General features: G+C 49.6%; 8 protein-coding genes, 3 long non-coding RNA genes and 1 other non-coding gene across 42 annotated transcripts; 5 read left to right on the top strand and 7 right to left on the bottom strand.

The window, feature by feature from the left end:
• Positions 1-1,185: 1,185 nt before the first annotated feature.
• Positions 1,186-11,428, top strand: ACTL6B (actin like 6B). The gene is made up of 14 exons (XM_077140188.1): positions 1,186-1,210; positions 1,646-1,722; positions 1,904-2,069; positions 2,377-2,477; positions 6,312-6,409; positions 7,066-7,160; positions 7,230-7,336; positions 8,034-8,123; positions 8,259-8,320; positions 8,442-8,556; positions 8,673-8,753; positions 8,848-8,943; positions 9,147-9,233; positions 11,348-11,428. The coding sequence occupies exons 1-14, from the start codon at positions 1,186-1,188 to the stop codon at positions 11,426-11,428; spliced, it is 1,281 nt and encodes a 426-aa protein (XP_076996303.1).
• Positions 11,429-11,941: 513 nt separating this feature from the next.
• Positions 11,942-27,497, top strand: TFR2 (transferrin receptor 2). 2 transcript variants are annotated; one of them, XM_077140806.1, is made up of 19 exons: positions 11,942-12,000; positions 13,120-13,188; positions 13,452-13,695; positions 13,794-13,980; positions 18,929-19,069; positions 19,213-19,312; positions 19,426-19,548; positions 19,927-20,043; positions 20,176-20,315; positions 20,710-20,873; positions 21,653-21,772; positions 22,101-22,183; positions 22,270-22,333; positions 22,424-22,491; positions 22,589-22,665; positions 22,780-22,864; positions 22,952-23,179; positions 23,473-23,613; positions 26,906-27,497. In XM_077140806.1, the coding sequence occupies exons 2-19, from the start codon at positions 13,156-13,158 to the stop codon at positions 27,149-27,151; spliced, it is 2,361 nt and encodes a 786-aa protein (XP_076996921.1). In that variant the 5' UTR covers positions 11,942-12,000; positions 13,120-13,155; the 3' UTR covers positions 27,152-27,497. The 2 variants fall into 2 exon arrangements, with proteins under 2 accessions (XP_076996921.1, XP_076996922.1); XM_077140807.1 differs by lacking the exon at positions 11,942-12,000 and adding an exon at positions 12,007-12,114.
• LOC143667051 (uncharacterized) lies at positions 23,967-27,368 on the bottom strand. The gene is made up of 3 exons (XR_013167831.1): positions 27,085-27,368; positions 24,256-24,355; positions 23,967-24,145 (listed from the first exon to the last, which is right to left on the bottom strand). It is a non-coding gene; the product is annotated as an uncharacterized LOC143667051 (long non-coding RNA).
• Positions 27,498-31,684: 4,187 nt separating the features above from the next.
• Positions 31,685-34,183, bottom strand: MOSPD3 (motile sperm domain containing 3). Of its 5 annotated transcripts, none has more exons than XM_077140800.1 (6): positions 34,051-34,183; positions 33,406-33,664; positions 33,120-33,195; positions 32,700-32,929; positions 32,004-32,182; positions 31,685-31,899 (listed from the first exon to the last, which is right to left on the bottom strand). In XM_077140800.1, the coding sequence occupies exons 2-6, from the start codon at positions 33,599-33,601 to the stop codon at positions 31,705-31,707; spliced, it is 876 nt and encodes a 291-aa protein (XP_076996915.1). In that variant the 5' UTR covers positions 33,602-33,664; positions 34,051-34,183; the 3' UTR covers positions 31,685-31,704. The 5 variants fall into 5 exon arrangements, with proteins under 5 accessions (XP_076996915.1, XP_076996919.1, XP_076996918.1 ...); XM_077140804.1 differs by having other exon boundaries at positions 32,004-32,168; positions 34,051-34,182; XM_077140803.1 differs by having other exon boundaries at positions 32,004-32,079; positions 34,051-34,182.
• Positions 34,184-40,841: 6,658 nt separating this feature from the next.
• Positions 40,842-50,352, bottom strand: PCOLCE (procollagen C-endopeptidase enhancer). Of its 2 annotated transcripts, XM_077140799.1 has the most exons (10): positions 50,241-50,352; positions 45,564-45,684; positions 44,648-44,756; positions 43,963-44,221; positions 42,939-43,063; positions 42,437-42,573; positions 41,911-42,176; positions 41,540-41,617; positions 41,232-41,402; positions 40,842-41,089 (listed from the first exon to the last, which is right to left on the bottom strand). In XM_077140799.1, exons 2-10 carry the CDS (start codon positions 45,656-45,658, stop codon positions 40,953-40,955), a joined length of 1,377 nt encoding a protein of 458 aa, XP_076996914.1. In that variant the 5' UTR covers positions 45,659-45,684; positions 50,241-50,352; the 3' UTR covers positions 40,842-40,952. The 2 variants fall into 2 exon arrangements, with proteins under 2 accessions (XP_076996914.1, XP_076996913.1); XM_077140798.1 differs by lacking the exon at positions 50,241-50,352 and having other exon boundaries at positions 45,564-45,758.
• Positions 43,756-54,800, top strand: LOC143667048 (uncharacterized). 5 transcript variants are annotated; one of them, XR_013167828.1, is made up of 7 exons: positions 43,756-45,767; positions 46,293-46,443; positions 47,533-47,584; positions 48,674-48,777; positions 50,560-50,658; positions 51,529-51,921; positions 53,363-54,800. It is a non-coding gene; the product is annotated as an uncharacterized LOC143667048 (long non-coding RNA). The 5 variants fall into 5 exon arrangements; XR_013167829.1 differs by lacking the exon at positions 47,533-47,584; XR_013167827.1 differs by having other exon boundaries at positions 46,293-47,584.
• On the bottom strand, positions 46,824-57,081 carry FBXO24 (F-box protein 24). 8 transcript variants are annotated; one of them, XM_077140790.1, is made up of 12 exons: positions 56,970-57,081; positions 55,663-55,947; positions 54,269-54,451; positions 53,616-53,714; positions 53,337-53,520; positions 52,199-52,437; positions 51,729-51,963; positions 50,922-51,080; positions 50,568-50,689; positions 50,241-50,372; positions 47,753-47,923; positions 46,824-47,431 (listed from the first exon to the last, which is right to left on the bottom strand). In XM_077140790.1, the coding sequence occupies exons 3-12, from the start codon at positions 54,332-54,334 to the stop codon at positions 47,072-47,074; spliced, it is 1,767 nt and encodes a 588-aa protein (XP_076996905.1). In that variant the 5' UTR covers positions 54,335-54,451; positions 55,663-55,947; positions 56,970-57,081; the 3' UTR covers positions 46,824-47,071. The 8 variants fall into 8 exon arrangements, with proteins under 8 accessions (XP_076996905.1, XP_076996907.1, XP_076996906.1 ...); XM_077140792.1 differs by having other exon boundaries at positions 56,965-57,039; XM_077140791.1 differs by lacking the exon at positions 56,970-57,081 and adding an exon at positions 56,681-56,892.
• LRCH4 (leucine rich repeats and calponin homology domain containing 4) lies at positions 56,113-68,203 on the top strand. Of its 11 annotated transcripts, none has more exons than XM_077140782.1 (22): positions 56,113-56,447; positions 56,663-56,731; positions 59,899-60,043; positions 60,193-60,319; positions 60,503-60,608; positions 62,530-62,603; positions 62,728-62,843; positions 62,981-63,080; positions 63,319-63,409; positions 63,481-63,581; positions 63,690-63,751; positions 63,860-64,003; positions 64,170-64,238; positions 64,319-64,446; positions 64,550-64,633; positions 64,823-64,908; positions 65,068-65,205; positions 65,292-65,369; positions 65,671-65,860; positions 66,714-66,922; positions 67,834-68,012; positions 68,109-68,203. In XM_077140782.1, exons 1-21 carry the CDS (start codon positions 56,228-56,230, stop codon positions 67,990-67,992), a joined length of 2,496 nt encoding a protein of 831 aa, XP_076996897.1. In that variant the 5' UTR covers positions 56,113-56,227; the 3' UTR covers positions 67,993-68,012; positions 68,109-68,203. The 11 variants fall into 11 exon arrangements, with proteins under 11 accessions (XP_076996897.1, XP_076996899.1, XP_076996893.1 ...); XM_077140778.1 differs by having other exon boundaries at positions 56,123-56,447; positions 62,467-62,603; XM_077140781.1 differs by having other exon boundaries at positions 56,124-56,447; positions 62,467-62,603; positions 64,319-64,422.
• On the bottom strand, positions 60,964-67,305 carry LOC143667049 (uncharacterized). Its single transcript, XR_013167830.1, has 5 exons — positions 66,696-67,305; positions 65,062-65,215; positions 62,958-63,985; positions 62,724-62,840; positions 60,964-62,174 (listed from the first exon to the last, which is right to left on the bottom strand). It is a non-coding gene; the product is annotated as an uncharacterized LOC143667049 (long non-coding RNA).
• SAP25 (Sin3A associated protein 25) lies at positions 68,141-69,060 on the top strand. Its single transcript, XM_077140275.1, has 4 exons — positions 68,141-68,203; positions 68,314-68,464; positions 68,587-68,684; positions 68,767-69,060. The coding sequence occupies exons 1-4, from the start codon at positions 68,141-68,143 to the stop codon at positions 69,058-69,060; spliced, it is 606 nt and encodes a 201-aa protein (XP_076996390.1).
• A 2,957-nt stretch (positions 69,061-72,017) lies between these two features.
• On the bottom strand, positions 72,018-103,198 carry AGFG2 (ArfGAP with FG repeats 2). 4 transcript variants are annotated; one of them, XM_077140777.1, is made up of 13 exons: positions 103,094-103,198; positions 89,630-89,723; positions 88,657-88,772; positions 87,307-87,460; positions 86,540-86,705; positions 85,693-85,818; positions 84,190-84,222; positions 78,971-79,091; positions 78,705-78,787; positions 78,423-78,506; positions 77,346-77,474; positions 76,991-77,076; positions 72,018-76,634 (listed from the first exon to the last, which is right to left on the bottom strand). In XM_077140777.1, exons 1-13 carry the CDS (start codon positions 103,165-103,167, stop codon positions 76,575-76,577), a joined length of 1,326 nt encoding a protein of 441 aa, XP_076996892.1. In that variant the 5' UTR covers positions 103,168-103,198; the 3' UTR covers positions 72,018-76,574. The 4 variants fall into 4 exon arrangements, with proteins under 4 accessions (XP_076996892.1, XP_076996891.1, XP_076996890.1 ...); XM_077140776.1 differs by lacking the exon at positions 103,094-103,198 and adding an exon at positions 89,969-90,081; XM_077140774.1 differs by lacking the exon at positions 103,094-103,198 and adding an exon at positions 99,180-99,556 and having other exon boundaries at positions 75,186-76,634.
• A 17,827-nt stretch (positions 103,199-121,025) lies between these two features.
• LOC143667850 (small nucleolar RNA SNORA33) lies at positions 121,026-121,156 on the bottom strand. Its single transcript, XR_013168160.1, has one exon. It is a non-coding gene; the product is annotated as a small nucleolar RNA SNORA33 (small nucleolar RNA).
• Positions 121,157-129,406: the final 8,250 nt, after the last annotated feature.

Here is a 129,406-nt window from a genome sequence, read left to right as displayed (position 1 = left end):
TGGACCCAGGACCAACCCCAGGTGCCTCAGATGCCACTGTGGTCAGTGGGAAATCAATGAGACAGCTCAACCATCTGCCCTTTGGCTAGGGAAGGGTGAAACTTCTTCCAGGATAGGCATCTGGTGTGCAGAGACCCTTCAGGGACGCTGTGGCTGTACTCACACAGTACCCTCTTCCTCTGCCATTTCTGGTCTTAAAGACACCCCCCCCCCCACCCCCACCCCTGCCACCAGCCTCCAAACAAGCAGGTAAGAGTGTCCCCGATACATGCTTACATACACATGCACATATGTACACATGAAAAGAGAGATATGCATGCGCGTGCACAAGCACACATAAACAAGTATATACGGGTGCACGCCTACACATGCATGCTTACACAAGAGGCTCTTGGCTAACCTAGGCTGCAAGAGCCGCTCCTTCACCGTCCCTTTCAAAACCGCTGTGGAGGTGTCCAGCCAGGAGCGGATACAAAACCTGCTTCATAAATGCCTCCTGAGCAATAAAAGGGGCTGAAGAGAGGCGGGTAGGGAAAGGAAGCTGAGCGCCTCTGTGTGAGCGTGTGTACACACGTGTGTATCTGAGGTCCAGGCACTAGGGGGCGCGGGAGGAAAAGAGGGGCCATCAAAATGACCAGGGTGGAAAGAAAGATGAGAAGATGGAGACACACCCCCTCCGGGTCCTCTCTTTGCCTCTCGCCTCTCCTCCCTCTCCGGGTGATTGCTCTCGACCCTGGCTTTGCTGAACCACGTTCTAGAGCCTGAGGATGGACGACTCTGCGGGACTACGGCGCCCTCTTCCCGGACCCCATTTAAATAGAAAGGGAGCAGGGACCCCATCAGACATGCGTCGGAGTCCTGCTCTCCGGACGGAGGGGAGCCCATTTCCTTCTACTCCTCCTCTCGGTCTGCCCATCCCGCACGGCCGTTCTCTCCGTCCCGGTCATCTCCTCGCCCTCTCGTCCCCGCCCACTCTGGGGCTTCTGCCCCTTTAAAGCAGCGGCCCCCGGGCCGGGTTATTGTCTCGCCTCGCAGCCAATCGGCAGCGCCGTTGGGGGCGGGGGATCCGGCCTCCCGATTGGCCGCCGCGCGCCCCGCCCCGCCCGGGATCCCGGGAGCTGTCCGGCCGCCTCGGTGCTGATCCCGCCGCCGCCCACGGGCCGCCGGCAGCGCTGAGAGGGCACTATGAGCGGGGGCGTCTACGGCGGAGGTGAGCGAGCCGCAGGCTTCGGGCCGGAGCCGGAGCCCTGGGACCCCGAACCCGTGCGACCCAAGCTCCGGGCACCCCGAGGCCTGTCAACTCGGCGCCCCAGCCGGCAACAGCCCGGGGCTTGGGTCCCGCGCCACCCCTACCTTCTGTCCTCCCCGGGAAGCCCCGCGTGCACCGGGTCCAACCCCTCCGGCCATTCAACCCACCGCCGCCGGGACCCCGGCCCCCCTCCTTCTTTGCTGAGCAAGGCCACTCGGCAGGACGGACTCTGTCCGGCTTGACCCCCACTGCCAGGACCCCAGACTCCAGGCCAAGCCCCCACCTGTCCCAGGCGGCGAGACTAGAGACTGTGGCTCTGCCCTGCCCTCCCCTTGGAGCTGTCCAGGGGGAGAGAGTTTGAGGGAGGACCCCTGACACATGTGTCTCCCCGCACAGATGAGGTGGGGGCGCTGGTCTTTGACATTGGCTCCTTCTCAGTCCGCGCTGGGTACGCTGGGGAGGACTGCCCCAAGGTGAGCCTTCCAGCCCCTTCCCCAAATCCCCGGGGCTCCGGACTCCCCTTCCAGACTTTCCGGTAACTTGGGGTGCTCACAGCCCAGCCTCTGCTGACCCGGAGTGTGGGAGTCAACCCCGGGGCGAGCTGCACGCGGGCAGGAGGGTGATCCCTCTCCCTGCCCACCCTCCCCCCTTCAGGCTGACTTCCCCACCACGGTGGGGCTGCTGGCCGCGGAGGAGGGGGGCGGGCTGGAGCTGGAGGGGGAGAAAGAGAAGAAAGGAAAGATCTTCCACATCGACACCAACGCCCTGCACGTGCCCCGGGATGGAGCCGAGGTCATGTCACCTCTCAAGAACGGCATGAGTAAGGGGCCCCCAGCCACCACCTCCTGATACAGGCGGGAGACCTCTCCCCACAACCTGGGACATAGCACCTCACACCCACGGAGTCCTCCTTACAACTGCCCAGCCCTGGGGAGCCCCTTGCTGCTTCCCACAGCTGCCTGCTTCCCAACCCAGGGGCCCACCAGATTCTTGGGAGAGGGGTTTTCTGCTAGACCTGCCTCAATTCCCCTTTCTCTGAACTTAGCCTCTTTCCTTTCTACTTCTTTCCTGTCCCGGGACCCCTGCCTGCCCAACCACATATTTCCACGTTGGTCTTCTGGGCCCAGTTGAGGACTGGGAGTGCTTCCGTGCCATCCTGGATCACACCTACAGCAAACATGTCAAGTCTGAACCAAACCTGCACCCAGTGCTCATGTCCGAGGCCCCGGTAAGTGCCTCGGCCCAGCCCCTAGTCCAGCCCTGGGGCCCAGGCACTTCGTTTCCACCGTGCACCTCTCACCTCTTGCCCCTACCATTGGTCATACCACATCCTCCCTTGTCAGATTTTCCTTCCAACTTCAGAGCTCTTCAACCACTTCCCTTCCTTCCTGGCTTAGAATCCACCCCTCACTCTCTCTTCCTGCTCTATCCACCTGCCCTTCCCCCAATCCATGTTAAACATGCCCTTTTATACCCCTTCCCCTCAAAATTCCTTTTTTTAGACCTTTTAACTTAAAGTTTTTTGACATTTTATATACACATAAAGAATCAATTTGCTTTATAGAGTATAAGAAAAGAAGGGCAGTTCCTACCCCCTTCTTCCAACTCCTCGTTTCCAAAGACAACTGCTTCTCATCTCTTTCAGCCAATTTTTTGTGTTTTTTTTGGGGGGGGGAGTGTTTCCTTCCAGATCTCTAAATATCATGCTTAAATTGCTGCTTGTGGACTTCCCACTAGATAAAATGAACATTTAGCTCAATTTCCACCTCACACTGCACACATTTCTTGTTCCCCACCCCTAAGTATAGTTGCATTTTAATTTGTTTTCTTCAAAGATCAGTCCTCAGTGTTTACTCCCTTGTTGCTGTGTATTCTGATCAAGGCTGAGCCAGGCAACAAACTATGATTACATTTCCTTTCCTATACAACCTTTTGTTCTCCCTAAAACAGACATTTGCTTGCTTTTTTATTTGCTTAGTTTTCTATCTACCTATCAGTAATGTGACCTTCAATTATCTACCAGTTACCTACATCTTCTCTCAAAACATTAATTCCATTAGGTATTCTACCAATTTCATCTTGAAGAAATCACTCCAGGAGCCCACTGATATTCTCCACTCTGGACTACCTGCCCTCTATACCTGGCATCTTCCTTCACCATCATCTTAGGGAATCCTTTTGCTTCTCTCCTGTGTTAGCATTTCTGTTTCTGTATCTCATGAATCCTTTTGATTTACCCCCTCATGTTCAGTTGCTCAAGTCCCAGAGGCCCCCCACTTCACTGATTCCCACACCTGCCTAGCTCCCAACCCAGGGCCCCAGGAACTTCAGTAACTTCCATAGAAAGGTCATGGGAAGTAAATTTTTTTTTGAGATCTTGCATATCTGACCTTGGATTGATAGCTTGGCTAGGTATAAAACTTCAGATTGGAAATTATTTTTCATCAGAATCTTGAAGGCACTTCTTCATTGCCACCTAGCTTTTATTGTTGTTATGAGAAGACTGAAGCCATTTGATTTCTGATGTCTTGTTTTCATTTCTGAAAGTTGGTAGAATCTTTACTTTGTCCTCAGTGTTCTGTAATTTCACAATGGTGTGTCTTGATATTGGTCTATTTTCGTCCATTGCTCTAGGCACTCAGTATGTCCTTCAATCTTGAAACCCATGTCTTTCAGTGCAGTGAGAATATTTTCAATTATTTATTTAATGATTTCTCTCAATTTCCTTCATTCTCTCTTTTGGGAAGTTCTGTTATTTGGATTCTACACCACCCGAATTGGTTCTCTAGTTTTCTTATCTTTTCTTTCTCTTTTCCATTTCTATCTTTTTGCTCTAATTTCTAGGGAATCCCCCCTCGATTTCAATTTTTCCTCTGAGTTTTTCATTTCTGCTCTTGTAGTTTTAGTTTCCAAGGACTCTTTTTTATTCCCTGAATGTTGCTTTTGATTCTTGTTTTTCATAGGTGCACCATCATCTGTTATCTTCCTACAGATATTATTGCTAGTTGGTTTGTATTTTTGGTGGGGTGGGGAAGCCGTTTTTGTCTCACTGTATAATCTCTGTTTCTTCCTTTGTTTCTGTACCCATCTCCCTTTTTTGGTGTCTGTCTCACTTTAGAGGCATATTCAGATTTCTGGAAATCCTTGTTATTTGCTTGTATTTAGGAGTGGGAGACAGAATGGCTGATTAGAAGCTGTGTAGCTGGGAGGTAGGGAGTGTTGACTGTGATTTTTGCTACAAGGCGAACTGACAGGGACATTTTTTGGGCAGCTTCTGATATCAGCATCTTTACGTCTTTGTAATGAAGAAGACTTCCAGACTGAAGAGAGCCCTGGCCACCCACTTTCTAGGAGCCAAGTGAGGGAAAAGGGCTGGGTTCTCAGCATTCAGTGTGCATGGCGTCACTTAATCTTCTTCTTTAAAGTATAGTGCCCCTACTTCCAACTGTGTCAAGTGTTCCCACAGCTCAGAGACCCTTTGCTTTATTCTCTCCATAGAATAAATCTCAGGTTTCTGCTGGGATCCAGGTAGGGCAAAAACCCAGGGATATGAACTTGTAGAGAGTTTAGGGACCTATTACTTGAATAACTTCAGACAATCTTATATTAGCTTTCCCCTCACTTACACTTCCAGACAAATCTGAAACTACCAATTTATGTGCCCTTTGAGGATTCTTCAGTTTAAAACAGAACAGTACCTGGCTTTTCTCCCTACCAGCTTAGGAGTCAGCTTTCTTGAGTCCAAGTCCATTACCACTCACATGTCTGCTCTCCTACTTTCTAAAGTGTGTTGCTATTTTCTGCTTTCTTGTTATTCCCAACCTTGAGAGTTTACGTCTTTTTTATGTCTAATATCAAATGAGCCATTGTAAAGTGACTAGTTAAAGTGGCATTTAATACATTCACAATGTTTTAGAGCCATTACCTCTATCAGCTGTGAAACATTTTCATCACCTTCGACAGAAAACCCCATACTCATTAAAAAGTCACTGCCCCTCCCCCCCCACCCCACCAAGCTTCTGGTAACTACCAATCTGTATTTTGTCTCTGTTGGATTTACCTATTCCAGATATTTCATAGCATTGGAAACACACAATATGTGGCATTTTGTGTCTAGCTTCTTTCATTTAGCAGAATATTTTCAAAGTTCTTTCACATTGTAGTATGTATTAGTACTTCATTCTCTTTTATGGCTGCATAATATCCTGTTATATGGATATGCCACCTTTTGCTTATCCATTAATCCACTGATGGACATTTGGGTCGTTGCTACCGTTTAGTTCTTGTGAATAATGTTGCTGTGAACATTTGTGAACAAGTATCTGTTTTCAGTTTTGGGGGTATATATCTAAGAGAGAAGTTGCAGGTCTTATGATAAATCTATGTTTACTTTTCAAGAAGCCACCAGACTGTTTTCTACAGTGGCTAACCCATGTTACATTCTCACCAGCAACTTACACCAGCTCCCATTTCTCCACATCCTCACCAACACTTGTTTGTTCATTTGTTTAATTGCCATTCTTAAGGGTTTGAAGTGGCATCTTGTTGTGGTTTTGATTTGCATTTCCCCGATGGCTAATGATGTGGATCACCTTTTCAGGTGCTTGGCCATTTGTGGGATTGTCTTTTAAAATTGGTCCTTTACTATAATTTTGCTGGGATCTTGGGAGGAAAAAAAAAATAGATGCTTTTATTCAATCCACCATATTTTACCCAGAAATCCTCTTCCCTTCCTTCTTGCCTCTGAGGTAATTAGAATGGGGAACAGGACTGAGGAGTGAAAGGAACCTAAAGTATGTATTGTATAATAAAAAACAACTGGGACAGGAGCCAAGAGCCCATGACTCAAGATTCATTTCTGCTGAGAGCTTTCTGTGCAATCTTGGGAAAATTACCTCCCTTCTCTGAGCCTTGTTTTCCTTAGTCAGGTTTGGACTGAGACCTTTAACTCACATTCTAAAGACCTGTGTGGGGTCAAATTGTGTGTGTGTATGTGTGTGTGTGTGTGTGTGTGCTGGGTCTGTACCTCTCTGAATCCTTCCCTCCTGCACTTTCTCCCCAGTGGAACACACGGGCCAAGCGGGAGAAGCTGACAGAGCTGATGTTCGAACAGTATAACATTCCTGCCTTCTTCTTATGCAAGACGGCTGTGCTCACCGCGTATCCTCTGGGTTGAGCTGCTCTGCCTGGGTGGAGGAGGGCCAGGGCAAGGGCACATGGTCCTCTGAGCTGGGGCTGGGTCTCATCTTGTGAAGGTCAGTGACCTGGGTGGGCAGGCCCCTCCCCTAACCTCAGCAGTGCAGAAAGCTCCTGGGCTAAGTGCCTTGGATCTTGGGGTGACCAGATCAGAGCCCCTTTCTCATTTGTCGGACCAGTTTGAGCCAGGAGATGGTTCTAGGAAGAGAGAGCGTTGGGCCAAGCAAGAAGCACGGTCTGAGGCTGGCGAGAGGGAGGGAGGGAGAGGTGTATGAAACTAAAGAGGTCCCTTCCCAAACTGTCCATTGGCCAACATTGAATTTTTAATGATGCGCTTTGCAGTGAACCATGTACTCAGCACGGGAGTGACTGGGAGCTCGTAGGACTTAGGCCTCAAAATAAAGAGAAGCTAGTTGCTTAGGGGACAGGAAGAGAGGAGAGGCTGTCACTCAGACAGGGAGGAAGTGACTGGGGTCTCAGGAGATGGGTCATCAATGTGAGATCTGAAGTCTGGGCTTGGAGCCTGGACTCCAGGGAAGCAGGGGGGGAGCAGGCCAGCCCTGCGTCCCAGCCCCGTCACTAGCTGCCGCTGTCTCTTTGACCTATGTGACCAATGCCAGCTTCGCAAATGGACGCTCTACGGGCCTCGTGCTGGACAGTGGGGCCACCCACACCACAGCCATCCCAGTGCATGATGGCTACGTGCTGCAGCAAGGTGGCGTCTCAGCAGGGGGCAGGGGCGGGGCTTGGTAGGGTCAGTCCCTGACACCGGCTCCCCTTCCAGGCATAGTCAAGTCTCCCCTGGCCGGGGACTTCATCTCCATGCAGTGCCGGGAGCTCTTCCAGGAAATGGCTATTGACATCATCCCGCCTTACATGATCGCAGCCAAGGTGTGGCCTCGGGGGATCCCAGGGCTGCAACCCCAAGGTGCTGGGTGACCTGTGACCGTCCACTGGCCCATCAGGTGGTGGCGCACACGGCAGCAGGGCCCCCTGGTCTCGCAGTCAGGAAACCAGAGATTCGGAGAGGCTGGGGGACTTGGCAAAGTCAGGCAGCCAGCTGGTAGTGTGATGTGTCAGGGCCTGTGGGAGGGAGTCCAGGGCCTCAGGGGTCACCTCTGCCGTTTAAGAGCTGCGTGACCTAAAGCTTGACATTCAGGGTCCCGGGGCCACAGTGTCCTCTCTCCTGTAAAGTGGAAATGACAGCAGACAGTGCTGTTGTGAGTGTCAATGGGATACTGCACCCAAAGGGTCTGCCCTGGACCCCCACAGGGGACCCTGCTCAGCATGTGGTAGCTCCTTCAGCTTCTGGGCTCCCTCTGCACTGCCTGGGCCCTCAGCCTTCCCTAATTGGGGCCTTTCAGAGCAGCGGTGTCCCTGGCACCTGTGGCACACAAGGGACGAGATCTCCACATTCTCTCTTCTCTCTGCAAGGAAAGGGGGAGAGAGCTTTTCTGTCCAACAGAGCCTAGACCCCAGTGCCACTTGGCTGCAGAGCCAGCCGAGGGCTAGGAAAGAGGCATGTGGTCTGAGCGGGCTATTGGCAAGTGCGGGCTGGGGCGAGGGCTCATCGGCTGTGCCCCCGCAGGAGCCTGTACGGGAGGGTGCCCCCCCGAACTGGAAGAAGAAGGAGAAGCTACCCCAGGTTTCCAAGTCCTGGCATAACTACATGTGTAATGTGAGGCTCTGGAGAGGGCCATCTCCCCAGTCCCCCTACCCCTCCCCAGCTCCTAGTCCCCTGCCATAAATGCGGGGTGGGGGTTGAGGGGCTCGGGAGGGAAGCCAGGCCCTCACCTCCTCCCCGGGTTCTCAGGAGGTGATCCAGGATTTCCAGGCCTCTGTGCTGCAGGTCTCTGACTCTCCCTATGATGAACAGTAAGTGGGGCCCGGGGCCAGGGTATGGGAGAGGGCAGAGCCAGGTGAAGGGAGGGCTCTGGTGCGGCCCCCGCCCCAGTCTTCCTTGAGCACCCCAGGCAGTCTCGCTGCTTCCGGGCAGGGTGGCAGCACAGATGCCCACGGTGCATTACGAGATGCCCAATGGCTACAACACAGACTATGGCGCTGAGCGGCTCCGCATCCCCGAGGGCCTCTTTGACCCGTCCAATGTCAAGGTCTGGCTGGCTGGAGTCCCTGGATCTTGGGGAAGAGGGGAGTTGGGTGAAGGGCTGCAGGGGATGCTGGGAAGAGGGGTCAGAGGGCCCCCTGCCCAGGTGGCCTTTCTCAGCAGGGCCTGTCAGGGAACACCATGTTAGGAGTGGGCCACGTGGTGACCACCAGCATTGGCATGTGCGACATCGACATTCGCCCGGTGAGGCCTGAGGCTGCTGGGGTGCTGGGGCGGGGTGGGGGGCTGGGGGAGAGGGGCTGCTCCCCGAGCGCTCCTGCCTCCTCCCCGCCCCCAGGGGCTGTACGGCAGCGTCATTGTCACCGGCGGGAACACACTGCTTCAGGGCTTCACTGACAGGCTCAACCGGGAGCTTTCCCAGAAGACCCCACCGGTACGAGCCCCCCTGGACCCCCATCCTGCCTGGGTCCCGGAGGACAGAGCCCTTTCCCCTCTTCCCCCACATCAGGGGCTCTGGCCGCCAGAACAGACCCTCCCCTACCCCTGGCTCCGGTGGCTTCCCAGTCTTCCCCTCCCCAGCCCTGGCCCTTCCCAGAACCCAGGGGTCCGCTTCCCCCAGCCCCTCTCTCCCCGCAGAGCATGCGGCTGAAGCTCATTGCCAGCAACAGCACCATGGAGCGCAAGTTCAGCCCCTGGATCGGGGGGTCCATCCTGGCCTCGCTGGTGAGGGGGAAGGGCGGGGCCCGGGGCTGGGGGTGGGGGGTGGGGGGATGGACAGGACCTGGTCAGGCTCCACCAGCCCGCCGCCTCTTCACTCATTCATTCAACAAACACTGAGTTTAGAGAAAGGGCAGTTGGTGCTCCCCAACACCAATCAGGGGGCAGGAGAGTAGGGAGCTGGAGAGGTTGCTGGGATGAATGTGATGACTTCAGGTTCTGGGAAAGTTGCCCACCATACTGGGTCAGCAGAGGGAGACACCTGGGGGATAGGCCAAGGGAGCGAGGTGACGACCACTTTGGCAGGGCAGGCATGAGACTCGGGGTTCGGTGTGAGCGAGAGGCGAAGGGACCTTGGGACGAGGCTCTTTCTCTAGTCCCGGAGTCATGGAGTGGGTGGCAATGGGGCAAATAGAAAAGGGAGGCAGCGAGGTTGCTTCTGGGGCAGCGGGTACTGCGGGGATAGAGGCAAGTTGCCCAGCGGGGAGCTGGAGATGCCAACCAGATCTGGCTGGTGACAGTCACACAGAGCGGCCGGAAAGCCAGGAGACTGGCAGTCCGAAGTCAAGCCAGGGCTGAGAGCATGCCAGCCACGCAGTGACTGTGGGCCCCCCCGTGTGCTTGAATGGGACAGATGGCCAGCACGGTCCCTGCCTTCACCAGCAGGGACGGTTTAGAGGGTGAGACAATGAAACAGGAAGTTGCCCAAAGTGTGGGGTTTTCTCTTTGAAGGAAGGGATCTGATCTATTTCAGGGGTCACGAAGGGCCTCAGAGGAGAGCTGGCATTTCAGCTGAGACGGGATGAGTAAGAGCAAGTGGCAAGCGGAAGGGAGGGCACAGCGCCCAGGCCAGCCCCGAGGCAACAGGGGACCCGGATCTGAATGGAAAGCCCGAAGGGGGCTGCTGGGGTCTCCACTCCGACTAGGAAGTGGCAGAGGGGTGGAGACAGGTGTGGGTGGAACTGGGAACTTATCAGGAGGGCTGGCTGACAGAATGAGGACACGTTTGGATACAAGAGCTGAAACAGGGGGAAGAGTCCCAGAGGAGGCGCCTGCTAGCGCTGCCCGTGGGAACCACACACGCCATTTCAAACCTTCTGGTCACCAAAGGGTAGAAAGAAACAGATGAAATGAACTTCTAACAGTACATTTTATTTAACCCAATATATCCAAAATATTATCACTTTGATGTGCGTAGGATATAAAAAGTTATTATTGAGATAGTTTGCATTATTTTCTCCATACTTAGTCTTCAAAACCCAGTGTGCATTTTATACTTAGAGCATATCTCGATGGCTGCATTTCAAATGCTCCAAACCCACCTGTAGCTGGTGCCTGCCACATGGAAGGAGAGAAAGATCAAAGCAGCCCTAGGTGCTGCTTTAGTCAGGGGTGCACATGTTGACTTGAGATCCTGAGGGACCACAGAGGGAGATGTCCAAGAGACAGTTGAGTATTTGGGTCTAGAACTCAGCATAGAGTCCTGGACTGGGGTTGTGTATGTGTGAGGGTGGGGGAGTGTGGCTAGCTCAGGCGGTGAAGCCACGGCAGTGGACGTACCCAGCCAGGAAGGCATGTTCTATAAGCCAAGGAGAAACGGGGACAGGAGCAAGGGACAACTGTCCAAGAGAAGGGGCAGTCAGATGCCACTGCAGGAGACGCTCACGGGGCAAGTGCGGGCAGGTGACAAGAGAGAAGAGGACTCCAACAGAAGTGGTGTCCGGTGGCCAGGGCAGAGGGAAGATTCTTCTTGGGAATGAGGGACACTTGACATATTCCTAAGCAGGGATGGCGAGGGGAGGGGGGGGGGAGGCAGGTGCGGGGGCGGGTGTCGGGGTGAGGGTTGGCTCCTACACTCAGCTGGGGGAAGGTGCTGGGCCCAGGGGCAGGGGGAGGCTCGATAAATATTTGTTGAATGAATGAATCAGTGATTGAATGCTCAGAAGCGGGGTATTCTCTCTCTGAGTATGGAGGAGGGGCCAGGAGGAGGGAGGCGGAGCCTAGGGGAGCAAGATTGGGGGAGGGCCGTGGGCCCGCAGACAGAGCGTGGGGGTGGGGTGGGGAAACCCTGCCCCTCCCTTCAGGGCCGCCCTGGTCACCGAGTCGTCCCCACCACTCAGGGAACTTTCCAGCAGATGTGGATCTCCAAGCAGGAGTATGAGGAGGGCGGGAAGCAGTGCGTGGAGCGGAAATGCCCCTGAGGGCGCCCCCAGGCCCTCTCGCAGCAAGGGGTGGGTGGGGGATGGGGAGAGCCACCCCCCCCACCGGCCTCCACCAGCTCAAATCGAAGCCCCCAACCCCCCTCCCCATGCCCACATTGTCCTCCCTCCTCCCCTCCCCTCGCTTCCCTTCAGATTGTGAAGTTTCTGAGTTGAAAGGAGTAAAAACTCTTTTAAGAAAAAAACAGGTCTGGTTTCCTTGGGAGTGGGGAGTGGGGGCAGGGTCAGGAGGGAGGCGAGGAGGGGACCACCCCTGCATTCACCCCGGGATCCCACAGTGGACGCCTGGGCCCAGCCTGGGGCGGAAGCAGAGCCCGAGGAGCCACCGTCTCGGCGGCCTCAGAGCGGCCGCGGCCCAGGGAGAATCAGGCCGTGGGGACCCGGCAGAGCGAGCCGGGAGAGCAGGGGGCTGCGGGAGAGGGGACCGGGAGCCGGGGCGGGGCCGTGGGAAGGCCAGCCCCCAGGGGGCGGGGATTCCCGGTGGGCGGGGCCTCGGCGCCGGGGTCTGGGCTCCCAAGAGGCCTCGCCCACGCGCCCCGGGACCCGCGGCTCAGGTGAGCGGCGCGGATCTTCTGTCTTCCTCCCCGGGCTCCCGGCGGGGACTGAGATGGGGAGGGGACTGGGAGGGTCGGTGTGTCCCGGAACGCAGAACTTCTCTCCGGACCTTGGTAGGAGCTGAGGTCTCCCAGGGGAGATCCCCAAGGGGCCCCTGAACCCTTCTACTCCAGAGCTGCTTGTCCTGGGGTCTCGGGCCGGGCTCGGGGACCTGCGCCCCCTGCCCGAAGTTGTAGGTAAAACTTAGTGGTCTGGGCCGGTGATGGGTTTCTGGGATGAGTCTATGCCCTTACATCAGGCTTCTCAGAGGGTCCGAGAGCCCCGGGAGGCAGGAAGCGGGGTGATCCAAGTCCTTTGATCTCCCAAGAGGAGCCGGTGCCCAGGGACGACCGTGACTGGTCCAGGGTCTCCTGGCTCTGCCCACACACCGGCCAGGCCCCTTCCACCTCTCCTCGCGGGCTCTGACCCACAAATCCCCGACTGCAGGAACACCCCCGCTGGGGGAGCACTGGCTCCCTCCGGTAACCCCTCGCTCGGCAGCCACAGGCAGGGGCCTGGTTCCAATGAGGCCGCTGCCCCCCCTACCCTCCCAGTCACGCCAGGCGGCCCCTTGGCTGAGGACTCCCCGGGGGCGGGCGCTGGGTCAGGAAGCAGGTCGCTCATGGCCACGGGGCCTGGGCACGTGGGGTCTGCAAGCTGGGTGAGGAGGGGGCAGTGGCCTCATGGTGGGCCTTTAGGGGGCCTGGGGGGCTTAGGAAGGGGTCCCCAAGGACCAGGTAGTGGTGGAAACCCGAAAGGGGAGGGGGCTTCCGTATCCCAGCTCTCTCAGGCCATCGGCCCCCTCCCCCACCCCTGACAGGAACAAGGAGGCCAAAGTCCACCCCAAGGGCACAAAATTGATTGTTTTGCAGGGAGGGGGCGGGATGGGGCTGTGGGGGTGAAGCCGGGGAGGGCACAGCTGGGTGAGCTCTGGGCTGGGCTGGGAGGGGGGGCCAGGACTCCACTCCCACCCTCCGGGGTGGGGTAGGGAGGACAGACCTGGGCTCAGGCTGCCTGCCAGGGCTGATAAGGAGCCCTCTCAGGGGCTCCCACAAACGGTTTACCATGGGGGGGGGTAGGGGGACAGTCTGCAGGGCTCAGGAGGGGGTACGAGCATGGAGCGCCTTTGGGGTTCACTCCGGAGAGCGGTAAGATCGAAAGTGGGGCTGGGGGACCCCATGGCTCTTCTCTCCAGGTCCCTCTCCCTCCACCCTGAAAAAAAAACCCAAGACGGGCCCCTCCCCTTCGCACCTCCCGGCCCCTTCCCGTCAGCCTGCCTCTCAGGGTCTCCTTCCTGTCTTGTAGCTGTTCGGTACCCCAAAACCACCAGCCCAATTGTGGCCGGGTCCCACCCCACCCTACAGACCTCTTCCCCCAGTCTCATGCCCACCCCCCACCCCACCCCCCACAGCAAGGGCTGGCCCCACGACCCTCCCAGACCATCTACAAGCGAGTGGAAGGCTCCCAGCAGGGGCCCCTGGAGGGCGACAACGACGGGGAGGTGGGGCCCGAGCTGCAGCCCCAGTTCATGGAGCTCAGGGGCCCCGAGCCCCGGGGCTCTAGACCAGGGCAGCAAGGCCTGGGATCCTGGGCAGCAGCAGGACAAAGGGCCGCCCCCTACCTGGTCCTGATGGCCCTGCTGATCTTCACCGGGGGTAAGGCCAGCCTCCCACCCTGTGACGGGGCCCGGGCTGGGGGAGATGGGCTGGCACCGGAAGGGACACAAGAATCACCCCAGCTTGCTACCTGCCAGCTTTTCTTCTGGGATACGTGGCCTTCCGAGGGTCCTGCCAGGCATGCGGGGATGCCGTGTTGGTGGTCGGCGAGGACGTCAGCTATGAGCCGGGCCCCGACCCCCACCAGGGCCTCCTGTATTGGAGCGATCTCCAGGCCATGTTCCTGCGGCTCCTGGGGGAGGGGCACCTGGAGGACACCATCAGGTAAGGGGCAGCCTGTTCCCTTCCTTGCCTCAGATGTCCTCCCCTCACCCGCTCAGACACAGCCTCCCTTCTTCCCCATTCAGGACCCTGCTTTCTGGGTCCCCCTTCGGAGCCCTTCCACCTCCCTCCCTGCTCAGGGGTCCCGGGCAGGATGGCGGGCGGGTGTTGGGAGTGGAGAGCAGGGAGGGCAGTTCCAGAGGTGAGAAGGATGCTGGCACAGGTGGGAAGTGAAGGAGCTGACCGTCTGAAGGGGGTCAGGGCACCCAGCATCGAGTCGTGAGGGAGGACAGGCCCAGAGGAGCCTCGCCTGCCACCCCAGGGAGTTTGGATTTTGATCTGTGGCAGTGGGGAAATCTGGGGGCTCTGATGAGAGGTGTTTTAGGGAATCAGAAAACAAGCCAGCAAATGCAGTTGTGGGCACTGATCATCCCTCACCCCAACATTTACAGCCTGGGGGATGCCACCCAGACACAAGCAGGCCTGTGATAAAAAAAATAATAATAATAAAAAGAAGCTTTCTTAGTTTAGAAATATTTTCAAACTTTCAGAACGGTTGCAAAAATTATACAAACCCCATGCAGAGAACACGCCCCCCCAGCCCTCCCAGATAGTCAGATTCACCCACTTTTAATATTTTGCCACTTTTGCTATATCATTCTTTTTGTCTATTTTCTAAACATTTCAGAATAGGTTGTGTGCTCTTTGAACTATCATGCTCCTTGAACACTTAAAATTTCCATGAACATTTCCTGAGAACAAAAATATTCACTTATGTAACCACTTTCAGTACAGTTATCAAGTTCAAGCAATTTTACATTAATATAAAGCTTACAGTTTTTCATATGTCCCATTAATGTGCTTTTGGGCCTTTTCTCCTCCATTCTTCGTTGCATTTAAGTGACATTGTGTCTTTAGTCCCTCTCTTTCTCTAATTGTGGAAACATATATACAACATGACCCCTTCCCATCTTAACCACTCTCATGCATCCCTGGGTTTCTTTTGTCCTGCTACAGAGTCACTAGTCACTGTTCCCTGCTGCAAAGGAGCCGCCCAGATAGATGAGAGGTCAAGCCACAAGCTATAGCCCTCATTTAGTTCAGGAATAGTTTTCTAGAAGTTTCTCCTGGACCTTTTAAGTAGACATCTATATGAAATATAGGTAGTGAAAGATGCGTACCCTCGTTTCTCTTATCTTGCCTGTCTCACTGCATCGGAGAGGACGTGAATAGTAATGGTGATAGCAGCTGTCCTTGGCTATTTCCTGATTTTAGTAGGAATGTTGTATAATATTTTATCATTGAGTATGAACTTGTTCCAGACTCTGCATTATCTGCTTTTTAAAGTCAAATCTAGGAAGTGTCCCTGTATTCCTAGCTGTTCTAGTTTGCTAGCTGCCGGAATGCAATATACCAGAAACGGAATGGCTTCTAAGGGGAATTTAATAAATTGCTAGTTTACAGTTCTAAGGCCGAGAAAATGTCCCAATTAAAGCAAGTCTATAGAAATGTCCAATCTAAGGCATCCAGGGAAAGATACCTTGGTTCAAGAAGGCCGATGATGTTCAGGGTTTCTCTCTCAAGTGAGAAGGCACATGGCGAACACAGTCAGAGTTTCTCTCTCATCTGGAAGGGCACATGGTGAACACAGCATCATCTGCTAGCTTCTTCTCCTGGCTTCCTGTTTCATGAAGCTCCGTGGGAGGCATGTTCCTTCTTCATCTCCAAAGGTCGCTGGCTGGTGGACTCTGCTTCTCGTGGCTATGTCATTCTTCTCTGCTCTCTCTCAATCTCTCATTCTCCAAAATGTTTCCTCTTTTATAGGACTCCAGTAAACCAATCAAGACCCACCCAAATGGGTGGAGACACGTCGTCACCTAATCCAGTTTAAGAACCACTCTTGATTAAATCACATCTCCAGGGAGATGATCTAATTAATTTCAAACATACAGTATTGAATAGAGATTAGAAGAAGCGGCTGCCTTTACAAAATGGGATTAGGATGAAAACATGGCTTTTCTAGGGTACAAACATCATTTCAAACCAGCACACTAGCTTACTGAAGCTTTGATTTTATCTTTATGATCAGAAAGGAGGAATAGGTATGGAATTAAATTTAAAAAATGTTTTTCCAGAATATACTGAGATGAATGTAAGATTTTTTCTTTAATGTTTATGTAGTTTGTATTAATAGGTTTCCTCCCCTTCATGAGATCAATGCTAAGTTTAAAGGATAAGTGTATCATTATCTTTTGATAGACTCTTGGCTCCAACTTGCTGAAAGACCTGAAGTTTATGGCATGACAAATTCAGGTGTAAACTGTTTTGTTTTTTTCTCGAGCAGCACCTGGTAGTCTGAGTATAGCTGGGCAAGTGGATGGCTTGACAGGTCTAGGGGTGAGGCGTGGCATTGTGGGTGTCATCAAAAGACAGAGAGGCAGCAGGTGGAGCAAAGCACAGATGATGTGTCAGCTCCGGGCTGAATAGGGAGGTTACAGAAGCCAGGGAGGAGCTGATAGATGGAAGATAGGAAACTCTGGAGTACTCAACAGGGATGCAAAACAGGTATAGTGAGGGGAAGGGAACCACTCCGAACCTTGAAAGCTCTAATCTCTAATCGGAGAGAGTTGATTTAGAGCCTTTAAGATTTATCTGGAGTCCCTGGAACTTGCCACAGTGCCTGCCGCTGAGTAGGTTGTTCAAAAGTCTTTAACGAAAAAACATTCCAGAGGTGGAATTCTAGGTAATAACAAGAGCGAGGGGGTGGCCAGGGAAATGAGGACCTGGAGGGCGGGGGCCTGTCTGGCACTGATAAGGTCATCCAATCACATATTCAACAAGTATTTTTTGAGCACCTGCTCTGTGGCAGGTACCAGGTGGTAGCGACAAAGCAGAGAACCAAGGAGTCTGGCCCTTGTCCTCAGGGAGCTTTCAGTCTATGCGAGGAATCTGTATTCAACTGTAACTGCATGATCATTCCCAGGATCACTGCTTTGTAGGAAAAGTAAAGGATGTAAGCGATGGCCATAATGGGGGGACCTGATATAGGATAAGGGAAGGCTTCCTGGAGGAAGCGACAAGCTGAGACCCAAAGGATGAGTAGCTTGCCAAGGCAAAGAGCTTTCCCAAATGGGGGAAAGCATTCCAGGTGGGAGAATAGCACATGCCAGGGGTCCAAGGAGGGAAGATTGTGGCGTATTCGAGGGAGTCAAGGATGTCTGTACTGTTGGCGAGGCGGACATGCCAGGCCCTAACGAGTTGCACTGGCTGCATGAACTGTTAGGATTTTATTCTAAATGCAAACAGAGCCATCTAAAGAGTTCTGAGCAAAGGAATACAGTGATCAGATATGGGGAGGGGGACAGGGTTGTTTTTTTAAATGTAAGTTCAAAGAAGGAGCTGATCATTCTCAGACCACAGCCTGCTGTCCGCACTGACCAGGGCAAGGTCCTTCCTGTTTAATTTCCCTCCCTCGACTCCGAACGTGCCTCCCCATCCCCTTCCCCAAAGCATCTCACGCAACGTGCCTGATGTGCACCGTGCAACACGCATGGGGCTTTCCCATATATGCCATGTTTTGCGTGTATATGTTGATTTTAAAAAAACATTACTATTTCTGTAAAATTGCTACAGGTTCATTATTTTCGAATTTAAGCAACGTGGCAGGTGTGCGTGTGCTTACAATTTTGTAATAAAATATCTAAACCATAAAATTTGCCATTGTAACCATCTTTAAAAGGCACAACATGATGGCATTCATTGCATCCCCAATGGTGTGCGACCGTCACCACTCTATTTCCGAAAGGTGTCAGTCACCTCAGACAAACTTGGGTGTGGGTTTCCAATGGCGACAAATTTCACTTTTTCACGTAAGACCACTATGTCGGAACAGCCCATCCGCACTGCAGCGTGCACACCTCGTTCACTGCTTCCTCCACGGTGCTGAGCTGTATTTTACACACCCATTTCACTGGTAATGGGTACCAGGATCAGGGACATTTCCAAAGGAACACACTTGAGCTGCTGTATGGGGGCAGGAGGGAGACTGAGGAAGCCATTTGGTGCATGCCTTGCGAGCGCAGCGAGGGGGGCGGCTTAGACTGGGGTACCCCACCCTCGTGGATTTTGCTGTAATGCGTGGCCTGGCGGCGTGGAGTGGGGGAAGCACAGACCAGAGGCTGACGCCGTCGGGGACCGAGCAGCGACGTGGGGGCACAGGGTGGCAGAGCCCGAGGCGCGGGCTTGGATGGGAATGGTTGGTTTTCCATGTGGAGGAACCGTCGGAAATGGGGAAAGAGGAGCCAGGGGTGCGCCTGCACTCCCCGTCCCAGGTATGAGAAGCTGCTGGCTTTCTCGTCGGAGTCCCCCGGAGAGACTTGGCAGGGCAAGACACAGGAGGGGTGTTCGGTGGTGACGCTGCCGGGGAAGGGAGTGTGTCTGCCCTGGAAAGGGTGCTGAACTGCTGGCAGGGAGCCTGTGCAGGGGCAGGTGGTGGCAGAGGTGACGTGAGGAGCAGGGACGGTTCAGGTGACAAGGAGGCTGGCTGGTGGAGACAACGGAAGATGACAGGGAAGGGCCTTCAATGAGACAAACGATCCCACCTTTCCAGTGAGAGCCTGAGGGTGGCTCTGGTGGAGGGTGGGGGAGAGGGAGCACCTGCTGCCTCGGCCCAGTTAGCACCGGGACAGCAGAGGGGTCAGCACGCCGGGACTGAGCCGAGAGCACCCAGTGGCATGGAGGACAAGACCCCAGGCTACCCTGAAGCCAAAGGGTGCGTGCCCTGGTGGTGATGGGGTCAGCAGGGTCAAGGGAGAACTTCTTTCCAGGCTGAGGCCTCTCCCCCTCCAGCCGCCCCATGGCCTGGGGTGACCCGGATCTCTGGGATCCTGTTCCCCTCCCTGCCTCTCCTCCCTGCACCCAGTGGTCCCCAATCCCGCCTCTTCCTGCTCAGGCAGACCAGCCTCCGGGAGCGGGCGGCCGGCTCGGCGGGGATGGCGGCCCTGGCTCAGGACGTGCGTGCCGCGCTCTCCCGCCAGAAGCTGGACCACGTGTGGGCGGACACGCACTACGTGGGCCTGCAGTTCCCCCACCCGTGAGTGCGGGCGCGGGGCCCACCCGCTCCCAGGGCCCACACCCCGCCCCTAGGGCTCACCCCCCCATCCCGCTCCTGCGGCCCCCCCACCCCCCACCCCCATGCCGCTCCCAGGGTTCACCCCACCCCCACCCCGCTCCCAGGGCTCACCCCAACACCCTGCACTGGGTGGACTCCGGCGAGCAGCTGCCTCTGGAGGACCCCGACGTCTACTGCCCCTACAGCGCCACGGGCAACGCCTCGGTGAGCACCCCTGCCCCGCCTCCAGGCTGAGGACCGTCCCTGGCACTTACCCTGGCACGCAGGTGGTGGCGTGATTGTGTCTCAGTCTCCCCTGCCCCCCACCCCGCCCCCAGGGACAGCTGGTGTACGCCCACTACGGGCGGCCTGAGGACCTGCAGAACCTGCGGGCCAGGGGCGTGGAGCTGGCAGGGCGCCTCCTGCTGGTGCGCGCGGGGATGGTCAGCTTTGCCCAGAAGGTGAGGGCCCCGCCTGGGGGCTGGGGAGGGTGGAGGAACCCGTAGGTCAGGGCAGGTGGGACACATCTCGGATGTGGTCAGGTGGAGAAAGGAAGGAACTAGGCGGATTGGCAGGGAACAAGTCAGGGGAAATCTGGAGGGGTATGGGGCCAGCAATACGGGGTGGCTGCTGGATCCGTGAGGGTTTGAGGGGTGCTAAGGCCTGGCGGGAAGGTGGGGAGACCAGGGCTGGTGCTACTGGGCAGAAGCATCCTCTGGCCAAATGAGATCCACGGGAGCTGATCACAGGGCACTCTGTTTCACTTTTACTCTCCTCTCCTGCCCTTACAATTTTGGGTTTTCTCTGGGAGAAGTCCTGTCGCCATCTCCCTCCCCCAGGTGGCCAGCGCCCAGGACTTTGAGGCCAGTGGGGTACTCATTTACCCTGACCCAGCAGATCACTCCTGGGACACGCACAAGCTGGGCCTGTCCAGCCACCAGGCTGTGTTCGGACACGTGAGTCTGGGGAAATGGGCAGCGTGGGGCGTCGGTCCCCTTGCAGCACCTCCTTGCCTAGGATGGGGCTGCCAGGCTGTGCTATTGGGAGCCCAGACCACAGTTGTGGCAGGGTTAGCCCTCTTTTTACAGGTGCACCTGGGGACCGGGGACCCCTACACGCCTGGCTTCCCTTCCTTCAATCAGACCCAGTTCCCTCCAGTCCAGTCCTCAGGCTTGCCCAGCATCCCAGCACAGCCCATCAGCGCCGACACTGCCTCCCACCTACTGAGGTGAGCCGCGTCTGGGGCCCAGGAGAGGGGGCGGGAGAGCCAGGGAGGTGCAGCCAGCCCATGGGGTACCTCTGGGTGAATTAGAAAAGGCACTCCTTCCTTTGAGCTGCCACAGCCTCTTGCCAGGGCCAGTTTGGTGAGCGGCACTCAGCTGCAGCCACCGCCACCTCACCTCCAATAAGCACCCTTATGCAGGCCACAACCTGCACAGCTGTTCAGGGTGGCCCTGGCTACATTGGCCCCCCTTTCCCTCCCACCCCCAGGCAGGGTGCAGAGGCAACGCTCTGGGGCCAGGAGGGTGGGAGGGAGAGAAAGAGCAGGGAAGGGGATTTGCACTCTTTTCTAGCGCCAGCCTCTCTGCCATGTCCAACCCTTTCTGACTACCCACCTCCAGGAAGCTTGAAGGCCCTGTGGCCCCCCAAGAATGGCAGGGGCGCCTCCCAGGCTCCCCTTATCGCCTGGGCCCTGGGCCTGGCCTGCACCTAGGGGTCAACAACCGCAGGGTCTCCACCCCCATCAGCAACATTTTCGGCTGCATCGAAGGCCACTCGGAGCCAGGTGAGCTGCTTGTGGGAGGGGGCTGCTTTCACAGGTGCGGGCTGGAGGTTGGGCTGGAGCAGGGAGTAGGGGGCCCAGGGAGGGGGCAGCTGGGACTCAGGTAGATGGGACAGCAGGGGTTGGCATCGGCAGGGAGGGAGACTAGCAAGCTGAGGCTGAACTGGGACGATGGGGTGACCATGAAGAGACCTGACAATCCTGAAAAGGGCAGTCTTGCACGGTAGCAAGTTCCTCAGCACTGGAGGGGAGCAAGCACTGATCAGACAGCGCTATAGCAGACTCAAGCATAAGAGCGAGGTTTAATTAGATAAATGGCCCTTCCTGGCATAATCAGAGGTGGATGGCAGTGGGGTGCCTGAGCAGAACTGGTGGTGAGGGTGGCTGTTGAGTGGGGCACCCACAAGTGCCAAGGGCGGGGTGCAAGGAGCCCTGTGTAGAGGCTCGGGATGGGAATGCTGGTGGGAGTCGTGTGTGTGTGTGTGTGTGTGTGTGTGTGTGTGTGTGTGTGTAGGGGGGCGCAGGTATGGGAATGCTGGTGGGAGTCGTGTGTGTGTGTGTGTGTGTGTGTGTGTGTAGGGGCGCAGGTAGCCTGTGGGTGGAGCAGCCATCTCCAGACGGCCCGGGGCAAAAGGGCAGCCGAGTTTGCAGGGCTGGGGTTGCAGGGAGATATGAGGGGCTGTGAGATGGAGATCAGGAGAGGCCCAGGGAGCACCCAGGGGGAAGGAAAAGCCTTTGGGTGCCGCCTGTATGAGGTGGGCCCCAACTGCCCCTTCCCCCAGACCACTACGTTGTCATCGGTGCCCAGAGGGATGCGTGGGGCCCAGGAGCGGCCAAGTCAGCGGTGGGGACGGCCATTCTGCTGGAGCTGGTGCGGACCTTTTCCTCCATGGTGAGCAACGGTGAGCAACGGCCTGGGGCGGGCGGGGGTGGGAGCTGAGGCTGGAGGGCAGCATCATCCCCAGGCCCCAGGCCTGCCTCCTCCCATTCTTGCTCAATGGCCCTGGGCAAGTCACTCCCCCTCCATTTCCTCATCCTCCCCTGGAAGTGATAACGGCAATGGAAGTGAAGATGAAGCAGGAGATTCCGAGCCCTGAGCTGGGCTGCAGGTCTGCCGAGAGGGAAGGAGAGCGCCCAGAGACCCAGGACAGCTGGAGGACGAAAAGAGGCTCTACGCTTCCTCCCCTCCCCCCAGCTGATCCCATCCTCTGTCTCCCCCTTTGTCCCCAGGCTTTCGGCCCCGTAGAAGTCTTCTCTTCGTCAGCTGGGATGGAGGAGACTTCGGGAGCGTGGGCTCCACTGAGTGGCTGGAGGTGACACCTAGGGGTGGTCCTGGGCAGGGGAGGAGGCAGCGGGGAGAGGCATGGGGGGGGTCACACTGTACATCCCCCGCCCATAGGGCTACCTCAGCATCCTGCACCTCAAAGCTGTCGTCTACGTGAGCCTGGACAACGCAGTGCTGGGTGAGTGGCCCGCAGGCCCTGTGCCCACCCCCACCCCCATCCCCAGGGCCAAGCCCTGAGCCTGGCCTCCCTCCCCTCCCCTCTCTTCAGGGAACGACAGGTTCCACGCCAAGACCAGCCCCCTTCTGATCAACCTCATCCACAACATCCTGAAGCAGGCAAGGGCTGGCCCAGGAGTAGGAGGTGCAGGGTGGGGGTGGGGGTGTTAAGCTGGGGGGGGCGGGGCCTTACCAGGGCCCCCCCACCCTGCCCCAGGTGGACTCTCCTAACCGCAGCGGGCAGACCCTCTACGAGCAGGTGGTGTTCACCAACTCCAGCTGGGATGCTGAGGTGTAAGTGGGGGTAGGAGGAGGTGGGGGATGAGAAGGTGGGGGGCGGAGCCGGGGCCCAGGGCGCCCCACAGAGCCCTCCCCACTCCCAACCTGCCCCCCCCCCCCCCCCGCCAGGATCCGGCCCCTGCCCATGGACAGCAGCGCCTATTCCTTCACCGCCTTTGCGGGGGTCCCTGCCGTGGAGTTCTCCTTCACCGAGGTGAGCCTTCCTCTCCCCCGCCCCTGAGCCCCCCGGGCCCTCGGCCGGTGTCCAGCCCCGGGTCCAGCCCCCCGCGCTGTCCCGCAGGACGGCCAGGCGTACCCCTTCCTGCACACCAAGGAGGACACGTACGACAACCTGCACGCGGCGCTGCGGGGCCGCCTGCCCGCCGTGGCCCGCGCCGTGGCCCTGCTCGCCGGGCAGCTCCTCATCCGGCTCAGCCACGACCACCTGCTGCCCCTCGACTTCGCCTGCTACGGGGACGTCGCCCTCAGGCACATGGGCAGCCTCAACGAGTTTGCGGGGGACCTCAAGGTCCAGGATGCCAACCCCGCTCCCCATCTCTGGGGTTGTGGGGTGGGGATGGGGGCGGGGCCCCCCTCTGGTAACCTGGCCCCTTTCCCCCTCCCCCTTCCAGTCACCTGGGGGACCCCAGCCCTGAGCCCACCTCAGCACTTCTCCCCTCCCCCTTCCCCTCCCCCCTCCCCGCTCCCGCCAGGCCCGGGGTCCCCCACCGCTTCGACCCCCAGGCCCCTGGACCCCACAACCTGGGCGGGGAGGCTGGCCAGGCCCCCGCGGCCCGCCCCAGCCCGCGCCTCCGCCCTCAGGCCCGCGGGCTGACCCTCCAGTGGGTGTACTCGGCGCGGGGGGACTACATCCGGGCGGCCGAGAAGCTGCGGAAGGAGATCTACAGCTCGGAGGAGAGCGACGAGCGGCTCATGCGCATGTACAACGTGCGCATCATGCGGGTGAGGCCCGGCCCCGCCTCCCGACCCCGGCCCCGCCCCGCAGCCCCTCCCTCCGCCCCCCCCCCCTCCCGACGGCCGCTCTTCCCCCAGGCTCCTCCCTCTTCCGCGGGCCTGGAGCCCCTCTTCCCCGGCCCTGGCACCGCTGGCCACCTGGTCTCTCCTCTCGCCCCCCCTTCCCCTTTTCTCCCTGAGACTGTCAGGGAAGGGATCCTGCGGGCTGACTGGACAACAGTAGCTCTCACCCGGCCAACGTGTGGCGGAGCTGGGACGAGGCCCTTCCCTCCACCCCCCCCCACCCCCCCCCCCCGCACAGCCCCCCGCCGCCCTCTGCTTCCCCCCCCCACCGCGGCCCTCTGCTTCCTCCCCGCCCCTCTGGAGAGACAGAGCATGGTACCCAGTGGGCCACAGTACGAGGGACACGAGGTCCTGGCCAAGGAGGTGCAAGGGGCTAAGGAAATTCAGAAAATGGGAGCTCTCTTTCCTCTGGCAGTGAGATGGGTGAAATCCAGAAAGGCTGAGGGGAGGAGGTGTCCTGTGAAAGTTGAACAAGATATTACTCCCTGGCCAATCCCTCCTACTTAGCTTTGAATGCTTTGCAGCCTCGCGGTTCCGTCCCAACTCCAGTTCCAACCATTTCCTTACCCTGTGAACTCAGTCCCTCATGGGATTTGAGCTTTGATCATGGGATTTGAGGTTCCATCATGGGAAAAGGGTTGGTAGGGACTTGGGTGTGGAAGAAGATCTACAGGGGAAAAGTACAAGCAAGATGTCATCCGTGAGCATGGGGGCACCTCTAAGCACACTTGGGGACCCACAGTGCAAATGTATGCATGGTTTTCTGAGGGAATACGTCTGTCCCTTACAGGTTTGTGTTTTTCCTGCTTGTTCCCCAGCCTGTCTTGCTTAGTATCTCTTATTCCTTCCCTCTTTCTCTTTTTTTCCATTCTCCTTTCTCCTGCTCTCTCTCATTCTCTCTTAGTCTTTTCTTCCTCCCCTCCTTCCTGATCTCTCTTCTCCTCCCCTTCTCTTGGTCCCTCCACTGTGACACCCGTGCACAAGGGACCCTTATGGCTCATTTCTGTTCACAGACCTTGGTTTAACCCCTGCGGTGCCAGACCCCAGGAACACAAAAACACGCCCCCATGCTGCAGTTGCCACCCTCAAAGGGATCAAGGGCGACTTCTATGTGTGAGGTTCAGGGCTCAGACCCGGGGCTGGAGAAGGAAAGACTCAGGATTTTCCGGCAGGGAACCAGGGCTGAGCCAGACCCAGGGAACTTTATGGCTTCAGACCTGGGGGTTGGCAAACTACGACCTGCCGCCTGCTTTTGTAAATACAGTTTGTGTTGCAACACAGCTGTGCTTGTTGGTATACGTGCGGCCTGTGGCTGCTCGGGCCCTGCAGTGGCACGGCTGAACAATCTGCATGGCCCGCAACGCCTGAAATATTGGCATCCCAGCCCCTTACAGAGAAAGTTTGCTGATCCCTGCTTTAGACTGTCTTGGGCTCTGAAGTACAGCAGAATTTGGGTTGGAGCAGAGAAAGGAGGACATTCCAGGGCAGAGCAGAGTCAGGGCGTGGCAGTGAAAGAGGCCCTGCTTTCCCTGGGAGCAGGGTGCATGGAGAGGGATGGCGGTGGGGATGGGGGGGGTGGGGGGAGGGCAGCAGCCGGCTGTCCCTTAGGGCTCACCTGGGGAGCCCTGAACGCTAGGACAAGAAGTTTGCATTTTTTGAGCCGAATAGTGAATGGGGGCAAAGTAGGATTTGGGGAAGGATTTTGGTCAGAGTGTGATGGCCTGAAAGGGGCTGAAGTTAATGAAGCTGGGTTCTGGGTGAGGGTAGGAAACATCAGACTATGTGAGACAAGCGGTCAGAGTGGATGTCCGGGGGAAAGAGAGAATGATCAGAGTAGCTGCCATTAATGGAAGTCTGCTTTGTGCCTTGTGCTTTGCTTCGATTTCTTCCATAGTTTTCCCCAGGCCCTTGAGGTTGCTAGTGTGCTGTATCCACAAGCTGAGGCTCTGTGGGGCCAGGACCTCAGACCCAGTAAGTGGTGGAGGCGAAATTAGAAAGCGGACAGCCAGGACCCCACCTGTGCACACCCCGCCCCCTGGCCTTCGAGGCCGAGACTCTGGAGCCAATCAGAAGGGAACCTGGCGTAGGGTGCAGCTCTTGGAAGAGGTTGGTGCTGACACGTTGTGTGTGAGGTTGTGTCCAGGTGCTCCCCTGCCCCCGTGGGCAGGATTCCAGGGCATCATGTGTTCCCCAGGGGTCCTGGTTGAAGCCGGGGCGTGGGTGAGGTCTGTAACTGAAGGGTGGAGGCACTGAAATCTCCCAGGTGCCTTAGAGAGAAGGGCAGGGGCATTCTGAGGCTCCCACTCCCCTGGTGTGGCCCCCAGGCAACGGGGATTTAAAAACTGTCCGCAGGTGCTTCTAATATGCAGCCAGGGTTGAAAGCCCCTGGAGTGCAGGTAAAGGGCAGGGCACAGGGTGGGGGTGGAGCCTTGACCTCAGCCTACAGGTGGAGGCAGGAGGAACGGGAAAGGCTGGCACAAAACCGGGAGGAGAAATGGGCCAGCAGCGAGGCCACCTCAGGAACAATGGCCCAGCCTCCGGGCCTGGGGGGAGGGCGGGCACCGGGGTGGCCTGGTCACCCCCGGCTCTGGGCGCGGGGACGCGACGAGGTGGGGCCGGATGGCAGGCGAGGGGAGGGCTGGCGTGCAGAAGAGAAGCAGCGGGACGAGAGGCTGTTCTCGGAGGCACTTGGCAGGGAAGCGAATGGGTGAGGGAGGGAGACTGGGGAGACCCGGACGAGGTTTGGAGGCTCGGGAGAGAGAAAGGGATGGAACCTAAATGCAGCCGGGGGTGTGTGGGGGGCGTCACCGGCTACTCGGCAACTGGTGACGTCACGAGATGCCGCTCCCTGATTGGGTAGCCCGAGGGAGCTGGGGTTTGAGGAAGTGGCTCAGTATTTACCTATCCGTTCATCTACTTGTCCAGCTGTTTGTCTATCTGTCCATCCATCTATCTACTTATCTACCTATCATCACCTCCCCTTGCTTCCAATTTACACTCTAGACTCGACAAGCAACGTCTTTCCCTTCCCTCCCTCCTTCCCCCCACCTCTGGCAACCTCTAATGTAAATATTTATTATTAGGCGCCTACTAGATGCCAGGCTTGGTTCGGATTCACTGGCCGCCAGGGGCCAGTGAGGGGGAGGCGCGGGGAATTGTTCAGCCCTTGGCCCCGGGGTGGGAGCTGCCTCCCGCCCTGACCACCCCCTCGGTGCAGGTGGAGTTCTACTTCCTGTCCCAGTACGTGTCGCCGGCCGACGCCCCGTTCCGCCACATCTTCCTGGGCCGCGGGGACCACACCCTGGGCGCTCTGCTCGACCACCTGCGGCTGCTGCGCGCAGACGGCGCCGACAGCTTCCAGGAGAGCCGCTTCCGGCGCCAGCTGGCCCTGCTCACCTGGACGCTGCAGGGGGCCGCCAACGCGCTCGGTGGCGACGTCTGGAACATCGACAACAACTTCTGAGGCCCCCGGGGGGCCCCCCGTGCGCCCAGACCCGCTGCCCGAGGGCGTCTCCTCTCCGCGAGCGATTTCAGGGCGTTGGAGGCGCCAGGCCCCGGACCCTGGCGGACAGGCACCCACATGGCCCTGGCCCTGCCCAGGTGGTGGGTGCACGGGGTCTACCACCCGCGGCTCGTGCTGTCAGCTCACCGGAGAGCGACAGCCGGCTGGGTCACAGCACCTTCCGTCCCCAGAGGCAGGGCCTCCGCAGCGTGAGACCACCCCCCTGGGGGCGGGGAGAGAGCGCTGGGACCTTGGCCTATGGCCACCAGGTGGTCTGTGGGGTTTGCACTTCAATAAACCATCTGCCACATGCGTTGTCTGTAAGCACTTTTAGGCTGCCCCCTCCTCACACCCAGCCCCACCCAGACACTCCCCCCCCCCCCCAGACCCAGGGTGCCGTGGAGCTGGAGGAGCCAGAGGGGGTGCCAATGGGAGCTGTGTCTCCACGGGGGCAACTCCGGGCTGTTCCTGTTACCCAAGAAACAGGAAACCAGCAGAGGAAATAAAAAAGGCTCATCCTCCAAAGACCCCCATGGGGGTGTGGGGGGCAGGGGCCTGGCCTCTATGAGAGCCACCTTATCTTGGGACCAGGGTTGCAAGGCCCAGAGTAAAGTGAAAACACAGGGCCCCTTCTTGGGGAAAAAAACAAAACAAGGAAGAAACTTTATTTCATCCACAGTCTCTCCCCCATCATAATATTTTTTAATTATTATGGTACTTATATGACCTGGTACTCAGAATGCCAGTGCCTGAGGCCGACCCTCCCCGGGCCCACTGGGGGAGGAGGGCGGCAGCTGTTGCTCAGGAAGGGGGTGTGCAGCTAAGAGAGCAGGAACGCCCACCCAGGGGACAAAACCCATAAAAAATTTCAAGAAGGCGACTGCAGAATGTTACACCCCAAGCACAGGGCTGTAGGAGGTGGCAATGCAGGCATACCTGTCCAGCTGCCCCAGGGTCCGATTTGGCCCATGTTTGTCCTGTGAGGGTGGAGACCATGAGGTGTAAACCACAAGTGCTGCTGGCATGCCCTGCCTTTAACCTGGTCTCCAGAAGCTGCTGCCCTGGCTGTCACTTCTAGAACCCTAGGGCCCATCTCAGGCTCCCACTCCTTTCTGCTCCCCAGAGAGGGAGGTTGCAGCCAGCTCCTCGGGGCCCTGGGAAGTAAAGGTCTTTTGGTCTAAGGCTTGGGAGGCCCCAGCCCCTTGGCTCCAGGATGAGACTTAACTGTCCCTTTTCTGCCCCCGTGCCTGCCTCAGTGGGTTCTCAGGAGCCAGCATTGGCGTCAAGAACCTCAGTGACTATTTGCTTCCCTGATATATGCAAACCAAAACAAGTTGCTCAGCCCTCCTTCAGTCTGTCCATTTACTTCCCGTAGTGGACAGAATGACGGCTGTCCAGAGATGTCCAGGCCCTAGTCCTTGGAACCTGTGAATAAGCTATATGACAAAAGGAACATGGCAGATGTGAAGAAGGATTTAGAGGAGGGGAGATTATCCCGGGTTACTGGAGGTGGGGGTGGAAGATGATCGGAAGGGTCAGATGCAGAGCGGATGTGCCACCAGAAGCAGCAGGAGTCAGAGCAAGATCTGAAGATGCCACCCTGCTGACCATGAAGATGGATGAACGGGCCACAAGCCAAGGGATGCAGGTGGCCTCTAGAAGCCAGAAGATGCAAAGAACCGGATTCAGCCCTGCTGACACCTTGCAAGATTCATTTTGGCCTTCAGACGGCAAGAACTCTAAAGGAATAAGTTTGTGTTCATTTCGGCCACCAGGTTCCGGGTAATTCGTTACTGCAGCAGTGGAAACAAACATATTCCCGTGTCAGCTGCCTCGGCATTGTTTTCTAAAAAAAAAAAAAAAACCATATCTTGAAAAAGAAGTGTGTGGGCAGGCCACGGTGGCTCAGCAGGCAAGAATGCTTGCCTGCCATGTCAGAGGACCCGGGTTCGATTTCCAGTGCCTGCCCATGTAAAAAAAAAAAAAAAAGAAGTGTGCCCCCAAGACAAGAGAACCTCTTTTGTTGCTCAGATGTGGCCTGTCTCTCCAGCCAACACAGCCAGCAGACTCACCACCCTCCCCCTATCTACGTGGGACATGACTACCAGGGGTGTGGATCTTCTGGCAGCGTGGGACAGAAATTCCATAATGAGCTGAGATTCAGCATCAAGGGATTGAGAAAAACTCTAGAATGAGCTGAGACCCAGCATCAAAGGATTGAGAAAACCTCGACCAAAAGGGAGAAGAGTGAAATGAGACAAAGTGTCAATGGCTGAGAGATTCCAAACAGAGTTGAGAAGTTATCCTGGAGGTTATTCTTATGCATTAAGTAGATATCACCTTGTTATCCAAGATGTAATGGAGAGGCTGGAAGGAACTGCCTGAAAATGTAGAGCTGTGTTCCAGTAGCCATGTTTCTTGATGATGATTGTATAATGATATAGCATTCACAATGTGACTGTGACTATGAAAACCTTGTGTCTGATGCTCCTTTTATCTACCTTGTCAACAGATGAGAGGAACATATGGAATAAAAATAAATAATACGGGGAACAAATGTTAAAATAGATTTAGTTTGAAATGCTAGTGATCAATGAAAGGGATCAGTAAGGGGTATGGCCTGTAAAAAATTTTTTTTTTCTGTAAAAAAAAAAAAGAAGTGTGTGTCCCAAACCCCTCCCTTCTGTATGGCTGCCTCTTCACAGCAGGGTTTCACAAAGCCTTCCTCATCCCACAGGCAAGAAGAACTTCTCCCAGCAGATACTAGCAGGGACGTTAATCTGTGCAATTCCTCAAATGCACCTTGGGGACCTGGGCACAGACAGCCCTGTTTAAATGGCTGCAGTCCATACATATGGCACCGGGGAGAGGGCTTTGCTGGGCCGTGGTGAGTCAAGTCCTAGACTTGGACTGCAGACCCACCCCTCTGCAGCTTCCTGGGGCCACACCCTGCTGCTGAGGGGAGTCCTGGGTGTCAGACAAGACCCCTGGGCTAGTGAGACAGGTCCCCAGGCCCCCAAATAAGAGCTGGAACAACTGCTAACCTTCCACGGGCATAACAGACCGGGCCTGACTTAAAATTATCTTGTTTGATGTTTTGTTCCCAGTTGATAGTCTGCCTCATGTCACTGGCTGCCCCTCTTCCTGCCCTCCCCCTTGAACTGCATTTGAGGGAGAGAGGGCGGGTGGGCGGTCTTTTGAGGATCCTATTCTTTTCCCATGTTTTCATGTCCCTCTGCCTGGTGACGGTGGATAATGTCAGGCAATGCCATTTCCCCCCACCTTGGCAGGGACCTTCTGATCCAAGAAGGTTGAAGTCTTTTTAAAGGCGAGACAAATAAACAGAGAAGGTGGGGAGAAGGCAGGAAAGGATTCTGGAGATTGTCAGCATCCAGGCAGCCCTGGTAAGAGGCTCTGATGGCTCAGGGCAGGGATCAGATGGTATTTCTGTTTGTTTCTTTCGAGCTTAGATATGTTGGATTAGAGACAGGAGCCTGATTTAGGCATCTTTAGAATCAATTTGCCCAATCAGCTCCCTCACTTGAGATGTAGAAACTGAATTTCATTCCTGAGGGCATGGGAGAGGACTCCCAAGGATGAGTCTGGCCCTGGCACCGTGGGATCAACAATGCCATCCTGACCAAAAGGGGGAAAACAAGTGTAACAAATAAGGTGTCAGTGGCTGAGAGAGTTCAAATAGAGTCGAGAGGCTAGTCTGGAGGTCACTTACGCAAGCTTCAGTTAGACATTGCTATCTGCCATAACTTGCCAAATTCCAACCAAAACCATTCCAGCCAGTCCTAAAGAACACCTAGGGCATTATGTAAGATTCCACAAAGGTTCCACGCAGTAGGGTGACTTTCCAGAAACCTACAACCTCCAGATGGCTCCTTGGACCAGATAAGCCAGGCAACCCAGTTGGGCCAGCCTCTCCAAATCATCAACTCATTCCATCCCCCTATCCCATATTATCAACAGCCCCTTCCAACATGAAAAAGCTAGAATGGGCATAGCTCAAATACCCCTCAAGAGTGGGAGAAAGATCACATCAAAGGTGATGGTGGAGTTATACAGAGAAGATAGAGTTTAACAAATGAGTTTGATTACTGAATCATTATAGTGATAGTTCTTTTAGTCTCCAGTATCTTACAGTAGACAGAAGTAAAAACCTAAAATTGTGGAATTGCAACCCATACCAATTCTGAAATCTTTTCTATAACTAATTGTGATGGACTTTGAGATTTATTGCTTTTTTTGTATGTATGTCGTATTTCACAATTGAAAAAAAAAAAGAAACCAAAGCTCAGAGAAATTAAATGACTTGTTCAAGCCCGTGTAGCCAGGACAGGAACCCTGGGCTGGGAAATCCTCCCTGGGCCCCTCCACTGCGCTGGATACCTGGGTCCCCCCAGCTGGGAAATAGGAGGAAATGCAGGATGTCTGGGTCCCAAGAAAGAAGTAGGAAGAAAGGGGCACAATCACCCACATTTCTCATTTGACTTTTAAAAATTTATTTAACTTGGAAAATGAGTACAAATCCCTGGGTAGTTTTTTGAGGGGGCTGGGGCCAGGAAGGCAGAAGAAGGGAATGGGGGGTATTGAGGCCAGGTGTGAGTGTCACAGTGGCTGTCTCCAATCCCTGCCAGGGTGGGGGGCACGGGAGGTGGCACAGGAGGCTCAGGCTCGGAGGAACACCATGGTGAGGAGGCCTGGAGAAGGGGGAGAGGGCGCGAGGTCCTCTCAGCTCTGGTAGCTCCCCGCATCACCACCACCTTTCTCCAGGACCAGGATCCCCAGCCACTGCCATGCTTACCCAAGACATAGGCTGCCACCAGCTTCTGTCCCAGGGAGACGTGGAGGACTTGGGGCAGCTGGCTGCTGAGCTCGTCCTGCAGTGGGAGCAGCAGGAAGGCCACAGAGACAATGCCCGCCAGCGAGAAGAGGAGGAAGGAGCTGGTGGCCAGCTGTGGGTGGGGATCTGGGGAACAAGGCCTGTCAGAAGTCCCAGCCCCGACTCCTGCCCAGCCCAAGCCTGACCTAAGGCCTTCCAGGGCCCACTTCAAATGCTGCAGCCTCTGTCCCCACGGCCACGAGAAAGCCCCTCTCTGCTCCTCCATCAGCATTCTTTTTCTCTCTTCACTCTGCCTTCAGTGCAGTCTGCTGTGTGCCTCGGAGTCAGGCAGGGACCGCTCTCCACCTCCCTTACCCAGCGCTCAGCTTGGTACAACCTAACTGCTCAAGTACGTGCTTCTCGTCAAACTGAATCGAGCTGGCACATGGTAAGAAGTACTGAAGCTAGAGCTAAGAAAGGACTTTTTCTCTAAGGAGAAACGAGAAACTGCAAGAGTCTTTTTCCCTCCTCAACTCACTAGGAGAGTTTCCACCAAAAGGCAAAAGACGAGAAGGCCTCTTTGGCTCTAGCTCTGCTGACCTCTAGGCCAATGCCAGTCCCTCCCTCCCTAAACAACTCAAGGTCCCTCCTTCTCCCCACCGCCGTTCCCCAACTCACTCTCCTGGCAGAGTCCGGCCGTGGGTGGTGGTGTCCAGGCAGGAGGCCTGGGGTGGGCTGCTGGGTCAGGCCGTCCTGGGAGCTCGAGGGGGTAGGCCGGGGCCCTCAGGACCGCGGGGATGTCCTTGCGCCCCACTATGCGGCCCTCGGCCCCCTCCTCAGACAGCTCAATGCGGAAACGGTCCTGGATGTCATAGTGGCTGGGACTGGGGGCCACGTGGCGGATCACACTGGTCCCGAGGTAGGAGAGAGGAAATGAGTGACATGTGATGACCCAAAGAGCCAGCGGGGACCCTTCCCCTCAGGTATGTCGACGGACAGTGGGGAAAGCAGGTGAAGAGGACCTGGGCGCAGGCCTAAGCCAATAGCAAGGTGGCTTCCACCCCTGGCTCCCAAAGGCCTTCCCATCTCCCAACTCACATGTCAATGCAGGACTGAGGCTTCACATATCCTTCTGCGTCAAACACTGTATATTTGGCAGGTGCCGTGCACAGGACTGGGGGATGAAGATATACAGACACCTACTATTGCCTCATAGGTGCCACACAAGTCTTGCCCCTGGAGGGTCACGACAGACCCCCCTGGTCTTTGACCCCAGGGCTGGTTCTGACTCTTCCCTTCATTCCTCCCACGCCTCTGGCCTGTGCGGCCCCCAATGTCCTGTGGCCAGCTCCCAGACCCCTAGCATGCGTGCCCACCCCTTCACCTCGGAAGCGAAGTGCAGCTCCTGTTGGGTTATAGAGGGTCAGCAGCTGTCGAGGCCCGCTCCGCTGGTCCGCCCTGAATACTAGATCCGGGGGAAAGACCAGTACCGGGACAACAAGACCCGTGGGAGGAGGGGCGCCCCGGGACCCCCGCCCCGGACCCACCAGCTCCTGGTCCTGGGGCGCCCCACGGCGCATGCAGGCTCTGGGCGGTCGGACATCCGAGGGCAGAGCTCAGGGGACAGGGCCTGAGGTCTAGAGCTGGAGGGGAGAGAGGCAAAAGGGAACGGGATGAGATTGTGGGCTCCCCAGCCGATGCGGCCGCCGCCTCGGTGCCCCGCTAAAGAGGGGGCCCTGGCAGTCCCAGGCCCCAGCGCCCCAAACGCTTCCCCTCTCCAGCTCTGCCCCAGGTCCCTTCAGGCCCCGCCCCCAAGCCCCACCTAACTGGTCACGCCCACCCCGCTAATCCGGGCCTTCCAGGCCTCCCGCCCTCTCTCTCCGGCCGGACGCGGCCTCATCTGGAGCAGCCCTGTGCGCCTCCTGCTGTCCGGGGGGACCTGCATCTGTGGCTCCGATATCCCCTGAGCTCGGGCCCACGCTCCTTAGTGCTTCGGCCTCCTAACGGCTGCTCGTGGTAGTCGCCTCACCTTTTGGTCAATGGACCTGCCAGTCAGCTTGCGGCCAGATCAAGGGTGCCATCTTCCCGAGAGCCCTTTTCCGCATTTCCGCCGTACGGCTCCTGTCATTGGTCAGGGTGGCCTCGTTTCTGTCGGGAGCGTACGCCGATTGGTGCGCTTAAATATGTAACAGACGGCCCCTCCTGGCGCTATGATTGGCTGGACCCAGTAACGTCAACATTTTACAGGAGGCGTCGGGGCTGGCGCGGGAGAGTCCAGGGTCCAGGGCTGCGAGCTGTACTTTATTCTTTCTCGCGCTCCGGCCGACGGAATCGCGTGGTTTCGCGAGGACGCGCTCGTCCCCGCTTCCATTCGAGCGCCCCGGAAGCCAGTGCGGCTACCGAAGTCTGTTATCTACAGTGGTAGCTGGAGGCTGCTCGCAGGTGGAACTCGGACCTCTGCCGTCTTCGTTTCTTCTCCCGTACAGGCCTGGGAACTCACTTGTATTTGCACGGGGAATTTGGATTTACCAAACTCCGCCCTTTACGTCGTCCCATAGAATTTCCAACAACTTCATTGTTACTCCCCCTTTATAGACTAGGAAATAGCTTTGGAAAGGTGAAAAATCTCACGCCTCCGTCACATATTGGATAAAAGCGAAGCAAAAAGTCGTTGTCACCAGAGACTCTTATCCAAGAGCCCCCCCCCCCCCAAATCCCCCTCCTTCTGTTCCCTTACCATGTTTTATTTTTGTCCATAGCCTTTTTTTATATAGCACTCTTTGTTGTCATATGTTTAATTTTTTATTCCTGCAGTGTGAGAGCTGAGCCAGAGGAACAGGCAAGGACCGAAGGTGCCGCCACAGAGAATCAACATCTCGGAGAGTTTTGACACTCCTCTGGGAACTTTCCAAACTGACATTTCTCACCCTCCAACAGCTGCCTCCTTGTGATAAATTCCCTTAGTCAACCTTCACCGTTGCAGTCTTGTGATAAACTCCCCTGTTAAACGCTTACCGGAATCAAGGTGGGTGGGAGTTGATTTCTTGAGCCAACTCTCCATGCTGTCCCTCTGCTAATAAATCTTCCCTCCCCCACTGCCGATGTCCTGTCTCTGCTTCATGTCTCCGACCTCTGCCCAGCCCCAGACTTTAATGCAGTAGAATGTACTGTCCACAGAAGAGCATGGACATTGGTTTGCTTTTTTGTTGTCTCTTCAGCACCGCAAACATTTGGGAGATAATACTTTTTTTTAATCCAATTTTATTCAGATATATATTCACATACCATATAATCATCCAAATTGTACAATCAGTGACTCACAGCATTATCATATAGCTGTGCATTCATCATCACAATAAATTTCTGAACATTTTCATTACTCCAAAAAAATTATAAGGAATAAAAGTGAAAAAGAACACCCAAAACATCCATACCTCCTCTCCCCCTATTATTTATTTATTGTTTTTTTTTTCTTGCTTATCTGTCCATACACTGGATAAAGGGAATGTCAGTCCGAAGGTTTTCACAATCACATGGTCACACCTTAAAAGTGCTATAGTTACTCAATCACATGGTCACACCTTAAAAGTGCTATAGTTGTGAGAATATCAGATCTTCCCCAAGTGGGGAGATAATACTTTTTAAAATTTATTTTATTTAATTTTAATTGTGGTAGATACTGTGCTAGTTTGAGGCTGTTGTGTACCCCAGAAAAGCCTCATTCTTTTTCCTAGTCCAATCTTGTGTGCGCAGACTTATTGTTTGAGTGGAATCTTTTTGATCAAGTGTTTCTATGGTGGGACCTTTTGATTAGGTGGTTTCCATGGAGATGCTTCTCTGCCTATTCAAGGTAGGTCTTAATCTGGTTACTGGAGTCCTTTAAGAGGGAATCATTTTGGAATAGGCTCAGAGCTGACACAGGGAGAGATGCTTGGAGATACAGAAAGAAAATGCCCCCGGGGAAGCCATTTGAAAGGAGAAACCAGGAGAGAAAGCCAGCAGACATTATCTTTGTGCCTTCTCATGTGACAGAGAACCCCCAAACGTCATCGGCCATTTCTTCAGAGTCATGGTATCTTTCTCTGGATACCTCAGTTTGGACATTTATATGGCTTTGCAACTGTAAACTTGTAACTTAAGAAATTCCCTTTATAAAAGTCAGCCCATTTCTGGTATATTGCATTCCAGCAGCATTAGCAAACTGAAAGATACGCCGCATAAAAATCATTTTAACCCTTTTAAGTGGACAATTCCTTGACATCAAGTACATTGCCAATACTGTGTAACTTTCACTATCTATTTCTCTACTATTTTCATCATTCCAAACCAAAACACATACTCTCTAGTAATAACTTCCTATTTTTCCTTCCCCTCATCCCAGCAAACACTATTCTCTATGAATTTGTTATTCTAAGTGTTCTAGTTTGCTAGCTGCTGGAATGCAATATACCAGAAACAGAATGACTTTTAAGAAGGGGAATTTAATAAGTCGCTAGTTTACAATTCTAAGGCCGAGAAAATGTCCTAATTAAAACAAGTCTACAGAAATGTCCAATTTAAGGCATCTGGGGAAAGATACCTTGGTTCAAGAAGGCCAACGACATTCAACATCTCTCTCAGCTGGAAGGGCACATAGTGAACATGACGGTATCTGCTGGCTTTCTCATGGCTCTACCAAAAGGGACTCTCTCCAAAAGGTTCCCTCTTTTAAAGGAGTCCAGTAAGCGACTCCACCTTCAATGGGTGGAGACACACCTCCATGGAAATCATCTAATCAAAAGTTACCACCCACATTTGGGTGGGTCACATCTTCATGGAAACAATCAAAATGCTCTCACCTAGCAATATTGAATGAGGATTAAAGGGCATGGCTTTTCTGGGGTCCACCACAGATTCAAACCAGCACACTAACTTTAGTTAGCACACTAAAACAGACAAAAATATTTGTCCTTTTGTGTTTGGCTAATTTCATGTTAACGTGATGTCTACAATGTTCATCCATGTTGTAGCATGTAACAGCACTTGACTTCTTTTTACAGCCCAATACTACTGCAATAATATTCTTTTTATGGCCCAATAATATTCCAGATGATTTGTTTACTTAGTCATAGGTTGATGGAAAATTGTGTTGTTTCCATCTTTTGGCAATTGTGAATAATACTGTGATGAACACTGATGTACAAATACTTGCCTGAGTCCCTTGCTCACAATTCCTTTGGGTATATATACTTAGGCGTGGAACTGCCTGGCCGTATGGTAATTCTATGTTTAACTTTCTGTGGAATTGCCAAACTCTTTCCACAGTTGTTGTACCATTTTACATTCCCTCTTAGAATGTATGAGGGTTCCTACTTCTCCACATCCTTGCCAACATTTGTTATTTTCAGTCTTTTTCACAATAATCATCTAGGAAAGTAAAGCGGCATCTCATTGTAGCTTTAATTTGCATTTCTATAATGACTAATGATATTGAGCATCTTTTAATATATTTACTGACCATTTGAATATCTTCTTGGGGAAAATGTCTATTCAAATCCTTGGTCCATCTGATTGTCTTTTTGTTGTGAGCTGTAGGAGTTCTTTATATATTACAGATATTAAACCTTTACCAGATATCTAAATCTAAATTATATATATCTATAATGGTGATCTGTATGTAGATTTTCTCCCATTCTGTAGGTTTATTTTCACTTTAGATTTTCTTGCATCATTTAGATATTTATTTTCGTTATATCTTGTATGATTTCTGTTCCTTACTTCCATTACTGCCTTTTAAAATTATTTAGTTGTTTCTTAGTATGGCATTTTGATACTAATGCCTGTATTTTTCCTTTTCTCTATTTTTTTTTTTTACTTATTTTTTTAGTGGTTACCTTTTTTAAGTTAACATCTTAAACTAGTAACAACCTAGTTTCACTAGTACCAACCTAGTTTCAGGAGGATACAAATTCCTTACTCCTAAATTTCTCCATCCCTCTCCTTTATATTGATATTGTCTCAGATTACATCTTTATCATTGTATGTCCATTAATGTAGACTTAAAATGTAATTTTACACATTTGCCTCTGAGTCATATGGGGGGAGAAGTTATTAACCAAAAGTATTGAAAATATTAAATATAGGATTTAATATTTATCTTATAAGTATTAATATGGCCAATGTTCTTTATTTCCTTTTATGGCTTTAGGTTACCATTTAAAGGTGACCCTTTAGACCCTTTTGACCTAAAGGTCTCCCTTTAGCATTTTTTATAGAGCAGGTCTTCTGCTCTATCAGCTTTTGTTTCTCTGTAAATGTCTTAATTTCTTCACCTTTAAAAAATAATTTTGCAGGATATAGAATTCTTGGTTGACAAATTTTTTCTTTAAGGACTTTAAATATATCACTCCATTGTCTCATGGCCTCCAGAGTTTCTGATGAGAAATCTGTTGTTAATCTTACTGGGGAGCCCTCATTATGTGACAAGTCACTTCTTGCTGCTTTCAAAATTCTTTGTCTTTGGATTTTGACAATTTCACTCTGTGTCTTGGTGTAGATCTCTTAAGAGATCTCGGAGATTGTGGATCTTCCTGGATGTGTATATTCACATATTTCATCACTTTTGGGAAGCTTTCAGCCTTTATTTCTTCAAATGATTTTTTGTGCCCCCTTCTCTCTTGTCCTTCTGGGATTCCAATGATGTACATGTCGGTGTGCTTGATGGAATCCCACATGTCCCTCAGGCTCTGTACATTTTTCATCTTTTTTTTCCTGCTTCTCACACTGGATAATGTCAATCGCCTTCAAATTTGTTGATCCTTTCTTCTGTGTGTTCTGTTGTTGAATCTGTTTAGTGCATTTTCCATTTCAATTGCTCTACTTCATCTCCAACACTTCTGTTTACTTGCCTGTAATTTCTATCCCTTTATCTTGTTCAATGTTTTCCTAATTTCCTTTAGTTCTTCGTATGTGGATTCCTTTACCTCATTAAACATATTTTAGACAGTTGATTTAAAGTCTTTGGCAATAATGGTTTCAATATCTGAGCTTCTTAGAGGTGGTTTCTGGCAAATTCTTCTTTCCCCGTGAATGAGCCATGCTTTTCTTTTTCTCTGTATGTTTTCTAAATTTTTTTTTGTTGAGAACAGGACATTCTGAGTGTTATAACTCTGGAAGTCTAGTTCTACCACTTCTCGTGTTTTGTTGTTGAGGGCTAGAATCATCAATTTGTGACTTTTCCAACTGTTTATGTTCCCAAGTGGGAAATGGAAAGAGAAAAGGCAGGGAGAGGGGAAAAAAATGTACTCTCTCTTTAAGGCTTCCCTGCTGCTATTTCCTGAGGGGGTTGGACAGAGCAGGCTTCTCAGTAAGCTGAAGTGGGAGGTTATGAACTAATTATAATATGTAAACTCACAGACATCAAATCTAGAATGTAGATTACCAGGAGACAAAATGAGGTGGAGAATGGGGAGCAGTTGTTTGATACCTGCAGATTTTTTAACTAGGTTGAACTTAAATGTTTGGAAATGGATAGAGGAAATGGCAGCATGTTATCATGAATATAATTCATAGTGCTGTATTGTGTGTAAATGTGGTTGAAAGGTGAAGTTTAGAGTCATTGTCACCAGAAGGAAAGCTGGAGGTTAAAACATGGGAATATATAACAGTGAATCTTGCAGTAGATGATGACTGTGATTAACAGTATAAATATTAAAAAGTCTTTCATGAACTAGAAAAATGTACATTACTACAAGGAATTAATAATAGAGTGGTTTATAGGGAAAAATGTACCTGTTGCAAATTATGGACTAGATTTAACAGTAATATCTTAATATTCTTTCATCAACAGTAACAAATGTACCTCACCAATACTAGGGGTCAATAATAGGGGAGTATGAGTGGTGTGGGATGTTTTGGGTTTTCTTTTATATACGTATTTTTTCTTTTTGAGTAATGAGTATGTTCTAAAATTGATCATGGTGATGACTGCACAACTATGTGATGATACTGCAAGCCATTGATTGTATACTTCAGATGGATTGTATGGTGCATGAATATATCTCAATAAAATTGCATTAAAAAAAAGAAGTAGTTATCAGCGATCAGATCACATTCCCTGGGACATCCTTTTAGCACCAACAAGCTGCACCAGAAGCCGGGCTCAATGTGTCCATTGCCTGAACCATAGTTGGGAGATGGGGGACAGTAGCCACTAACCAGAGAGCAAAATTCACTAATATTTATGGCAATTTACCAGCCCTTCCTCCAGGTCTGCCCTGGGTGCTGCACAGTGTTCTATCAAACCCCAGAGTTTCAAAATAGTTGATTCAGACAGCTCCGGTGAATACATAGTTGTTTTGGTTTAGGGACTGATTCCTAGATTTGCTACTCTGCCAATGACACCAATAATAATTTTTTTAATGGATGAATGAATCAGTAAATATGGGGAAATTTGAACAAGATCTGATTAAAGTTACGAAGTGAGCCGTAGAGATAGAGGTAACAGCTAAGGCAAAGCCCTGCAGCAAAACTGTACTAGACATGTTCAAGGAATAGTGAGGAGGCCAGTGTAGCTGAAGTAGAAGTGCAATGAGGCAGTGATGTGGGAGGAAGGATGCATGTCAACTAGAAGCTTATAATCCATAGGAAGGACTTTGGGTTTTATTCTGAGAGAGATGGGAAACTATGGGAACACTCTGAGTAAAGGAGTAGCAAGCTCTGACTTAGATTTTTAAAAGGTTATTTTGTACAGTAAATCCCTGTTGAATGAATGAATGAATAAATGAAAATATCCCCCCTCCTAGATGGGTCTTAAAACAACGGAAATGGAGATCTCACCCCTTCCTCAGTCAAGAACCATTTATTTGGATGCGAAAGGGGGCCAGGTCCCTAAGCGGTAGGGGCTCAAGGCTGGCCTGGGTCTCAGGCCTGGCACCCAAGAGCTAGCACAACCTAGGAAGTGCACTTCTTCTTGCTTAGGTTGGTGAGGACCTGGTCTTGGGTGGACCGGTAGAGAACCACAAAGCTCTCTGGAGGAAGGACAGGACCTCTGTTCTCTTCCACCTGGCCCATCAGCAGGTAACTGACTCCTGGGAGAAGGAGGAGGGATTGAGTTTATGTTACTGAGACCCTGTCAACACAGCTTCTACTCTGAGCCCCTCAGATCTCACCAACCCTATCATTCTCACATGGCTAAGTCTCCCCTCCCCATTTTCTCCACATCTCTGTTACCTTTCTTCATCGGGGGACACTGCTTGCAGGGCACGTAAAGCTTCAGGGGGGCATCAGTGGGTGGAGATGGCAGGTCTAGGCCTCCGGTTTTGTAAGCACCAATGAGACTGACAGTAACAGTGAGGCCCTCACCTGGGCCTCGAACCATGGACTTCACAGTTGCAGTCACCACTGTAGGAGAGCAGGGGTAGGAGGTGAGAAAACAGGAGGCTGGGGCAGGACTGGAACCAGAATGAAGGGGGACTTTGGGGGCACGGGGCTGTGTTAGAGGAGCTAGGAGTGCAGGACTGGGGGCTAGGGCTGCTTACCCAAGCTGCTGGCACAGAAGTTACTCTGTAAGGTGCCTGTTCGACGGCACTGCTTTGGGCAGGGGGCACTGGGTGCACCTAGGAGAGAGGGAGTGCTGTTTGTAGAGGGTGACCTACACAGCAAGCAGGAAGGAAGCACCACTTTTTATGTAACAGCCTCATTGATTTGAACTTGTTCTGAGTCCTCTGCAGTTCTGGGTCTCAGCACTGAGCACCAGTCTTTGGCATGGAGGAGGCATCATGAGTGTTGAATGGATGGATGAATGGATGAATGAACGAATGAATGAGTGAAGAAATGAGCTCAGGAGGGAACTCATTGAAACACACTCCCTTCAGTCGGCGCCCCCTTTCTCCCCTCTTCCCAGACTCACCAGGGTCCACCGGAGTCGCCTCAGCCTCAGGTGAGGCCTTCGGTTTCTCCACAGTTGGGAGTAGGGGCATGGTTGAGGGTTTAACTTTGGGTCCAGCTTCTGGCTTGGGACCAGGACGGGTGTCCTTTGCTGGACTCCGGGTTGGGCCTTCTTCTTTGGCAGCACCCCGTGGCACGGTCCGGTAGGAGGCCGAGAAGCCATCGGCTGTGACACTGAGGTCGGAGACGAACTGGACGAGGAGCTCATTCCCTTCGGAGGATATAGGGCTGCGGACAGCAGGGGGCATTGGGGAGTGGAGTCAGGGTGGGAGGCGCCCGGTAGCCAGGAGACCTCTGTGTCTCCCTAGGCAGCACTGTGGTCCAAGTGTGGAGTTGTGGTAGTGCAAAGCCACCCTCTTTGTCCCACCCATGCAGCTGGGGCCCTGGTTCAGATCCCGCCCCTCCAGCTGAGACCGGCTCCTGGGATAGCTGGACAGTCCCAGCTGGTACCTGGGGACCCCAACCCCGCCAGGGTCCTGCCCCCTCACCCTGGGGCCGTGTCACCACAGAACTTCCCCAGTCTCTTGGCGTCATCGCTCACGGCTCCATTGAACACACTGACCGAGTCATAGCGGCAGTAGGTGTCCGGCTCCAGGTCGAACTTTCCGAAGGTCAGTGAGATCACCTGACGGGGGGCGGAGGGGCAGACGCTGGCAGCAGCCACTCCCCTGCCCGCATCCCCTCGAGACCCCTACCTGGCGCATGCAGTCCGCAGCTCAGAGGACCCCCCACGCCCTAGAAACTCTGCAGTGGCTACTGTCGGAGTCGGCGGCAGGGTCAAGTCCTGGCCGGTGCCCGCACACCCCTTGCAAACAGCATTCATCTCGGCCTCCTGTACCTGGCTGTCCTAAGACTTGTCACGGCTGTAATTTTACAATTTTGTTTGTGTGCAAGCAGCTCGGAGTCTGTTCGTTCACTAGATCTCTGTTGGCTGCAGGCTGGAAATATGCACCTGGGTCTCCGAGGGCAGGCCCAGCAGGGGGTGGGTACCTGGTCTGAGGGCGCGATGATGTGCCAGGAACAGCTGATGCCCGGGGGATAATCGGACTCGGGCCAGTTGGGCGTGGTCAGGGTTCCCTGGGCCTTCTCCAGTCGCCCCCCGCAAAACTGGTGCTCTGGGGAGGGGAGAGGGGAGAGAGGAGCGGGGGTGGGGGCAATGGAGACCCTCGGTCAGCCCCGGGAGACCTCTAGGCTGAAAGCCCGTGCAGAAGTTCCATGTCTGGGTCTCAGGATGAAGGCAGGGGAGGAAAGGAGGGGGAGGAAAGCGGGGGAGTTAGCAGAGAGGGGGCTGGGAGGAGCGGGGCTCCGGGAGTCCTGGAAGACCGGACTCTCAGGCAGGCGGTGGGTGGAAGGGGGGCAGAAGGAATTGGTGGGACAGGCTCCCTTCTTGCCCCTCCCCCTAACCCGCAGCCTCGCGCTCCTCTTCCCCTGGGAGATCCCATCTCCCCGGTCCCGACACAGAAGTTCCCTTTTGTGGGCTGGAGAGCCACCTCGCTGTGAGGGTGCCCTCGATTTGGGGCACAGCCCCTGAGGTGTCTTTGGGGCAGGACCATCCTGCAAGATTTTAAGGGACACTTCTGCCGCCAGGAAGGGGTGATGGGACCGCAATCGGGAGCCCAGGCTGGGTGCAGAGGGCTCCGGGTCGGGGGAGCCTAGTCCCCTTAACCCTGGGGTGCCCCTAGCACCCGTTCGAGGGAGTCCGATTGCAGATGAGGGCGGGCAGTTACTCACCGTCCCAGTAACCCCAGGCCGCCCATTCCACCCGCGGGTCGGTGACCCATTTCCGCCTCGCGCCTGGGGGGGGGCCTGGAAGAGGGGGTGGGTGGAAGCGGGAGGGGGAAGAGAAGACGGGGAGGAGGGACTGAAGGGGCAGTTAGTGAGGGAAACGGGTAAGGGAGATAATGGGGGCCCTAGGCTCTGGGACGAGGGGCTGGTCCGGGGTTTGAGGTTAAGGCTGGGGGCGGGGCCTGCGCGGGGGCGGGGCCAGGAGGGGCGGAGGTGAGGAAAGGCTCACCAGTGCCTGCGGTGGCCCGCCCGCTGTACCAGAGCAGGAAGCCGCGGCCTCCGGTGCCCTCGTCCGTCGTCATTCGCAGGGTCACTTGGTTGCCCGGGGCGACTATGGGCGCCGGCCGGAAGGTACCGCAGAAGCGTCCGAGTCGTTTGCCTGAAGTTTCAGCCCCGGCGAAGACCTCCAGAGCATCATAGAGACAGGCCGGGTGCATTTCCAAGTCAAAGACTCGGAAGGAGAGGGACACAGTCTGGCCCTCAGACACCTGACGACGAGGGAGGGGCGGGGACGCTCAAAGTCAGGCCACACACAATCCAGGCAGAAAGCATCTCCCCTGAAATGACCTGAACGGGAAGAGGGCAGTAAGGGGACCCCCCCTGGGGTGCAGAGCAGAGGGGCTGAACTCTGCAGCCTGGGCTTGCAAGGGGACAAGACCCAAGGTCTTTGGAAAGAACTTAGTTCAGAAAGAAGTTGGGAATGGAGAGTCCGGATTTGTGTTAAGGTAGATGCCCTAAGGGAGAGGGTGCCCACCACGTGGTATTGTTGGGACTGATGCCATCAGTGAGGAGAGGGGAGAGAATTTGGACTTTCCCAGGTTGAGGAGGGAGTGTCAGAGGTTCTCCTTAGTTAGGCCTTTGCCCTCCTGGACCCAGGCCTGGATGAGAGGAGAGACCAGAGGGGGCCGTCTCACCGTTATGGTCCAGGTGCATTCCTTATTGGGGGGGTAGAGGTTGGGGAAACCCTCACTTGCCACGTAACCTGACTCCCCAGTCACCTTCCCTCCACACAGGAACACAGGTCTGGAGAACAGAAGAGGGATCAGTCATGAGTGGGGTTAGGGAATGAGGATGGATTGGCCAGGGGGAGGGAAGTCTGAGGAGTGAGGGAGAAAGGCTGGAGCAGCTTCAGCCAGCAAGGTCAGGACTGGGGTGGGAAATACTTCAGCAAAGGATAAGGAAAAAACATCTTGGCCATCCCTCCAACCCCCAGGGTCCCCACCCCCACCCCAACTGGAATTCCCGGAATCCTTACTCTCCCTCCTCTGCCTGGCAGACAGCAACAGGAGCCGCCTAACTACTTCCAGATGTGAACACAGCCACGAGGCAGTGTGGGGGGGAGAGAGGGGGAGAGGGAGGGGGCGGAGAGATGAGGGGAGAAGCAGCAGGCAGGCCCTCAGAGTGAACCTGGGATGAGGTTCCCTGAGCTCCCAATCCTTGCCCTATTCCTGCCCAAGTTTCCTACTCACTGACCCCTCTTCTCCCCTCAGTCTCTAATTCCCTCCTGGAATCCAGATGTCCAGCTACCAGGCAAGTTCAAAGTCTTGGCTCTCTTGGTTTCCATAGGCAACTGAGGGACTAGGTAGAAGGGGAGACTTGGAGGGCAAAGGGCAAAGGGTGGAGCATAGGGAATGGAGGTGAACTGCAGGAGATAGTGGTTTTGCAATAGAGCCTGAGGCCTTGGGGGCTAGCGGGAGGTAGGGGCTGTGGGCGAGCTGGGGAGTGATGGGTTAGCAAAAGCATCCTTAAGACCCACTGGCATAACCCCTCAGTAGTCAGGGCTTTTGAAGCTCACTCAGTTACATGGAAGGTACCAACCAAGAGACCTACCTGGTGTAGTTGGTGGTCTGGCCCTGGGTGAGGGGCAGTAGCACCCACGCAGTGAGGAGAGGCCCCAGGAGGGAGGCTGTGGCAACAGGCAGCATGGCCGGAGGGGAGAGGTGCTGGGGTCCTAGAAACAGAGGCAGCAGCAGAGTTTAGCAGCAGCGGCGGCAGCGGCAGGAGGATAATCAGTGCCAGATGAGGCAGCCTCGGGTGTGTGGGCGTGGGGACTGGCCAGTGGGGCGGGCGGGGGGGGGGGGGGAGGCGGGACAGGGAGAGCAGAGCTGGGACAGTGGTGAGTCCAGGGCCCTCTTTAGGTCTAAGACACATATTGATCTAAGTAGGGGGTGGAGCAATGAGGGGCAGAGGGAGCATCAGGCCTTCTGCCACAATCCCAGCATCAAATGATGTCAGCTGGAACCCCACTGTCCAATGACCAAGTATCCTGCAAACACAGACTCTGATCCTTCCCCAGAACTCTCCAGCCCACCATGACCCTCCCCAATTCAACTTCCTCAGTACCCAGAAGTCTTCCCTGGGACTCCCAACCCATGTTACCCCCTTCCTAACCAACCCCTGCTCCAGTTATTTTCCCCTTCAAATTTCTACTGCTCTTCAGCTAGGCCAGGGAAAAAGACTTCTGCTCACCTGTTTTCTCTTTTAAATATTCAAAGGTACAGGAGCACGAGAGGAAGGATTGAAACTTAAAGTGATAAACTGAGTCTTCTTTTCTCACAGCCGGAGGGATAGAAAAAAGAAGTGGACACTTGGACGTGGCTGAGGGAGAGGGGGATGGATGGAGACCAAAGGAGGAGCAGCTGTCTGTGCACCATACCAGAAGGGAGTAGAACATAATGGAAAAGATGGATGTGTGATAGCAGACAGGGAGGTAAAGAGGAGGGTGAGGGTAGGGTGGATTTCACAGGAATAAAGAGAACTGGGTAGGAAGCTTTCTGAAGTCAGAAGAAAGAGTGTTCTTCTCAGGATGGGGGAGTCTGACAGAGGGTATGCACGTGGGGAACCACGCAGTCTGTGTTGGTGGAGCTGTTCCAGAAGGTGGGGTTATGACTCTCAAGTCAAAAAGATCAGGTTAGGTCTAGGAAGTGGGAAGGGGAAAGCAAGCTGAAGAACTGAAAGCCTGAAGCACTTCTGTACTGCCTGCCTCCCGCCCATGCTGCTGCCCTCCCTGCTCCTTTCTGCACCAAACCAGAATTCTGTACCACTCCACCATCCCAATTCATTCCCAGGCCTCAGGATTCCAAACCCCGCCTTGTTTAAGCCTTTTATTCTATATGTCCATGAGATCTCTTGTCCATGATAGTCAGGTTGGGGGCCCCTCCTGGGCAGCCCCCTGAATGTTTTACAAAATAGTTCCATGCCTAGCAGTCCCCACCCCTCTGCAACCCCTTCCCATGCGTTCACATAAGGTTCACTGCTAACACTCCATCTCTCCTTAGCCCCTGGTCCAGGGCCAGACTGTCCCTCTAAGGGTCAGGCTAGGAGAGTGGGGACAGCCCTCATGAGTTGGGGGGGTCTGGCAGGCCGACCCCACTAGGAGCCTTCTGCAGCATGTCCAGGGCCTCCCAGAAGAAATCCTTCTGTGCAGCCATCAGGGGCATCCAGCCCACAATCTCCTTCATCTTTGCCATGCGGTCCTGCAACGTGGGGCAACTATGGATTTGGCTGAGGTACTCCTCACAGGCCTGGGCCGCCCCCTCAGGGTCCTGGGATACTCCAGCCCCGAGGCTGGGTTCGGGGGTCCCCAGCACCCTGCTGGCTGGCAGGTCCCGATAGGCAGGATGGTGCTCGATGTCATGGCTGGACAGCATGTAGAGGCACTCTCGGGTGGAGCAGAGGGAGCAGGCACACAGAGGGACCTTGGAAGAGGAAAGGGCCATGGCTGACTGGGGCCTGTACTGCAGGGGATCCCAGGAAGTCTGTCTAATCAGGGCTCTTGTGTTCTTCCCACTCAAACCAGCCCTGAACTGGCAAGTGAGGTGACACTGGCTGAGCCCCAGGAGTTGTGTAAGGTCAGAGACAACCAGGAACTGGGGTGTGTGGCAGGAAAGGGAGGTGGGTTGGCGTTGGGGAAATGGAACTCCCGGGTCCCCACAGGAGTCCCAGCTACAGTCCTGTGGGTTACCTTGCTCTATTACTCTGCCCTCCCTGGTTGCCCGCTGGCCTGAACCTGCTCTGACCTTGACATGGAGCTTGACGAAGGAGGCACTCCCCTTAGGCCAGCCCGGGAGCCGGCCTCCAGCCCCACAGCCACAGCCCAGCAGCTCCTTGATGAAGTCCGGGCCCTGGCTCAGCACCAGGGAGTGGTTGAGGCCACACCACAGGGCAATGGGGCGCTGAAGATAATTGACCTGAGGACACAGGGTCAGGGTTCCTGAGGGGGGAACACCATGGCTCTGGGGGCCCAGATCAGCAAAGGTTGGATGGGTTCAGAGCAGGGTAGAAACTAGAGATGGAAGAAGTCGGACCCTACACATCCCCAGAAAATCTGCCCTGCTGAGTGTCGACTCCTCCTTGGTACTCCTGCTGCTCCTAGTCTGGTCACCTGGGGCCCACTACTTCTGGTGGTCGCTTGCCTTTACTCCCCAGAAAAGAGGTACCTCATTCTTGCCACAAATGTCTGTGCCCACTGAACCTGACCTCTCATCTTACCGTCTGGCCTCAGAGGGAAGGAAAAGAATTATTAGCCTTCCTCTTTCCAAAGGTTCAAACCTCTCTCCCTCTGTGGAATTCCAGGTCAGCTCCCAAGGAACGACTTTTTTCCCACCTAGTTTTCCCTCAATAACATCTTTTTTTTTTTTTTTTTCACATGGGCAGGCACCAGGAAACGAACCTGGGTCCTCTGGCATGGCAGGCAAGCATTCTTGCCTGCTGAGCCACCGTGGCCTGCCCAATAACATTTTTAACTAGTCTTACCACCATCTTCCAAAGTGTCCACTCCACTTTGAAAAAAAAGGGTCTCCACCTGCTTCCTGCTGCTTCCTACCTGTCCTAAAGAACAGAACTGGACACCCTGGCCGTCAGGGGTTGCCTCCGCTCTTGTTCCTCACCACCTCTGGGCGTTCCTGAGCTCGCTCAGAATCTGGCTTCACTCCTTCTAGGCTGACATGCTCTCTCCAAGAGTACCTGACCTCCCAGCGGCCAGATCCCACGGCCTGTCCCATATGCTCAATCTGCTGAGATTGTTGGTGCTTTGACAACATAGGTAAGTAATCATGGAAATTATAGAAAAACTATAAACTATTGGCAAACAAAAATTTAATTAAAAAAATCACTGGAAATCACAACACCTACTATTAGCATCTTGTTGGATATTCTTCTTCACTATGTCCTATGCCAATATTCATGTCGATCATAACATTTTTAAACAAAAATGGGATTGTATTGTGTAAATCATTTCATAAAGCTTTTTCACCTAGAAATATGGTATGAACATCTCATCTTCCTATGTAGGTAAATCTATGCCTACATTATCACTGCCACCATGAACCACCTCTCCTGCTGAAGACATCCTGCTCCCACGACTTCTGGGATACAGCATCTGTGGGGCCTACCACTCATCTCAGGGACAGTTCTTCATTCCTTTTGCCTGTAATGGTGGCTACTACCTAGGAATTGCTCCTCTATCTCCAGTGTTGTCCTTTCAACTTTGTTTCAACTTGGGATATCCGATTGCCAGTGAAACATATGCACTTCTGTGTTTTACCATCACTGCAAAGAGTCCCAGTTCACACTTGACCTCTCTCCTCAAGCCAGCAACCCTTTTCAGTTCTCATATCCATTGGCATACTGTCTTTCTTCAAGGGATCTATTTCCAGAGCCAGCTTGGTCATACCTCTCCCCCTTTGCATCTATTCAGCAGTCAGGGCCTGGTCATCTTCTGATGAAACACCTCCTACGTCCTTTCCTTTCCATTCTCACTGACACTGTACTGGTCCCAGGCCCTTGTCTTGAGAGCTGCTGTCACTCAGCAGCCTCCAGGAACCCTCCCACAGCCTGTCTCCTGTGCACTGCTGCCAGGTGGCGTCCTCAGCCACCCGACGGGGGCTGCTTTCTCCTGCAGATCCCATACCGACTCTTTTTTTTTTTTTACATGGGCAGCAACCGGGAATCGAACCCGGGTCCTCGGGCATGGCAGGCAAGCACTCTTACCTGCTGAGCCACCGTGGCCCCCGACTCTTTCTTAAATCTATACTAACCCCCAACCTCCCTGGCCCCAGGGCCAACCTACCTATACAACCTAATTTCTCACTGATTCCATCTTCACCTTAGTCAGGCCACTTTTTCCATGGTCCCAGGTATACGGGAGCTTCATTCCCATCCCAATTACAAAGAACCCCCTTTCTTACCACCATCTCAGTCGTGTCTGCCCACTAGGGTCCAGTCCATATCTCGCCTCCTGTTTACTCCATCCCACCCAGCTCTCCCACCTTCACTAAATTCCTGCTGCAGGTAAAGAGTGCACTGTGGGGAATGGCAGTGACTTGTTCCCGCCCTGGAAAGACAGGCAGCAGTGACACAGCCATTACTACTGATTGGCTTAACTGTCCTAGAGAGGTGGAAGTGGAGTCCGAGGAAACTGGAAAAGTGGAGAAATCCAGAAGTTAGGGAATTGCAGGAAGCGGGTGGGTGGGTGTCAAGATGAGAGTTGCTGGGAAATAGTCTCACCTGAGTGGGTTCCCCTCGATCCATTTTGTCCCCTGTTCCAAGCTGCCCATATCTGTTATTTCCCTGCATGAAGATTCGGCCAAATTCATCTACCAGGCCAAGGTGATTATAGCCAAGAGCACAAAATAGGATCTAGGAGATGAGACAGAGGAACTCTGAGCTCCTGAATCTCCCAACCTAGCACCCCTAGCTGATTGCTTGCAAACATGCCCTCTGCCTTACCCCTCCCCGATCAATCATTTGATTCCTGCCTATTCAGACCCTTAGCACCTTCCAATCCCTAAAGCCCCCTCCCGTTTGTTCTACCCTGTCCCTCCAGGATCCTACCTTGGCAGGCAATGAAAGAGCAAGCGGCATCTGCTGATCCAGGGGGTCAAAGGCTTGAAGGGTCCCAAACAGATCACGATACACCCCTGGGGTATGTACCTCAAAATACACTCCCCCCTGGTCTGGGGGGTCAGGCCCTCAGCTCAGCAGCTTTGGGCACCCATTTCTTAGTAATAAGGCCCCACATGAGAGGAAAGCTGAACGATTCAGGGAGCTTCACACCCACCAAAAATGTAAAGCTATGTCTGGGAAGCCGAACCCATCTTTTTACACAACAGGAACAGGGGCTGTTGGCAACTGGGGTGAGGGGTCTGTTCAAGGCTGGGTCTTGAGAGGAAGCCAGGTGGCTCTTACCTGTGATATAGAGTGTACTGCTCTGGTTGGAAGCCATGCAGGCCACGCGCAGGTGTGGCAGGCAATGGGACACTTTCCTCAGGGCTAGTTGTACTGTGTAGGAACGGGGATGGTCCAGCTGGGTTTCATTCACCACCAAAGAGTAGATTTTTCCTTCCTCTGGGAGAGGGAGGTCATAATTATACGGGGAAGGGGACCTTCCAATAGCCATGCTACCTTCCCAAAATACTCCCTAAGCCCTATGGGATGAAACATTTACTGTAGGGCTGGAAGAGAAAGGGTCGAGATGAAATAAGGCAACAGTGACCTCAGGTCCCCGAGACTCTCGCCCTTTACACCAACCAAGCAGTCAGATTTGGAAGAATCTAACCCGAGCATTGGGAAGAACGATGCTTTGGAGATTTCGGGCCCTTCCTGGCATTGAGAAGTCCAGAGGGTATCAGACTGGGGGCGTGGTCAAGGTTAGGGGCCCTCAGGGATAGTGGAAAACAGTTTGGGATATAAAGTGAGGTCCCTGGCATGGAGACTGAGGAGATTACAATTTTAAAAATCAGGTAATCGCTAGAGCAGTAGTTTCCAACCTTTTTTTTTTTTTTTTTTTTTGCAGCGGAGCCCTTTATTTGTATGAAATATTACACAGAATTCTAGACCAGGAGACAGATCAAAGCAGAGCTATTTGATATGAGACCAGGATGAGGCAGTGCACAGAGCCCTGTCTGAGAGGCCTCCCTCCCCATCCTCGTCCCCTGCAGCAGGCCCTGAAACAGCTGCAGGAAACCACTTGAAAACCACTGCTTTAGGCCACACCTGTGAGGAGCAGTAGAGCCCGCTGGGTCTCCTGACCAACCAGCACAATCTGTTTGAAGCTCATGGAGTGGTGGAACGTCATCTTGAAGACACGCTGGCCACTGGACTGCAGGTAGACCTCAACGCAGTCACAGACCTGGCTGCTGGTGGTACCTACCACTCCCGCCTGCTCCCGAGTGGCCAGCACGTAGAGGTATTTACGGTAAATTGTGTCGCATCTTGGGTCTGAGGCAAACTGTGGGAAAAGATGTGGGTGTCTGGGACCTCATACCTTGGAGTGGGATGAGGCCGGGCCTATTGGATCCTGGGGTGGGGAGATGAGATACAGGGTCCAGGGATGGGAAATGAGGACTTATTTTCAGGTTGCTGGTATGGGAGGGCAGACATCCTGAGGGGAACGCCCAACTGGTATGGACCCTGGTTCCCTGGAGAAGGGGTGGGTTCTCAGCTGCCAGGGCTCCGCTACTCACGTCCTTGGCTCCCCGACATAACACAAGATAGCGGCAGGCCCGCTTCCACTGGATCTGGCCAAGGGTGGATGAGACCAGGGCATTTTTGAGGAAAAAGAGGGTGCCGGCATAGTCGAGAATGAAGATGTGGTCCTTTGTGGGCAAGAAGCGGCGGTAGCCATGGGCTAGTAGGGGGGCCACGCTCTTGCTGAGACAGCGGCGACGGCCTCCAAATGCCTGGAAATACAGGCCCTTTGTGTCTGGAGGAGGAAAAGAGACACAAGGTTCCAGGAGTGGTGTGACATGGACTTGAGTCAGAGCTTGGGCAAACTAGACTTTGCAGACACCCAGGTATTTAGCTCCTCCCCAACCCCAGGACTGGAGATGGACACTTTCCAATGGAGCTAAGGGAAGCTTATAGATTTCCTCAATTATTCCCCATGTCTGAACTTTAGTTCTTGGCCCCATCTCAGCCCAGGGTGCATCTAAGCCAGCACTTTTTTGGTTCAACCTTGCATCAGAGACATTAAAGGAAATGTAAGAATAAATACATAGAAAAGGGGCAGAAAGAGGAGTAAAGAGGAATGAGAAAGGCTTGTAACCCTCCTTCACACCAAGCTCTTGATCTGCTATCTAGAAGCCAATCTTCTCCCCCTAATCTTCTAGTGCATGAGACAAAGGACGGGATAGGGGCTCCCTGGGAGCAGAGTTTGGAGCATGGTTCTCTACTTGGGGGTGATGCTGTTCCTCAGGGGACATTTAGTTGTTGCTACCAGCATCCAGTGACTGGAAGCCAGGGATGTTACTAAACAACATACAATGCACAGGACTGCCTCCACAACTGAGATCTGGCCAAAATGTTAACAGTGACAGGTGGGAGTGGGAGTGTCTCTTGGGCATGATTTGGATAACAGTTTGTATATGAAGGGAGACTGAACCGGGGCAACAGTAATGGGGCTTCTCTCAGAGGGTGGCTCTAGAGACTTCAAGGAAGCGCTTAATGGAGCATGTTTGAATCTAAGAAGTTCTTCCAGAGAAAAGGGCGTTTGGAGGTCGGCAGGGAGTGCTGAGGTTATCAGGCAACTTTTTAGAGCAGGAAGGATCTCAGAATAAGGTAGGACAGAAACAAGTAGGACTGGAGGTTGTGGGGAAGGTGTACAGTTAAGAATGGCAGCTCTCTTCCAGGGCCGGACCCCAGATCCCTGCCCTCGTTGACGGGGACGGAGCCTGCGACAGATGCGTCTCCATACGCCCTCAGCATCACACACTTCGTGGAAGTAGCGGCAGGTCTGGCCTAGGGCGACTACATCTCTGACTGGGAGGAATGAGATGATATGCTCCACCTGGGGGGCAGGAGGGAGAAAGTAGGATTCATTGGCACCTTGTCAGTGATCTGGCGCCAGTCCTTTATTCTCAATACCTCTCCCCAAGGACTCACCAACTCTGGGGGGAACAACTGAATAGAAATAGGATTCCCTCTCCCCTTCTTTTCTTCACCCCCAGGCTCTGGGCCACAGGAAGGGCAGCTCCGCTTCACCTACCCAAGGAGAAGGGGGAACACAGGGATTCCATGAGGTCATACCTCTTTTCTCCCTCTGTCAGCATGTCTGTCACTAATTCCTATTTGGGGGCTCAGAACTGACTTCTACCTCTGTGCCATCAAATCTTCCCATCTCTTTCTCTCCAGGTCCTCCCCATCTGTCTTGTGCCTTGTCTTAGCTTCTCCAAAGAACTCTTCCCCTGGTTGCCTGCTGCAATGTCCCTGCCCTTCCCTTGCCTGCCCCCTTTCACCCTGAGTCCCTCCTCCCATCTGTACAGCCTGGTGAATTTTTGCATCTTCTTTCTCTGGCGTCTCCTCACCATCCTGACTGCCCTCTCCCTGTTCCTGCCCTCATCTCTCCAGGCCCCTTAGACCCCTTTACTTGGCTCCCTGGGCCCCGTCCCTGTTGTCTTTCCCACACCATGTCTCCTGCCTGGGTTTGGGGTATTTCTGGGGCCCCTCTGCCTCCTAGGCCCCTCCCCCTATGGAGTCAGGGGAAGACAGATGTCTCTGTGACCTCATTGTCTTGCCTATGACCTATTTTCCCTAACCTGGCCCAAGACAGCTCCTGAGCTCCAGCTTAGCTCTCGCCACCCAATGGCTCGTGGATTAGGCATTTTACAGGAGAAATAAAGTGTGAACACTGGTTGATGATGTTTTTCTTTGGTGGAATAATAGGAGGCTTTCCACTTGAACCCCTTTCAGCACTGACTCTGTAGAAACACTGGTGAATTCTTCATATACCGGAAGAAGAGGGCCCCAAGGGGATTTGTAGCTTGAGTATAAACTCAAAAAAAGTATAAACTCAGCCTGACAGGCAAGAGGCAAAGCAGGTGACCTTGCTAAGGACCACCGAGCTCACACAAGCATGCACCAGGTGGAGGTGGAAAACTGGCAGCCCAAACTCCTGCAGTCTTCTGAAAATCCCATCTGAAAGCTAACTGTTTCCCTGGGACAGTAACACCACTGCATGTGTGAAGGGCAGCCTGCTAAGGTGGGAGAAAAGGATAGATTGACCTTCTTCCTTTGGAAGCTTAGAACATCTCCCAGAGCCCAAGCTACCAACCTACTGTACGGGGGAGTGCAGGGGGAAATATGTGTAATTTATAAGAATGAGCAGGTGTCAGGGCCGCCTCTGTAAAGCTGGGGACAGAAGCCCTGTGCCAATAAGCCGAAAGAACAGCTGTCTCTTCCCCCGGGGCTCAATGGAATCCAGTTCCGCTGGACAACCAGCCCTAGGCTGCACAGTACTGCAGAATCATTCACGTCTGGCTGCGTCAACCACCCCAACCCCCTTTTTTATGGTGACTATCAACAGCTAGGTTGGGATTCCCAGGATGACCTTTTAATAATTTAACAAACACTCAGGAACATCCACGTCTGGGATGTGACCTAGGAGAAAGAAACTTCAGATATTTGTGGGTAGGCACCTCTGAACATGTTATGTGGAACAAACAGTTTGAGGACGCAGTGAACAGAAAAAGCCTGTTCGGCCTCCTCTTGTATCTGGGTCTTCTTTCTCCACTTTATCTCACCTCGGGAGGCCAACAGGATGTGGCGAGTGGAAAAAGCCCCCTGGGGAAGCTGATGGAGTGGGAAAGGGCCGTGGGTCGGGGTCCAGGCCCCTGCCTCTGCCTGACCCACCGACTCCCCTCCGCGCCCGTTTCCTCATCGGTCAAAGGAGGGCCTTTCCGGACGCTCGCCCCCCGAGCCACGTCTCCCCGCAGCGAACCAGGAGCCCCGTCGGGGCTTTGCCCATCTCCCCTCCGCTCTCCACCGGCCGGGCGTCCCTCGCAGCCGGGCACGGCCACCGCGGTCCCTGCTGCGGCCACAACCTCCCCCCCGCGCGCTGGCTCGGCTCGCTCCCGGGCACCTGCACCGCTCCGAGCTGGCCCGGGCGCGCCGCGCTCCCATTCTTTACCTCAGTCTCAAAGTTCTAGCTCACCCGCCTCCTTCTTAGCGAATGGACCGCCTTCTCGCCCATGCTATTGGTAGGTAGAGCCGTCCCTCAGGGAATGAGGCCAGGTTCCCTCCGGAGAATCTAATTGGCCTTCTTGACAGTCACTCGCCTGTATCTGTCTGGCGATTGGTCACCGTTGGACGAGGAACGGACGCACCCAGCGTGTGATGTCTCAGCCTCTAGCCCTTCTAGTCGAGCGCCGGCGTCCCCGCCTCCTGGTCGGACCTGATTGGCTCCACCTCCAACTCTAAGCATTGTGATTGGATGCGGCTGCGCAGGGCGGGACGGCCCTCAGTGTCGGCGGCTGGCGAGCCCTCCGTTCTCCTACCCCTCCCCTTCCCTCGCCTCGCTCCGGCGCCCGAGTCCCCGCCCCCCCCTCCCGCGGGTTCTGATTAGCGGCTCCCGACCCGTCTCGCGGCCGTGATTGGTCCACCGGGCTCCTGAGCCGGCTTCCTCCCCTTGGAAGCGACTACGGCGGCCCCGAGGAGGGGGAAGGGCGCGGGGGGACGGCCGGTCCCGTCAGTCAGGCAGCGAGAGCCGCCGGGAGCGGATGGCGGCGGCGGTAGCGGCCCCACTTGCCGCCGGGGGCGAGGAGGCGGCTGCAACAACCTCCGTTCCGGGCCCTCCGGGACTGCCCGGGAGCCGCAGCGCAGAGCGGGCCCTAGAGGAGGCCGTGGCCACCGGGACCCTGAACCTGTCCAACCGGCGTCTGAAGCAGTTTCCCCGGGGCGCGGCCCGCAGCTACGACCTGTCAGACATCACCCAGGCCGGTGAGCGCGCGCGGGTCTCCGGCCCGGCCTCGTTTGCATAGCCCCGCCCCGTCACCTGGCCGTCGGGCTCGACCCTCCCTCTCTGCCTTCGCCAGCCACCACCACTCCTGGCCCCAAGACCCTCCAAGCAGTGAGGGCGCTGCTCTTTGGCACCTGCTGCCCCGCTTCTCTTTGAGACCCCGCTTCTGTTTATTTGCATATCTGCGCACCTGGAGGCTGGACCCGCCCCTCACCTGCTTGGCTCATCTGCATGACCTCAGGCGCCACACTTCTGACCGGTCCATGTAAAGCAGCCCTCACGGGCTCCTCTAGCCCTGCCCTTCACTCCCTCCTACGGGTCTGCGACTCCCCCCACCCCCCACGCCGCCGGGCACCGCGGTCCGAGCAGCCCCACGCCACCCCCTTTTCCCACGGGGAAACCAGCTGAGGTTTCTGCTCACTTTTCTGTAGCCCCGCCCCTAAGGTTCCAGCCCCTCCCCACCCTCACCCTGCCCGCCCAGGGCAAAGAAGTAAATACCCTACCTCCCCCAACTCTTTTCTCCCTGGGCTCTTCTTCCTAGTATCCCTGATCCCTTCATCTCAGATCGACGACGACTCCTGTGTGTGTGAGGTCACTGTGGGGCCTGTGACCTCATAGAGACCCTGGAATTCCATTCCAGTTTCTGCTTTCCCTAGAGGGAGGGGCTTGAGACTGTTGCTGGAAGAAAGGAAGTCTTATCTCCCAGCTGGGAGTGATGGGAAACCGGAGACAGTCTTTCCACTCCCCTACCCACGGGATCCCTCTAAGCATGCTTCCTCCACTCTGGTGTCTGCTGATGGGGGGGGTGGGGACTCTACTAGGACAGGTGAGTCCAGTCTGGTCTCAGCTGCTCCTGAAGCAGCCTATGACTTAGGGCTGGCAGCCGGGGTAGGGGGATGGGAGCGGGACTGCATTCCCCAACCCCACCCCAGCCCAGCCCTGGATGTGAGGAAGCCACTGCCTCTCATCTTCAAGGGTGGCAGGCATGGGGCTGAATGAAAGAGTGGCATCCTGATGACACTGCCCTGGGAGTGCTTTGCTGTCCAAACAGGTGTCCGCTTTCCTGCAGATGCTCTTTCCCCTACTCTTCTGGGGAGAACCAGCTTAAACCTCTCTGTTTTTTCTTGGGTTGTTGGGTAAACTAACTTACCCACTGTGCAGTGAGTGAGTTCAGGGAATGGGAGAGCCCCAGGAGTCATCCCTGGCCCTCTTGGTCTTCCCCCCTTTCCCCCAGCTCCAGATTGACCTCAGCAGCTGTGTGACATTCCCTGTCTGTTCTCCCGCCTTGCTTGTTTTTTGACAAAGACCAAATGTTAGTCTTTACTTCCTTAGGGCTCTGCCTCTGTCAGTGGACACATGGGGAAAGCTAACAAGAACTCTGCAGTCCCTCCTTCAGCATCTATCCCCTCCCTTCTCTTTTCCCAGCATTCTTGCTCAGGGTGCAGCCATTTCTCTTGTGTGTAAGCTTGGATGGTAGAGTGGGAAAATCCCAGCTTCCTGAAAACCCCTTTCTGTCCAACTGACCATGCAGGAATCCCCAGTCCTTTCAGGGCCCAGGTTCTTGGGTGGGTGGGTGGGGTTCATCTTGTGCAGAATTCTCTTCTCTGTCCCTTCTCCCCAAAAAGGGTGCTTGTAGTTTGGGGTAGAAAGGGGAAGTGACAGAAACACAGTATTACCCATACCCTGCCCTCCACACCTCCTTGCCCCCCAATTCAGACTCGACTTCATCACTCTGCTGCCTGAATCATTTCAAACCCTTTCCTCCTACTTTCCTGGTTCTTTCTGAACCAGTTTCTTCCCTAGCATGTCTCCTGTGGCTCAGGTTCCTGTGGCCTTTGGACTCTATTTCCTGGGGCCTGCTAGTAGGAAGAATCCTGAAGGGTGTGGGGGGGGAGGGGCCACTCTGGCAAAGGAGAAGTATAGCTCATTCTCTCACAGACCACATCCTGTGCCTCCTGTACCCTGCCTCCTCCAGCCTGGCCTCCTTTCCGCTCCTGGCTCTTGCACCCTGCCACCTGCTTACCCTGTCATAACTAGTTCTCCACCCCTTCATCCACATTTATGGATGTAGAGAAGCAGGTAGGTGGAGGATGAGGGTGGGAGCACCAGGTTCCATCCTCCCACCCTCTCCGGAACTGTCTTCTCCTGTGACAGATCTCCTATCTATATACACCAGAATTGGGGGCAGAGAGGGAGAGAGAATGCCTTCTGGGGCGTCAGGCTATTATTTACCCTTGCAGACATGGGGGTCCACCAGAGAGAGAACCTGATAGATTGCTTCTACTTCATTTCCTGTCACAAGACTCATTTCCTTGAAGGATATACCCCAGCTCTCCTCCCCTCAGCTTTTTGCTCGCCCCTCCGTGGGGAAGGACTTCTAAGAAGCTCACCCAAGTTCTGCTGTCTGGGACTTTCCCTAGCAGGCCTGGGCCCCTCCCAACATGTTGAGCAAAGGAAACATAAACGCAGGCTACTAGGGGTACAAGAAGTTAGTGTCTCCATACTGGAGGGAAACCCAGCGTCCAACTCCTTGCATTGGAGTAGAAGCCACTGCTGAGATAAGGGGATGGTAACAAACTCTACCCATCTCTCCAGTCTATTGATTTCTCACTTATGCCCAAGACAGAGGCAAAGTAGCTGATCTCTTAAAGTCTGGGTCAGTATGAGAGGAAGTAGAGGAAAGCCAGTGGAGCCTGGAAGATGGTGGGAAGGCGGTCTCCCCTGGGGGAGGGGCTGCCCAGCTGGGATGGACCTGAGGACTCCAGGCTCTCATCTCCAGCTTGGTCTTCTTGCCCTTTTCCTCCTGGTCTTTGGGAATCTATAACTTCACAGTCCCTTGGGCCAGGTTTGTTGGTCCTAGGGGCTGGCAAAAAGCTGTAGTCCCATATCAGGAACCTTACTTTATCTCTAGCACCAGGATACAGTGGTCCTTGGTTTTCTCCTCATGGCTCACTGTTGAAAACAGGCTGAGGTTGGGAGAGCCCCTGAGGAAGAATGGGTTCTCTCCCAGAGGTTTTCTGTATTCTCCTCTGGAACCCTCCAGACCACTACTTGCTATTTTCTCTTGAGCATCAACCCTTTCCTACCACCACCTTTTGGCATCTCAGAATAGCAGGATCCACAAGAGTTACTGAATCCATCCACCTTTCCAGGATAGTTCTTCATTCGTGTTTTGAGGACAGTGTTCAAGGTTCATTCTCCCAAGTCTGGGTTCTCCAACCTAGTAACCGTTTGCCATCTGACCGTGCTTGGAATGCCCTCCAGTTTGCGGAAGGCTTTGTTATCTCCCCAGGAAGCCCAAGATTTGGGGCCTGATTCTTCAGGTCTATTGGGAGGGTACAGGGCTGAGTAACTGGTTCTGGGGAAGCCCATGGTCCTGCTGTCCAGGGTTGGGCCCTTCCACAGCTCTCTCCTGACAACTGCTTTCCCTAGACCTGTCTCGGAACCGGTTCCCAGAGGTGCCCGAGGCAGCTTGCCAGCTGGTGTCCCTGGAGGGCCTGAGCCTCTACCACAACTGCCTGAGGTGCCTGAACCCAGCCTTGGGGAATCTCACAGCCCTCACCTACCTCAATCTCAGGTAGGAGGGGTGGGGTTAGGCAGAGTGGGGATCTTGTCCTCAGCCTCAAGTGCCAATGCACAGATCCTGAATGACCCTTCTGGCCCTCAGAGTAGCACAGTGCTGACACACATGCTTGCGGAGTGAACCTCACCTTTCTCTTTCCTCAGCCGAAACCAGCTTTCATCGCTGCCACCCTACATCTGCCAGCTACCCCTGCGGGTGCTCATCGTCAGCAACAACAAACTGGGAGCACTGCCTCCCGACATCAGAGCCTTGGGAAGCCTACGACAGCTTGTGAGGATGGGTACAGTGGGGGGGAGGGTCCCCCAGGAACTAGGGACCTTTTGGAGGGAAGTAAGATGGCTCTGGGGAGCTTTAGGGGAAGGGCTTGGACAAAAGGCTGGTGGCAGAGACAGGAGGGCAGGCTCTAATGTTGCTGGGCTCCTTGCTCCTTCCCCACTTCTTGCCTGATTCCAGGATGTGAGCAGCAATGAGCTGCAGTCCCTCCCGGCAGAGCTGTGTAGCCTCACTTCCCTGCGGGACCTCAATGTTCGGAGGAACCAGCTCAGCACCCTGCCTGATGGTGAGGAAAATGAAGAACTGGGTGGTGTGTATGTATGTGTGTGTGTCTACCTTACAGAAGTCAAAATCAAGGACTCTTCATGGAAGAATCATGCCATATTTGCCCAGGGTTTTGTAGAATATAAATATTCTATAAATTATTTTAATTGATTTTGACCAGCAACTCTCTGAAGTTGGCAAAACATGGATTATTAGCTCTATTTTTTAAATGTGGAAATAGGCCCCAAAAGGGAATTAGGTAAATGCATCTGCATTGTGTAGGATCTCAAGGTTGGAAGGGGACTTAAAGGTCGTCACTGCTCATCCCAGCAGCGACAGGTGACTAAGCCTCCTCCCCAGAGATTCTGGATCAGTGGGCATTGCTGGAGCCCAAGCAGCCCCATGTGAATGAGCTAACTGTGGGCACATCAGCCTCTGGGTGCCTCACTTCTTTTTGTTCAGCGAGCATTTTTGCTGTTACTTATTTTTCCCGTGTTTTAGGTGGAGACCAGGTAGACACGGCAGATGAACAGATCTGGGACCAAGGCTTAAAAATTTAATGGCTTAATTGGAAGGAGAGACAGAGAACAGTAAGGGAGGTGCTAGGGTAGGATGCTGGGGAGCTAGATGGGAGGGGGGCAGTGCTCAGTTCTACTTGGGGAGCTTGGGGAAGACTTTACCCAGGTATCTGTCTGCATCCCAGGCAGAGGAACACATGTGCAAAGTATAGAGGTGGTCAGTGATTGTGGTCATTAGATGCAGTTAAAAAAGGCAAGCCAGGGCTAGGGCAGGAAGGGCCCTGTCATGCTAAAGAGTGTGAACTTGGTTTTGAAGAACAAGAATGGGGAATCAGGCCTAGTTTTCTCTGGCCCCTACCCATTTCTGCATTTACCCTCTTTTCCTCTTTCCAAATCAGTAGGGGTACAAATAAACATTTGATAAGGGTTCTTTCTGGGCTGTAAAACAAACCCAAGCAAAATGCCCTGGGTACACAGAGGAAGGAGCAGTGGGTTCCAACTTGAGGTATCTGGAGAGATTCATGGAGGAGCGTAACCCTTCAGCTGAGCCTTGAAAGATATGTGGGCAAAAAACTGAAGTCCTTCCAGCTGAACAAACAGCATGTGGAAAGGCCCAGAAGCTGAGAGACTGGATAATTGTCTGCTGGGGGGTGGGGAGGACAAGGGCAGTGCCGTGGATAGATGGGCTGAACCAGATCTGAAGCCTTGACTAGGCTGGTCAAGAGAACAGATTTTCTTGTGTGTCTGAGGCTACCACCAATCCATACTGTGCCTGTTGGAGAATTAGAGAAGGGTGCCCCTTCTCTGGGCAAGCACAGCCTCACCCAGGGTGCAGGGCTTGGCTAGGAAAGTGCAGATAGCATTTCAGCCCCCTCTTGACTGGGCACAGCCCACTCAATCCCAGCTGCCCTGTCTGCAAATCACTGAAGGTTTTGGAACCATGGGGTACCAAAACCTTGTCTTGTGACAGTCACTAAAGAAAGAAGCTTGATTGATGTACACAGTAGGCAAGTGAGGAGCCAAGGCTGGGAAGCACCCACAGACAGGCTGGAGCTAAGGTCTGGATCTGCCTATAGAGGGAGGCAAGGAATGAAAAGTGGAACAAATTTGAGAGGAAGAGGAGGAGGGAAGGCTGTTCTTTTTTTTTTTTTTTTACATGGGCAGGCACCGGGAATCGAACCTGGGTCCTCTGGCATGGCAGGCAAGCATTCTTGCCTGCTGAGCCACCATGACCCCGGGAAGGCTGTTCTTAAGGGTGACCTGAGCCAGCTAGGGCCCTGGTGTGCTGGTGCAGAGGGCATAGGAGACCAGTGCCCATCTTTGGGCACAGTCCTAACTCTTCTCTCAACCATACCCCCCCAGAGCTGGGGGACCTTCCTCTTGTCCGCCTGGATTTCTCCTGTAACCGTGTCTCCCGCATCCCAGTCTCCTTCTGCCGCCTCAGACACCTGCAGGTCATTCTGTTGGACAGCAACCCCCTGCAAAGTCCCCCTGCCCAGGTGAGGGGTGGGCCATGGGGTAAGGAGAGTGAGTAGGAATGGGGGCTGGGTCCCTTTGGCAGCCAAGTAGGATCTGGGGAGCCATCCATAACCCTCCCCCCTCAATGTGCTTCTTCATACTCAGATCTGCCTGAAGGGGAAACTTCATATCTTCAAGTTCTTGTCAATAGAGGCTGGGCGGCGTGGGGGGTCTGCGCTGGGGGACCTGGCTCCTTCCCGCCCCCCAAGTTTCAGTCCCTGGTAAGTCCAAATGAGAAGGAAAGGCTATTTGGAGTTTGATGCCCCTTCCTCGTCCCAGGGCCCCCATGGCTTCTGGGGTGAGGAGGAAAGGGTTGCTGCCAATATGGAGCTGACCATATTTCCTTGGTTGACCCTAGCCCTGCTGAGGATTTATTTCCGGGACGTCGGTACGATGGTGGGCTGGACTCAGGTTTCCACAGTGTTGACAGCGGCAGCAAGAGGTGGTCTGGAAATGAGGTAAGGACCTCCTTTCCAGGGGCGATTGGGGGTATTCAGCCCCATTAGAGAACCTGTGAGCCTGGAACCCTGTGCTGGGCACCTCAACTTCAGAGTGAGAACTCCTTGTCTTTCCCTATCCCAAGTGTCCCAGGGAAGGGCTGGCTCTGTAGCAGGCCCCAGTTTTGGTCCCACGTGGTGCCCCCCACCCAGGACTCCCAGCACTGCCGAGGATCAGTCTGCATCTCTGTCTTTACAGTCAACAGATGAGTTTTCAGAGTTGTCATTCAGGATCTCGGAGCTGGCCCGGGAGCCTCGGGGGCCCAGGGAACAGAGGGAGGATGGTTCAGGTGAGTAGTAGAGTCGGGGGCCAGGAAGCCAGGGGCCTGGGTGAGGGCCTGAAGGCACCCCCTTCTGCTAGCTGACATGCCCTTGGCCCCTCCAGCTGACGGAGACGCTGAGCAAATTGACTTCATTGACAGCCATGGCCTTGGGGAGGATGAAGAGCGAGGTGCTGCTGAGGTGAGGGCCCAGCCCATGGCCTTCCGCCAGGAGCCGGGTGAGCTGGCGGGATAGTGGAGGCTTGGGGGAACAGGTACTCCCTTGACACCTCTGCCATCCCTTCCTCAGGAGCAGCAGCCACCAGAATTAAGCCCTGTGGCAGGGGACAGGGAGCGGGCACCAAGCAGCAGGTAGCGCACAGCCACCTGAACTGACACCTCCTCCCTCTTGCCCCACCTCCCTGACTCTGCTCTCCTTCCCCCTGGGTCTACTTCTCTGGTCCTGTATTTCCCCATCAGGCGGGAGGAGCCAGCAGGAGAGGAGCGTCGTCGTCCAGATACCCTGCAGTTGTGGCAGGAACGGGAGCGGCGGCAGCAGCAGCAGCAGCAGCAGAGTGGAGTGTGGGGGGTCCTCAGGAAGGACAGCTATGGGCACAAGGATAGGTATGGGCACAGGGTCAGGGCTGGGACTGTTGCCCTGGAAGTGAATGCTTCTGGAGCTGGGCACACCCCCTCTTAGAGCCACTCTGGGTGGCTCCTGCCTGCTCTGCCCCTCAGGGTTGATGTTCCCCTGGTCCTGATAATTCCACATCCCTTCTTCTCTTTCTAGTTTTCTGAAGCTGGGGATCAGGACCCCTGGGGGAGGTGCTCCTGCCCTGTCTACTCAGGCCACAAAGAAGTATGTCTCCTCCCAGTCTGTTCCCTGCTCACCCTCCTCTTGACCATCCCACATAATTCCCTTTCTGTCTCTCTCCTCAGTGGTGCACTTAAGTCTAGTGCCACCCAACCTGGACCTGCAGGGGGGCAGGGAGCCCCTGTCTCTGCCCCCACCACCCAGGAGCCCCTTCCTCTAGCAGGACCAGGTGGGACAGAGACTTTGGAAAGAGGTGGGGCCCCGTGTAGTTGAGGGATTGGTTGGGACCTGGTGGCTTGAGGGAAAGTGGGACACTGAGGGATGTCTCTCTCACTTTCCCTGTTACCTGGCTCTAGCAACACCACCTGTACCCCGGCCACTTGGCTCCATTCAGCGACCAAACAGCTTCCTCTTCCGTTCTTCCTCTCAGACCAGCTCAGGTGGGTCAACAGAGGCTCACCAGGCTTTTGTCACTGCTTCTGGCCTCAGAGGTCTCTGGGTTTATTGTCCTTTTGTGTTGAAAACCCCACGAGCAGAGACGTAGAGATAGGTGCCAGACCAGCAGGACCCAACTACAAAGTTGACACTGGAGTATGGAGACAGCCCACATGCCCTCTTTCTTTGCCTAGGCCCTTCCTCACCAGACTCTGTCCCGAGACCTCGGCAGTCCCCCCAGGTTCTGGATGAGAAGGAATTAATGGCCCAACTGCGCCAGGTAAGAAGAAGGATCTGCATGGCTCCTCCTTGAGTTCCCTGTCCTTGGAACTCAGGCCTCCCTTGATACCCGCTTGCCCTCCCCCATCCCAGTACTTCCCCTGAGGCTGGCAAGGTAGGGCAGACCTCTGAGCTAACCCCAAGTTCCCCTTACCCCCAGGTCCTTGAGTCCCGGCTGCAGCGGCCCCTGCCTGAGGACCTGGCAGAAGCTCTGGCAAGTGGGGTCATTCTGTGCCAGCTGGTCAACCAGCTCCGGCCCCGGTCTGTGCCCTTCATCCATGTGCCCTCACCTGCTGTGGTCAGTTGGGCTAAGGGAGGAAATAGGGCATGGGGCAGGAGACTTTTGTGGCATCTCCCTGATCCTCTTATCTCCTTCCCCTCCAGCCAAAACTCAGTGTCCTCAAGTCTCGGAAGAATGTGGAGAGCTTCTTAGAAGCCTGTCGAAAAATGGGGGTACCTGAGGTATGGAAGTTGGGGTGAGGGATGTGGTTCAGGAGCCAGGAGCTGGTCTCTGTTGTAAACAGTGGCTAGACCAGGGCTCAGCTGAGCAGTCGGTGTGGGTGGTGGGGTTCTGCTCGCAGGGGTGTCTCCTCCCCCGCAGGAAGCACACCCTCCCGCCCACCCTGCATGCTCCCTTCCCTGCACGTTCGCATGCTGGAGGTTCTGGTCCAGGCATGTGAGGGGAGGGGTGGGGGTTGCCTTGTTGCTGCTGCTGATGTCTTGTCATCTGTCCTTGTCCATTTGTCCTACTCTCCCTTCCCAGGCTGACCTGTGCTCGCCCTCGGATCTCCTCCAGGGCACTGCCCAAGGGCTGCGAACCACACTGGAGGCTGTGCAGTGGGTAGAGGGCAGTGCCCCCCCACCCCTCTGGCCCCCCTCTGGTCTGGGCGGCTTCGTCCTCTTCTACGTGGCCCTCATGCTGCTGCTCTGTGTCGTCTACACTCGGCTCTTAGGTCTCTAGGGCCCCAAGTCACTCCTCCTCTGGCCCTGGCCCTGGTTCTATTTATAAAAGTCCCACTCAGTTGCCCCTCACCTCACCAGTGGTGCCTTCGGCCCCTACCAAAGACACTAGCTTACCCCTTCCTCCAGATAGTGACCTCAGAGGCCCCACTCTGGTGCCCCCAGACCCTGGGTCCCCAGCCTCTGGCCACCCTCCTGTAGCCCCTCACTGTGCCCCCCCCCCCCATCACTGCTGACGGTGCCTTGGAGCCTTCTGCCCCTGCCCTCCTCTGTTCCCCCAGATTGGGCAGGAGCTTGAATCTTCCCTTTCCATGTTGTTCCCTCCCTCCCTCCCAACCCCTCCTGGCTACTGGGGGGCTAAATTATCTATATTTTGTAGAGAGAACTCTATATTTGTAGGAGATGCAGGGCCCAGCTTGGGCCCCTGCCTCTGTGTATAAACTGTACAGACTGTGGCTGCCTCTGTGTATGTGTGTGTGTGTGTGTATGTGTCTGCTCCTGCTGTGGCCAGGCCACTCCTGGTGTGCCCTCAGGTGCTGCCCTGCCCCAGCATTTCCCTCTGGAAATGACAGGCCTCTCCCCTGAGCAGTGGCCCCTGTGTCATCACTCCTCTCTTAGCTGCCGGCAGCTTCCTTGTATCTCATTTGTCCACGAGCTGTGGGCCCACAGTGTGTGTCCAGGATGCCTCTAGCCTTTGCCCCCCTACCCCTTGGAGGGCCAGCCTCTCTGCCCCTCTGCCCAGGCTTCTTTAGGGACTTTGTTCTTGGATGCCCTTCCTCTGCCAAGGGCAGGGAAGCTGAGTTGGGAAAGTGACAAGGAGTAACTTACCTGGGCCCCTCCCCCCAGGAGGCCCTGTGCCAGCCACATCACATCCTGGAAGAGGAGGGGGCCCCCGGAAGGGGCCTCCCCTACATCGCTGCTGTCGTCCATGCGCTGCTCGAACGGCCTTAGGGGTTGAGGTAGGGGTGCAGGGCTCTGAGGTGGCCCGCCCGGACCCCAGGAACAAGAAGAGATGGACGACCGCCCGGGCCCTGTTCCTGCTAACATGGACGCTGGTGAGGGCAGCCTCGGGCCGGCCCTGTTCCCCGGGCACCCCTCCTTAACCCCTAAGGGTCGGAGGCAGCTCCTGCCCCTCACAGCCTGCCTGCGTGGAGGAAGGTGGCTTGGCCCCGTCGGGAGGGGCTGAGGGTCTGGGACGAAAGGCAGGGCGCCCGTTGTTGTGTCCAGCGCAATAAAGAAGCCAGAAGGCCTTGTTGGCCCTTGGATGTGTGCGTGTCAGAGCCGCTGTTGCCTTCACGACGAGCTTCTGCCGTTGCTTTCTCCTCGCGCCGCCATTTTCCTGCCCTTGGCGGTCACGAGTCTCCTACAGGGCGGAGCCGGGCGGCTGGGACCCCGCGCACCCCCGTCGCTAGGGGGCGCCCGCGGCCGCCTGAGTCCCAGCGGGAGTGCAGGCCACGTGGCCCGGAAATGCACCGTGCGCCGGCGTGGTGCGAGGCTCTCCGGAGGTGGCGGCCCCCGCGGGCTTGCAGGGAGGGCTGGACAGCGACCAACCGGGGCGCAGAGGAGACCTGGGGGCTAGGGAGGGACAAGGCCAGCGGGGGCACGGAAGTGCTGCCCTGCCCTCCCCCAGGCGCGGCATGTTGCCCTGGGCCCTTCCGCGCTGGGGCTCAAGAGAGGAGGCGACACCGGAGGGACGAGACCCCTCAACGGGCAGTGACCAGGGTGATGCCTGGAACTATGGGGAGGAAGATCCGGGAGAGACAGGCTCACCCCCACAGGACAGGTGAGGGTCTCAGCAGGGGAGCATGCGGGTGGACATCCAATTGGGGGCCCATCCGACTGGGGGGCTCTCGATGTCTTAGCCCCGCGCTTTGCATTAGGTTAACAAAGCTTCAATCGTCCATACCAAGGAAAGGGTTGGTGGGGGGTGGGGTTGCCGGCGGTCTGATGGGTCTCCCTGCACCAGGCACCCCTTGGTCCTGCTTCTGAGCTCACGGAAATATCCACACCTGGAGGCGGGAAGGCCGATGCGGGATCGTGTAACTGGACCTTCCCAGTCCCTAAGTCCCTCTTGGAGCTTGAGGGAGCAGGTGAAGCCTGGCAGCTCCCCAGGCCCGGCTGCTGAGGGGTCCCCAGGAAGCCCCGGTAGGTACAAGGCCCTGGTACCTTTAATATCCTTCAAGACCTTCACTGACTCCTGAGCCTATTAATCTCTTAAAGTCCCTCTCCTCCCCCCCACAGTTCCCCTTTCTCCCCAGGTGGCCCCCTCAAGGATGACCCTGCTAGCACCGTGGGACCCCAACTACAAGGCTGAAGTAGGACCTCAGCCGGTGTGGGTGAGTTGGGGACACCTGTGGCCTGGTCTTATGGGTGGAGGGAGAGGTAGCCATGCCTTGGGAAGGCGCCAGATTCCAGGGGTCTTTCCTGCTCCCTCCGCACTCTGCAGGGGGCCAGCTGTGGGTCAGGTGCCTCCTTCTCCAGCCGGACCTTGTGTCATCCATCCTTCTGGCCGCTGTTCGAGGCAGCCTCCGGCAGGGGCCTCAGGCCCCTGGCCCCCACTGGGCATCAGAAGGGAGAGCACGTGCCCAGGGACACAGGTAGGTCCCTGGTTGCCCCAGCGGATGAACATGCTTACTCTGGCTCTCCAGAGGGCAGAACTCACTGGGTGGGCCCCCCAGTGTGGACTCCAGTGCTGCCCTAGCTAGTGTCTGCTCCCCAGGGTTCCTGGTGATGGGCTGTGAAGACGTTTTTTTCTCAGACCCTCTGCTACCCCGTGGGCACCGTATCCCCTTGTACCTGACCGAGGCCCCCCAGCAGGTGAGAGCTCTTCCTGCCCTGGCCTTACCCCAGTTTTCAGACAGAGCCTGGGAGGAGACACTGACTCCTTCTCTTTCCTCAGGTGATGGGCTCCCTGCAGCTGCTGCCCCCACGCCCTGTCATGTCCCCCTGGGTCCTCCCCACCCCATCCCCAAGTTGCTCCACCACGTGGCTCAGTGGGCCTGAGCTGATTGCCCTCACTGGCCTTCTGGAGATGAGCCAGGGGAAGCCGAGAGCCAGCTCCCCGCTGGCCCCCACGCACCTTGCTGGCTCCTCAGGCCCTGTCTCTTGCCACACAGGTCCCAGTGGTGGTCGGAGCAGTTCTCACTGTCCTGACCCATCCCTCCCTCTGACCACGGAGACCCATTCTCCCTAGGCCCCCAGGGGCTGAGTGGGCCCCCACACCCACTACCCACCACCCCAGGCAAACTCTGTTGACAATAAAGCAGCGTTGATTTGCAAAAGACTCCCTGTGGCTGGTGGCCAGAGGCACGGAGGTGTGTGTAGAGTGTGTCTCTCCATCCACCCCTCAAATTCTGCAGTGAGGCAGTGAATCCGTGAACTTAGGTCCCTCCCAGGCCAACCAAGCAGGGCACGTTTAATCATGGTGGATCTCCCAGGCAAAGAGTCTGGGAGTCAGGACTTCATTGCCTCTGCCAGGCCAGGGACAAGGGAGGATTGTATGACCGTGTGACCAGCCCTGGGAGAGGCAAACCAGGAAGTAAGGGGGTGGCATAGCATTCGGGGGCAGGCACAGTGGTAAGACACTTGGTGCTGCCACCCCTTTTATACTGGGTGTGGGTGGGCTCGGTGAGCCAAGCTCTTTGGCTCAGAGGAGACAAAGAAAGCCCTACAAGTATGGGGTGAGGGGACCCCTGGGAGCATGGGCAGAGGCAGCAGGTCCCTGCAGAGGCAGTTCTGGGGGCAGGTGGGGTGTGGGGCAAGGCCTACCTGAGGCTCTTGAATGCTACTGCAGGAATTCTGCGGGGTAAACAGGATCAAGGCTGTGGCTGAGAAAGCCCAGAAGTTTGTCGTTTTCGGGGGAGTGGCGGGGTGGTTCTAGAATTTTCTTTCTTTCAAAGAACCCAACTTCTTGGGGTCTTCGCTTCTGAAGATTACCCAGGCACCACAGCTGGAAGGGGCTGAGCGTGTCTCTGCAGGCCACTCTCTAGGGGCGTCTGCCTTAGACCCCTCTGCCAAGGGGACATGGTGAGAAGGGCATCTGTAACTTTACCCCGTTCTCTTCCCTTTCTCCCTGCCCCGCCACCATTAGACCTGGCAGCTGAGATGCCAAGGGCCCCCAGGCACTGAGCCGGTGTCCCCCACCCCCACCCCTAGCTTCTGGAACTCAGGGTGCGCCTAGCTGAGCCGGTGCCCCTCCAGAGGCGGGACCAGGCCAAGGTCGACGTAGTTGAGACGGCGGTCGGGGGCACCTGGCACTGCAGTGCCAGTAGTCCGGGGCCGTATACTCGAGGCACACGGACTCCCCGGCCAGCTTGGATGGCGGCTGTGGGCAGGGCTTGGCCCCCGCCAATCCCCGGCTGTTCACGACCCCGCGATGGGAGGCCGGGAGCTGGGGCCTTGTAGGAAGGGGTCAGGGAGCACGAGGAAAAGGGCCCTGGCGGAGAGAGCCTCCTGGGCACGTTCTCGGTGTACCCCCCACCCCCCAGGCCTGGAGAGCATGGCGGGATGAGGGCCTGGGCGATTGCCCGGGGACGCCACCACCATGTAGCCGCCTGCTTCGCCGCCCCCCGCGGGCTCGAGGTCACCCTGGGCCGCTCCAACCCCTCAGGGGCGGCAGCCCCCAGCCTCGCAGGGTCGTGGAGGTTGCTTGTCCGCTCCTCTCACCCCGGCGGCCTGACTGGGCCCCGGAGCCCGGGGTCTCGTAGGGTCGGGGGACAGAGGGTCTGCAGGCGCACGTCTGGGGTCCTGCCGCCTGCGCCGTCGCCTCCGAGACGCTTCACAGTGGCTAGGGCCGTCCCGTGAGTGCTTTGAGCCGCCACAGCTCCCCGGGCCCCGTGGGCGCCGAGCGGCAGAGTCCCCCTTGGGCCGCAGCGTCACCAGCGACCAGCCATCCTGAAAGACAGCAAGGATCCGGGCCCCGGGTGGTTCTGAGGCGGTCACAGGGGCGCCTGCACCCGGACATGGGGGTTACTGTCTCTGAGAACTGAAAACAGGCAAAGTTGTAATGTTTGACTTTGAGTTCTGTGGCCTGGGCAGAGGGATCAGGCATGGGGAAACCGAATCCACGAGACCGCAAACTTGCCCTGCGGCCCGTGGCAGCCGCCGCGTACCCAGACCCGGGGCTCGCGGCTCTCGCGGCTCTCGCGGAGCGACGCCTGCGGCCCGGTTCCCACTGCGGGCGCGCGCGGGCAGCGCGGGAAGGCGGCGCTGCAGGTGGTGCGCGCGCCCGCCGGGTTCGCGCTGAGCGTGGGCGCGCGTCCCCGCCGCAGCTGGCGCAGGCCCTCCCGCTCTGGTGACCTTCCAGGCGCGGCGCATCCGCGCGGAGCCCGCGGTGGCGGCGGCTCTGGGGCTTCTGCCTTCGCAGGGGGCCGCAGAGCCGCACGGCGGCTGGCAGGGCCAGGGCAGCGGCGGGCCGAGGGGCATGGTGGCAGACTCGGGTTCTGGGGTCGCCGCCGCCTCCGGGCTTCATCCCGGGCCGCCGGGCGCAAAGCTGTGAGGTGGCCGGAGGGGCGGAAATGGCTGGGAAAAGAGCGGCAGCGGTCCCGGGGGTGGGGGTGGGGTGGGGGCTGCTGTAAAGGTTGGCGGGGTGAGGTGGCGGTCCCGGGGGAAGGGGAGGCAGGATGCGGCCCGTCTTGGTTCCCAGCGTCTCTCCTGCTCTCTACTTGATGTTTGGGACAAGGGGTCTGCAACACCCCTCGCTGCGCACAGCCTGCGCCCCGGTGGCCTAGAACACCCGGGATTCCTGGGTCCACCGGCCTCGGAGGCTCGACCCGACCTCTCCCCGCGCCTCCCCCTGGCTCTCTTCCCGCGCGCCCCGCCGACGGCCCCGGACACTGGGCGCCGCGGTCAGAGGACGGAGTTTGAGTTGGGAAATTTAAGGGAGTGCCCTCACCCCCCTCGCCGCCCCGGGACTGAGCTTTTCCACTGGCAGGGAGTGTGGGGGCATCTTTACCCATATGTGCGGGGCCAGGGGACGCTGAGAAAGCTTGGCGACCTGGTGAGGCGCCGTGGAAATGGAATTGTGTCCGTGGTGACAGCGCTGGCGGTGCGTCCGCAGTCCTGGAGATTAGAGGGTGGCCAAGTGGGGCAACCTTTACAGCAGCCCCCACCCCACCCCCACCCCCACCCCCGTTGGGCTCTAGGCGTCCAGCACCTGGCCTCTTTCCCACCCGCGAAGGAATTTTTGGACTTTTTCCCCAAGTAATCCTAGGGGCCTTGGCTGCTTGGGCTGTATTGATTTCCGAGGACCTGGGAGTTCATTTTCTCCCTGAGTTTGGGTGATAGCAACTGTCTCTGGGTAAGTGAACTGCATTGTGCCTGTGTGTGGACCCCACCCACCAGACTCTCAGCTAAGTTGCCACTGAAGGAGGGGCACCTCTTGTGCTGTCCACAGCTCCTTCCCCCCACCCCCCTGCTCAGACCACCCCCAGGGGACCAGCTGAAGGCTCTGAATTAAAGTGAAGTGTGAATTCCCTGCTGTGAGGATGGAGTTGGAGATTGGACATTTTGTACCCCATTCCTGATCCTCCCAAGAGCCACCGACTCATTTGGGGCGATGGTGCTAGTCACTGCAAGACACACCCCACCAGCTGACACATGGAGGGGGAAGGCCTTATGACATCACCCTTATGGCAAATAAGATACCTAAAGGGAAGGGGGGGGAGGGAAATGTGCAGTCTATTAAAGATGGTATTTAGGGAGGCATTCTGTCAGGAACAAGATACAGTATGGGTATGCAAAAGCAGGGAAACCCCACTCTTTTTCTTAGAATAGCCCAAGGGCCAGGACAGCCTGGTCAGAGGCGGCCAGGACTTCCTACCCACAGGCCACACTTCCAGGACTTAGGACAGGGCTCATTTGTGAGCTGGAGTACAGGGGAAGCCTATGGTGTAGTGTGTGGTAGCTGGGACCCCCAAACTCCTCAAGGGCCACATTGAGGGTGAGATGCAGAGAACCAAACAGCACTGTGATCCTGGGCATCAGGACCAGCAGGCAGGCAGCACCCAGGGTCTGCTCCGGGTATCTCCTGGTCAGCCAAAGCCCTGCCAAGGTACAGGAGAGGTGATGGGAGCTCAGCTGGTGCTGGTGCAGCTGCAGCCGCCACCATGGTAGGCACTGGCCAATGAGGCAGTTATGCAATGGAGTCAAAAGTGGCCACCCAACAGGACGATGTGTAAGGCCCAAGCCCCAGTGTGGCCAAGGGCCTGGATCCAAGCATCATGTAGGAAGAGGCAGACACAAAAGACCTCGTGTCTGCATGCCCCGCCTCCCCATCCCCAGCCTTGGTGCTGCCTCCTGAGTGGGACCTCCACCAGACCTGGGCACACCTGCTCTGCTCCTAGTCAGGGAGCCTTACTCCCCCAGGCTTGATTTGAACCTACCCATAGGAGGGTCTCTTCACACCTATTCCTTCCTGCTCCCATCAGCTAAGGCACCTTGCTCCACCCCAGTCTTAGATCACTGCTATTGTCAGTTCAGCTCCAGGCAACCTTGTGTTCATTCACTCCTCCCTAGGTGCTGGGTAAAGATAAAGCAGGAAGCAGTTGGTCTGGGCAAGCAAGAGTGGTACAGTGGGTTGGTAATCAGTGCCCAGTGAGCCATGTGACCCGATTTAGTCTGCTGGGTACCAGGAAAAGCCTGGAGTCAAACAACTGGCCTGTTGCCCTAGCAACACAGCCCTTGGCCCCACCCAGACTTAGCCTGTTGCCTTGGTAACTTGAGTTGCTACACAGGGGCAGGAACTAGCAGAACCACAGCTCTCTGCCTGGTGAAAGCCCTTCTCCCAGCCTAAGGGGCCTATTTTCCCACCCCTATGCCAGGTGCAGGGCAGCCATTGGATAGGATCTCTACATCTACATCCATAAGAAAGAATACTCATTACCCACAGACTCATTACCCACCCAGGGCAGAACTACAAGGCAGGGACAGGCTACATAGGCTGGGCCATTGCAAGGGCCCCCTCCTGGATCCTGAGCTTTTGTCCCTCTGCTGGGGATGAGGTGGATCCATACACTACTTAGCCTTTACCTGCAGCCCTTCCCTTTCTGTGGCTACCAAGTCAGACCTGGTAGGCTTCAGAGGTCCGGGAGCTGGCTCTCGTTTCCTCACCCACAGGGGCAGCCCACACGTGAAAGGCTGACGGCTGGGGCCCAGGCAAAGGCCTGCTGTCTACAGAGCATGGTCACAACACTGGCTAGGACACGTTGAGGACTTGGTCACTAGCCTTATAGTGTGTACACAGTGGGGTTCAGATTTTCAACCACCAGGTAAGGTAATGCAGGGACGCCCCTTGGGCGTGGGACAGGATGCACACAGCCTCAAGTCAGGTAGGCATTTTCTGTCATGCCAGGGTGTTTTCCCTTCTCTGCCATGGGCCTGGAAAGGAGGCCTGATGGAGGGCTGGGATTTGAGGTACCGTGGTTGCTCAAGGCAGGCAGCTGCAGTGCTAGTCCTGGCCTGTACCCAGGGAACTCTGGATTTTCCCACCCTGGGGTCTGAGGCTGACCCCACCTAACCTCACACAGCTGGCTGGCTGGTGTCCAGGTCAGACAGAGGGATGTGGGGGCAGGGACAGCGGGGAGGTCCTAGGCCCAAAAACCAGGCAGTCAGGGGCCCCTGGGAAAGAGTAGGAGGGTGACTGAAGCACCCAGGAAAAGGCACTTCCGCTCTTGGGAAGGAGGGCTGGAAAAAGGAGGTGTCTCCTCCTCCTACACCCTAACAGATTTCGGCTCCCCTCCCCTTCCTGGCTGTAAGCAGAAAGAGAGGGAAAGAAAGAGACAGGGGAGAAGGGAAATATTTCACAATAGGAAGGATTTAGGGAACAAAGAAGGGCAGTCCACTCTGGGAGGTCCCATCAGGAGGTGAAAGGAAGTAGAGGCTAGGAAAACAAGATCAGACCTGACAGGACAGAGGGCACTGTTCCTTGAAGAAGAGGGGGACTGGAGGGTGGCGGCACTCAAGGCTGGCTGGGCATTTAAATAGCAGCAGCCAGAGGTATTTCCAGAATTCTCAAAGTCAAAAAAATGATAACCCAATCCCTACATCTCCTTCTGAAAGGGGATATTGGGTGAAAAGATCCAGAGAAAGCCAAAGAATGAACAGCTTAAGGGCAATGGTGCAAAGGGCAAGAACCTCTCCTGGTCTTTGGGCTAAAAGGTAAGGCCTGCGAGTCCTGGGCTTTCCCTCGGCCGGTGGGGTATCAGCCCTGTTACCACACCAGCAGACCAGACACCAGCCCACAGGGTGGTCCACTCCACTCAGGCTAAGTGCCTATCCCATCTCCAGTTGGCACCTGCCTCGTGCCCACCCCTCACCCCTGGCAGGAACTGCCCCAACCCACTACACATCTACCTCACTCCAGCCCCGTGTGAATTTTAACCCCTCTCCCTGCTCCTTCCTCTTGCTAATGTGGACTCCTGGGTCAGACAGGGACTAGCTCTGCCTGGCAATGAGTGAGCCCTGTCCTTGGCCAAAGGACAGCATTACCCTCAACCTGGGAAGGCTTAATCGACAGCGCCAAGTCAAAGATCAGTCATGGTAGCTTACAGGTGACCACTCAAGCTGGCATAAAACAAGAACACAAAAGTGATTTTTTCTTTCAAATGCAATTCTTTTCCAACATGACCTGCAATGAGCTTTGGTGCAGATTTGGGGGCAGGAGAGGCATGTGGAAAAAAGAAAAGAAAAAAAACCAGCCAATTGCACAAAGCCTTTCCCTGGAAAAGCCCAGTCTTTGCTGTGGTCAGGACACAAGGCCACCCTCCCCCTGCCCGGAGCTCAGGCTTTGGCGGTTGAGGCACAGATGAGAATTCATCCCATTCCCCATGTAAAAGTGCTGTCTGGAGAGGGAGGATGGCCGTAGGATATGCATGTATGTCTATGTGTGTGTATATATATATGTATATAATAGGCTATATTAGAAAACTCTCTCTATATAAATATAAAACACTGGTATCCAAACATGACACCAACAGCTAACTAAAGTGCTTGATGGGAGTTGGGCACATATATGTAAGTAGGTAAAACTAGTCATCCTGGATGGCCAGGATAAGGGAGGGGAGCCAAGGAAGCAAAATCAAAGAGGGCCTCCTTGCCAGGTGGGAGGTGGGGACTGGGGGCACTGGCTGATCATTCTCCCACATCAACACTGCACTTCACCTCCTGCCTTTGCTCTGCTTTTCCCGCTGTGCTTCAGTCAGCGAGGAGAATGAATCCCACAGGAAAGGCGGGGGAGGAAAAGAGCTGTTTCCATAGGGGAGGCCAGTCAGGAGGATGGTCAGCTTGTGCTCACAGCCGCCTCCGCCCACCAGGCAGGGGCAAGGGGAGTGCACTCTGTATGCTGAAGGCAGAAAAGGAAGAGGAGGATTTTTTTCATCATCATTAATAATGTGAAAACACAAACACCAGCACTCCTCTAGCTTGGGCTCTGCCTTCACTCCTCCTGGGCCTCTGGCTGAGTGAGGGCTGGAAGAGGGAGGAAGGGAGGGAAGAGGAAGACTTTAGGGCAGCCGACCCTGGAAGTTGCCATTTTTTGTGCAAGCTCCAAGCAAAGCATTAGCACCTCCACCAGCTCCAAGACTCCTGCCCAGCAAGAGGCCCACTCTGGACTCAGACCCTCAGAAATGCTGATAGACAAGTGGTCACCAGAGCTCTGGGGAGCAGAGGGGCCCCAGAGGGCAGGGAAAGCTCCCCACCTAGGGCACAGTGCTACAAGAATGGGTTGGTGGTTGGAGGTTTGGCAGCAAATGGGCTGGGTGAGGATCCAGTCTGAAAACAAATGACAGAAAAAATTATCAACATGGAGAATAAAAGCTAGAGGCCAGGGAAAAAATGCAGTTCAGGATTCCTTTCTCCCACAGAATTGCTCTATTAGGGGAAGTGGGAAAGTAAGGGAGAAAGAGACAATGGAGGGGCAAGGGAGGATGGGAGATGACAGGGCCAAGAGCCGAGGCCCCAAAACTAGTCCACTCTCCCTTGGTTTGCACAGGACTTAAAAATTCATGGGAAGGGACATAAGTTCCACCCCACTTCTCCCTCCTCTGGAAGGATTTAGTCCCCATCCCCCAGAATGGAAGACTATACTCCACCCCAGGACCTTGGGTCTGGTGGTGCCTCCTTCTCACCATGAAAGGATTGGTAGAAATCCCAGCAGGCTGGCTTACTGGCCTCTGTCCCAGCTTGGCTGATCCTAAGTCCCCGAAAGAAGAGCCTGGAAGGAACAGCAATAACTCAGCTGCCAGGAAGCTGCCCCTCCGCTGGTGCTGACTGACTCCACCCCACCCTCTTAGAGCCGGCCCAGGTTATACTCGAGGCTGGTAGCCCGAAGGGGCCGAGTCCAAGTATGGAGGCAGGTTTGTTGCTTCTGGCCCAACTCCGGTCAAAAAGGGAAGGAGCTCAGAAGTCTGCGTCTTGGGAAGTACATCCATTGGGTACTTGGGGTAGGGAGCAAGAAAGGATGGCATGAACTGAACCCCTTACCATTCTGCTGCTGAGCCATCGAAGTCTGCGAAGGGAACAGAGTGGGAGGGAAGGTACTGGCAAAGCCCCCTGTGGGGGGCACTGTCTGGGGAAAGCTAGACCCAGCACTGCTCATCCCAAAGCCAGGCCCTGTGGAGTGAGAGACATGAGGCTCAGGTGAACTTCTGGAAGGAAAGTTGGAAAACAGTTTGTCCTAAATCCCTCTAAGTGGGAAAACGGAATATAATTTTTCCCTAACAGGAAGTACCCAGGGGAAGTCTCCCAAATTGGTCATGGAACTCTTTAGTTTATCATACAACTTTCAAAATCTGTCCCTAGCTGTCCACAGTAGCTTGGGGCATGGAAAGGGGAGCAGGTGGGAACACAGGCATGGTACAGAACTGGATCTAGTTTTCTGCACAAACTTAAGCAAATTACTAACCCTCTCTTGCCTCTGTTCTCTTATCTATAACATGGGGACAGTCCCTGTCTCAGGGCTGCTGTGGAAACTAAACAGTGAATTTAAAACCCTCAGCACAGTATGTGGCAGGGTCAGCTCTGGAAGCTGTTTTTATTCTCTCCTACTGGCCTCAAGGTTTGGGAGAGTCAAAAGGTGGCAGAGAGGAATGAGTTTAAGGAGAAAAGAGCAGAGACTAAGGAGGAGATGGGAGGGGACTACTAGGACTCTTGACTGATGAGGGCAAGGAACAGGGCCATGGTTTCAGGTGGCCTAAGCTTGGGACACAGCAGGGAGAGGGGCTGGCCTCCCAGAGGGACAGTGCTAAGGGTGGTGGGAAGGAGAACCATTGCGCTATCAGTCAACAATAAAGCAGTCTGTTTTTTCCCTAATTCTAAAACTCTGATTCTGTGATTTGGGTGCTTCTACAATTCCCCACTAGGTAGCCTGGAAATGAAAGGGGATCTGACCCAAGCTGGTGCAGAGTTGAGGCTGTCCCCACACCTCCTGGCCACTTCCCCTGATGGTGTGAGATGTGGGAAGAGGTGTGAGATGTGGGAAGAGGAGTGAGGTACAGAGGGGTTTGCAACCTGAAGAGAGTCTAAAAAGGCCAGGGCCAGGGGACGGTCTTGAAGGCTTACCTGCGGCTAAGCCATTGGGCTGGAAAGGGTTGGTAGAAGGCAGCCGGGGGTGAGCAGCAGGTGCTGTGAAAGGGTTGGTGAAAGCTGTTCAGGGTAGAAAGGGATTGAGGTGGGAGAACAATATCATTATTTTATTTCTCTCATTTGCTTAATACTATGATAACTGAGCATTCCTCTAAATCTCAGTGTGCATCACACTCCACTCCCCTCCCTGTCCAGAGTCCCCAGTTTCCTCCTCTTGGCCTCAGATCCCTTCCCTGGGTCTCCACAGGCAGAACTCACCTCCAAAGGTAAGTCCTGTGCTGCCACTGCCACCAGTGGTGGCTGACTGAAGTGCAGGAACCTGACCAGCTGCCCCAAAGATGCTGCAAAATGGGGAGAGAAGTCGGCAGGCAAATCCTCCGTGATCAACCCCATCCTCATGAACACAGAAAAGATGGGGGAGCAAGGAGAGGCAAACAGGATAGGAAAAGCTGAGCAGCTGGGGAAAGTTAAGGGCAGGGTTTCTCAGTAGGCTCTCCTAAGGTAACTCCACAGTCTGGACCTACCTGCTAGAGAGAGCTCCAGCTGCAGGCCTTGGTCCCAGGATGCTGCCCATATCTGCAAGGCTGCTTGGCTGGCTGGCAGGCACAAGGGGAGAGGCACCACATGGCGTCACCTGGCTGCTCCCTAGGTGAGCATGGGAGAAAACAAGGGAGTGCTCAGGGCGAGAAATGGTGGAAAGGGCAGCAGAGATGGGGATGGTGGTATGGGAGCAGCAGAGAGGTATATGGCAAGCACCAACCTGGCTCTCCATGAGCCAGCCCATTTTCCCACAGACCTTCTCCCCCGCCCCCCACCCAATGCAGGAGGGCTTTTTCCCTATTGAGAATTCTAGGCAAAGTGATGGCTCAGCTTTTCTCAATCTCCTGAGGGCTCAAAGTCATCATGGCTGAAAGTAAAGGAGTTTTTCCTTGCATCAAATCACCCCTCCTGCTCTAGCTTGGCTTACACTTTTCATTTTCTCAGAAGATGGAAAAACCTGCCAATTTCTCAAACCAGCATTTCCATTTACTGATAAATGTGTGAAGGGGTGGTAGAGAAGATGGGATGAGAAGTTGTGAAGGACAGAAATGGGGGGAAACTCAGGAGACTCTCATGTACTATGGACACGTTGCCAAACTAAAAAGCAAACGTCTTCAGCTGCCAGCCCTCTTCTCACTTCCTTCAGAGCTGCCTTTGCCTGGAAGCCATCCTGATGCTGTGAGCTTAAATTAGGGCTTGGGTCCACTGCTTGTTAGGCTGGGCCGACTGCAAGACTGCTGCCCCCTCCCACTCCCCTAGATTTCACATCAGTAAAGAAAAAGCCCAGAAGGCAAGCCCCCTAGGAAGTCTTACAAAATAGCCTAAAGAGCAAGAGTCCTGGGATTCCAAAACCATCTTGTCTCATGGGAAGACGCCTGAGTCTCTGTCATTTTGAGAGTCTCCTTGTGCATCAAAGTCCCGTTTATGTAATAGGGGCCTGTCCACCATTCTAGGTCACTTTGAGAATAAAATGAGGCTTTATTTGGATGAGGGCTGGCAGATTTATTGTCACTGAAGTAAAACACACTTTGCAAAGCATCTGTCTCAAGAGGGGTGCTCACTAATTGTTTGCTGAGGAAATATCTGGTAGGTAGAGTCAAGATAACTGGATCTACTTGTGGCTCAACCACTTGCTGCTTGTGACTCCGGCAAACCATCTCACTTACCTGAGCCCGTTTTCTCCAATCATCTCATAGGGCAGTTGTAAAGATCCCATGCATAAGTGAAAGTGTTCTGAAATCTAAAATACCTAATGCCAATGTGGGGTAGTGTCCTCCCAAAGATAAAATAAACTGTGTCCAGGGAAGGGAAGCAAGACGAGGCCTCAGATTATAAACACAAGTGAACCAAGACACATATACGAATCCTCAGCTTCTGGCCTCTGCACGTCTTCTTCCCTCTTCCTGAGCAAGTCTTATTTCCTCTTCAGGAGTGATCGATAGACCTGATCCACCAAGCTGACCCTGATTCCCGCTTTTCCTCTCACGCACCCTATCTTTTCTTTCATAATACTTAATTTGTTGTGACGTATGTTTATTTCTGTATCAACTGTGTTCCCACAAGAGAAATTCCACGGCTAGGGCTTTTCTTACAGACATAACTTGCAAATGTGCAGACACACTAAGTAATAGGGTTATTTACTGCAGTGCTGTTTAACTGCAAAAGGCTGGAAACATCCTAAATATCCATCAACAGGGGACTGATTAAATATATTATGCAGCTATAAAAAAATAATAAAGAAGACCTTAATGTACTCCTAAGAAAAAGATCTAAGAGTACTGTAAAGTAGAAGAAAAAAAGCAAGGTATAGAACAGTATGTCTATTTTGCCATGAAATACATAAAAATAGGAAAACTGGAAAATAAAAAATGAGGAAGTGAAAGCCACAGCCTCCCCTTCCCAGGAAGGGGAGATGATGAGATGAGCATAGGTAAGGCTTAGGAAGCATTCTGTAGAATGGGAAGCTTTAAGCATATTTTCAGGGAAGGGGATCTGCTAGCAGGTGGAGCAGGGGTGAAATTCCGATAAGAGCTAGGGGAAGGAAACGCTGCAGAAAGTGGGAAAAGATGAGATGGATAGTAGTGGTAAGGGGGTTACCTTCACAAGGGAAGATACTTTTTTTCCCCAGAGACAAGAGGAAGAAAAAAGGAAAGGCAAAGAGAAAAAGATAAAAGAAAAGGAAGGAGAGGGCAAAGTTAGGCTGCTTCTCAAATCTTCCTTGCTCTCATGCCTCTAAAATCATAGCTGAGTTTCCTGCCAGTCGAACTTTGGGCTATTTTTCTGACTGCCCAAGAACTTTGATGTACATCTCTACGTACTTCCTTTTCTAAAGGACTAACTGGTACTTCCTCCAAACCTTTTAGAGGAATATCTCCCATGTGCTAGACACTAAGCCTAAGCCACCACGATGAGGAGGTACCTGCTGCCAAGTACCTCCGCTCAGGGGCTGCTTCTTCAGTGTCAACATTAAAAGACAGTTCTTAGCATTGTGAATATAATTGACAGCACTGAATTATGTATTTGAATGGGGCTAAAAGGAAATTTTAAGTTGTATATATATTACTAGAATAAAATTTTTTAAAGCATCCTTGGGACCATACAACACAAACAGTGAAACCATGGACTATAGTTAATAGGACAATTATGAAAATGTGCTTTCAACAACTATGGGAGCAGTTATTTTATACAGGACTTTTCTGTAAACTCACAACTTCTCTTGTATGAAAAAAGAAAGGAGACAGTTCTCTCCTTTGCCTCTTCTCCCTCCCAAGCCCCAGGGCCTCTAGATACTGAACTCTGGCTCTGAGCATCAGCCTTTGCTGGCTCTCAGGCCTCTGTGCAGTCTGGGTCTTGGGGAAAGCCTGAGAGTGGTGGCTCTTCCACTGACTCTCCGGGTTTAGGCCTTTTCCCGGCCTGGTTGACTTGGGGTATCTGGAATTTCCCAGCAAACACAGCTCGCTGTCCTCAGAAAGGTCGGACTTTTCCTTGCTATTCTGGGCCTGCACGCTCAAGGAGTTCCCCTCAGCCAGGCCCAGGTCCTCAGCCCGACCCGGCTGCAGGTGCTGCTGTCTGCCTTTGTGGACGCTAGAGGGCAGAGCTGGCCCAGACCTATGCGGGGACGGCATCCTGCACAGGCAGCACATTCTCAGAAAGGGGTGGTGGCCACTAGGAACACCAGTGTTCGCTTCTCTTAAATGTTTCTAGAGCCCCACTACGTGCTGCTAGATTTGTACACATACTTTATAGCAGTTTCAGGAGAAACAGCAGTTTTAGAAACTTCCCCTCTCCATACTCCCCCTCGGAAATATAAAAATAAAACCAGGTTTGTCAGAACAGACACCCACCTCTCACCAAAACTCCCTTCCAACTTCATAGCCAACAGTTCTCTACGCCACACTCACAGAAATGCCCTCATAATCCTGGTGTGGTGGAAACTGCACAGGATCTGCCACTTGTCAGTCATTCAATTTTGGCCAAGTCGCTGGCCTGGCTGAGCCAGTTTCCTCAACTGCCGAGGGGAGCTCTTCCCTTCCTCCTGGAGTATGTGAGCACGCCCAGCCACAGTAGGTTGCCTGGGACATGGCAGAGCCTCCTCAACAGTGTAGGGCGCTAGATCTGGACAATGGGCCCAGTGCCTGGGAGGCTGCAGGGCTGGGCCTGCCTTCTCTCTGCACCCTCACCCAGGCTCTGACCCTGGCCAGGACAGCTCCGTCTTTAAGACAATCAGGTGTGCACTGAATGCATTTCTGAAGGGACCAATTTGTAACAACTCTGTATAGACTGTTTTGTTTAGCACTCCCAGTTTTAGGAACACAGCCTTTTGCTAAATTGAACGTTCCCGTACTAATTTTTATACCTGCCAACAGTGTATGAAAAGGACCATTTCCCTGCACAACACTGGCCATTATCATTCTTTAATATTTTTGCCAACATAATGTACAAGATTATTGTCTTATCCTGATTTTTGCATTTTCCATAATTATTTAGGGTCAGGACATTTAATAGTTTTCCAGATATTACCTGTCCATATTCTTGTCTATTATTCTATTTTTTCTTATTTATAGAAGTTTTAAAGAATACATTTTATGGATATTTACTTTTTGCCTATTTTCCCTGCTGTCAGTAGCTTCTCCTTATCTGTTTCATACCTTTAAGCTTTGCTTAGGACGCTCTGTTTTATCATGTAGAAATGTGTTTTCCAGTATATGGTCAAATTATATAAGGGTTAATGTTTGAAAATAATATTTATTTGGTCTTTTATGTTCTTATATTTATTAGACAAAACTTGCTACAGTGTTACTCAAATCATCTACTTTATTATTTATCAACCTGGATCTATTTTGTGAAAGAGTGTGTTATAGTCTCCCACTCTGTGCAATTACTAGAGTCTCACTGTGTCCATTAATTTTTGCTTTTTGAATTTCAAGGTTATCCTTTGAGTTCATGATTATGAGAACTTTGTGAATTTTAACTTTTATCAAAACAAAATCTCTCTTCTTGTCCCATTAAAAAAATAATAAAATAAAATATAAACAAAAGCAACCAACCAGTTCACAGTCACCATGGGAAGGCTGTGGGCAGAGTGAGAGGCAGAAAGCCTGGGCTCTAAAATGTACTCTATCCATGCAATGGAATTATGCAGCTATGAAAAGGAATGAAGTTCTATAAAATGCTACAATATGGGTGAACCTTGAAGACATCAGTCGAGTAAAAGAAGTCAGACACAAAAGGGCAAAAATTTTACGATCTCACTGATACAAAAAATAAGAAAATCCATCGAGTTTGAAACTAGAACACAGCCTACCAGGGGATGGGGAGGATGCAGGGAATGAGGATTTGATGCTTAATTGGCACAGAATTTCTGTCTGGGGGGATGGAAAAGTTTTAGTAACAGATGATGAGGAAGGTTAGCACAACACTGTGAATGAATTAACACTGCTGAATAATATATTTGAATGTGGTTAAAAGGGGAAATTTTATGTTATATATATGTTACTAAAATAAAACTAAAATAAAAGAAGCCTGGGTTCTGGTCCTGGCCCTGTCACTCAGAGGGCTGTGTGATGAGGTAAGGTGCTTAACTGCCTCATCTGTCAAATGACTAACCTCTAAGGTTGCTTCCAGACCTAAACTTTGTATGGTCAGAGAACATGAGACGGTCTTCTACCCTTGAGTAGGCCATGGTGTAGGAAGAATAACTTACCAAAGCTGTAACTTCCAGTTAGCATCCGACTGGCTGGCAGGGAGGGGGAAGAAGGGAAAGGACAGGAAAGGGAAAGGAGAAAGAAAGAGAGTAAGATGTCAGTCCATCACTGGCTTTCCCCCAGACATCCCATCTTTACAGCTCTCCAACTGATCTCCCAGGATCAGAATGTCCAAAGGAAGCAAAATTTGATATCTGGGAGGCTAGAGAGGAACCAATATTTTAAGAGCGCCTTTACCAAGGCCTAGATCTTGTGGCTTGCCTTTATGAAACGTTTTCCTGCAAAGGAGAAGCTAGGCCTACTTATAATTATGCCTAAGAGTCACCCCCAGAGAACCTCTTTTGTTGCTCAGATGTGGCCTCTCTCTCTAAGCCAACTCAGCAGGTAAACTCAATGGCCTCCTTCCTACTTGGGACATGACTCCCAGGGGCATAAGTATCCCTGGCAACCTGGGACATGACTCCTGGGGATGAACCTGGCCATGGCATCATAAGATTAAGAAAGTCGTCTTGACCAGAAGGGGGAAGAGAAACAAAATAAAGTTTCAGAGGCTGAGAGACTTCAAATAGAGTCAAGAAGTCATTTTGGAGGTTAGTCTTATGTATTTCTATAGATATATCTTTTTAGTTTTTAATGTATTAGAACAGCTAGAAGGAAATACCTGAAACTGTTGAACTGTAATCTAGTAGCCTTGACGCTCAAAGATGATTGTATAACTATATAGTTTTCACAGTGTGACCAAGTGATTGTGAAAATCTTGTGACTGACACTCCCTTTATTATCCAGTGCATGAGTATGAGTATCCCAACGAACAAAAATAAGGACAAAAAAGAACTTAATATTAGGGGGGAAAAGGGGTAAGGGATGATTTGGGTATTCTTTTTACTTTTATTTTTTATTTTTATTCTTTTGGAGTAATAAAAATGCTCAAAAATTAACTATGGTGATCAATGCACAACTATATGATAATACTGTAAAGCAATGATTGTACACTTTGGATGATTATATAGTATGAGAATATATCTCAATAAAATTACAGTAAGAAAAATGGAGCCTTTATGGACTCTTTCAATTGCTAACCAACACAACGTAGAATTTACAGCTTTTTGCTCTTAGAAGGATGGGGTGAGGACTCTGGGGACCACTTTGAACTTTGACCCAATTCCTTGACTCCTTTGGGCAGTACACTAACACAGACCATTAGCGATAAGGTCATGCCTAGTCTCAATTTTTCTAGTACTCAGGTCTCCCATACTTTCCAATCAGAAATTCCCTACTGTATAAACTACACAGCTCCTGCTGTAATTTTAGACATTTTCCTTACATGAAGAAATAGAATAATAGAGCCCCTCCTTTCTGACAGGAATCTGTCAGACTCCTCTCATCCTTTCCTTGAGTTTCTTCTGTCTTTTGTGGTTAGCAGAAAAGTGAATGAAGGATGACATGTGGATATTGGAAACTGGCTGCAGTTGGAGAAAGGAAAGCAGTGGAGCAGAGTTTACCTGCAGGCATTGGCTGGACCTGGAATGGGCCTTGGCCAGCCGGAGGAACACTTCCAAATGCCGAAGAGCTGGGGCTACTGCCAAAGGCATCAAAGTTGGCAAAGCCTCCATGGGAAGGTGTCTGGCCTACAGGTAGAGGGAATACAGAGGTTATATATATAGATAATGTATATTTAAATAATATATATTTCTTATTATTATAATTATAAAGGCCACAGGCAACTCTCTTAGGTGACATGTGCCTTTCCACACAGTCTTCTTCAGAGGGAGATGGCAGGCCCCTGGGCAGAATCAGGGTGAAGAGTGGCCAAAGCTAGGGGAAAGGGGCTTCTCAGACGCCACCGAGTTCACTCCCCATCATCATTTATCCTTACTTGACAAGGCATTAACATTTTTTCAGGGCCTAGTTTGGGGCAGAATCATGTGAAAAATATTTGTGTGTACAGAAAAGGTGGTAGAAAAGAAAAAAGGGAAAGTAGATATGGCTTTGTTCATCCTCTATTGGCTAAGCTGCTCTCTAGAAAAAAGATCAGGGGAAATGCAACATGTGATGACTCTTCTCCCCATTGTAATACAGAGAAAAAGTAGTAAAAGGTCATTTCCAGCGTTCTATAATAAAGTTCTGGGAAATCCCAACTACAATATTTTACGGCCAAACTCCCCACATAATCCCTGCTGTACTGATTTGACCCCCAACCCTCTCAGCCTTGATGCTCTAGGGTTACCAACATGTTTATTTACATGAAGAGATCTAGAATCATGTGAAGCTTGGTCACCCCAAAGAAGTGGACTGTTGTGTTTTGAGTACATACGCTGTGGGAAGTTTGTCAACCCAAGTCCCACTTACCCCCAAAGGCAGGGAATGCAGCAAAAGCTGGTGCCACCTGGGGAGCAGCAAAAGGGTCTCCTCCAATGTCAGCCAGTAGGTCAGTACTGGCTTTCTTGACAGAAGACTGGGGGGGCAGCTGAGAGCTCCGGGGCTGGGATATCCGAGCCTGGGTCTGACTGACAGACTTGGAGGAGAAGGAATTACAGATTGCACTTGAAACTCCAGACATGACCCAGGCCCCTCCATCATTTCCCACGGCTGCCCCAAGACAGGCAAAATGGATGGAAAACAGAGGAAGAAATTGCCCTCAGCTGACAGGTTTCCCAGGCAGGAAGAGACCTAATTCCCTCTCAAACCTAATTCCTCTGACTTCTCAGTACACCAGCTCCCAGAAGCACACACTTCAGAGTATATTAGTCAAGGTAATCCTGAGATGTACAGGAATACTGCCAACCAGTCCCCCTAGAGCTTTTACCTCCTCATTTTCCCCAGGTATCTGAAGCAGTGTCCTAACCCAATATCCCTTCTGGGTTTCCTTGGAGGGATCATCAGTAGGTTTGGAGGTGATACTCTGACTTCCTTAAATACCACTTCCTATTGGGTTCTTTCTTCTAAAAAGGTACGAGTGCAGAGGTGACAGATGCAAGATACAGGTAACAGAAGGACTGAGAACCAAGTTACAGCTCTTATACTGCTGTCTTATAGGGTCAGAGGACTGGATTTAGGAAACTGACACCCATCTCCCAAATCCTGGAATCAACTTGAAGGGCACATCTGATATATACCTGGCTAGAGGTGGAGGCAGCAGCTGAGAGAGATGGCACAGGATCACCTAGAAGTGTCCGCAGGGGCTTTCCTTCTGGCATTGAGCCCTGGATAGGGGTGGAGGCACTGCCTTTGGTATATGTGGTTCCCTTGACTTGGTCTGGGGGGACATACCTTTGAGAAAGAACAGTTAGGCTATAAGGAGAGGGGTCAAAACTTGTACTATCTGCACCTAGGTGCCTGAGAAAATACAGGCCACAGCAAAGTCTTTTCTTTTCTCTACTAATTCGTTTTTTGAACTAAATGGAATTTAGCAACTTAGCTAAGTTCTGCCCATCCCAAGCATCCCCTTTGCCATCAGATACTCCTTTCTATTGCAGGCATGTTTGGTTTGCTCTGACTTGTGCCTATTTTTCCCTCTTTTCTCCTTCTCTCTCTCTCTTTTTTAAGATGGGCAGGCACTGGAACCGAACTGGGTCTCCTGCATGGCAGGCGAGAATTCTGCCACAGAGCCAGGAGCCACCGTTGCCCGCCCTCCTCCTCTTCTTTTTGATACCTCAAACCATCTGGCTTTAAGTAACAATACCAAGCAACAATGCTGAAAGACAATCCTACTTTACAACTTCCTACTCTAGGTCTCCTTTTCTGTTTCTTCTGATTCCTCCTTCTCAGTCCCACAGAAAAGGTTTCCGCCACATCATCCTTGAAGTGCTTACAGTCTGTCCTGTCAGATCCTGCTACTTCTGGAAAACTCTCATCCACCACAGTTTTTGTGGTACCTATTCTAGAAGTATCTTCTTTATCCTGAGGGCACTAGCAGGGACTCCCTTACGCTATTATATCCACATCAACCCGCTGCTCTCTGCATTCCCTTTTTCACCGTACAGTTAACCCACCAACATCCACCCAGCCCAGAGATCAAACAATAGATGATGTGAGGGGAGAGAAAAGGCAAGGGAGAAAGCAAAAGCTGTTTCCTTCATCAGGAAAACAGAATTAAGACATATAAATCACAAATTATGGGTTAAAAGCATAAAATTATAGAAGGTATGATTCCAGTCATCTTTCTCCATGTAAGAAATCAACTGAGCCATAAAGACCAAAGCACACCCCCCCAGGCTTATCTCCCCCTTCCAATCTACCCTCACCCCAAAAAAGGGAAGGCAAGTTACAGCTAGTGACTGAGAACAAGTTGCCCTTTCAAGTAGACTTACTATTTTGAAGGCAGACAGGGTTCTACCTTAATCTGAGTGGAAAAGATTCAAAGTCTAGCTTTTGAGAGAACCCCAAGTTCAACTCTAGAAGTTGGACTGTCAGATGAAGCATGTTTTTGACAATGACTCCACAGAAATCTCTTTTCTCCTCCTCACCATCTCTTCTTCTCATACTTTTCCTGGAGAAACTCCTTCACCTTCTGAGGATCCCTGGAATCTGGTACTAAAGAGGTCCGAGCATCAAAAAGACCCAGCCAAATCTTCCTGCAAACCTAAAGGGATGGAATCAGGTGTCACAGGAGTTGGAACAGAAAATATTTAATGGGAAAGATACCATTTCAACGAATTCATCAATAACTATTTATTGAGCAGGGACACAGTGCTGGCATCTGGATATACCTACAGGACAGATGTGATCCCTGCCCTCACAGAGTTTCTAATGGGAGGTCACACCTTAGATAAATAAAAAATAAATTTTAATTTATTTTGACATTATGACAACTACTATGAAGGAAAATAAAGGGCCATGACAATTATGAGGAAATAAAGTTGGATGGGAGAGTGGTCAGAGATGACTTTCAAAGTTGTAGCTTCCAGGACATTCTCTAGAGACCTTTATTTGTACCTCTAAGTAAATCAATGACCTATAAGATAGAGGTACTGCTAATACCAAGGATGGCAACTTACAAGCAGCTGATTTAGCTGGGGAATGGGTTTAATTTTCAAGTTAATGATATGGACTTAAACCAGGGTTGTCCAGGCTCAAGTCAAAAGAGCTGGCTCCGTGGAGATCTCACTCAGAGGGGGCGGCCCAGTCAATTCTGAGTGCTCAATCAACAGGAATCTCCAAAAATTTCCCCTCTAGAGTGCCCAGGTGCCACCCCCTGCAGAGACAGTGCTCCTTACCCTGCTTCCTCAGGTAAGGGACCTAGACAAACCACAATTTGTATAACCAAGAGTCTATAATATGCAAATAGCCATAATTCAAGAACTTAAATACTAAAAAAAATTAAAGAAACTTGACCTAAAAAAAAAAACCCCATAGGATTCTTCTACAATCTTGAGGCACAGTTCTGCCAGCAGGTAGGGCAACCATAGCCTTCTAACTGTTCTATCCTTGGTAGCTCACCTCATTTCCACGAGATTGGAGGAACATGACTTCGGGCTCCGTGAAAGTTGTCATGGAGATGGACTTGACACGATGAGGAGGGTTCAGGCCTCTCCTATGGGAGAGAAATAGAAACAGAAGTATAATGCAGTTAGCACTGCAGTTTGCTTATGGGAGAACAAACAAAACAATAACACACAAATTCAGCTCAGAGAGAAAGAAACCCCTGCCTGAAGAGACTTCCTATTGCAAGGAAAGAAGGGAGACAAAAGGCAGGGAAGAAACCGTCAGAAACATATTGTGACCCTGGCCTTTCTGGAGAGAGAAAGCACAGCCTGCCCACCCAGAATCCTCCTTCACCTTAGCTCAGACTCTGACAGTTTCAGTGTCAGCCCACTGGCCACCAGGTACTTCAGGGACCCGAGACATGCAGCCCTTCCCAATTTATGTTTTATCATTGTTTTGAACTTACAGCACATCCCCAAGGTCCCAGAACCCACAAAACCACAAAGTCATCAAGAATGAGGGAATGCAAAAATAAAGGCCCACAACTATTTCTGATAACACTAACAGAGATAGGATTTGGTGACAAAAGCATCCCTAGGCTGGCTGCCCCTCCTCTTTTCTACACAGTGGTGGTGGGGAATAGACGATCTCTCTTTCAGGAAGAGATCTCTGGGGAAAGAAATGTTCCAGGTTTACTTATTTCTAGATCTTTCAATGAAGCAGGAAGAAATGAGGTTCAACTATATGATATGAGATGAGCACATGCCAGGAACACATATCACGTAGTGATGCTTCTGTGCCTGCTCTGTATGATCTGTTAACAGCCCCGGGAGTCCAATTCTGCCACAGAAACCCTGTGACTACTATGGTAGAAAATATTTCCTTGAGCCCACTCCACTCGTCTCCTGAGTGTTCTAACAGGGAAAACTTGGAGCTGAACCAGTCAGAGGTACATAGGTTCTCCTTTCCTTACACCTCAACTTTTCACTGATCTACACCTACTGCCCTTTAACAAAACACAGTCTACCCCCCTGGCAACCAGGAGCACAGGAACTTGGTTTAGCAGCACATGTGGGAAAGACAGCCTCAACTGAGAATGGAAATATCAAGATATTAAAATAAAAGTAACTCTACGGTACAGGGGTAGTTCAGTGGTTAGAATGCTTGCCTTCCATGCGGGAGACCCAGGTTCAATTCCCGGACCATGTACCCCCCGAAATAAATAAATAAAATAAATAAAAATAAAAGTAATTCTAGATTAGGATCTGGCAGGTATCCATAGGAAAGCAAAGGGAGGAGAAAGAGATAACAAAATTTATCAAGTGGAAATCCTAAAAATTTACCAAGAAGGTGGGGAAAGCACACACTTAGGCTTACAGGCACACAGAGGATAAAGGAGCACCTGCCAAGCCTGGGAGAACAGCAGTGTATCCATCAGTGTGAGTGACGGCTGTGGGGTTAGGGCAGGGCAACAGATGACACAGCCTAGAGTGAATGGTGAAGGGCTGCTTTTTTGGGATGATAAATTACTGACTGTGGAATTCTAACAAAGGACAGGACACTAGAGCTATAACTGAAGGTGTTTTTTCAGCAATTCTGATGTTACATGCTCAAGTAAAGGGTCTTGAAATACTCCTTTAAAGGACAAGCAATATCAAAGAGGACTGAGGCCTCAATGAAAGAGCAGGGAGAAACAAAAGGAAGGTTTTGTTACTACATGTCAAACAATAGCTCTTTGCCTGTTTAATGTCTAGCCAGAGCCAATCTTTCAGTCTCTATGCCCCTGACCTTTCCATCTCCCACTAACAAATATTTACTTGCCAAAATACAAGGCATATGGAAGGCACTTTGGGAGATACAAAACCACTAGGACCTGACTCTTGAGTACCAGAAGCCTGGGTAAGGGGGTACTTCTTGACTCGGTAGGGTACATTCAGTCAATCACAAACAGTTCAGGGAGAATGTGACTCCAGGACGGGGTGGGGGGTGGGGGTGGGGGATAGGGAAGAGAAATGGTCACAGGAAAAGTAAAATGTATTGCTTACTCTAGAAAAACACATTCCAAGCCTATCACAAAAAGGTCATTGACATTTCCTGAAAGGACAACCGGAACTGTTGGCAAAGTATAACATAATAGGGAGGTGAGCTTCCTTGTTAGGGGGAGGGAGAAGGTCTCTCCACCCAGGCCTCAATCAAGAGGGGGTGCCTGGAACAACAGAACTTCCTATGGCTGAGCTGGCTGAGCTGGCACTGAAGGTTTTTTGTTTTTTTTTGTGAGGAGGGTGGGGTGAGAGGAAGGCAGAGAAAATAAGAGCTCTAGATGCTTTGGGTCAAATAAGTCTGATGGAACAGGATGTTTCCACAGCACAGTACAAAAAGCACTGCTCTGACCTTGATATCTGTAGACTGGATTATGTATAACCAGAGCCACGGTTTGGGGGTAGGGAAAATTCTCCACCAGGCAACACTCTGCAGCCACTGGGAGAGGGCCTAGTTACATGGCCTATGAGTCAGAGGGTTTGTGTCTGAATCACAGAAATCATTGCAAGCTGAGGGAATTCAATTTAGAAACAAGAGCCCCTCTCCCCCCAGTAACTGGTATCAAACGGTCTAGGTGTGTTATGCTTCACTGGATACATACCAGGGTTTTGCAATGGGACAGATGTGAGCCAGTGGCCTGGAATTAATAGATTCCATCCACTCTCCAGCCCCACTCAGTCTCCCCTACATACCTCTCAGGGTCTTCCTAAAAGAAGTAAGAACTAGAAGGAAATACTGCTCTTCCAGTTATCACATTAAATCCATTTGGTTATTTCCAACCAGGAGGTGATGGGGAAATGGAGAGATAAATTTATTTTTCGGCAGTAGGACAAGTTTTTCTAATCAAAACAGCCATATTTCCCCAGCCCTATCTCTTCATCTACTTTAGTTTCTTTTTCACGAGGCACTTAAATGGCATTTGCAGTGCTCTGAATCACTTAGCAAATGAAGCCACTTGTAGATCTTAAAGCCTGCCCACTTCTTTCTCTTTCCTTCTTTCTCCCCTCCCCCTCTGATTCTATTAAACATACTACTGTTTTCACAAATATCCCACCTTTTGTTTTCCTGTGGTCATCACCCTCAAGCTGGCCTGGATTTTGCTTCTATCATGCTTCATAAAAGTGTCAAACCTGCTCAGCTGCTCAGAAAAGAAGGTTTTGCCAGGTCAACAATGGAAAAAGCCAGTTCTACCCCACACCCTAGTTCTTTGATCTGTGCCAAATTTCTACTGAGGTATTCCTTGCCTCTGAATATTCGTGTTCAAATTCATATACCCTAGATTGTTTCTTTGCTCCTGGGATGTCTCTTCCGTCTCTAAGCAGGCTATAGATAAATCAGTTTCACTCTCACCTTGAAAAATAACCACCACCAAGAAGAGCCAAGGTCCCCCTTTAACCTTGCTCCAGGGTCAATTTCACGAAACCTCCTTCTAATCTAAACTCTCCTGCTGCCTGTTTCCTCTAGTTCTTCCCCAGTTGCAATGATAAACAACTGTCTACTCTATATCCTAGCCAGTTAGAGTCCTGATAACATTTTCAGTTGCCTTCCTCTTCAGGCTCATTTTACATCCTGCATCCCTTCTCATTCCTTTGGTAATTTGTTCTCTCCTTAGGGACTTTTTAAGTTGTCTATGTAACCTTAAGAGAAAGTGCCTAAATCTGTAATTTAGTGAAACTCTGTACACTGCTACCTAACAGTGAATAGGAAAGGTGAGGCAGGAGGGGATGGTGGGGTGGGACTAAAATAGGGGCCAGGTATATCTGTACCTCTACAACCCAGACAGGTGGAAAAGTACTGAATTACTGAACAACTTACTACACTTTTCCTTCCACGGAGATAAAAAATACTTTAGATAAGAGCCACTTAGTGAGCAAGACAGGGAAAACAAGGCACAAGGAGGGTAGGAAATTGTCACAAAATAGACAACTGTGAAGCACATCTCTTGATGCCAGGGGCCAGAGCTCTTTCTACCTTGATTTTGACACTCATTATCAGAGTGAGCTTGTGGGAGGTAGAAAAGACTACTGAGCCCTGAGGGCAATGGAGTAAAGGACAGCCCAAAACAGCCAGACTGGGGAAGCATGGCATATACCTTGCTGAAAAAATTGAGCATCAAAGGGTAATGTCCATCCCTGATGTCAATGTGATCTCAGGTCTTAACATCCACTTTCTTTCTAAAGAGTGGTTTATCCATGGAGGCATCCAGGCAAATGGGAACAAGAAAGAACGCAAGAATGTGAGAAGCAATGCTGAGAAAAAAGATCCTTTAGCAATAATTTGTACCCCATTCTAAGCTTCAAGTAACAGACCCACTCTCTAGTAGAAAATGAGAAATAAAACCTAAAAAGCAAGCATATGTATATGTTGGGAAAATAAAAAAGATCCACATCCAGGTTAAGGAAACTAGGTATTGGAAGAAAATCAAATGAGTAAAACAAGGTCAAATTTAGACCTCCAGTTGTGGCAGCATGTATGTAAATTTAGAAATGCCAGAAACTAGCAGTCTCTCTCTCTCAGACCCTCACACCAACGCTGTGGGTTTTTGCTACAGCTGAGAAAATATTTATAATTTAAAAACAAGGAGAGAGAGAATAAGCACAGACATTCAAGGATGAAGGCACTGTCATACCCACCCACCAATTTTTTTCTTTCTTTTGCATGGGCAGGCACTGGGAACCGAACCCAGGTCTCCGACATGGCAGGCGAGAACTCTGCCTCCTGAGCCACCATGGCCCGCCCCCACCCATCAAATTTTAAATCTGAATTTTCCTTCAGATCTTAGGAGATTCAAATTCAAATTTTGTCACATCAGCCAATCCAGCTAGCTGAGAACTTTGGCAATTCTTCTCCCTGTCCCCAGAGAACTCCACACCCTTAAGAGGTAGACATAATTGTAACAGTCAGTCAAAAACTGGCTTTTAAAATAAAGCCAACTCTGCTGTCTCCTTTCTCTGATTACAGTGCTAAGTATGGTTCTTCAGTTTGTTTCCCCTCTTCATTTTTTTGGGGGGGTGGGGTGGGGTCATGGCCTATTGATTTGGATGTCCCTAAAGTTTGACACAGTAGCAGGTTTCCCTGATGGTAAAGTTAAATAGTTCCGTATTTTTTCTCCCATCCCTCAAGGGACTTGGCCAATATTTTTTTATTATCTGCTTAATATATTCTAGGATATATCCAGGCATTACATTAAGCTATACAGGATTAAAGGACCCCTTTCTTATTCTGGGCTCCCTGTGTTTCAATTGTTCAAACGAGCTATACAGATAGGTTGAGTTAGATTATGTGTTACAAAAAATTTCGGTTCCAGACCAAATAAACCTTTCTCTTTTTGGTCTCAAAGAGTAGGTATGGTTTTAAAGTATAAACAATGTCTTCCTTACCCCTGTGTTCTGAATTACTTTTAACCCCAACCTGATCGGTTACGTTCTTATCTCTAAATATCAGGTTACACACATATATATATGTAACCTGATATTTATATATATATATATAAACAGCCTCTCGAAATCCAGAAATACCAATTACCACTCTGGACTAAATGTGTCTGCTATAAAAGCTTACAATTTAGGCCCCTATTTTCTTGTAAGCATTTTCTAAAGGAGACCATACCATTGTTGTTCCCCCCCTCTTCATTTTAACAAAGAATATTTCCTTTCTTTTCAACATATCTCAGCAGGAGTCATCACTCTCTAACCACTACTGTACTTAGTTTTATTTTACTTCATAGTACTTACCATTACCTGAAATTATGATTTCTTTATTGTCCATGGTTCCTATTAGGATGTTGGCTACATAAAGAAAGGAACTTTGCCAATTTTGTTCACTACTCTAGTATCTCCTGTGCCTAAAGAAATGTCTGAGACTTGAGAGGCATGCCATATTTATTTGCTGACTGACTGACCTAATGAATATCCAAGGCTGTTGGCCTAGCACAACTTTCACTTTCTACCACCCCAAAATCTTAATCTACGGCAATCACGCCTGTGGATTTCAGATGTTAGCTTGTCCCCTGCATGCCATCCTGGAACCATACCCCTCCACTGGCTGCTGTACTGTGGTGCTCTCTGACTTTGCTGCCAGCAAGCAGCAGCCTCTGCCTCATACATTCTGCCTATGGATCACCTGCCAGCACCCAGCTCTTCCCATAGCACATCAAAGAGACACGTGATATTTTGTTAAGACCCCTTTAAACGGTTTACCTGCCTTGCCCTAGTCCATACTAATTAGAACTCCAATTAGCAAATGAGAGGTACCACCAGAACCCAGGCCAGGGATAACCAGTCATGGCCAGGGAAACCACAGCTTTCAGCTAGAGTTGCTTCTGATATTTTTCTCCCTATAATCTCAACTTGCCTTCACTTCAACTTCACTTACTGGCCCAGCCTCTTGCTTCTTTACTTCTCATTTCCTGTTAACAAAGGGTTGGTCTTAGCTTCTCGCTTTCCAACTACCAAAATATGTTCCCCATAGTCTACTACTGCAAGGATTGCTCTCTGTGGGGGTATGTTGAAGTTCTCTGTATTATTTTCATATTATTATTTCTGAATTTTTGTATTACATTTTTCCAAGTAATTTTAAGTATTTTGTTTGTTTGTTTGTGTCTTTTGTTTTTTTTCTTTTTCCTTTTTTATATATATTTTTTTATTTTTTATTATTATTATTTTTTTTATTTTTTCTCTATATTAACATTCTATATCTTTTTCTGTTGTTTTGTTAGTTCTTTTCCTAAATCGATGCAAATGTACTAAGAAATGATGATCATACATCTATGTGATGATATTAAGAATTACTGAATTTTAAGTATTTTTAAATAAAAATCTAAAAAAAAAGAAAGAAAAAAATTACTTCTCAAGTGACGCTCAAAATACTTTACCAAAATACCGAACAAAAATTCTTTTTTAGAATCTCTAGAAACTAAAAAAGGCTGGTATATGCCTCCTACCTGGTCCCACAGGAATTTAAGTTCCTGAGAAGCTAGACCCTCAGCATAAGTTACATACTGATCAGAGTCAGGCCTCCTAGGCTACTTTCTTGCAAACTAACTCAGCAATCCTTGGGACATAACATAACTATAACATAACCACCACCCTGAGGGCAGGTGTGGGGCATCTCAATGAGATCAACAACAGCGGCCACAGGGGAAAAGTGGTAAAGTTCTGCAAACTGTGTGCCAACATTTGAGGCATTTCCTTTTCCAGTAAAAGAAACTGGGTTTTTAGTGTGTCCCAGATAACTTTCTCTGCCTTATGCCCTTATTGAGGGATATTCATTATAGAAGAGAAATGTTATTTATAGGGCACTTTAGACCAAGAGCTATAAAATAATGATAATGATGTCAGCAGTTCCCATTTATTCAGCATTTATCTTTCATGCCATCACAACCATCTGTTGCAATGAATTAATACTCTGTTTCCTGACATTTCTTCCTAGGACCCAGACTCTGATACCCCATCAATTTTATCCCCCTGCTTCTTCTCTTTACATCCAGATTCTATAATCAGATTTTCTTTATCATAAGAGGACTGTCAGAAATCTGCTCTTTCCCTTTCTTTTCTTTTAAAAAGATATTCTTAAGTGAATTAGTTTTGGAATCCCTACCAGAGTGTTTCCTACATTTTATTTTTGCCTATTACTCATATGTGTATCTTTTTAGATACACAGTTACACATGAATACAAACACAGAGGTACACAGAAGACTACTGCATAATTACATGCACCCAAGGCTTCTATATATAATATCAAATAAATATGCATACCCTTAGGCATAAGCTCTCACATGTGATATACAAGCTTATATGAATACGAATTGAGGTTTAGTGAATATGAAATACAAGGAATGGGACAGATACTTTATTCTTTTGTACTCTCCCTGTTCGAAATATAAGCTGAAAAGACTGGGCAGGCAGAGTACAAAAGAATAAAGTAACACCCATGGTACTAATTTTCAGTGGCATTGCAATAATGAAAATTCTCTATATGTGTCAGAATAGTCTCAATGAGAAGCTGATTTGAAGGTGGGCCCATCCCTTTCCACTTTCCACTATAAATAACCCTAAATTTTGCTCCCTTTCTCCTCAGAATACTTGTCCCAGGCTCAAGTTTCTATCCTCTTGCTTCATCTGAATTTCTGTCTCAAATTTATGACACATTCTTGCTTGGGTTCTAAATTATTCTCCCAAGATACTGACTTAGACCAAAGTCCATTCTCACAACACAGAAGTGAGGGTAATCAGACAGAGAAGTTTGCCAAAAGAGGTAAAAACTGAGTAGAGAAATCACACTAAACTGTATCTCACGAGACCTGGATCCTCATTTCTGGCCTGCCACGATCATAACTAATATCAAACAACAAATGTTCAGAAGAGCAACCTTCTTCCCATATGGCACTGGATAAGTTACTAGACCTCTCTTTGCTTCTGTTCTCCCATCTGTTATGCAAGAACAATACTGCCTCCTCCTTGTCTCCTAAAGATGTAAGGAGAGAAGAAACAAGGAAAGCTTCACCTAATGAAGCAAAACAAAACACTGTGTAAAATAATACTAAAACATGATCTAAATAAACCCCTTGATAAGTTTAGATACAGAGATCCAGGCCTGGTATCAGAGGTTAGCCATGCATTTAACCAAATAATTTCCTAAGGGTGGGGGTGGCGGTGGGGGGACCAGAAACCTGGGCTAGACCTGTGGCTCTGGATTAGTTTAGTTATGACCAAATACAGGGCCATCGCCAAGTGCAGGGGTGCATAGTACACAACAAAACCCCCCAAATCTATAAAGAGTTTGCTAGATGCTACCAGGATCCAGCCATAGCAACAAGGAGCTTAAAGGTAAATTATAATATTTAAGGATGGCTCATTCAGATCTCCGAATCTCTGGAAAACTTAAGCTCTCTATCACAGAAAAGCACCTTCTCAAACTTCCTAAGAAGTCTACCCTCTGGGTAACATTCCTGCAAGCCCTGCAAGATTAGATCTGCACCTGAACGTTGGAACATAGCTCCTTATTATGCTGTCAGCCTGGGTTAAATCACCTATTTTAAATCGGTTTCTCCATCTCACACTTCGGGGATGGGCCTAAGCCATTAGGAAGAAAGGTACTGCATGCCCTCATCTTGAATTCAGCCCTCCCTACCTCTTTCCTTTTTGCCCTCCACTTACAGAAAGTTCCTTTGAATGTGTATGTCATTCCTTGGCCCTTTAAATCCCTCCCCGCCTCCCGAGTTCCTTTCAATTTTCCCCACTTTCGCCCCACTTTCAGGTCGTCTCGCTTCGCTTCGGGAGTTTCTCCGTTACTCTCGGGGTTGCCTGCCTTTCCATCGGCTTCCACAGCGCGACTCTAATCTCCTCCGCCCCGTCTCTCCCCTGCCCTTCTCCGTCCCCAGGCCACCTCTGCAGCAGACGATCCTCTCGCCACAGCCGGCGCGTCCCCTGGCCTCCCCCTCGGCCCGGCGACCCTGGGAGCTTGGGCCCCCTGCCTACCCCGGGCTCCCCCCCCCCCCCCCCACCGACTCGCCGGCCCACTCACAGGAGGCCGGAGCAGGTGGTGCACACGAAGCTGCCCACGGTGATATCCACGTAGGTGACCCCGCGCTGGGCGCACTCGAAGCAGTGGCGGTTCCCGGCCTGGCTGCAGCCGCCCAGCTCCCGCACCCGGCGACACCACACCTCCGAGGCCGCCTCCGCCTCCGCCTTGCCCCCGCCGACCCCGCCGCCCGGGCCTGGGCCCTTCTTCGCCGCCATCACCATCGCCGCCCACTCGCTCGACCCTTCTCCCGGCAATTCAACAGTCACCCCTTCAACCGCTGGCGTCTTCCCGCCGCCTCCGCCGCCTCCACACGCCCAGCGCCCCTGACAGAAGCTCGGGAGGCGGTGGCGTCGACGCGAGACTCCTCAGCCCCCCACCTCCCTATCCTGCACGCTGATTGGCTAGTCTTCTCCCACCTCCTCACGCTGATTGGCTCGGTACTGAACGGCCCGGGTTACGGGAGCCGTCGACGCCACGCCCACCACCTTAAGGCCTCACACCTCTCCGATTGGGCAGCGAAGATGCGGGCGGGGAGAACGGCGCAAGTTCTCTTCTTTGTCCTCGCCCCCTCTAGCCAACGCTTTCTCTGCGGCCCGCCCCACTCCTCAGCTTTGATTGGTGAGTCCTCTTCCAACTCCCTCCTGACGCTAGCTCTGATTGGCTGGCAAGGTTGCAAAGTTAGCGCGCGAGAAAGAGCAGGTGTCTCGCGCGTGCGCAGTTCTCATCTTCAGGACGGATGACAATTCCCGCCAAGCTTCAAATGCCAGCTCTCAGCTAGACTGTGCCGAGCGGCGTGCAACGTAGAAGACAAGTGGCTCTGTGAGGGGCCGAAGGAGAGAGGGGAAAGAAGGGAGCTCTAAAGGAAAGGAAGGGAGGAGGAACGGAAAGGCTTTCTAAATGATATTTCCCTATGCCATAGGTAGAATCCCCATTTTACAGAGGAGAAAGCAGTCTTAGGATAAACAGCGTGCTGTATTTCACACATTGTGGTCCAGCCAGGATTCTTACCGGGGTTTTTGACTTTAGATGCAGTTAGCCACCACATTATTCGTGGAGTAATACTTGGTCATTCATTTGATGAATGACCAAGTATTTGATAAACACTTCGGAGCGTCTATTATGTTTCAGGCACCGTTCTGGACACTGAGAATTCAACAGTGGACAGAATAAAAAACTCCTATCCTCCTGGAGCTCACACTCCAGTGGGGGGAGGCAGAGAACAAAACAAGGAATCGTCAGTTAATGATTAGTCTTATACCAAGAATTACAACAATGTATTGTAAAAGAGAGTGATATCTTGGTTGATTTAGATTGGGTTGGGCAGGGTAACTATTTAACTTAAGCTGAGACCTGAATAATCAAAAAGGAGTCAGCCATGAGGACACCTGAGGAGCAAGATCCCAGGCAGATGGAAAAGCCAGTGCAAAGGCCCAAAAGCAAGAAAAAGCTTGGTGTGTTGAAACAGCAAAAAAGAAAGTCAGAGTGATTGGAGCATGGCGAGCGAGGGGAGAGGGATGGGAATGATGCTGAAGTAGGACCAGATCACATAAAACCTCCCAAACTTTGGCAACTTTCCGAACAAAGTTTGTTGGGAAACACTAAATAGTTGGGGATTAACCAAGAGAGAGTTTATTTCTCTCATGTAAAAATCTAAGTAAGCATTCCGAGGCTGGTGAATTGTTCCACTGTTAGGGACCCAGGCTCCTTCTATCTTTTGCGCCACAGTGTGTTACCTCTGCTCCCAAGTTCACTTCATGATCTATTCCAGCTTCAGCCATCATGCCTGCATTACAGCTCTTTTAAAGGGCTTACTGGGACACTGAACACAACCAGATCGACTCATTGGCCAAAACTTAGTCACATGACCACACCTAAGTGCAAGGAGGGGCTCTGAAAAAGCACTCTTTCTTCTGGGCTTCCATGGGCTCCTTTAAACTTCAGAAGTTCTGTTACTGAAGTAGAAAGCGAGGCAATATGTTAAATAAAATCATAGGCATTACCACAGAAACCATTGGAAGAATTTTAGCAGGGGCAAGACATGATCTGATTTTCATTTTTGAAAAAAAATCGTTCTTTCCACTGTAGAGAAGAATGTTTTAGGTGCTACGATTGGAACTAGAGAAGGCAGTTAGTAACTGGGTCCAGAGGTCCAGGTTATAGGTGATGGTGGTGTAGGAGTTGGTTGGAGAGAATGTTTCAGAGAATATTTTAGAGGTAAAATCCACAGGGCTTGCCAGTGGATTAAGAGGGAAAGAGGAATCAATGACAACCTCTTTAGAGAAGTGCTATCCAATAGAGCTTTCTGTGATGATGGAAATGTTCTATATCTGACTGTCCAATAGAGTAGCTGCTAGCTACATGTGACTGTTGAGCACTTGAAATGAGCACTAGTAAAGCTGAGAAGCTGAGTTTTAAATTTTATTTAATCTTAATTAATTAAAATATAAATGGACACATGTGATTAGGAGCCACCGTATTAGGCAGAGCAGCTCTAGATTTTTGTTTTGAGCAACTGGGTGGCTTATGTTGCCATTTATTGTGAAGGGGGAGTTGGAAGGAGACGCCGGTTAGGAGATGCTGGTAATCAGAAACCATAGGTTTGCTTTGGATGTATTGATGTGAGGTGCTGTGAGGCCTCCAAGGGGAAAGATCAAGTGGACAGGTGAACATATCATCTGGATTTCCATGATGATCCCTAGCTAGAAATGTGGGTTTAGGAGTTATTAGTATATAGAAATTACTTAAAGTCATGTGACTGGATGAGGTTGCTTAGAGAGAACATATAAGTAGAGAAAAGACAAAGATTCAGGACTAAGCCCTGGAGCACTCCCATTTGTACTTTGTTTCACTTCTCCAGTTATCACGGCTGTAAATGGACTCATTGTCCCTAAAAGAAGGCAACACCAAGTCATATTCAGATATGCAAATGTGACATCTCAGAACACTTTAAACATTCCTTTGTTTAGAGTTCACAATTTCCAAGTGAACTCTATTCCTCTTCCTGTACTTTCTCGTTAGTCAAAGATTATTTCTTACCATCCAGTAAATTTAGCACCCTCTGGCTGAGAGTTGCACTGACTGAGAAGCAGATTGGTGAACGATGGTGTGCACATATAATCGAACTTTGTGCTGCTACAAAGAGGAACGAAGCTGTGAGGCATGCAATGATGTGAATGAACATGTGGGACATTTGGTGAGGCAAAATAAACCAGAACAAAAGAGCAAATATCATATGATCTCATTTGGGGCCTAGATTGTAAGCTCTTATAGCAGTTACATTTAGTCTGGAGTGGTTACTGTTATCTCTGAATTTTTGAGAGGCTGTGATATATAGAGCTAAGAATGAAGCCAAACGGGTCTGGATTAAGGTAATTCAGAATACAGGGGTAAGGAAGACATTGCCTGTATTTTAGAACTTCACTTACTTTTTGAGACCAAAGGAAGAAAGTTTTATTATGTCCAGAGCCTAGGTTTTCTGTAGCACATAATCTAACTCAACCTGTCTGGATAGATCATTTAAACAATCCAAACTCAGGGAGCCCAGAATAAGAATGAGAATCTTTAATCCTGTATAGCTTAATGTAATACCTGGATACATCCTAGAGTATATTAAGCAGGTAATCCAAAAGTATTGGCAAAGTCCCTTGAGGGAAAGGAGAAACAATATGGAATTGTTAACCCCACTATATCCAAACATTAGGAACACCCAAATCAATAGGCCAAGCCCTTGATCTTCAGGTTTGCTCTTGTGAGGTTTATTGTTCTGGCTAGCTAGTTTGCTAGCTGCCAGAATGCAATATACCAGAAACAGAATGGCTTTTAAAAAGGGGAATTTAATAAATTGCTAGTTTACAGTTCTAAGGCTGAGAAAATGTCCCAATTAAAACAAGTCTGTAAAAGGCATAGAAAGATACCTTGGTTCAAGAAGGCCGATGAAGTTCAATGTTTCTCTCTCAGCTGGCAGGGCACATGGCAAACATGACAGCATCTCCTGGCTTTCTCATGGCTCTACCAAAAAGGGCTCTCTCCAAAATGTTTCCTCTTTTAAAAGATTCCCATAAGCAACTCCACCTTCAATGGGTGAAGACACACCTCCATAGAAATCATCTGATCAAAAGTTACCACCCACAATTGGGTGGGTCACATCTCCATGGAAACAATCAAATGCTCCCACCCAGCAATATTGAATGAAGATTAAAGGACATGGCTTTTCTGAGGTCCACCACATATTCAAACTGGCACACTTATGTGTGTAGCAGAGAAGCTTAGCCTTTCTATAGAAATGCCTAGGAGTCACCTCTGGAGGACCTCTTTTGTTGCTCAGATGTGGCCTCTCTCTCTCTCTCTCTCTAAGCCCAACTCTGCAAGTGAAACCATTGTCCCTCCTCCCAAGTGGGACATTATATCCAGGGATGAAAGTCTCCCTGGCAGAGTCAGAGATGACCTCCAGGGATGAGTCTGGCCCTGGCACTGTGGGATCAACAATGCCATCCTGACCAAATGGGGGAAAAGAAGTGCAACAAATAAGGTATCAGTGGCTGAGAGAGTTCAAACAGAGTTGAGAGGCTAATCAGGAGGTCACTCTTATTCAAGCTCCTATCATAACTACTTTGCTATTATCATAACTTGCCAAATTCCAACCAAAACCATTCCTGCCAATCCTAAAGAATACCTAGGGCATTACATAAGATTCTACAAAGGTTCCATGCACTAGGGTAACTTTCCAGAAACCTACAACCTCCAGATGGGTCCCTGGACCAGATAAGTCCTGAAATGCAAAGGGGCCAGCTTTCCAGATCATCAACTAGTTCCATTCCGTTATCCCATATTATTGACATTCCTTTCCAACATGAAAAAGTTAAAATGGGCATAGCCCAAATATCCCTAAAGAGTGGGAGAAAGATCAAAGGTGATGGCAGAATTATACAAAGAAGGTTGGATTTAACAAATGAATGAGTGCTAAATCAACATATTGATATTTCTTTTAGTCTCCAGTACCTTAGCGCAGCTAAAAATAAATTCCTAAAATTGTGGAGTTGTAACCCATACAGAACTCTGAAATCTGTTCTACAATTAATTGTTGCAATGTACTTTGAAATTTATTGCTTTTTTGTATATATGTTATTTTTCACAAAAAGAAAGAAAAAAAAGAGAAGGAAGAGTATAATAGAGAAGATGGGATTTAACCAATGAGTATGACTGCTGAATCAATATATTAATATTTCTTTTGGTCTCTATTCTAGTTTGCTAGCTGCTGGAATGCAATATACTAGAAATGGAATGGCTTTTAAAAAGGTGAATTTGATAAGTTGCTAGCTCACAGTTGCAAGGCTATGTAAATGTCCAAATTAAGGCAAGGCTATAAAAATGTCCAAATTAAGGCACCCTTGGCTCAAGAAGGCTGATGATGTTCAGGATTTCTCTCTTAGCTGGAAAGGCACATGGTGATGTCTGCTAGCTTTCTCTCCAGACTACTTCAGTGGCTTCCCTGGGGCTCTGTCTGTTCTGTTGGCTCTGTCTGTTCTGGTGGCTCTACCGCTTTTGCCAAAATGGTTCTCTCTTAAAGGGCTCCAGTAAGCAACCCCACCTTGAATGGGTGGAGACACATCTCCATGGAAACCATCTAACCAAAAGTTACCACCCACACTGGGTGGGTCACATCTCCATGGAAACAATAAAAAAAGATTCCACCCAGCATATTAAATGAGGATTAAAGGACATGATTTTCTGGGGTACATAATAGCTTCAAACCAGCACACCCACTGAATTCACTTATTTAAGGTACTTTTTTTTCAGTTGATTTTCTTCATTTCATGGACTAGATCCGTGATTTGTTTTTTAAATTTCTGCTTACTTGTTCAGATTTTCTATTTCTTCTTGAGTCAGTTTTGGTAGTTTATGTGTTTGTGCAAATTTGTCCATATTATCTAGGTTATCTAATTTGTTTGCACACAATTGCTCATAGTATTCTTTTATAATTGTTTTTATTTCTGTAAAATTGGTAGTAATGTCCCCACTTCCTTTCTGATATTAGTAATTTGAAACTTCTGTTTTGTTTTTTTCCCTAGACTCATGAAAGTTTCATTAGCTCGTCTTTTCAATAAACCAATTTTCGGTTTCACTGATATTTTCTATTGTTTTTCTGGTCTCTATGTTGTTTATCTCCACTTTAATCTTTATTATTTCTTTTCTTTGCTAGCTTTGGTTTGCTTTTCTTTTTCTAGTTTCTTTAGGGAACCAAATTAAGCTCGTGAGGAACTTTTTGCCTGTGTAATTCTTTGGTCTTGGGGTTGAGCTGGTTGAAACATCAGACTAGACACTGCAGAAGAAAAGATTATGAATTTAAATACATATTAATAAAAATCATCCAAAATGAAACATAGGAAGAATAAAGGCTGAAAACAAAACAAATCAAAACATACACACCAGAGCATCAGTGAGCTGTAGAACAACTTCAGATGGCCCCCCCAGGGTCACTTCACTGGCAAGAAATAAATACCTCGGTAACAACTTTGGAAGCTAGAACCCTAACCCTAATGCATTCAAACCCTAACTCTACCCCTAACCCTAAAGTATTCAAAAGTTTTTAGGAAAAGTATTTCCAACCTATGTAATTCTATACATAGTCAAGTTATAATTACAAATTATTCTAGAATAAAAGATATTTTCTGTAATCCAGGGTCATATGCAAGTGACAGAAAATCTAAAACAATAGTTACAATTTTTTTTCTCTCACATAAAATCCATATCACTGGAGTTACTCTGTTCTATGAAACCCTCATCACCTTAGGTTCATTCCAGCCCTCTCTCTTCCATACGCAGCATGTGGCTCTCATCCTCATAGTCCAGAATGGTGGAATCTGAGTACCAAACAGCAGATGCAGAAGGAATGATGGAGAAGGAGGAAAGAGCATTTGCTAGCTCTCTCTTCAGGAACTTCCTCAGAAGCTGCCGCGGAATACTTCTGCTTACATCCCATTTGTAAGACTTTAGTCACATGGCCACAGGCAGCTTCAGGGACTGCTGGGAAATAGAGAAAGACAGACTTATTTTGGATGGCCTTGTACTCAGCTTATTACGGAAGAACAGAAAGCCAACACTGGTGAGATAAGTAATAGTTTCACCACATGGTCTTGAAAACTTCCTGACACTTTTTTTTTCAGGAAGCTATCGGTGGAGTTCACCATTGAAGTGAAGGGGTAAAGCAAGGAAGAGGAAGAGTTAGAGTCCATGAACCAGGGTATCCAATAAAAAAGAGATGAAGGGAATCCCTAGGGTGATGATGACAGGAAATCCCAGGATGACAGCTGAGCTGCAGACCTGGAAGGCAGTCAGTCCAGGATGGAGAAGGTCAGAAGGTTCTAGGAGAAATTTCTTCAAGGAAGTGAAACTAACAGAAGACCTAAATAATTTATCTTCAGCTGGCAGATGCAGCAATATACCTTCCCAGGATAGTACACGCCATATGTTTGAATGAATTGAGAAAACATTTATATATCAGAGGTACAATTAGGAATAAATACCTAGAAAACTAGGTGAACAAAAAGGTAAGACAGTGATCAATTCCATGGAAAACAAAAAGAAAAGTAATAACATTATAATATACGAATAGCATTGACATAATTATAAAATTGTAAAGTCTAAATATCATTCTACCTAAAATTACAAACATATATTCAGAGGACAGTGGGATGGGAGGGGTATACATGTGATTGGGAAGTGAAACAGAGCTAAACCTCATGTCCACAGTGGTAAGTCAATAGGTAATGACTAAACCTGAATGACCAAAACTGAAAATAGAATCATATTATTAAGAAATATGGAGTGTAGATACCGAATACCCAAAGAATCAGTTTCTAGAATTGGGAAAGTGCTTGCTTCTGAAGAGTTAGAAGTGGTAGAGAGTTAGAAAGGGGTCTGCTGTCTTTTCTAATAAAGCTTTGGAAGTATTTAGCTCTTTAAATTATGTGCATGTCAAACTTTATTTAAAATAAAACATAAACTGAGAAAAAGATAAGTTAATCAGATTCCCTTTTCAGGCTTTTCAGGTGAGAAATGTGGAATCAGGTGAAGGAGACAAACATCAAAAGGAGTAGGAGACAGTACCTAAGCCAAGTTAACAATTTGGGATAAAGGGAAAATTTACAAATTCTTACTGGGGAGTATGTGGAGACTTCCTAGACCCAGAATTTCTTTGAATTTCAGTCTACATGAAGCCTGACCCCACTGTGGTCCCAGATCTAGCAGATTTGGGCTCTCTCATTTATGTATTTCCCCTCACTTGATCATTGAGTGATTTTTTGTTTCTTGCAGTGAAAAAAGCCCTGTGAAAATAGAGGCAAGTTCTGCTTCCAATATTCCTCATTCGTTGAAAGATGTAGCAACCTGTCCCTTATCCCCAGCCCATCCCTTCCCTTTGGAGGAAATATTCCATTATCCTTTATTCCAATGATCTCCTAAGAAATTCACCAATAAAGCCAGTCCTGGTATTTCTACAAGTTGGAGCTCACACCCCTTATTCATTCATGTTTCACCAAGACATCAAGAATGCTTGCTACTTCCTAATCTCCAAGGCAAATCAGCACCGTGGCATCAATGTAGAAAATTAGAGTGACATCTTGTGGGGGGATAAATTATTGTGACCAACCATCTGTGTCTGCAGTAAACTGAGGGGTTTCCTGGAATGCATGACCTTTAGCAGTAAAACTGAAACAGTACAGGTAAACCTGGAAGGTGGTTCCCTAGGTATACTGCTCCACCTGCCAGGTGGAGGTAAATAGCTTTTGATGGTGTGGGTGGAGAGAAGCAGAAAAAGATGCATTTTATCAAACCAAAGACTGCCTATCAAATGCCCACCTAATTAAGCTTGAAGTATCCTCCCATTGATTTTCAGGTCCTGGCAACCTTTGGCATCAACCGTCCCGGAGAACTGAAGGATGTAGGGGGCTTCCTCAAGGGTTTCCATCTTCTTCCTCAAGGAGCTCTGGGTCTATAAACTGACTCAGGGATGGTGACTGCCAGACGGACTGGCTGGCTTGGGCTACATCTTTGTTCCTTAAACTAAGCAATTATTTTGCCATACAACTGAAGCAGAACCCAGGTTTGCCATTCTGTTCTGTTCCTGTTAACACCTCCAGCAGAGGCCAAAACCTCAGCTCAGTGTGTTAGGCCATTTCTTGTACCGAAATTGCTACACATTTCTTGGCTTCTTCTTCTTCTTTTTTTGTTTTTGTGGCCACAGCAAGGGGTGATATTCAAAATATTTTGCAGCTGGTTACCACATGGGCCACCAGCCAATTAGAACAGACTCTGACTTGAGCACTAAATCATTCGGGAGGACAACAGCAGGGCTGGGGTTAACCCTTTAGGTGCAGGATGAGAGGGAGGTCTGGTGCCTGGAGGCAGGGATATGGGGGCGGGGCACTAGAGAGACTCTAAGCAGCAATTTACCAACTCTTGGCAAAGTATTTTAACAATCAGAATGTCTTGTCAGCCTGGCCTCCCAGGGCAGTGATCCACCCATGTAGCTTTTTAACAAATCCCTCCTCTTGGGTCTGACCACCCACTTTCCTTCTTTCCCGGTGTTTTCAGTAATCTCATTTTGGTTAACCAACCTCCTTCCATGTTCCCAGCTGGGACAAATCTCTTCCTCTCTGTCTCTCTCTGCCATTCTCTGTCTTTGTCTCTCTCTCTCATCCCCACTCTGATATAGGGTCTGTGCTAATTAGTCATTCATCAATGGTGAGTATCTGGGTCCTGAAGAAGGATATAGTATTAGACTATTGAACTGTTATCACTGGGGCTTGGGGGTGGGAAAGGGTAGTAGTTAGCGGCTCATGAGTAGATAAAGTCATTCCCTTCTCCTCCAGTCTTAGTATTTATTTCTCTATGATGTGCCACGAGCCATTAGACCTTTCAGTGTCAGCAAAAGAAAGAGGTATAATAACCAAACGGTGTGCAGGAAGAGAAGGAAAATGGGGTGGAGAGGGAGGGAGAGAGGATGGAAGGAAGGGAGAAAGAAGGAAATAAAGTAATATTTTATATTCCCTGATTTTGTATCTACAGGATTCAAGTCCACATAGTCACATAGTCAATCCTTACAACTCTCTAGAAAATTCCTGCGATTCATTTTGCCTCTAATTCCTCTCTTGCTTGCTAGAATTTTTGCACATCCTCCTTCCTTGGTTTCATTGTATTTCCAAACTGCAGCGACCAGATGTTCCTCATTATGAGGTGAATCATCGCATTTGCTTGGCAATGGGGAATGCAGTGGAAATTACTTGGAGGAGCCCAGGCGACCAGGGAGTCCACCCCCCCTCAAGAGGTTTCTATTCCAACTGCCAGGATTTCAGGCTTTGATCGTCAAAAGTTGAATTTTAACCATAGAAGCCCAACACAGTTGGGGATTTAGCAAATTCTATAATTTGGCAATGCACAGTATCATGCTTTAAATAAAATATTTGACAGAAAGTTTTTATCGTAGCATTTGAAAATATATGAAAGAATATCTATCATACAGGTTGTTGATGATGTGTAATAGTGAGCGAATGCTGCTAAACCCACTTCTTGACTTAAGAAGGAGAACGCAATCAGCATTCATTTTGGAGTTGGAATTTTCAGTGGTTTCCAACCACTTGCTAATAGTTAAGGATGTGTGGCTGCAACTATTGTTATCTGATTCCATCCAGGTCCCTTGAGACTAAAAATTGTTCACCCAACGCTGTTGCTATGAAAAATGTCCATCCAATCTGACAGTCTTTGATTCCTTATTTCTTTAGAATGTCTCTCTGATGTACATTAACATCAACTAGGGAAACATAGAACCAAAATATAAAAATCAATTATATTTCTATATGCTAGCAATGAATAATCTGAAGGATATGTTCAGAGAACTATTCTGTTTACAATAGCATCAAGAGGGATAAAATACTTAGAAATAAATTTTAGCAAAAGGTGCAAGACTTGTACACTGAAAACTACAAAACATATTGAAAGAAATCAAAGAAGAGTGAAATAAATAGAAAGACATCTTATACTGATGGATCAGAATATTTAATATTATTAAGATGGAAATATTCCCCAAACTGACCTAAAAATTGAAGGCAATCTTATCAAAATCTTAGCTGGCTTCTTAGTAGAAATTGACAAACTGATTCTAAAATTCATATGAAAATTCAAGGGACCCAGAAGAGCCAAAAAGATCTTTAAAAAGTAGAACAAAGTTGGAGGACTCACACTTCCCGATTTCAAAACCTACTACAAAGCTGTAGTAATCAAGACAGCGGTACTGGCATAAGGAGAGACATACTGATGTCTGGAATAAACTTGAGAATCCAGAAATAAACCCTTTTATATATGGTCAATTGGTTTTTGACAAGGGTGCAAAGACAACTAAATGGAGCAAGAATAGTCTCTTCAACAAATGGTAATGGGACAGCTGGATATCCATGTGCAAAAGAATGATTAAACCCCTGCCCACACCATACGCAAAAATACACTCCGAATGGATCAAAGTCCTGAAAGTAAGAGCTAAAACTATAAAACTCTTAGAAGAAAATATAAGTGAAAATATTTGTGATCTTGGATTAGGTAATGGTTTTCAGATATGACACTGGAAAATAGATAATTTGGACTTCATCAAAATTAAAAATTTTATTATGCTTCAAAGGACACTATCAATAAAGTAAAAAGACAAGTCACAGAATGAGAGAAAATTATTGCAATTCATATATCTGATAAAAGACTTGTATCTAGAATATATAAAGGATATTACAACCCAACAACAAAAAGACGAAAAGCCCAATTAAAAATAGGCAAAGGTTGTGAAGTAATTAATACTACTGTAATGTACACTTAAAATGGTTAAAATGTCATATTTTGTTATATATATTTATCACAATAAATATTTTTATTGATATATATTATATATTCACGTACCATGTAATCATCCAAAGTGTACAATTAGTAGTTTGCAATATCATCATATAACTGTGCATTTATCATCACAATAGACTTTTGTGTGTGTGTGAAAAATAACATACATAAAGAAAAAAAACAATAAATTTCAAAGCGCATTGCAACAATTAGTTATAGAACAGATTTCGGAGTTTGGTATGGGTTACAATTCCACAATTTTAGGTTTTTACTTCTAGCTACTTTACGATACTAAAGACTAAAAGAAATGTCAATATAATAATTCAGCAGTCATACTCCTTTGCTCTCTGTATAACTCCACCATCACCGTTGATCTTTCTCCTACCCTTTAGGAGATATTTGGACTATGCCCATTCTAACTTTCTCATGTTGGAAGGGGCTATTGATAATATGGGATAGAGGAATGGAACTAATTGATGTTGTTGAGAGTCCTGCATTTCAGGACTTATCTGTTCCAGGGGCCCATCTGGAGGTTGTAGGTTTTTGGAAAGCTACGCTAGCGCACGGAACCTTTGTAGAATCCTATATAACGCTCTAGGTGTTCTTTCGGATTGGCAGGAATGGTTTTAGTTGGGGGTTGGCAAGCTATGATAGGTAGCAATGTCTAACCGAACGGTAGCCTTGATTCTCGAAGATGATTGTATGACTATGTAGCTTTTTAAAATTAATTTTTAAATTTTTGAAAAATATATAACAACAAACAAATGCAAACATTCTTAACTTATGATCATTCCATTCTACATATATAATCAGTAGTTCACAATGTCATCACACAGTTGCACATTCATCATCGTGATCATTTCTTAGAACATTTACATCAATTCAGAAAAAGCAATAAAAAGACAACAGAAAAAAAAAAATCATACATACCATACCCCTTACCCCTCCCTTTCATTGATCACTAGCAAAATAAATATTTTTAATGAGCAAAAAATGGAATATAGAATGAAAGCTTTATATCAACATTAAATTTCTTGAACCTGATAACTACACTTAAGGTGATTATATAAATGAACATCCTTGTTCCTAGGAAATATACATGTAAGTATTGTGTGTTCAAGGAGTATAATGTTTTCAACTTGCTCTCCAATGTTCAGAAAATAGATGGATAGGTCAATAGGCGGATAGTTATAAAATAGATAATAGGGGCAGGCAATGGTGGCTCAGTGGCAGAGTTCTTGCCTGCCATGCCGGAGACCCAGGTTCAATTCCTGGAGCCTGCCCATGCAAAAAAAAAAAAAAAAAAAATTGAATGTTAAGTTAAAGGTGGCAAAATGTTAAAATTGGTAGATCTGTGTATTGGGGGAACAGAGTTATATCTCTATATTGGGTTTCTACTATTTCTGAAAGTTAAATTTTTTTTCAAAATAAAAAGTTAAAGAATGAAATAAGGTATGTAAGATTACAATGAAAATAAGTTATATTGAAATAAATGTATCAAATTTTTAAAAAATGGGCAAAGGACCTGAACAGATATTTCTCTAAAAATGTATATATGAGTGATCATCATAAGCACATGAAAAGATGTTGAACGTCATTAGTTATCAGGCAAGATCAAATCAAAACTATGATGAGATATCACCTCACAACCATCAGGGTGGTTCTAATTAAAAAGATAGATCATTATAAGTGTTGGTGCGGATGGAAGGAAATTGGAACCCTCATATGCTGCAGGTGGAAATGTAAAATGGTGCAATGCTTTTAGAAAATGGTCTGCCAGTTCCTCAAAAAGTGAGAGCCCAGCAATTCCACTTCTAGGTATAAAAACTTGTACACTAATGTTCATAGCAGTATTATAAAAAAAAAAGTGGAAACAATCTAAATGTCCATCATGTGATGAGTGAATAAATAACATGTGATCTATCCATACAATGGAATTTTATTCAACAATACACGTAAGTGAAGTACTGATACATGCTGCAATACGAACCTTGAAAACATTAGAAGGAAAGAAGCGAAACACAAAAGATCCCATTTTGTATGATTCCATTTATATGAAATGTCCAGAACAGACAAATCTATAGCGACAGAGAGAAGAGTGGTGGTTGTCCAGGGCTGGGGGTGGGTGAGGGAGCTGGAGTGTGACAGCTAAAGGGTAAGGGATTTTGTTTGGGAGTGATGAAAATGTTCTCAAATTGATTGTGCTGATGATTGCCCAACACTGTGAATATACTAAAAACTATTGAATTATTTACTTAAAATAGGTGACTTGTATGATATGTGAATTACATCTCAAAAAGCTGTTTAAAAAATGTCCCAAGGCTGCTTTTTCTTTAGCACATGGGTGCAATAACGGAGAGGCATCCTGGCCTCAACAAGATGCCAACAGGGCGGGGTGCTGAATAAGACTGGAAGCAGGACTGGAAGTGCTCAGATCAATAGCCTGGGTACTTTGAGGCACATGGGGACTGAGAAGGGAAAGGTCTAGCAAGCCCCTCCCTTGCACTCCACGTTCAATTAGTTGCCAAGTCCTGTTGCCTCCTAACAGACCTCCTCCCTCTTGCTGGTCTCTCCCCCCATTCAATCCATTTTCTACATCACCACCAGGGTTTCCTTCCTAAAATTAGACCCAATAGTGGCCCTCTCTTTCTCAAAATCCCTCAAAGAATCTGAACCCATCTTATGTCACACAACCCTTCCCTCCTGCACACAGGCAGTTGCCCTGCACACACACAGACACACACAATGCACACACACCGTTCCCTCTAGCCTTAGGGATCTCCGTCTCTTCTTTGATCTGGCCACATTCTTCCTTTGCTGGCCCTGTTCCCTCAAGTTGGAATGTCCTTCTGCCTCCACAGCCATAAGAATGGTTGAAATAATTTCCATCCTTCAAGGTCGATTATAGCTTTAAAACCTTCATCTAACTGTTTTGTTTTGTTTTTTCATCCTACTCCTCACTCTCGGAGCACACAGCCTGGGAGCAGAGATAAATGAGACAATCAAGCTCTGAATTTCCATGTTGACCCTACCCTGGCTGGAGTGTATACAGCGTCCCAGAGAACCTAGTGGGGATGGTCAAATCTATTCAATCAGTTGAAAGGTTGGAAATTTCTCCCTCAATCTGACTTTCTGGTCTGAGGGCTTAAAGCTCTGAGAGAAGGCATTGATTCAATCCTAGTGGACACCTTTTTGCTAATCTGCTGTTTTCCTAAGAGCAGAGGGACTATGTTTTTACATTTTTGTGCCTACAGCACCTAATCGGGGTCCAGGGCAGGAGTGATGACAATAAATCCTTAGAGAAGCACTGAATGTATGAGAAGGGGCATCCAACTCACTTGGAGAGCCCCAAGTATTTCCTAGCGGAGGTGACACAAGAGTTGAATCTTGGGTAGGATGAGCCAGGGAGGTTGGGGAGAAGGTGCTCTAAGTACGGAAGGAGCAATGGCTGGAGGTGTGGGAAACCCGGTCCCCTTGAGGACTTGGACAGAGGTCAGCAGGTGCTGAAGCAAAGGTTCTGGAAGAGAAGGCAGAGATCAATCTGAAAAGAGCCAGATCACAAGGGCAGTGGAGGCTTTGTGGATGGGTTTGAACTTGATGCCAAAAGCAATGGGAAGCACTTTCTCTGATCATAACAGAATGACGGTGGAAATCAATAACAGGAGGGTTATTAAAAGGGTAAAAGAAGACAAGAATACGATATGGCATATAAAAGCAGTGGGGAGCTACTGGAGGATTTTATGAGAGGAAACTGGATGGGAGTGAGTGTCATTTTGGAGGATGCCTCGGTCTTAGAATTTCAACTTGATTTAGTTTTTTTTCAATTGTTTAATTTTTTTAAACACAACAACATACAAGCACGAACATTCTTACCGTATAATCACTCCATTCTTGGTATATAATAAAAAACTCACAATATCATCACCATGATCATTTCTTAGAACATTTGCATCAATTCAGAAAAAGAAATTAAAAACTCATACATACCAACCCCTTACCCCTCCCTCTCATTGACTGCTAGTATTTCCATCTACCCAATGTATTTTAGCCTTTGTTTCCTTTATTTTTTTCTATATCCCTTACCACTCCCTTTCATGGATCACTAGCATTTCAATCTACTAAATTTATTTTAACATTTGTTCTCCCATTATTTATTTATTTTTAATCCATATGTTTTACTCATCTGCCCATACCATAGATAAAAGGAGCATCAGACACAAGGTTTTCACAATCACACAGTCGCATTGTGAAATCTGTATCATTATGCAATCCTCTTCAAGAAACATGGCTACTGGAACACAGCTCTGCATTTTCAGTCACTTCCCTCCAACCTCTCCAATATACCTTAACTAAAAAGGTGATATCTATATAATGCGTAAGAATAACCTCCAGGCTAACCTCTCGACTCTGTTTGAAATCTCTCAGCCACTGACATTTTATTTTGTCTCATTTCTCTCTTCCCCCTTTCAGTAGAGAAGGTTTTCTCAATCCCTTGTTGCTGAGTCCCAGCTCATTCTAGGATTTCTGTCCCATGCTGCCAGGAAGGTTTATACCCGCAGGAGTCATGTCCCACATAGAGAGGGGGAGGGTGGTGAGTTTGCTTGTTGTGTTGGCTGAGAGAGAGAGGCCATATCTGAGTGATAAAAGAGGTTCTCTGGGGATGACTCTTATGCCTAATTTTTTTAATTAAATTTTAATTTAAAAAAAATATAACAACAAACTCAAACATTCTTAACAAATGGTCATTCCATTCTACATATATAATCAGTAATCCACAATATCATCACATAGTTGCATATTCACCATCATGATCATTTCATAGAACATTTGCATCAATTCAGAAAAAGAAATAAAAAGTCAGAAAAAAATTCATACATACCATACCCCTTACCCCTCCCTTTCATTTATCACTAGCATTTCTAGCTATTAAATTTATTTTACATTTGTTCCCCCTATTATTTATTGTTATGCCGTATGTTTCACTCATCTGTTGATAAGGTAGATAAAAGGAGCATCAGAAACAAGGTTTTCACAATCACACAGTCACATTGGGAAAGCTATATCATTACACAATCATCTTCAAGAAACATGGCTATTGGAACACAGCTCTACATTTTCAGGCAGTTCCCTCCAGCCTCCCCATTACATTTTGATATCTATTTCATGTGTAAGAATAACCTCCAGGATAACCTTCTCGACTCTTTTTGGAATCTCTCAACCATTGGCACTTTAATTAGTCTCATTTCGCTCTTCCCCCTCTTGGTTGAGAAGGTTTTCTCAGTCCCTTGGTGGTGAGTCCCAGTTCATTCTAGAATTTCTGTCCCATGTTGCCAAGAAGGTCCACACCCCTGGGAGCCATGCCCCACGTAGGGAGGGGGAGGAGGGCAGTGAGTTTGCTTGTCATGTTGGCTGGAGAGAGAGGCCACATCTGAGCAACAAAAGACATTCTCTTACGGGTCACTCTTAGGTCTTAGGCCTAATTTTAAGTAGGCTTAACTTATCCTTTGCGGGGATAAGTTTCATAATGAACAAACCCCAAGATTGAGAGCTCAGCCTATTGCTTTTGTTGTCCCCACTGCTTGTGAGAATATCAGGAATTCTCCACATGGGGAAGTTGAATTTTCCCCCTTTCTCATCATTCCCCCTAGGGGACTTTGCAAATACTTTTTTATTCACTGTTCAAATCACTCTTCCATTTAGTTTTGACAAATAGACAATATAGTCACATGATTCAAAAATCCGAAAGGTACAAAAAAGGTATTTTGCGAAAGACTGCTCTTCTTAGCCCCAATTTCCGGATTCCTCCCCTCCCTGGAGGAAACCAAGTTACCCGTTTCTTTGTGTCCTGTCTATCCTTCCAGAGATATTATAGTCATATGTACACATTGGAGCCCACTCATGCAACTTACAACTTGCTTGTTTCAGCTAATGGTATAGTTTTTAAATTTTCATTATTTTTAATCTATTTTTCTATCTAGCTAACTATTTTATCTTGGGTTTGTTCCATATCAGTCCTTGAAGAGCTTCCCCATTCTTTTTCATAGCTGTCTAGTATTCCATTGGATGGATGTTCCATAATGTATTGCATTTGGCACATGTCCAAGTGTATCTGTGGCTGATTTTAGAGCTCTCTTTTTTTAAAATTCAATCTTATTGAGATATATTTACATACAATATATTCACATTCATCATACAATGTATACAATCAGTGGCTCACAGTGTCATCATATAGTTGTGCATTCATCACCACAATAAATTTTTGAAATTTTCATTACTCCAAAAATAAAAATAAATAAAAATAAAAATAAAAAATAGCATCCAAAATATCCCAAACCCCTTACCCTCCCCCATTGTGTATTTGTTTTTGTCCTTATTTTCTTACATGTCTGCCCATACACTGGATATCGGGAGTATCAGTCACAAGGTTTTCACAATCACATGGTAATACCATAAAAGCCATATAATTTTACACTCATCATCACGAATCAAAGCTACTGGATTTCAGCTCAACAGTTTTAGGTGTTTCCTTTAGTATTCTGATACACTAGAAACTAAAAAGGAATATCTATGTAATGCAATAAGAGTAGCCTCCAGAATGACCTCTCAACTCTATTTGAAATCTCTTAACTACTGAAACTTTATTTTGTTTCATTTCTTTTCCCCCTTTTGGTCAAGAAGGCTTCCTCACCTCCATGATGCCATGGCCAGGCTCATCCCTGGGAGTCATGTCCCACCTAGTGGGGGAGGACAGTGAGTTTATTTGCAGAGTTGGCTTAGAGAGAGAGGCCACATCTGAACAACAAAAGAGATCTTTGCAGATGACTCTTATGCATAATTATAAGTAGACTTTGATTCTCCTTTGTAGGAACCAGTTTCATAAGAGCAAGCCCCAAGATCAAGGGCTTGGCTTATTAAATTGGTAGTCCCTAATGCTTATGAGAATATCAGGAATTTTGCAGGTGGGGAAGTTTAATATTCCCACATTCTCTACCAGTCCCTCAAGGCAACTTTGCAAATACTTTCTTATTTTCTGGATAAATTACTCTGGGATATACGGGGTATTACATTAACATTACAGATATAACAAGATCTCATTCCCTATTCAAGTTTCCAAGTAATAATGTCATTTGAATAAACTGACCATACAGGTTAAATTAGCTAGTATGCTACTGAAACTATAAATTTTGTACCAAATAAACATCTCTTTCTTTGGTCTCACACTGAAGTTGAAGTTTTAAAATACACTCAATGTCATCAGTTACCCTGTATTCTGATTTACCTTAGTCTAAACCAGATCAGCTTCATTCATATCTCTAATTGAAGTCTGATCTCTTTTTCAGGTCCTTTAACATTTCATGTATGGGGTAATGCTGACTTTGAGAGCAACAGAACTCTGAGTCTCAGATGTCACACAGATACCCAAAGTTCCAGGGAACTACCAGCTTATACACAAAAAGCTCAGCATCTCTGAATTTAGATAGAACAGTTAACACTCAGGAAAGATATGACTGCTGTAAGAGCTTACAATCCAGAAACCTTTACAATAAGTCTTATTGAACATTCTGTACTCCTTAATTGTGATTGCCCAATCTTTGCCCACGTTCTATCTCCTGATAACCTATGGTCTCCAATTCAAGCTTTGGAGTCTGCACATTAAAGTTAGTCCATATTAGTGAGGCCTTACAATATTTCTATTTTTGCTTCTGGCTTATTTCACGCAACATAGTGAAATAATGCAATCAAGTTTCATTCATCTAGTTGTATGTGTCACAGACTTTATTCCTTTTGCAGCCTCTCAATATTCCATTGTATGTATACACCAATTTGCCCTTCCTTCAACAGCCAATGGATGAACCCTTAGGCCATCTCCATCCATTGAAATTGTGGATATTGCCGCCATAAACACTAGTGTGCAAATGTCCATTTGTGATCCTGCTTTCATCCCTCCAAGTATACACCTAATAATGGGGTTAGCAGTATTATATGGCAACCCTATATTTAGCCTCCTGTGGAACTACCACACTGCCCTCCAGAGGGGCTGCACCATTCTACTTCCCTACCAACTGTGAATAGGTACATCTCTTTCTCCACATTTTTCCCAGCACTTTTATCTTTCTGTTTATTTTTTAAACAGTTTTAGTCTCACACCATGCAATCCATCCTAAGAAAGAAAAGAGATCTTTTTAATACCAACAAGTTTCACTGAACCCCATGAAGATAGGTTGTGCTGCCTGATTGAAAAATGCACAATGACAAAAGACTACTTTGAGAATACTTTTAGGTGACTTGGCATTTTATTAATTAACAGGTTATTTATATCAACTGGAACCATGAATAGGTATATGAGACATCATTGATTCAGTCCATAGGCAATGCTCGGCGTGCATATGGATCCAAACAACCCCTGCTCTAACTGGGTGTTTCCTCCATGGATCCCTGTCCCTGAACTACAGGATTTGGTGCCTGAATAGTTGTTGGGGGAAGAAGATCTGGGTATACAGAATGGGGTTTGGGTCTTGTACGTCCCTGCTTAGGATGATGAGCACAAAGGGAGCAGCAGGTGTGAGAAAAGGAAAGACTCACAATTTGGACATTGAGTTTCCTGTCTTTGAAATATGCATGTTGGATTTTAGGCTCTGCAGCATTACACTTAATATCTCATCTCAAGCCTAGAAATGTCCAAATTAAATCTGAGGAATTTGCTGAGAGAGTATTCAGGGCATTTAGAGAAGAGGTGAGGTAGCTTGGACCACAGCATCTGAGTTGTCTGAGTTCATTCTCAGGAGCCAGAGAAAGTCCAACTGGCCCAATTAGGGTGACTGAGTAAATAGCAGTTAAATAGCCACTGGTTACCTCCTCAGTGCCAGGCCCTGTGTCAGAGCCCTGCTGTGGGGATGTTCTCACAGTAGAAGAGGATACGAAACATGTGATTAAGTATGTATCGTATATTGGTTGTGGTGTTACTAAAATAAATTCTGGGATTCTCCTCCCTTTAGAAGGAAGAATCTCATTCTCCTCCCCTTGAATGCTTATTGGACTTAGGGACTTACTTCTAACAAATCAATTGTGATGGAAATGATGGTTTATGACTCCTGAGTTAGGTCTGAAAAGATCCAGTGCTTCCATATTGCTCTCTTTGGGACTGCCCATCCTGGGGGATGCCAGCCACCACGTCATGGAGACATTCAATGTGGAGAGGATGACATGGGGAGGAACTGAGGCCTCCTGCCAATAACTAGCAATGGTTTCAATTGTTGTTCTCTCTTTCATTCTTATCCTTAATCATATATATATGTATATATTATTGACACATAGTCACATTCCACAAATCATCAGTCTCAAGAGTACAGTTTAGTGGTTCCTAAGACATTCACAAAGCTATACACTCATCACAATCATCTCATTCCAGAACATTTTCATCATTCCGAAAAGAAACACTGCACCCGTTAGCAGTCATTCCCCATTCCCCCCTCCTCCTCATCCCTTAATAACTACTAATCCACTAGTAACAGCTACTAATTTCTCAATATGGGCATTCAATATCAATGCAATTGTACGAAACGTGTCTTTTTGTGTCTGTTTTCTTTCACATAAGATAATAGGCTCATCCCTGTTGTAGCCTGTATCAGAACTCCATTCCTTTTTATGACTGAATAATATTCAGTTGTCTAGATAGACCACATTTTTGTTTCTTTATACATCATTTGATGGACATTTGGGTCATTTCCACTTTTTCGCTATTAGGGATAGCTAAACAATTGTGTACATGTTTTTTCATGGACATATATTTCCAATTATCTCAGGTATATACCTAGGAATGGAATTGCTGGTCCTATTATAACTCTATGTTTAACTGTTTCTGAAACTGCCAGACTATTTTCCACAATATATATGTACCAAAACCCAGGATCGAAATTGTATATATATATATATATATATATATATTTCAAACAAATTTTTAATGACACAATGTATCGTAGCCATTTTCAGGGATCTTAATGACTTCGTTGTCCTTAAGTTTCGTAGCTTGGCTATTCTATTGCCAGCTTTCTCTCAAATTTCTGCAGAAGCACATTCAGGTAAGCAGAGTCATTGGTTGGCTGAAATCACATATATTTTTACACTGAGTTAATAAAAAAAATTTTTTTTTTAATCAAGGCCACTCACCTGCAAGAGAAAAAAAAAATCGGAGAGCATATCACTCAGAAGTAACACAATTTGAAATCCTGGGTAAATATAAAGGATTAGACACCCATGTTTATCTCCACTCCTTATTGCAATGCCAATAAAATGATAGTGAAAGAGAAATTCTTTCAAGATATAAATGCTCAAGGACAAAGTATACAGAAAGAAAAACAACAGCAAAATGTTTTGAAGTTGAAAAACAAACGGACTGTAATAACTGAGTTTCAGCAGAACAGAGAATGCTAAGACCTAAGTCAGCAACGGGAAAAGTTTGAAGCAAGCTGGCTGCTTCTCAGAATCCCAGAGGCTCAGGCATTGGAGAGACCAGGTATTCCTGAAAGTGAGAGTGTAAGTAAGGATGAACAAAAGAAATTCAATAAAATTCTATAGAAGTATCAAGAAAACAATTCTATTTATAATAGCATCTGTTTTCGTTTCCTTGTTGCTAGAGCAAGTACCATGCAATGGGTTGGCTTAAACAACGGGAATTTACTGGTTGATGGTTTTGAGGCTAGGAGAAGTTCAAAGTCAAGGCATCATTAATATGATACTTTTCCCCAGAAGACTGTGGTGTTCTGGGGCTGAGTGCCAGCTATCATTGGTCCTTGGCTTTCCTATCACATGCCAATGCACATGGAAACCTCCCCCTGGCTTCTCCATTCTCTTTTGGGTTTCTTTGGCATTCAGCTGCATACTGTTCCCTCCTCTCTCTCTTGCTGTGACCTTCTCTACAGAGCCTTCAGTAATGGGACTAAGACCCATTCCAACAGATTTGGAGCACTCCTTCACTGAAATAATCTCATTAAAAGGTGCCATTTACAAGAATTCACACCCACAGGCATGGGCCAAGTATAAGAACATACTTTTCCAGGGTACCTAGCTCCAAACTACCACAGCATCTAAAAGAATACAATATCTAAGAATAAATGTAACCAAGGATGTAAAAGACTGGTACACCAAAAACTAGAAAACATTGCTGAAAGAAGTTAAGGACCTAAATAAATGGGAAGATATCCCCTGTTCATGCATCGGAAGACTTAATATTATTAAGATGCCAAAGTGATTGACAAATTCAACACAGTCTCGATAGAAATTTCAGCAGCGATTTTTGCAAAAACGGAAAAGCTGGTCATCAAATTCTTATGGAGTGACAGGCGGCCTTGAGAAACCAAAATGAACTGGAAGAAGAAGAACAAAATTGAAGGATTCATGTTTTTAAATTTCAAAACTTTCTACAAAGCTACAGTAATTAAAACAGAGTGTACTGGTGTAAGGGCAGACAAATGGAATGATGGAATAGAATTGAGAGTTTAGAGATTAAACCCACACATCTATAGCCAACTGATATTTGACAAGGGTTCACTCAATGGGGAAGGAATAATTTATTTGACAAATGGTGTTGCAAAAACTGGAAATCCATAAGATGTTGGACCCCTGCCTCATGACATGTAAAAAAACTTACTCAAAATAGATCAGATCTAAATATAAGAGCTAAAACTATAAAACTCTTAGAAGAAAATATCTGTATAAATATTTGTGATCTTGGATTCGGCAATAATTTCATAGATATGACACCAAAAGCATAAGCAACCAAAGAAAAAGCAGATAAATTGAACTTCATCAAAATTAAAGCTTTTTGGGCAGTGTGATGGTGGCTCAGTGGCAGAATTCTCGCCTGCCATACTGAGACCTGGGTTCGATTCCCAGAGCCTGCCCATGCCAAAAATAAAATAAAATAAAAAATTAAAGCTTTTTATGCATCAAAGGACATTATCAAGAAAACAAAAAGATAACCTACAGAATGGGAGAAAATATATCTATTAAGTATTTAATATCCAGAATATAAAAGACAAACAACTCAAATAAAAAAATGGGCAAAGAACATAAATAGATACTTCTCCAAAGAAGATATAGAAATGGCCAATAAACACATGAAATGATGCTCAACACTATTGGTCATTGGGAAAATGCCAATCAAAACACAATGAGGTGGGTGGGCCATGGTGGCTGAGCAGGCAAGAATGCTTGCCTGCCATGCCAGAGGACCCGGGTTTGATTCCCAGTGCCTGCCCATGTGAAAAAAAACAAAAAAACACAATGAGGGTGGGCCAGCAGAGTTCTCGCCTGCCATGCTGGAGACCTGGGTTCGATTCCTGGTGCCTGCCCATGCAAAAACAAACAAAGAAAACACAATGAGATAGCCTTCATGCCCTCTAGGATGGCTACTATTGGTTTTGTTTTTTTTTGTAAAGTGAATTTTGTTTATTGTAATCAATGCTGACTAGAATTTGAAAAGCTTGTCCAAGGGAGGATGTTATGTAAAATAGCTAGTTTTAATATATAAAGCCAGGTTTGTGAAAGTGAATTCTGTCTGTCCTACTCAATGCGGACTAAATTTTTTTTTTAATTTTGTACCAAATAAATATTTTTTTGTGTTAGTCTCACACATAAGTTGAAATTTTAAAATATTAATTACCATCTATTTTCAGCACCCTGCAGTAATGACATTCCTTTGTTCTTCCTCATGCAAAAACATTTTTTAAATTTGTACATTTAGTCACTGTCATTATACACTCTAGGCAATCCTGGATTATACCATCTCAATCTTTGTCGTCTATCTATCTTTCTTTCTGATTTCATTTGTGCCCCAGCCCTCCTCTCTCTATCATTCTCACATTCAGCTTCATTCAGTGTTTTAACATAATTGTATTACAGTTAGGTAGCATTGCACTGTTCATTTCTGAGTTTTTACATTCAGTCCTGTTACACAATCTGTATCCCTTCAGCTCTAATTACCCAATATCTTACCCTATTTCTATCTCCTGATGGTCTCTGTTACCAATGAAATTCTCCAAGTTTATTCACTAACGTCAGTTCGTATCAGTGAGACCATACAAAACCTTTTGTTTCTGGTTAATCTCACTCAGCATAATGTCCTTAAGGTCTATCCATGTTTTACATACTCCATAACTGTATTCTGTCTTACAGCTGCATAATATTCCATCGTATGTATATACCACAGTTTGTTTAGCCACCCGTCCATTGATGGACATTTTGGCTGTTTCCATCTCTTGGCAATTGTAAATAATTCTGCTATAAACATTGGTGTGCAAATGTCCGTTTGTGTCCTTGCCCTTATGTCCTTTGAGTAGAGACAGCATCTAGATGGGTCCCGTTCCCTAATCCATTCTGCCAGTCCATGTCCCCTGATTGGGAAGCTTAATCCATCAACATCAGTGTTCTTACTGCCCGGGCTTTTTTACTATTAGTTTTTGGCTTAAGGCACTTAGAAAAGCAAAGAAAGGGAGGGTTGTCCCTTATCCTATTAGACCCTCTGCTCCAGTGGTACTTTTTGTTCCCCACATTTCTTAATGGTTTTATTTATATGTAATTTACATACCATAAAGTTCACCTATTTAAATTTACAATTCAGTGACTTTTGAGTATATTTACAAAGTTGACAATCAACACACAATCTAATGTTAGAATATTTGCATCACCCCCAAAAGAAGCCTTGTACCCATTAGCAGTCTCTCCCCATCCCACCCCCTTCCCAGCCCCTGGCAACCCTAATATGAGGGTTCTTTTTCTAATGGTCTCCTGTTTTTGGAAAATAACAGGTGTCAGTGAGAATTGAGAGAAATAAGAGCCCCCACGCACTGTTGATGGGAATGCAAACTAGCACAATCACTGTGGAAAATAGGTTGGCGGTTCCTTAGAAAGTTCAACATTGAATTACTATATGGCGTGGCAATTCCACTTCTAGGTATATAACCAAAAATATTGAAATCAGGGAATGAACAGATATCTGTCCATCAATATTCATAGCCACATTATTCACAAGAGGCCAAAGGTGAAAACAACCCAAGGGTCTGTTAATGGATGATTAGATAAACAAAATGCAGGCTATCCGCACAGTGGAATATTATTCGGCCATAAAAGGAATGAGGTTCTGACCTATGTCACCACATGGATGAACCTTGAAGACATCATGTTAAGTTAAACCACGAAAGGACAAATATAAAATTTCACTTATTAGAAATATCTAGAATAAGCAAATTCGTAGGGAAAGAAACTAGGTTATAGGTAACTAGGAGCTGGGGACAGAATGGGGAGTTGTTACTTAATTGGGTACAGAGCTTCTGCTTGGGGTGATGGAGAAGCTTTGGTAATGGATTTTGGTGATGGTAGCAAAAAACTGAATGCACTTAATATCACTGAATTGTATACATGAAAGTGGTTAAAACGGGAAGCTTTGGGTTGTATTTATGGTTACCACAGTAATAACCTAAAAAATAATCTATGAAAGAAACAAATTCCCAGTTCCTCTTCACCATTTCGTGCAAAAGGACATTCCCTCCCCCAGTTCAGGCTGAAGAGGGGATGTTGACTTTCCAAGAGGTTAAAAAAGAGGAATTAGGGTTGCCAGGGGCTGGGAGGGGGTGGGATGGAGAGTGACTGCTAATGGGTTCAAGGTTTCTTTTGGGGGTGATGCAAATGTTTTAAAATTAGATTATGGTGTTGGTTGCCAATTTTGTAAATATTCTCAAAAGTCACTGAATTGTACACTTTAAATGGGTGAACTTTATAGTATGTAAATTAGTTTGCAAGCTGCTGGAATGCAACACACCAGAAATGCAATGGCTTTTAAAAGAGGGGATTTATTAAGTTGCAAGTTTACAATTCTAAGGCCATGAAAATGTCCCAATTAAAGCAAGTCTATAGAAATGCACAAACTAAGGCACTAACAAGAGGTTACCTTCACGAAGAAAGGCCCATGAAGTTCAGAGTTTCTCTTTCCCTTTCCTCACCTTTCTAAGTGCCAGAAGCCAGGATCCTAATCTCTCTTTGCTGCAGATGAATGACTCTGGGGAGCCTTCTCTGGAGTAACTCACTGACCCAAGAGAAAGACTGTGGGATATTGATATGTAAATAGTAAGTTGAAGGTCACACCAGCTTTTGATATGAAAGACAGAGACCAATGCAATGAAGAGGGAAAAAATGACCTTGGAGGAAGCAAAAGCAAGAGTTGAAGGAAACAAACAAGCAAGCAAAACTCCACATAATTATTATTGTTGGATAGATAAGGATATTTTATCCCTGAAGCAAATACAGGAGACCATTGAGAAGGCATTTAGAGAACAACAAAAAATATCCTAGGGATTAAAAATAAGTTATTTAACGTAAAAAATTCAATAGCAGGTTTGGAAAAGAAAGATGGAAAAAAAGCTCTTGGATAGAACACGTACAAAGATGAAAAATAGAAGAGAAAAAAAGAAAAAATTCGAGCATCAGGTCAGGAGTTAGACCCATCTTCAAAAAACAGGTTTCATAAACAGAAAACGAGAGGGGAAGAAATTATCAAAGAAATAACTCTGGAAATATATCCAGAATTGAAGAATCTGAATTTCTAGGTATGGAGGGCTCATCTGTATCCAATACAATGGATAAAATAAACCCATAGTAAGACAAATCATCTTGGAATTTCAGAACACTGAAGCCAAAGAAAAGATCCTGAAAGTTTATGGAGAGACAAGATAGAGAATCCGAATGACTTCAGACTTCTCAACACTATTATTGAAAACTGGAAGACCCTAAAGCAATGTCTTCAAACTTCTGAGGGAAGATGAGTGCACACCTTGAATTCTGTACCTAGCCAAGCTATCACCACAGTTAGGGTAGAATAAGGACATTTTTCAGACCTATGAGTTCTTAAAAGAGTTATCTCCCAGGCATCCTTTCACACTACTGAAGGATAGATGCCAACAAAATGAGGAAATGGTCTTAAGAATGGGGAGACTTGGCACTTGCGAACAGAAGTGCCAGCTGAGGGGAGAGAGGTGAGAGGCGAATCCCAGGAGGAGAGCTGTGCCCAGCCTAGAGCAAACCTTCCTGAGTGCAAGAGGAGGGCGAAGGGCTAAAGGACAGATATCTCCAAGAAAAAGAAAAAAAAGAGAAAAAAAAAAAAACAGGCTGATCCACCACTCCATGGGACTGAATTAGTAACGAGACAAATAAAAGATGGAGACAACTCCAGGGGAAGAAAACTCCAAAGAAAAAGTAAAGCAGGATAAAATAGAACAACCGTGGGTACTTGGTTTCCTATCTAGCTCTAAAACAGTTAATAAACAAACTGCAAGTTCCTTGTTTCTTATCTAGCTCCAAAGGAATTAATGCAAACTGCAAACCTCCTGGGACAAAAATTTCCCTTACAGTCCCCAAACCTTCCCAAACCATCTAAATCTCCCCAAACCATGTTTGCAAAATCATTTGCCCGAAGCAAACTTAGTGGAATAACAGAAAGCCCAGGGTTGTAAAGATTGTTCAATATCTGCCTAAAGACAAATTTTGTATATGTGAAGGGCTAGCCACAAGCATCAATAGTTATCGCTTCCTGAGACAATGAAGCACCTGATTAATATAAACCATGTAAACCCCTGACGGTGTAAGGTCCCTATGACAACCTGCACAAAGAAGACACCGGGTTTTCAAAAGTTACCATGGAAACCTGCCACCACGAAAACCTCCCTACAAAACGAGCTAACCTACTCCACTCAGGGCGTTTCTCCCTTGAACAGCCCATGTTCTCTCTTTAACGTGTACTCTCTTTCTCTTTAATGAACTTTACTACTTATTTTTACTGGTCCGCTCCTCTCTCAATTCTTTTAGCGTGGAGACTAACGAACCTGGAACAAGGCTCATCTGGCATCGTTGCCAGCCGGGCACCTGTTACACTGGTTTTCTCATGGCTCTGCTATAGATAATATTTATATAATAATAATCTCATAAACACTGAATTCTGATCTGATAAAAAATTATGCTATACCTGCGCTGGGAAGATGGGGAAGCAGAAGTTATAGGGGTGGGAGTTGTGTGGGGTGTTAAGAGTTAAATCGCATTTTCTGTTTTAAGAAGTCATAGATAATATATAAAACTTGAAAAAATATACATATCAATGCAGAAACACATAGGAGCACAGCAGAAGAAAGTCAAAGGACTTGAAAGTGGCTGCCGCTGAGAAGTGGGAACCAGAGTATGGGGAGGTGGGGTTGCTTTTTTTATGATAAGCCTTTTAACGTGATTTTACTTTTTAAAATTATGCACATGAGTTAAACTTGACAAAAATAAAAACAAATTAAACAAAGGGCTAGGGGGAAGGGGCGATAAAATGGAAGCGAGGTTTTAGGTGGTGTCTTGGAACATTCCATTCCTTTGCATTTTAAGTTAGGGGTCGGGCACATCAAACAATTGACTATGTGTAATAAAAATGATGAAAGATATACTTAGAATTTATAGGTGACCAATTATAGAACAAAGATATGGGGAGAGACAGGTGAGGGTGGACATATTGAGACTGAAAAATAAAGGCAGGAAGGGGAGAGGGCAGGGAAAGAGAGAAAGAAGAATGCGGAGACATAGAAAACATAAACAGACTCACGCACACAAAATAAGACGCGTGGAAAGACATGGCAGGAAGAAATCCGCAGGCATGCTGAAGGAGCACCTGTGCCTCCATTTGCCCCCACAATCAAACAAAGCATTGAACAGCACGGTTATTAGTTATCACAACTCATCATTCCTCCCATCTTTAAATGAGCCTTCCTCAGTTCAAATTCCCTTCTTCTTGGGAGCCTTCCCAGGTCACACCAGCCTGGAGTCCTGGCTCGTCTCTGTTGCCAACTTTTAGAAAAAGAATGTCTTGCTCTCCCATTCATTAGCCAAAAAATACTAGACGGCTCTGTGACATTCTTACGCAGCTGCGTTCAACGCTTGTTTATCTCTTGAACTGCTATTTAGTTTACCATTTTTCATGGACTGCCCATTCATCAGATTATAAGTGCACGGAACAGAGGAATCAAGCCTTATTTATTGAAGGATTTTCCACAGGACAAGCTTCCAGGGAGGCTTTGGAGTCAGACACTCTGATTTTGGATCCCTTCTCTGCCACACACTTGCTGTGTGACTTTGGGCAAGTTTCTTGCCTACTCTGTGCAGCAGAGTCTTTAATCTGCAAAGTAGAGCTGCTATTAGGTTGAATTATCTTGAATTGCCAATACTCTGCCATATATGACTGATAAAAATGGCAATCTTCAATGGTTCAACCTAACAAAATCCCAACCTCTTAGATGGTATGAGGATTAAAGGTGGTGGGTGGTGCCCATTGCATC

This window comes from Tamandua tetradactyla, chromosome 23 (genome assembly GCF_023851605.1).
Source record: "Tamandua tetradactyla isolate mTamTet1 chromosome 23, mTamTet1.pri, whole genome shotgun sequence".
Taxonomy (NCBI): domain Eukaryota; kingdom Metazoa; phylum Chordata; class Mammalia; order Pilosa; family Myrmecophagidae; genus Tamandua; species Tamandua tetradactyla.
This window is presented reverse-complemented; position numbering and strand designations above follow the sequence as displayed.

Excerpts from the sequence above, each read along its gene's own strand:
- SAP25 (XM_077140275.1), top strand. The coding sequence starts at position 68,141 with ATGACCCTGCTAGCACCGTGGGACCCCAACTACAAGGCTGAAGTAGGA. Across the intron at positions 68,204-68,313 it reads TAGGACCTCAGCCGGTGTGG|GGGGCCAGCTGTGGGTCAGG; the intron begins GTGAGTTGGGGA and ends CGCACTCTGCAG. Across the intron at positions 68,685-68,766 it reads TGACCGAGGCCCCCCAGCAG|GTGATGGGCTCCCTGCAGCT; the intron begins GTGAGAGCTCTT and ends CTCTTTCCTCAG.
- PCOLCE (XM_077140799.1), bottom strand. The coding sequence starts at position 45,658 with ATGCTGCCTGTTGCCACAGCCTCCCTCCTGGGGCCTCTCCTCACTGCG. Across the intron at positions 42,177-42,436 it reads TGTGGTGACACGGCCCCAGG|CCCTATATCCTCCGAAGGGA; the intron begins GTGAGGGGGCAG and ends TGCTGTCCGCAG. Across the intron at positions 41,618-41,910 it reads GGCGACTCCGGTGGACCCTG|GTGCACCCAGTGCCCCCTGC; the intron begins GTGAGTCTGGGA and ends CCTCTCTCCTAG.
- ACTL6B (XM_077140188.1), top strand. The coding sequence starts at position 1,186 with ATGAGCGGGGGCGTCTACGGCGGAG. Across the intron at positions 7,161-7,229 it reads TGGCTACGTGCTGCAGCAAG|GCATAGTCAAGTCTCCCCTG; the intron begins GTGGCGTCTCAG and ends CTCCCCTTCCAG. Across the intron at positions 7,337-8,033 it reads CTTACATGATCGCAGCCAAG|GAGCCTGTACGGGAGGGTGC; the intron begins GTGTGGCCTCGG and ends GTGCCCCCGCAG.
- AGFG2 (XM_077140774.1), bottom strand. The coding sequence starts at position 99,400 with ATGGTGATGGCGGCGAAGAAGGGCCCAGGCCCGGGCGGCGGGGTCGGC. Across the intron at positions 84,223-85,692 it reads GGTCCAGCCAATGCCTGCAG|CCAGTCGGATGCTAACTGGA; the intron begins GTAAACTCTGCT and ends CCTCCCTGCCAG. Across the intron at positions 79,092-84,189 it reads AACTGGAAGTTACAGCTTTG|GGAGCAGCCAGGTGACGCCA; the intron begins GTAAGTTATTCT and ends ATGCTCACCTAG.
- TFR2 (XM_077140806.1), top strand. The coding sequence starts at position 13,156 with ATGGAGCGCCTTTGGGGTTCACTCCGGAGAGCG. Across the intron at positions 21,773-22,100 it reads TTCCTCCATGGTGAGCAACG|GCTTTCGGCCCCGTAGAAGT; the intron begins GTGAGCAACGGC and ends CTTTGTCCCCAG. Across the intron at positions 22,865-22,951 it reads TGGAGTTCTCCTTCACCGAG|GACGGCCAGGCGTACCCCTT; the intron begins GTGAGCCTTCCT and ends GCTGTCCCGCAG.
- MOSPD3 (XM_077140800.1), bottom strand. The coding sequence starts at position 33,601 with ATGCGCCGTGGGGCGCCCCAGGACCAGGAGCTGGTGGGTCCGGGGCGG. Across the intron at positions 33,196-33,405 it reads AGCTGCACTTCGCTTCCGAG|TCCTGTGCACGGCACCTGCC; the intron begins GTGAAGGGGTGG and ends TTCATCCCCCAG. Across the intron at positions 31,900-32,003 it reads GGTGGCAGCCTATGTCTTGG|GCCTCCTCACCATGGTGTTC; the intron begins GTAAGCATGGCA and ends CCCCTTCTCCAG.
- FBXO24 (XM_077140790.1), bottom strand. The coding sequence starts at position 54,334 with ATGCCTAATCCACGAGCCATTGGGTGGCGAGAGCTAAGCTGGAGCTCA. Across the intron at positions 53,521-53,615 it reads AGTTGTTCCCCCCAGAGTTG|GTGGAGCATATCATCTCATT; the intron begins GTGAGTCCTTGG and ends CCTGCCCCCCAG. Across the intron at positions 47,924-50,240 it reads ATCGAGGGGAACCCACTCAG|GTCAATTATCTTCAGCGCCC; the intron begins GTGAGACTATTT and ends CTGTGTCCTCAG.
- LRCH4 (XM_077140778.1), top strand. The coding sequence starts at position 56,228 with ATGGCGGCGGCGGTAGCGGCCCCACTTGCCGCCGGGGGCGAGGAGGCG. Across the intron at positions 63,410-63,480 it reads ACAGAGGGAGGATGGTTCAG|CTGACATGCCCTTGGCCCCT; the intron begins GTGAGTAGTAGA and ends CCCTTCTGCTAG. Across the intron at positions 64,634-64,822 it reads TTCCTCTCAGACCAGCTCAG|GCCCTTCCTCACCAGACTCT; the intron begins GTGGGTCAACAG and ends TTCTTTGCCTAG.